Source organism: Rana temporaria, chromosome 8 (genome assembly GCF_905171775.1).
Source record: "Rana temporaria chromosome 8, aRanTem1.1, whole genome shotgun sequence".
NCBI lineage: Eukaryota > Metazoa > Chordata > Amphibia > Anura > Ranidae > Rana > Rana temporaria.
The window spans coordinates 57,242,258-57,386,436 of record NC_053496.1 but is presented as its reverse complement, the minus strand read 5'-3'; the positions used below and the strand labels follow the sequence as shown (position 1 = coordinate 57,386,436).

General features: G+C 42.5%; 1 protein-coding gene across 1 annotated transcript; it reads left to right on the top strand.

Annotated features, from left to right (window-relative positions):
- The first annotated feature begins 25,983 nt into the window (after positions 1-25,983).
- On the top strand, positions 25,984-141,366 carry LOC120946958 (gamma-aminobutyric acid type A receptor subunit pi). Its single transcript, XM_040361828.1, has 10 exons — positions 25,984-26,317; positions 44,087-44,169; positions 57,519-57,631; positions 91,829-91,896; positions 96,803-97,020; positions 106,975-107,057; positions 123,667-123,804; positions 131,260-131,412; positions 134,279-134,472; positions 140,854-141,366. Exons 2-10 carry the CDS (start codon positions 44,126-44,128, stop codon positions 141,121-141,123), a joined length of 1,281 nt encoding a protein of 426 aa, XP_040217762.1. The 5' UTR covers positions 25,984-26,317; positions 44,087-44,125; the 3' UTR covers positions 141,124-141,366.
- The last annotated feature ends 2,813 nt before the right edge of the window (positions 141,367-144,179 follow it).

The following is a 144,179-nucleotide window of genomic DNA, read 5'->3' as shown; positions in this document are numbered from 1 at the left end:
ATAAAAGTTTCAAACTTTAAAAATATTAACAATTACATTTTAAATGACTTTAACATGTTTTCCCCCTGCTGGAGCAAATTGGATTGTTATTGTTTTGTTTTTGTTTTTTTGCCTTCCTCTGAATAAACATTGGGTGTACAATATTATTGTGTAAATTACATATTTTTTTTTTATTGGTTGAACTACAGTTGTGTTCAAAATTATTCAACCCCCCCAATGCTGTAAAGGGTTTTAGGGAATTTAGTGTACATTTGTAATTGTATTCAGAATGAAATCCTACAAGGACTTCTTAAAGAACCATATGCAACTAAAATGACATCAATTGGTTTTGTAATACAGTAGTAAATGTTTATTTTGTGAATTCTTCATTTACACAATTATTCAACCCCTTAAAGACTACCACTCTGAAGACCAGAGGTTCATTGAAGTGTTTTCAATCAGGTATTGGAAACACCTGTGGATGTCAGGGAGCAGCAATAAAGCCTAATAAGCACCAATCAGGCAGCTTTAAAATGACTGTGATACTCAGCTCCTTCTAGACATTTACTGGTGTGGTTACAAACATGGTGAAGTCAAGGGAATGGTCCAGGAAGACAATAGAAGAGGTGATTACTCTTCACAGGAAGGGCAATGGCTATAAGAAGATTGCAAAGATGTTAAACATACCAAGAGACACCATAGGAAGCATCATTCGCAAATTCAAGGCAAAGGGCACTGTTGAAACGCTACCTGGTCGTGGCAGAAAGAAGATGCTGACTTCGACTGCTGTGCGCTACCTGAAGCGTAGAGTGGAGAAAAGTCCCCTTGTGACTGCTGAGGAACTGAGAAAAGATTTGTCAGATGTGGGTACTGAAGTTTCTGCTCAGACAATACGGCGCACACTGCGTAATGAAGGCCTCCATGCCAGAACTCCCAGGCGCACCCCCTTGCTGTCTCCAAAGAATAAGAAGAGTCGACTGCAGTATGCAAAAATCATGTGGACAAACCACAGAAGTTTTGGGATTGTGTTCTGTGGACTGATGAAACAAAATTAGAAGTGTTTGGGCCCATGGATCAACGCTATGTTTGGAGGAGGAAGAACAAGGCCTATGATGAAAAGAACACATTGCCTACTGTGAAGCATGGCAGGGGGTCAATCATGCTTTGGGGCTGTTTTGCTTCTGCAGGTACAGGGGAGCTTCAGCGTGTGCAAGGTACCATGAATTCTCTTCAGTAACAGGAGATGGAGTGGATAACAATGTGATGCAGTCCGTCACAAACCTGAGGCTTGGGAGACGTTGGACCTTTCAACAGGACAATGATCCCAAGCATACCTCCAAGTCCACTAGAGCATGGTTGCAGATTAAAGGCTGGAACATTTTGGAGTGGCCATCGCAGTCACCAGACTTAAATCCGATTGAGAACCTCTGGTGGGACTTAAAGAAAGCAGTTGCAGTGCGCAAGCCTAAGAATGTGACTGAACTGGAGGCTTTTGCCCATGACGAATGGGCGAAGATACCCGTAGATCGCTGCAAGACACTTGTGTCAAGCTATGCTTCAAGTTTAAAAGCTGTTCTAACTGTAAAAGGATGTTGTACTAAGTACTAAGATTGAATGTCAACTGGGGGTTGAATAAAACTGATAATGATGTGAGCACAGAAAAGACATTTGTGGTTATTTCATTATAAATGTTATGTTATATTTGCCTGACCTACACGTGCCTCTTTGATTTAATTGTAAGCAGGATGACTGAATGATCAAAATCAATGTCAAACTGGGCAAAACAATCAATTTCAGTGGGGGTTGAATAATTTTGAATACAACTGTAGATGGACTTGTGCCTTTTTTTAAATCTAACCATGTAACTGTTAAAACTTATATGAGGTTTTAGCGATTGGGTTTAAATATACTTTGAAGTTAACCTATCATTGGTCACAGGGGTCACAATTACTGACCCCCTGAGAAGAATCTCAGTCAACATTTAAGAGGGCCTACATTGTCATCTTGAAGCTTTTCTTTAAAAAATGCAATCTTCCTTTGTAGCGTGCAGAGAAGCTGATGACATACTAATGACTTACATACAGTAAGAAAACTCAGCTTAGTCCGTCATACTTATCACAGATGGCTATCTAAGGTTCAGCTTGGAAATTACAATTTTTTATTTTTTCCACTTTTTTCTGAGCAGGTTACCTCTAGTGTATAACATAATTATTTTCTTGGGTCTTCTTGCTCTGCTGATCTTCTGACATGTAAGCCTCATCATTCCTTTTTCAGTTCAATCATTTTGTTTGAAAAAATTAACAAAGTAGGACATTTTGAGTGGTAAAACATCCCTCAGTGCAATAGGGTACAAAGGCATTGATTTTATAAATGAAAAAAAGTATAAAAGTACAATAAGAAAAGCATTCAATGCCAAGATATCTTTATTGCATGCATCAGCCTAATAAAATCAACTGGGGTAGGGGGAAAAGAGTAAAGGGAAACAACAGTGGTAAAAAAAGGGAACAAGGTAGAAGGGAGGATCTCCATGGCTGGGTAGAAACAGAAATCTCCAGTGTTAGCTTTCATTAGGATATTAGAGAGTCAGTAACTGTTCATGGGGAAATAATGGGGAAATAAAACTGGGTCAAAGGGTACCAGATTTTTTCATAAAGCATAAATTTGTCATTTAAAATAGTCATAATTTTACCAATGGATATCATCCAGGAGAGTCTAACACGGGACTTTTCTGTGTTTTTGTAATGGATTGTTTTGAGTCTATCAAATATATGTCATTATCTTAAACTAAGTGTGTGTAAAGCCTCGTACACACGGCCGAGGAACTCGACGTGCCAAACACATCGAGTTCCTCGGCCAGTTCAGCCCTGAAGCCGCCGAGGACCTCGGCGGGCCGAGAGCTCCCATAGAACAACGAGGAAATAGAGAACATGTTCTCTATTTCCTCGCCGAGGTCCTCGTCGGCTTCCTCGGCCGAAAGTGTACACACGGCCGGGTTTCTCGGCAGAATTCAGCCAGAAACTCGGTCGGAAGCTGAATTCTGCCGAGGAAACTGGTCGTGTGTACGGGGCCTAACAGTTGTATCTGGTTTCTTGAGAAGGAGCACTTCTATTGGGTTTAAAGTTCATAATTCCTTTTTATACTTCAATGTGATGTGGACACAAGCATATGCAAAAGTGTGCCTTCTGTTTGGTCAGACTGTTATTTAATGGGCAACATGTTCCACCCTCAGATTGTCCACTGTAGAGTCAAGTAGCTTGTGGCTATGATTGTTTCATGTATTTTTTTCTGGATTTACTTTTTGGTGTTTACTCTGACCTCACTTTACACCATATGCTTTCATGTGGGTTGGATTCTAGGATCTGGTTACCCCTGGAAATGCCCTTGTGCTAAACATCTGACTATTTTACTATCCTTCTTTGCCAGTAATGCTCATCTGGATGAAACTGGCTTTCTGGAAGTTGTGTGCACCACATAAGAGACAGCTGTTAAAATGAAACCCCCTGTCCCCAGTGGGGGTGTCAAACACAGTCTAAGACAGGCAGTTCAAAGCGTTTAAAACATTTTTCTGGTGGTATGACATCTTTAACCTCTTGACCACTGGGCACTTAAACCCCCTATTTGATCGCCTCTGGGTTTTTAATTTTTTGCGCTATAAAAGAAAAAACACTGATAATTCTGTAAAAAAAAAAAAATCTTGTTTCTGTTATATTAGCGGGTATTGCGGAGTATTGGGGGTATTGCAGAGTATGGGGGCGGTATTGCAGAGTATGGGGGGTTATTGCAGAGTATGGGGGGGTTATTGCAGCGTATGGGGGGGTTATTGCAGCGTATGAGGGGGTTATTGCAGTGTATGGGGGTGGTTATTGCAGCGTATGGGGGGGTTATTGCAGCGTATGGGGGGGTTATTGCAGAGTATGGGGGGGGTTATTGCAGAGTATGGGGGGTATGGTGGTATTGCAGAGTATGGGGGGTTATTGCAGAGTATTGATTTTATTGCAGAGTATTGCGCAGGGAAGGAAGGCTGGATCTGTGACTGCATTTGTCACAGATCCAGCCACAGCAGCTGCTGCTGCCTCCGCTCTCCCCCCTCTCCTCTCACACTGTACCGATCGGTACAGAGAGGAGAGGGAGGAACATGACGCCGTTTTGTTTGCAAGTGATCGCTCCGTCATTTGACGGAGCGATCACGTGGTAAACCGCCGCTATCAGCAGCGATTTACCGCGATCTGTGATGCGCCGGGTCTTCTAGACCCAGCGCTCACAGATGATTCCGGGAGCGCGCCCCAGGGGGCGTGCGAGTGAAGGATTCTGGGAGGACGTCCCAGGGACGTCCTCCCAGAATAACTCCACCACGCTGTAGACATCTTTTGTCTATGGCGCAGTGGGGAAGAGGTTAAAAATGTACTGCAGCTATTTCATTGCAACCGTTTTGTTAAAAGTACATACATGTGCGATAAATACAAGCTGTTCTTAATTTGAGTGACATTCACAAAAGGTCACTATTGCTGCAATAAAAAATACAAAAACAAAAAGAATTGCCTCCAGTTCCTAGATAAGGAAACTGAAGGTAAAATAAAACCAAGTGCTCAGACTGGGGCTAGAGTGCGTATACCATATTGCATGTGCCACCCTATATTCCCCCACACACACCTGTTACTGGTGGCTAGGACATAGTTGGCTACACAGCATCCCTGGTTGCTAAGACAAAGTCAGCTGTCAGATATGTGCTGGTCATAGATTAGCCTGATCTGACATGGATATCAAAACTGGTATATTAGTGTGTTGCTTATCTTCAGTCAAGGAAGATAGCAAAGGGTCACAAATCAGTAGTAAACTGCATTAGCAAAGAATTTCCACAACAAACCCACAACACACAAGTATGAGACTTTAAGCCTAGGTTCACACTGCTGCGAATTCAAAATCGCGGTAAAATGCGAGATTTTGCCGCGATTTGCCGCGATTTCGGCCGCAATTTAATGTAAATCGCGGCCCGAAATCGCAAAAAGTAGTACAGGAACTACTTTTTGAAATCGTAGATGCGGCGTCGCACTGATTAGGACAGTGCCATTGCCGACAATTGCTGCCGATTTGAGATGCGATTTGACATGTCAAATCGCATCTCAAATCGTTCCAAATCGTACCCAGTGTGAACCAGGGCTCAAGCGTAGTTCCACCCAAAAGTGGAACTTCCGCTTCAAGCACTCCTTATCCCCTTACATGCCACATTTGGCATGTCATTTTTTTGGGGGGGAGTAGGGGCTTCGGTAGGAGTGGGACCTCCTGTCCCACTTCCTACTTCCACCTACGGGCTGCCTAGGCGACTCCTCCTCTTGCCTTAGGCGGCCCCTCCCTCTAGCCGATCTCCTGGGACATGTGACAGATCCCAGGAGATCGCCTCCCCACTCCTAAAGCGCAGCGTGACTCGCGCATGCGCAGTGAGTTCCCGGCCGTGAAGCCGAAAACTGTCACGACCGGATGCCCACAGTGTGAATGTTGGCGTCGGCAGGGGGGGGGGAGAGACGATCCGAGCGGCCGCATCGCTGGACCGTGGAGAAGGTAAGTGTCTGTTTATTAAAAGTCAGCAGCTACTCTTTTTGTAGCTGGTGACTTTTAATAAACATAAAAAGGTTGGAACTCTGCTTTAAATAGTAAACTATTTAAAGAGGAACAGACACTTACCAATACAAAGGTGTTGGTGCTTATTTGTACAAGTACAACCCGTGCATACAAGTGTTGGTGCAGAGAATAAACTGCATGATGGTGGACAAGTCTATGAAAAACAAGTCACTACAAAACAATTTTTTTTATGCATTTATTTATAAAAAAACATAATATTTAATCTCAGACACTGAATTTGGAAAACCATTTACAATCACTTAGAATTCAATATTAATTATTCCTCATATTAATTAACTTGCTTTTCTATTGTATCTCCTAGCCCACCAAATACAAGGATCAAACAGTTTTCTTTCATGTTTAGTTAAATCCCCGATTCTACAACAACACAGGATCAACATGATTTGAAAGGTACTCGGAATCCTTTGCAGCAGTAATTTGCCACAGTACCAAGATCTGTACTTGTCCATTTGGTTTCCTTGCATCTGTATTTTGGCTTTATTCTTTCACATAAAGGAATAAAATCAGTCACATTGAGTCATCATACTCTGTGTGTGTGTGTCTGGGCAATAAAGATAATGCCGTCACCATACATAAAATTCATGATTAATATGAAGCTCATGCTTGACTGGTTAATAAACTCATCAGTCTTTTTATTTGAAAAAAAAAGAAGTCAGCTCATTTATTACTCTTGTACTTTCATAATTAGAGCCAATACTTTTCAATTATGACTTCAGTCGGGTTTTGTAAAATTGATAGATGTGTAAATTGGAGACATTATATGAGAACTATCCTGTAATGCACCCGTATAACACGCTTAGACCTCAAATGAACTTGTGGGTATGAATTATACTAATGTGTGAGCAGAGATTAGTGGCACTGTTGCAGAATCATTCGTTAACCACAGCAGGGAAATAATTGCATATCGTTATTCTTTGTTGTTCACTAATTGCATTTAAATATTTTAAATATATTGCTATAACGTCAGTTATTAATTAGCCGCAAGTAAAGTAACACTATTCAGAGTTTGTCTCCAAATGTAAGATGTTCAAAATTCTCTTTAGCTGCATTATTAAAGAAATAAACGTATGACTTTAACACAGAGAACATAACACTACGGGCTCAATCGAGCCAAAACTAAAAACTGAGCCTTCGGCAGAATATGACACATTAATGTCCACAAATGAGTTTGTCTTCACTTTGAGGCTTCACTGCCAAGATTCTGTACTTGTAGTTTCCAGTGTGTTTCCACGGTTGCCATTAAAGTTAGCTACAGACTAATGCAAGATGTTGAAGTCAGGATCCTACCACTTAATTCTCTAGCCATTGGTGTAAAAAATGTACTAAGGAAGTTTTTCAAGAATCTTAAAAAGACAACCTGGCAACCCAGGGGGTGGACTGTTCTTTGGAGAGGTTCTACATCCAAAGGGGCAGATCCACATACATCTGCGCCGGGCGCAGCGTATGTAAGATACGCTACGCCGCTGTAACTTACTTCGCTTTGGTTAGAATCCTCAACGAATTTGCACCGTAAGTTACGGCGGCGTAGTGTATGTCTCGTGGCGTAAGGGCGCAGAATTCAAATGGATCTAATGGGGGCGTGTTTTATGTTAATACGTCGTGACCCGACGTAAACAACGTTTTTTTGTAACTGCGCATGCGCCGTCCCTGGGGGTATCCAAGTGCGCATGCTCGAAATTAAACTGCCAATACTTACGACGGTGACGTCATTCTACGCAAATTCCTATTCGTGAAAGACTTACGCAAACGACGTAAAAAATTCAAAATTGTACGCGGGAAGGACAGCCATACTTAACATTGAGTACGCCTCAGTATAGCAGCTTTAACTATACGCCGGAAAAAGCTGAACGCAAACGACGGAAAAGAAAGCGACGGGCCGACGTACGTTCATGGATCACCGTAAATAGCTCATTTGCATACTCAACGCGGATTACGACGGGAACGCCACCTAGCGGGCGCCGAAAAATTGCTTCTTAGATCCGACAGCGTACAAAGACGTACGCCTGTCGGATCTAGCCGAGATGCCGTCGTATCTTGTTTTGAGGATTCAAAACAAAGATACGACGTGGGAATTTTGAAATTACGTTGGCGTATCAATAGATACGCCGGCGTAATTTCTTTGTGGATCTACCCCAAACTATCAAACCGGTAGTTCCAAAATACCATAACACCATAGCAGACTTTTAAGGTACATCACAGCATAAAGAATAAAAATGGCTTTTGGTAATATTACATACAAATATGTTTATTTTATTTTTTTAATCTACAATAAAAAAAATTGCCCTATTAAGCATCCGTACTTGTATATAAAGACGTATCCACGCTTGTAATATACAAATATTACACAATCAATAGTAGCAGCCAGCAAACAAATCCATTTGATCAGGAACCTAAATTAAATTTAAAATCTACACATGCAGCACTAAAAATATTATAATAAGTCCATACACATTTCAGTTCGTCAATATTCAGACTACTGGATCCATGTAAAGATGAAATAGAAGAACCCAACACCAGCTTCAATTGTGATGGAAGACAGCACTCGGCACCAAAGTGATCCACCCAACCCTATTACTAAATATCAAGAAGAACCTTCAAATTATAGAGTGGTCACCAAAGCTCAAGGTAATACAAATCTCCCGATCACTCCAATGGCACCAGTTTTCCAAGGGTTAAACAATTACTTAATAGCCAGCACAGATACAGGCCATATGGATATATCCTCATAGAACTAAAAAAGCCTCCATAACGTAATAAGTTCACTTAAAAATCAAATATTAATTAAAGTAGTCAACTTACATGTATCATAAAGTAACAGCGCTTGTTTCAAACCAAAAAGATTGCTGCAGCGTCCAGTGTGCTGACATCATACGTCGCAGGTCCTTCCTTTACGTGTTTTGTCACAATTGACGTCATCAGAGGCGAGGTAATAAGCTCTTGTACTTGTACATATTCCCCTTCAGGACCCATTAGCTGTTTTGGTATTAGTAAGCTGACTTTAGTGGTCATATTCTTCAATCCATCACTGTGTTATTAGAAATGCTAGTGTAGTAGGGGAGGAGTGGAGATCTCTATCAACATGTTTCTCAGAAATGATTCAGATTTTTCAGGAGCACAGTACAGGCTAATTCTTCATGTTTGTAATATGTAGTGTAATATGGCCACTCTAAAGACCCACCCAGGGAAAATGCAGGGGCACAAGAGAAGAGGAGAAGACCAAGCACAATGGGCTAATTGTAGACTCGATTTCACAAGACAATCTAATGTGCCTGCCTATTGATTGGCCCTTAGTAGGGATGAGCTGAACACCCCCCGTTCGATTCGCACCAGAACCTTTGAACGGACCGACCGTTTGCGCGAACATTTAGAACCCCATTGACATCTATGGGACTCGAACGTTTGAATTAAAAAGTGCTCATTTTAAAGCCTAATATGCAAGTTATTGTCGTAAAACGTCTTTGAGAACCCGGGTATTGCCCCAGGGAACATGTATCAATGGAAAAAAAGTTTTAAAAACGGTCGTTTTTTCTGGAGCAGTGATTTTAATGATGCTTAAAGTGAAAAAAAAATATGAAAAATTCCTTTAAATATCGTACCTGCTGGGTGTCTATAGTATGCCTGTGAAGTGGCACGTGTTTAGAACTGTCCCTGCACAACATGAGATTACTATAAGAAAAAAGTAATTTAAAACTGCTTGCGGCATTAATGTAATGTCTGGTCCCTGCAATATGGATGAAAATCATTGAGAAAAATAGCACAGACACAGACAGTACACACACCATGTAGCTTTAGGTGCACACTGCAGAGGACACAGGCAGTACACACCACGTAGCTTTAGGTGCACACTGCAGAGGACACAGGCAGTACACACCAGGTAGCTTTAGGTGCACACTGCAGAGGACACAGGCAGTACACACCACGTAGCTTTAGGTGCACACTGCAGAGGACATGGGCAGTACACACACCATGTAGCTTTAGGTGAACACTGCAGAGGACACAGGCAGTACACACCACGTAGCTTTAGGTGCACACTGCAGAGGACACAGGCAGTACACACCAAGTAGCTTTAGGTGCACACTGCAGAGGACACGGGCAGTACACACCACGTAGCTTTAGGTGCACACTGCAGGGGACACGGGCAGTACACACACCACGTAGCTTTAGGTGCACACTGCAGAGGACACAGGCAGTACACACCACATAGCTTTAGGAGCACACTGCAGAGGACACAGGCAGTACACACCACATATATTTAGGTGCACACTGCAGAGGACATGGGCAGTACACACACACCACGTGGCTTTAGGTGCACACTGCAGAGGACACAGGCAGTACACACCACATAGCTTTAGGTGAACACTGCAGAGGACATGGGCAGTACACACACCACGTAGCTTTAGGTGCACACTGCAGAGGACGCAGGCAGTACACACCACGTAGCTTTAGGTGCACACTGCAGAGGACACAGGCAGTACACATCACGTAGCTTTAGGTGCACACTGCAGAGGACACAGGCAGTACACCACGTGAGAATACTTCAGCTAGCACAATCACCTGCCTGCCAGTAAATTAGGAAGTGCAAATCTAGCTAAACTATACAGTGTATAAATATATATACAACACCTGGGATGCATATATATCCTCTACACACTGTAACTTTAACTGACTAGCCTGTCCTGTTTACCTGGGCACTCAAAGGCGGCACTGGGCACTCTTTGGCAGCACTGAGGGGCACTCATGGGTGGCACTTATGGGTGGCACTGATGGGTACTTATGGGTGGCACAGATGGGCACTGATAGGTGGGCACTGGGCATATATGGGCACTAAGAGGTGGCACTGATGGACACTGGGTGTCACTGATGGAAACTGAGGGGTGGCACTGATGGCATTATTTTAGCCAGTGCCCATGTTGCCAGTCAGTGCCCATTTGTGGGCACTGATTGGCATCGTTTGTGTTTTTTTTTGGTGTTTCTTTTTGCACTGGGGGCACTCCCTGGTGGTCCAGTGTTGGCATTCGAGGGGGGGCTGTGCTGATAAACAATCAGTGGGAACCCCCCCTGTCAGAAGAGCCACCGATCGGCTCTCCTCTACTCGTGTCTGTCAGACGCGAGTGAGGAAGAGCTGATCAACGGCTCTTCCTGTTTACATCGTGATCAGTCGTGGTTGGACACGGCTGATCACGTGGTAAAGAGCCTTCGCCGGAGGCTCTTTACCGAGATCGGAGATGAAGGGTGTCAGACTGACACCCCGCATCACCGATCGCCACACTGCGCACCCCCATGGGCGCGCGACGGCATGAAATCCTGCAGGACGTCAATAGACGTCCAGTCAGGATTTCACAACCACTTCCCGGACGTCAATATGCTATTGACCGGGTGGGAAGTGGTTAAAGGAACCTATTTATAAAATAAAAAACAAACCTTTACAACCCCTTTAATTTACTATTTTGGTTGGAGTTTTTATTTTAAACTTTTTCTATGGCAATGAGGTCCCCCACACATTGTGACATTGAAATGGTTAAAACATTCTGACAACTGCAATAGCTACCCTGTTGTTTTATAATTTAACACCAGACATGGTACTTGTTGTAGAAGCAATCTGGGTGGCTTTAAAGACACTCAATCACTTCTACAGGGTGGCAATGTGAACCACAATGCAATGATAAAGCCAGCATGTCTCATTACTCATTAAAGAGAACCTGTCACCTGACCAGTATTTATCTGCCAAGGCTTCTGACCCCCGCCTCAAAAAATAAATAAAAAAGTGTTTTAAAATAAAAAATAAACAAATAACTAAACAAAACATAGCAAAGAAAATAAAAATGAAAACAAAAACCTCTCCACACATACACACATCTAGGATGCAAGTCTTCAACTTAGTAAAACATAGTATTATATGAGTCTACTAGGCAACTACTTTTTATCATAGAAGCTTATATACATGTTCTTATTCATATTATATTACCACATGTGTTATTAATGTATGGATTTTATTGTACCTTGTAATACACAATAAAATATTTGAAAGAGAAAAATGTAAAACAAATTAGCAGTGAGAGGAATAATGCATTTATTTATAGTTACCCCTAAACTGTTGAGCTGTTAAGGTTTTTAAAGCATCACCTATGGGCAATTTTAAGTATGGTCATTGTTTGCAATTTTAAGGCTTGACATATTTAATTAACATTAAATTGTTCTCAAATTTTCTCAAAATTGTTCTCAAATTTTATCTGAAAAATGGGAATTATATTGTGTTTGTGCACATTAATAAAACATAATTTTAATCTGTTTGATATTAAAATATAGGTTTGTGTGCATTATTAAAACAAATCAAATGATTTGTTTTAATAATTTTAACAACAACTGAACTGGAATGTTCTACCTATCATTAAACTTTCACTTACCTACCTGAAAAACAAACAAACAAATCAAATGAAATACATAAAAAAACAAAAACACTTTCCTGCACAAATGCACATATACACACATTAGCAGTGCAAGGAATATTTGCTTTATTTAAAGTTAGCGCTAAACTGATGAGCGATGCTGAACCCAAAACCAAAAATGTAATATTACATAGTTACATAGTAGATAAGGTTAAAAAAAGACATAGGTCCATCAAGTCCAACCTATGTGTGTGATTATATGTCAGTATTACCTTGTACAGTATATCCCTATATGTTGTGGTTCAGGTGCTTATCTAATAGTTTCTTGAAACTATCGATGCCCCCCGCTGAGACCACCGCCTGTGGAAGGGAATTCCACATCCTTAATATATTGCATCCTTTCAATTCCAAGATGTGGTGGTTGTATTAGTTTTATTTTTTTAGGCTTTTTTCCCCTGGTGATCTGGCCAGTAACACACCTCCTGTATTAGAGTGCTTCCACTCTGGATGAAAGCGCAACAGACAGCAGAGATAACTTTTGACAGCAGCATTTTTAATCTGGGGGAAGGGGAGTGTTAGATGTACTAGCAAATTTAGATCACATTGAAGCCAAATTAGAGCACACATGCCAGTTCACTGGGTAAAAAAAAGGAAAGAAAGCCTAATGCAGCCACATCATCTAAGAATTGGTAGGCTACAATATTTGGTTTTAATACCGCTTTAAGATTTTTAACACATCACCTATGGACAATTTTAATTGTGGTAATTTTTTGCAATATTAAGGCTTGGCATGTTTAGTATCTATTTACTAAACAAAGTATTGTTTTACAATTGTACCCAAAACAATGGGAATTATATTGAGCTTGTGTACACTAAACTTAAGTTTAATGTATTCTATAATGAAAATATAGGTTTGTCATGAATAACCAATAAAGAAAAAGGAATAAAAGAGAGTAAAATGAGAACAAAATAGATAAAGGGAATAGAAAGTACAGGTGAAACGTGAAAAATGTGAATATCGTGCAAAAGTTCATTTATTTCACTAATGCAACCTAAAAAGTGAAACTAATATATGAGATAGACTCATTACATGCAAAGCAAGATAGTTCAAGCCGTGATTTGTCATAATTGTGATGATTTACAGCTCATGAAAACCCTAAATCCACAATCTCAGAAGATTAGAATATTGTGAAAAGGTGAAATATTCTAGGCTCAAAGTGTGCCACTCTAATCAGCTAATTAAGCCCTAACACCTGCAAAGAGTTCCTGTTTCTCTCAGTCTGGTTCAGTAGGAATCACAATCATAGGAAAGACTGATGTCCTGACAGTTGTGCAGAAAACCATCATTGACACCCTCCATAAGGAGTGAAAGCCTCAAAAGGTAATTGCAAAAGAAGTTGGATGTTCCCAAAGTTCTGTATCAAAGCACATTAATAGAAAGTTGGTGTGGAAGGGAAACGTGTTTTATTTGTTTTCCTTTTTCTTTCTGTCATTATTTTATGGATTTGATGTTGGTAAAATGGAAATGTTTAAAATATATATATATATATATATATATATATATATATATATATATATATATATATATATATATATATATATATATATATATATATATATATATATGTATGTATGTATATATATATATATATATATATATATATATATATATATATATATATATATATATATATTAATATTAAAAATAAATGGCAGTGAAAGGGTTAAATGTTTTTCACGAGGCAGTGTCTAACGCATATGTGTAATTGAACAAAGGAAGTAGTACACTGTAAATAGTTTTCATGGAGTTGAGGATTTCTCTGAGCTGATGATACATTAAATGAAAAAAAAAGTTGATATACTGAGGTTAATTTGTTAAAGTAATAGCAACTGTTCCCTTGGCTAAGTGAATATAAGTAAATATAGTGAACCTGTGTACACTTTGAATACCCAACCATGTGCTGAAAAAAATATATATTTTTTTTAGTTTCCCTTGTACATGATTGGATAACCAAAGTGCACGGAGGTTCATCTTATTTACCAACATTCACTTTGCTAAGTGAGTAGCCTTCTAGCCTTCTTATAACCACTAGGCGTCTGCGCTATAGCCGACAGACAGCTACAGTGTGGACCTGAAATGCCGGGAGGCTGTCAATAGACATCCTCCCCTTTCCTCGTTAGGGGAAATTCTGTGCTGGCCGTGTTCCTTGGACACAGCCAATCACAGATCGCTGTAAATGGCCAGTCACAGTGGCCATTGTAAACATATGAGATCATCTCTCATTTCCGGCTCTCCCTCCTTACACAGCGACCTGTGCTATGTGAGTGATTACAGTGAACCTAACCAAGGTATACAATGCACATACAGTGCCCACCTGGGATTTGTGCCCACCTGAGCCAATCTGTGCCATCAGTGATCAGTGCCCACCTGTGCCACCTCATCACTGCCCACCTGTGCCACCTCATCTGTGCCCATCTATGCCACCTCATCAGTTTCCATCTATGCCGCCTCATCAGTGCCCATCTGTGCCACCTCATTAGTGCCCATTTCTGCCACCTCATCAGTGCACATCTGTGCAATCAGTGCCCATCTGTTCCGCCTCATCAGTGCCCATCTGTTCTGCCTCATCAGTGCTCATCTGTGCCACCTCATCAGTGCATATCTGTGCCACCTCACCAGTGCATATCTGTGCCATAAATCAGTGCCTATCTGTGCCGCCTCATTAGTGCACATCTGTGCAATCAATCAGTGTCCATCTGTGCAGCTTCATCAGTGCCCATCTGTGCTGCCTCATCAGTGCCACCTCCTCAGTGCCCATCTGTGTAATTAATCAGTGCACATCTGTGCCGCCTCATCAGTGCACATCTGTGCCGCCTCATCAGTGCCCCTCTGTGCCACCTCATCAGTGACCCTCTGTGCCACCTCATCAGTAACCCTCTGTGCCACCTCATCAGTGACCCTCTGTGCCACCTCATCAGTGACCCTCTGTGCCACCTCATCAGTGCCCACCTGTGCTCATCAGTGCCACCTCATCAGTGTCCATCAGTGCAGGGTTAGCACACACATGTGTAGTCGTATCACCACCAGCAACCATGTCTAATAAACGGACAACTTTGTGTAAAAAAAATGCGTTTTCATTTTTCTTCCACATTTTCCAAAAACGTCTGGAAAAAAATGAACCGTTCAAAAGACTCATTATGCCTCATAGATTATACGTTGGAGTGTAAGTAGTCAACAAGTTAGATGTGTAAATTATGCTCCTAGAACACCTGATAGTGCTCCCTGCATGTTGGGCCTCTGTATGTGGCCAGGCAGTGAAAAAGTCCCACACATGTGGTATTGTAATACTCAGGAGGAGTAGCAGAATGTATTTGGGGGTGTCAATTTGTGGTATGCACATGCCATGTGAGAGAAATAAGCTATTACAATGACAATTTTGTGAAAAAATAAAATCTTAATTTTGCAAAGTATTGTGGGAAAAAAGTACAACTTCAAATAACTCACCATGCCTCTTACTAAATACCTTGGAATATCTACTTTACAAAAAGGGGTTATTTGTGGGACATTTGTACTTTCCTGGCTTGTTAGGGTCACAAGAAATGAGACACAGAGGAGTTTACTGAGCAGTGTTTAGTCAGGTAACCCCCCATCTCCAAGAGATACCGATGCAGCAGAGCTCTCAGACATCAGGATTAGCCTAGTATGGGGACCTACCATTCGCAGTGTTGTACCCAAGATACTCCGACTGTGATGACAGTCTTGGAAGAAGGAGATGGCTGTGCATAGTACCGCCATTCCTCGCAATTTGAACGCTCATCCCGGCAGTGACGTCATCACGACGCGACCCAGGAGAGCCGTCAGTAGCTCCACTGCGCATGCGTGACTTGGCTGAGCTCATACGTCGTATCCATTTAAGGCGGCGGGGCAGGTCATGTACTCGCAGATAACACAGAACAGAGCACCTCTCATGTGTTATTATTGGCTAATTACAAGCAGACACACTGCAAAGGAATTGATGACATACTTTAAACCTATAGCCATTTAGTTAGATAAGACACTTACGCCTCAGAGCGGACATGTGAAGGGATATGCAGCAAGACAGAAACGGCAAGGACTTTGATATAGTACCTAGCATATATACTGCAAGTTGTGTATAAACCACACATTGCTGTAAAACCAATACGGTGAGAGAGTGTATATAAAAAAAAATAACTCTCCATGAAGTATTAAAATAAAGTAAGAGTAACCATTAAAATAAAAAATTATAAAACAGAGTTAATGGTAAAATTATAAGTATATGACCACATATACATTTTGGTCATCATATATTATAGGAACTGTTCATATATCCAGGAAGGAAAAGAAGGAAGACATTAAATGACAAGAAGAACAACCAGAGACAGCTGTTTGAGTTGGAAAATGGACCTATGGCAAGATCTTATATTATATGATTTGACAGAAAGCAAATGAGGGGGAACAAAAGTTGAGGGACCACTATTTGGAAAGTAGCTATAAAAAAGGCTTGTATGAATGGTTCCTCTTTCGGGCTTGGTCCATAAATAGCTACAGTAGGTGACCGCGATATTGTGTTAATCTTGCTCCCTTTCTCGGCGTGATTGACCACCTACGAGCCCCGGCGCGGCTCGCCGCGATGGGAAAAAGTCACCATTGAAGCGACAGGGATCCGACTTGGATTCCCGCCAATTCTAGCTGCAGTGTTTGGTATGAATAATGAGGGGGAACTCCACGCCAAATTTTCAATAAAAAAACGACATGGGTTCCCCCCCAGGGGCTATCCAGGCCCTTAGGTCTGGTATGGATTGTAAGGAGAACCCCTACACTGAAAAAAAGGCGTGGGGGTTCCCCTACAATCCATACCAGACCCGTATCCAAGCACCCCGCCCGGCCGGTCAGGAAAGAAGTGGGGACGAGCGAGTTCCCCCCCTCCTGAGCCGTATTAGGCCGCATGCCCTCAACATGGGGGGTGGGAGCTCTGGGGCAAAGTACCCTGCCCCCATGTTGATAAGGACAGGGCCTCTTTCCGACAACCCTGGCCGTTGATTGTCGGGGTCTGCAGGTGGGGAGCTTATCAAAATCTGGGAGCCCCCTTTAATAAGGGGGCCCCAAGATACCGCCCCCACCTTAGGTGAATGAGTATGGGGTACATCGTGGGTCCCGGAGCATGCTGGGACTGTGACGTCATAAGAGGCCTATATACCTCACACACCAGGCATAACAGCGGGAGGGAGCGTCAAGTCAACATCGGAAGAAAAGAAGAAGGAAGAAGGCGGCAAAGAAGACCGGGCCGCCGCTAGTAAGAGAGCTTCAAAGAAGATAGCTGCGGCCAGCCCCGAAGAAGGCACCGGAGAGCGAGCGGGAGAAGAATCGGGGAGCGCCGAGACGACAGCGGAGAGCGGAGAAGATGGAAGAAGCCCCCCAGAGAGCGGAGAAGAACCCCGGAGCTGACAAATAAATTATTTTAAAACCCTGTGTTGAGTATTTATTTTATTGACACTTTTCCTCCAGGTTAATGGGTAGGGGTACGATGTACCCCATACTCATTCACCTAGGGTGGGGGGCCGGTATCTGGGGGCCCCCTTATTAAAGGGGGCTCCCAGATTCCGATAAGCCCCCTTTCCCGCAGACCCTGACAACCACAGCCAGGGCTGTCGGGAAGAGGCCCTGTGCTTATCAACATGGGGACAGGGTACTTTAGGGAGGGGGGCCGCAGGGCGCTCCCCTGCCCCAGAGCACCCACCCCCCCCATGTTGAGGGCATGCGGCCTGGTACGGCTCAGGAGGGGGGGCGCTCGCTCGTCCCCACTCCTTTCCTAACCGGCCGGGCGGCGTGCTTGGATACGGGTCTGGTATGGATTGTGGGGAAACCCTTACGTTGTTTTTTCGGCGTAGGGGTTCTCCTTACAATCCATACCAGACCTAAGGGAACCCATGCCGGTTTTTTATTTTAAATTTGGCGTGGAGTTCCCCCTCATGATTCATACCAAACGCCGCGGCTAGAATTGGTGGGAATCCAAGTCGGATCACCGTTGCTTCTATGACGCGCTCGCTGGAATGTGCTTTTCCTATTCCAGCAAGTGCGAGATGTCGGCACCATGTCGCAGAGAATCAGCTCGATGCCGTCATGCTGGAAACACATTCTCGGCGACAGGTACTGTAGATTTGCCTCCTACATTGGGTGCAATGTCTACCATTCCCCCCTTACATTCTGTTGACATCTTCTGTAGCTTTATTCCTGGCTGGCTATTCTCTGCAATATCTGTATTTATGCTTATGCTTATCTGTTGCCCCTTGATCTGAAAGCACAACGATTTCCATCATGGGATGCCCTGTGTATTTGTGTATATGTAATAATAATACTAAAAAATGGTGTGCTAATTTAAGAAGCTATGCAGAAAAAATAAACAAAAATGCATGAATGACTATCCCTAATTTAAGAAAAAAAAAACACAACACAAAAATTGCAGTAATATGTGAAACTGTGATAAAGTGCACTAATTTAAGAAGCTAAACAGCAAAAATAGACAAATATGCAATAATGACTATCCCTAATTTAAAAAAACAAAAATACAATAATATGCAATAATATGTGATAAAAGTGCTCAAATCAAAAGCAGATGTTCATCTGATTTTACATAAAAAAATTATAAAATATCTGCTTTTGATTTAAGCATTTTTATCACGGTTTCACATGTTATCGCATATTGTTTTTTTTTAATTAGGGATAGTCAGTTATGTATATTTGCCTATTTTTGCTGTTTAGCTTCTTGAATTAGTGCACTTTATCACTGTTTTACATATTATCGCATATTACTGCAATTTTTGTTTTGTGTTATTTTTTTTAACTAGGGGATAGACATTTGTGCATATTTAGCTATTTTTACTGCTTAGCGTCTCGAATTAGCGCACTTCATCACTGTTTTACTTATTATCACATATTATAGCATATTAATGCATTTTTTATTTTTAAATAAGGTATAGTTATTCATGCATATTTGTTTATTTTTGCTGCATAGCTTCTTGAATTAGTGCACTTTATAATTGTTTCACAACATTTTTGCATATTATTGCCTTTTTTATATTTATTTATTTATTTTTTAAAATTAGGGATGCTCATTCCTGCATATTTGTCTATTTTTGCTGCATAGCATCTTGAATTAGCACACCATTTTTTTATAATTATTGTTACATATACACCTAGCAAGTCTAGCAATTGCTTAGCAAGTCATTTTCAAACTTGTGGCACAATGACTTGCTATCTGGGTTGTTTCATAGAAACAAATCATTTTTGTATGATAGATGAATTATTTTATGCAAGAGGGTTTATCTTTGTATATGATCGATGGATTGAATGTAATTCACACATGTACAGTAAGAGATTAGGTTAATAGCAGTGGGTTCACTATCACCAGATTGTGGGATTATAGATTTGCGCTGCTCGTTTCTTATTTCTTGCCAAAAACTGAGACTTGCATAACCCTGGCTATAGACTTGCCGGGCTCTTGCTATAGACTTGCAGAGCTCTTAGTGTAGACTCACGGCTGCAACTTCGCTCTTGTTAGAGACTTGCCACGCAAATTTGCTACAAATTGGAAAAGTGTCAACTAGAACATGTGCTTTAAGTACTCTACAAGTGTACAACTTTCCTGGGAAGATGGCAGCAAGTTAACTACTTGCCGACCTGCCGCCGTCATTCTACGGCAGCAGGTTGGCTCTCCTGCGCGAGAGCCCGTAGCTCTACGTCGGCTCTCTCGCAGGGAACTAGGGGCATGCGCGCGCCGCCGGATGGCATTTTTATTATTAATAAAAATGCCATAAAAATACCCCCTAGTTTGTAAATGCTATAACTTTTGCACAAACCAATCAATAAACGCTTATTGCAATTTTTGTTTACGAAAAATATGTAGAAGAATACGTATCGGCCTAAACTGAGGAAAAAAAAAATTTTTTTATATATTTTTGGGGGATATTTATTACAGCAAAAAGTAAAAAATATTATTTTTTTTTCAAAATTGTTGGTCTATTTTTGTTTATAGCGCAAAAACTAAAAACCACAGAGGTGATCAAATACCACCAAAAGAAAGCTCTATTTGTGGGGGAAAAAAGGACGCCAATTTTGTTTGGGAGCCACGTCGCACGACCGCGCAATTGTCAGTTAAAACGACGCAGTGCCGAATCGCAAAAAGTGGCCTTGTCTTTGACCAGCAATATGGTCTGGGGGTTAAGTGGTAAACAGACTTACAATTCAATACTGACACAAATATGTGGCAAGTTATCCTTGCTATGTGGGTTACCACAGTCACATTTTCCACTGTCCTCAAACACACACACAATTTAGGGTAGACTGCCACCACCTACAGTATGTCAACTGACTGGTCTACTCGGCAACCAAAAACACACACACATACTCACAAGTGACCTTTCCTGGGAATGAGACATGTCCTTATCTATAGCAGATACAATCAGATAATTCTCCCACTCTACAAGACTCTGGTTTGGCCACATCTTGAGTTTGCCATCCAGTTCTGGGCACCAGTCCTCAGGAAGGATTTGCTGGAACTGGAGAGGGTCCAGAGAAGGGCAACAAAGCTAATAAAGGGACTGGAGGACCTCAGCTATGAGGAAAGACTACAAGCATTGAACTTATTCTTTCTCAGAGGAGACGCTTGAGAGGAGATGTGATAGTGATACACAAATACCTTACTGATGACTCTAGCATAGGGAAAAGTCTTTTCAGTAAAAGGGGGTTTAAAAAGACATGCGGCCATTCATTGAAATTGGAAGAAAAGCAGTTTAAAGCGGGAGTTCACCCATTTGTAAAAAAAAAAATTTCTCCCCTTAGCTTCCTGCTCGTTCGGTCTAGGGGAATCGGCTATTTGTATTAAAATATGAGCAGTACTTACCCGTTTTCGAGCTGCATCTTCTTCCGTCGCTTCCGGGTATGGGTCTTCGGGAGCGGGCGTTCCTTCTTGAGTGACAGCCTTCCGAGAGGCTTCCGACGGTCGCATCCATCGCGTCACTCGTAGCCGAAAGAAGCCGAACGTCGGTGCGGCTCTATACTGCGCCTGCGCACCGACGTTCGGCTTCTTTCAGAAAATCGTGACGCGATGGATGCGACCGTCGGAAGCCTCTCGGAAGCCTGTCAATCAAGAAGGAACGCCCATTCCCGAAGCCCATACCCGGAAGCGACGGAGAGGATGCATCTCGTAAACGGGTAAGTACTGCACATATTTTAAAATAAATAGCCGATTCCCCTAGTAAAAACGAGCAGGAATCTAAGGGGGAAAAGTGCCCTCTAAGGGTGAACCCCCGCTTTAACCTTAAACTGTGTAGAGTGGTAAGGATGTGTAATTTTCTTCCACAAGCAGTGGTATCAGCAGGGAGCGTCAAAAAAACGATTAGATGGGCATCTTAATGATCACAACATACAGGGATATGCGATTTACTATTGACATGAACACATACACACACAACAGGCTGAACTGGATGGATTGGTGTCTTTATTCAGCCTTACTGACTATGTAGCTATATTGAAAATGTATAGGTTACTAAACTACGAAAATTCTCTTATGACAGAATAAAAATTTGTAAGTGATGTAATGTATTGTATTTTCGGATGAAAACTGTACTGATTAAATGAAAATTGTATGATCTGGTATTGTACGAGAAAAGATTTCATGTTTGTCCTCTTGGATCATTTCAGACAAAAGCTGTGTACTAACAATCAGATTATCATATGATCCCTTTGAAAGCGGTATTTTTTGTATGATTTTCTGATAGTGTGTACTAGGCTTAAGCATTTAGGCTGGGTTCGCACACATTCAGTTTGCATAAAAGGAGACTGTAACCAGCTCTTGAGTCTTTGGCTCCGTTTCAGGTCTGAATTCAGGCAAAAATTCGGACCAAATTCACAGCTGAAATGTAAAACAGGGATGCACCAGACCCCCTGTTGCGAGCCACGGCCACAGCTAGTGTGAACCCAGCTTTAAGCACTTGGAAATTTAATAGGACAGCCTCTTTAGGAGTTGCTTAGTACACAGAAGGCCAATTTAACTGTTGAAGGACCACCCACTGTATATATACGTCGGCAGAATGGCACGGACAGGCATAATCACGTACCTGTATGTGGCCCTATAAATGCCTGCCATGTGGTCGCGAGCGCACTGGCGGCAGCGTGTTCGCGACACTCCCGCCTTCCCCGCGAACGTCTTACGGAGGTATGGAGCAGGGAGATGTTTGTGTAAACGAGCATCTCCTTGCTCTGCCTAGTAAAAATGACACTGATCTTGGCTCCGTGTACTCGAAGCGGAGATTAGTGTCATGTGACACAGAGCCCTTCCCCCCTACAGTAAGAAACACTATGCAGGGAACATTTAACCCCTACAGCACCACCTAGTGGTCAACCTCTTCACTGCCAGTGTCATTTTCACAGTAACCAGTGCATTTTTATAGCACTGATCGCTGTGAAAATGACAATGGTCCTAAAAATGTGTCAGACATATGTTGCAAACAGCAACGGTGCGATCTGCTGCACAAGTCTCAAAAAAGGCCCACATCAAAGAACTTTTGGATAAACGTCAGCAGCGCCCTGCACATGCGGAGCTCTGCGGTGGGATGCAGTTGGTTTGCTGCCCTTAAGCTGGCCCCTGGAGGGCTTCCTGCCTCATTGGAGATGTGCCTCCTCCTCTCTTCTATCAGGCACCCACGTAGAGTCAGTGACCTCATCATCCCCTCCCTCCTCGCCACTGGAGCAAACATGACTGACAGTTTCTTGTCATTCTTGGGCACCCCCTCTCTCTGGGCTCACGTTACTGCCTTCATCCTCAACCTGGGTACCATCATCTGAGCCTGTACCCTACACTGTGGTCGAACAGTTCGGGTGACTCCTCAGGGCATGATGGTGGGGCTAGGGAAGGAGTTACTGATGACATTGAGCCAATGGAAGAGGGGGGTCTGTAGTTAGTGGAGGAGTCTGTACTGAGGTGGGACCATAGTTTGTGGAGGTTGGGTGACACCAATTTTTTCTGCACACCAACACCAACCCTAGTGATGCCACTGATTGCCACTACTAAAAATGTAAAAAAAAATTAATGCCAGGACATGCCATTTTGTATCCACATGCAGCTCAGTTCATGCTATGAGCAGAAAAATCTCTCATTCCCCATGACTAATATTTTGGATGTTATGAGAGATCAAACATATTCCCATTGATCTTTGGAAAATGAGTGATGATTGCAGACAGTATGAAGCCCAGCAGTCATAGAGTCACATGCTAATTTCTTATAATTCTGAATCAATCTATCCCTACTGGGACTATCAGTTTTGCCCCTAGAAAGCTGGTTGATGATGGTGCGCTCAATTCATCATAATGTAAGAGGAATAAATCATTGGTAGTTCAGCTACAAGAAAATGACATCTCTATCCTGGCCTTCTGGAACCAGAAAATACACAAACTAGGGAAATCTTAAAGTGATTATAAAGTACATTTTTTTTCCTATTATAAAAATAACAAACATGTTAAACTTATCTGCTCTGTTGTAGTGGATTTGCACAGAGCAGCCCAGATCCTCCTCTTCTCGGGTCCCTCTTCTGTAAGCCCGGCCTCTCCCTCCTGTCCAGTGCCCCCACAGCAAGCAGCTTGCTATGGGGGCACCCAAGCCAAGTCACAGTTCCCTGTGTCCATTTAGATACAGAGCCTTAACCTGACCCTGCCCTCTTTTCCCTGATTAGCTAGCTGACTTTGATGTCAACCATGTGATGTGTTGATGTGTTAGTGGGCGTCCTGACTCCTGTAGTCCAAGGGAGGGGGCGAGCACGACACTCCACACCAGGGAGAAAGCCTTGCATTACTGTGTGTAGTTACAGACAGAAGAACAGGAAGAAAGGATTTCTCAGAAGAAATAAGGACATTTAAAAGCAAAATGGAAGGATGAGGTAAGTGAAGGAGGACTGCACTAGGTAAAGGAAGGTATTTAGGGAAAAAAATTGTACCTTTACAACCCCTTTAATATTGTGGTTATGCTGCTTATTGCTGAGATGAAAGTGTGACTATCTTACCCTGTTGTTCACCAGTTCCAGTGCTGAGGTCTTCGTGTTTTTGGTGTAGTGTCACCATACAGCCCTTTTAGACTCATTTGGCATATGCCTTGTTGAGTCCATTCAGTTGTCCGGTAAGCCTCATTCCTATCAATGGTGGCAACTTTTCTTCTATCATCACGTTTGTGTTAACTGAAGATCAACTTTAACTTGTTTGGATTATCACTTCACTTATGCTATTACCGTCATCACAAATGGACATGAGCAAAGTTTAATCATCATAGTTTTTATACATTTTTTGCATTCAATTCATATGTATATTAACTTATAGAGCGAATATCATTACTCACTTATATCATTTTTTATGTGTTTAAGACCCTAAACAAGTTTTATACTTTTTCTTTCATTGTCCTTGTTTAGGACCTGTTCATTTTTAGCGCTGCGCTTTTCGTATTACTATTTTGTCTAGGCTGTTTGTCATAGGTTGTGCTAGCGGCTCTTTCATGCTCACTGACTCACAGCGCGGTGTTCACATTTTTTTTTTAAACAACCCTGAGAAAGCAGGAGCCAGCAGAGTTGAAAGTTGTAAACTGCAAGTGCAAGGGTAAGAACTATGGGCCAGATTCACAAAAGAGATATGACGGCGTATCTCCTGATACGCAGTCGTATCTCTGTTTCTAACTATGCGACTGATTCATAGAATCAGTTACGCATAGATAGGCAGAAGATCCGACAGGTGTAATGGACTTACACTGTCGGATCTTAAGATGCAGTACCGCGGCCGCCGCTGGGGGGAGTTTGAGTCGTAAACCAGCGTCGGGTATGCAAATTAGGAGTTACGGCGATCCACAAAGCTTTTTCCCGTTGTTACGTCGCCGCGAGTGTTAGATTTCCGTTGCAAAGATAGTGCACCTTTAACATGGTGTAAAAGTACTCCACCATGTTAAAGTCTGCCTGTCTTTCCCGCGTCGCTTTTGAATTATTTAAAAAAAAAAAAAAAAATTCCCGGCGTAGCTCTTTTTTCACGTCGCGATTTACAAAACGTCAGCGCGTCGTAATTTCGCGCAAAGCACGTTGGGAAATTTGCGATGGGAGCATGCTGCATGCGCTACATGGTACTACATGGTACTACATGCGCAGTACGTCAATGGTACCCGCCCCATTTGAATTGGGCCGCCTTGCGCCGGACCTGTTTACGATACACCGCCGCAAATTTCCAGGTAAGTGCTTTGTGGATCGGGCACTAAATCGGAAAAATTGCGGCGGTGTAACGTAAACCGGTTACGTAAAATTGCGCCCGCCCTACGTGAATCTGACCCTATAACAGTTTACTGGGAATTTTTTATTTATTTTCTGTTCATTGTGCTCAGTGTGTTAAACTAAAAAACTGATGCCTAGTACACACGGCTGGGATTCCCGGCCAAAAGCTCTCATGGCAGTTTTCCCAACGGGAAACCCGTACGTCTGTACGAGGCATGAGGGTTCATTGCTACTTTTAGGCTAGGATCACACATTTCCGGTTGTGGTTTGCAGTCCAGAGTCTGGTGCGTTTTTTTTCACCGGTTCAGTTGCGATTCAGGTGCAATTATGTTTTGATATTTGCATCTAAACCGCACAGGACCCTTTTCAGAAACGGATCGCAGTCGCCACAGACATGTAAGCCGGTCCGATTCACATGTAATGCGAATCAGATGCCGTTCAAGAAATGCATCCAATTTGCATATATGTGAACCAAGCCTAATAAAACAGAACTGTTACAGCTATACAGTAGTGCAACCAGTGGTCACAAAGTAGCTAGGCTGGTATGAGATTTATTCTGCAAGATGTCTTTGCAGCTTTAGAAAATATTAATAAAAGGAAAACTTGTCCCAATTTTTATTATAACGCTCTGAAAGTACAGTTATCAAAAGCACAAGCTCAAGCCTTTAGCGAAAAGCTACCTACTGGGTCCTTATCCCATCATAGTTATAGAGCACCACCCCTCCAGTGTGTCCTGTAGACTTCCATTGCTCCTATTATAATACAGACTATCTCTTCTGACATAAGCCATCCCCCTTATCTCCTCCAGCTGTAAACCCTCCAGAGCCTGGCTCCTCTACACATCCAACACACTAACAACATGCACTGATCTGCACTAACCTCTGCAGACTGCCAGAATCTGGATCTCTATGTTACAACTTCTTACAAGATAAGCTTCTCAAGCATCCTCATCTCACTGCATCTGCCATGTAGAAGATATCTTCAAAATCAACTTCTTCTAGGTAACTACCATATATGCCTATATGTTCATTGTCAGTTCTTTTTTTTCTTTTCTTTTTTTACCGTTAATATTTGATACACTAATATTTAAACCTGCATGTGTAATATTATGGAAAAAAAAATGCCTTTTCCGCAGAGGATTTAGGTCAGTTTAGGATAGCAGGCAGAATCTGGACGAATTCAGAAGTCTGATTTATTTTCTAACAGACTTTTATTGCCACTGATAAGTCTATACTGTACATGCTTATCTGAGCAAGGAGATGGCAGATGGTTTGTCAGGGTAATGAACTATGGGACTGAGGGAAATACATTTGTCTAATGTCAAAAGGAGAAAAACTGGATCAAGGAAAAAAAAGGAAACCCTTTATTATGCTTTGGTTTAATATTGTGGAAAAAAATTAAGTCAATTTAGTTGCTATAGGTAGCTGCATCACACTTCTTTACTCCAAGAAATCGTAACTTCATTGCATTTTTGCAAGTAAAAATTACATTGTTGGGTATTGAATGAATTCTTTAGAAAGTTGCTAAAATACAAGAAAAACACACTTCCATATTTTTTTTTTATGTACTTTTAAAAATGATGAACACGCATGTATCTGTAGTATATATATATATATATATATATATATATATATATATATATATATATATATATATATATATATATATATATATATATATATATATATATATATATAATTACATTTAATAATACACATATATATATATATAATTACATTTAATAATACACATATATATATATATAGTTAAATGTAATTAATATATATATATATATATATATATATATATATATATATATATATAGATAGATAGATAGATAGATATATAGATAGATCTACATATATATATATATATATACATATATATATATATATATATATATATATATATATATATATATATATATATATATATATATATATATATATATATATATATAGTTAAAGTAATTAATATATATATATATATATAATTAATATATATACATATATATATATATATATTTATATATATATATATATATATATATATATATATATATATATATATATATATATATATATCTAGATAGATAGATAGATAGATAGATAGATAGATAGATAGATCTACATATATCTGTATCTATCTATATATATATATATATATATATATATATATATATATATATATATATATATATATATATATATATATATATATATATATATATATATATATATATATATATATATATATAGATATATATATATAGATATATATCTATAGATCTATAGCTATAGCTATAGAAAAATAGAAGGTATATATATATATATATATATATATCTCTTTATATATCGTTTTGTAAGTAAAGTTATTCAGATTTGACAATATGTACAATCATCATATTAACATTGTTTTGTAAGTAAAAATTATTCAGATTTGACAGCATGTAGAATAATTACTGTATATTATGGATATATAAATGTGTACATAGTGTAAAAAAAATTACCTTTATAGAATTAAATATAAAACATTTGTTCCTGATGATTGTTTTGGTGGTTGAATATTATTTTTGCCCAGACATTCAACAAATGTAGAGGCAAATAATTGTAGATAAGGAATACTTTTCACTTGTGATCATCTTGTGGTACAGTACGTGTGTAATCACCACGATGTTCTTTGTCCACTTTCCAATATTTATTGGAAACAAAATGAAAGTTACAGCATGTAACAGATCTGCTAAAAAAAAATAAAAAAATCACAAGGAATATTATAGCTGGAGAGAAAATTAGATATTTTATTTTTTTGTAGCTTGTTGTGCAGCCTGTTGTTCCAAGTTAGACTGGATCTGTACTGTATGTTTAAAGGTGACAGTTCGGAGTAGCCTTGCATTGGATTGCTGGACAATAAGTTGGCTGTGTAGAGAAATGCAAGTTTCTGCCATGTTACCTTTATTTTCTATAGCTTAAGGCAGGGGTGTCCAAACATTTTTCAAAGAGAGCCAGATTTGTTGAAGTGAACATGCGTGAGGGCCGACCATTTGGCCAGACATTCTTTGAAACATTAAAATTTGGTCTAAGTGTGTACACCTGAGCCATAATACACTACGCAACAAGAATTCTCTTGCCTTTGTGGCTGTGTGTGGTGAAGAGATGAGCTCAGGCGTGTTATTTGGATATACCGTATTTATCGGGGTATAACCCACACCTTAACTTTAGGAGGGAAGTTTCAGAAAAAAATTAAATAAAGAACTGTGAAGAAAAATAAGGGTCAGTGCCCATCAATGCAGCCTAATCAGTGCCCCTCTGCAGCCTCGCCATTGCCATAAATGCAGCCTGATCGATGCCCATCTGCAACCTCAGAGGGGATGGGGGGGCGGGACGAGCACCAACAGATTACATACAGGAGAATCTCCTGTTTACACAGCAGCCTCTTTAATACAATGTCCCGCCTCCTATGATAGACAGAGGAGTTGTCCAATGGCAGCCCAGGAGACAGGACTTCATATTACAGATGCCACCGAGTAAACAGGAGATTCTCCTGTATGTAATATGACAGCACTCATTCCCCCCTCCTTGTCCCCTTCGAGGCAGTGCCGATAAATACAATATATATATATTTCGTGGCCCTGGGGGCCACAAAAGATATATATCCAAATTACCAGGTGGGCCACATTAAACTGGAACGGGGGCCGCAATTGGCCCGCGGGCCAGACTTTGGACATTCCTGGCTTAAGGCTTGATAAGGTCCTGAAACAAATTTTGTTCCGTGATCACTGTTACAAAATTCTGTGTAAATAGGTTGGTGGCTTTTTAATGGAGGTCACATGATCTGTCAACATATGTGTACATCTATAATGCAGACCATATAGTTTTATTTATTTATCATATGCATAAATTAAATTAGACTGGCTATAGTGAAAAGCCTTGTTTAAGTTAAGCAGAAGGAAGTTGGTGTAGTTGGCGCTGACTTGTGCATGCTTTAAGTACACCAGCTATTTCTGGGCTTCTTTTGAAAACACTACTTACCTGGCTGTGTCTTCATAAGTCTCAAACATAATAAAAGTCAGAGAAAATTCTGAATTCTCTGCACATGTCCCAGGAAATTGACATTTATCACCTGTGACATCATGCACTTTTAGGGCTCATGCATTCAGACACGTTCAGATGTACACTACTGGGCAAATGTTTTAGGCAGGTGTGAAAATGCTGTAAATTAAGACTGCTTTCAGAAATAGAAGTGTTAATAGTTAATATTTTTTATCAATTAACAAAATGATAAGTAAATGAACAGAGGAAAGATCTAAATCAAATCAATATTTGGTGTGACCACCGTTTTCCTTCAAAACAGCATCAATTCTTCTAGGTACATTTGCACACAGATTTTGAAGGAACTTGGCAGGTAGGTTGTTCAAAACATTTTGGAGAACTAACCACATATCTTCTGTGGATGTAGACTGTCTCAAATCATTCTGTATCTTCATGTGATCCCAAACAGACTCTATGATTTTTAGATCAGGGCTCTGAGGGGGGCAAACCATCACTTCCAGGACTTTTTGTTCTTCTTTACACTGGAGAAAGTTCTTAATGATATTGGCTGTATGTTTGGGGTCGTTGTCCTGCTGCAGAATAAATATGGGGCCAATCACAGGCCTCCCTGATGGTATGGCATGATGGATAATTATCTGCCTGTATTTATCAGCATTGAGGGCACCATTGATCCTGACCAAATCTCCAACTCCATTTGCGCAAATGCAGCCCCAGATTTGCAAGGAACCTCGATCAATCTTAACTGTTGCCTGCAGACACTCACTATTGTACTGTCCTTCAGCCATTCACCAACAAATTGCCTCCTGCTATAGCCAAATATACAAATTTTTACTCATCGGTCCAGAGCACCTGCTGCCATTATTAGTCACCCCAGTTCATATGTTTTTGTGCATAGTTGAGTCGCTTGGCCTTGTTTCCACAAGGGAGGAATGGCTTTTTGGCTGCAATTCTTCCATGAAGACCACTTCTGGTCAAACATCTGCAAACCGTAGATGGGTGTAACTGGGTCCCACTGGTTTCCTGTCAGTTCTGTGCTGGTGGCACTGTTGGACATCTTCTGTCAAAGTTAAGTAAGCATGATGTATCTTTTATCTGCTGCATTACGTTTCCTTGGCCGACCACTATGTCTATGGTCCTCAGCATTGCCCGCTTCTTTGTGCATCTTCAAAAGAGCTTTAAGAGCATATCTTGAAACCCCAGCCCTTGAAATCTTTGCCTGGGAGAGACCTTGCCGATGCAGTATAACTACCTTGTGTCTTGTTGTTGTGCTCAGCCTTGCCATGGTGTATGACCTGTGACATGAAACTGTCTTCCACAACCTCACTTAGTAGTAAAGTTTGGCTGTTCCTCACCCAGTTTTAATCCACCTACACAGATGTTTCTTTTTCAGTTAATCATTAGCACCTGCTTGGTATAATTAGTTATTCATACAATTGACTCTAACCCTACACAATCCCTAACTGTGCAAGTGTACCAAGTATGCAAGTGTAAAAATGTATGCTGATATGAGGCCAAAGGGTAGTCACACTATTAAATTTATATTGATATTCAAATATTGATTTAATTTAGATTTTTCTTTTTTTAAAGCATTCTTACTTTATAATATCTGACAGTCCCAGGTATTGGTGCACAGCTGCCGCCAGCAGGCTGTACAAATCAATGGCAGACTGTCAAATGCCACTGCTGTATGCCTGTACCCACACCTCTGAGGGGTGTACATAGGTGAATAAGCAACCATAGATGTGATTAATTCACGTGATTCACATGAAAATATGCTGATTTCTTGCTCTGTATAATTGAATGCTTCCGCCTGCAGGAGCCTTAACCTGCCTAGCGGTATTGCCGAGTGTGGCTAGGGGTGAGATTTCTGTGCTACTATCGGTAACCCCGAACCACACTCGGGATTCCCTCGCTGGATGCTGAAAAAGGTTACTTACCTTTTCCCTGGGATCCAGCGATGTAGTGTAGTGTAAGGCGGCCGGATCTTCCGCCCTATGCACTGTGTTCCCCTAATTCCCTTCCCTGCGAGCGTCGCGACGGCGCCAAATTCAAACACAGTATAAAGTAAAACACACTGATACAATTGGATTACAATAAAAAATAAAATACAGTGACCTTACATTGCCCCCCAGTGCTTTCTCCAGTGCCCTTGTCAGCAGATTTACTGTACTTTGTGACTGTAAACTGCACAGCGACCATGGCATCAAAAAAGCGCGCCTCTACCTCAAAATCGCTATGCGACCTGCTAGAAAACAGTGACAGCGATACAGAATCGCTTCCAGAGGAGTTGAGTGACAGCAACTCATGGGGAAGTTTGTCATCAGACGCAAAAAAATATTTGAGCGATGATCCTGCGACTGTGCCCAGTGATGTGCGGACTTGATGCTCAATTGATTGCGGTACAGAGCATGTAGCGCCACCAAGATTTCCGTTTACAGGAGCACCTGGGATCAAAGTGGATGTTAAGGATGACAATCCCCTGGCATACCTCCAACTTTTTTTGACGGATGAAGTTATCGCCAAAATTGTTTTGGAGACGAATCTCTACCAGGAGCAACAAGCTGCTACCCATCAGCGATATGGGAACCAGTAACCAGCGACAACATCTGGAAGTTTCTTGGCCTTATAATTTTTCAGGGAGTGGTGGGGAAACCCCTGCAGAAATGGTACTGGACAACCAACAAATTATTGGCCACACCTTTTTTTGGCACCGTCATGTCGGAATATACATTTTCGCTGATTATGAAATATTTGCACTTTGCAAATAATGAGGACTTTGATGAGAGTTCTCATCCAGCTCCAAAGCTGAAAAAAATTGGGAGATTTACCAGCTTATTTTGCATAATTTTCAGCAGACCTATATTCCAGAGAGAGACATTACTATTGATGAAAGTCTTATGGCCTACAAAGGTAGACTTAGCTGGATACAATATATCGCATCAACGCGTGCACAATTTGGCATAAAGTAATTTATGCTATGTGAATCCAGCTCTGGGTACATCTGGAATTCGGTCCTGTACACCCGAAAAGGGACCAAATTCTGCCAACGATTCAACAGTTTTGGAATGGCAACTGCTTTGGTTCTCAGCTTGATTGAGCCATTGCTGAACCAGGGCTACTGTGTCACCACAGAAAATTTATATACGTCCCCAGAACTCTACGAGTTCCTTCTCCTGAACAAGACGGACGCATATGGGACCGTGAGGCCTAACCGGCGTGACATGCCGTCAACCTTTGCCAACAAAAAGCTTGGGGCAGGAGAAGCAGTTGCCTGGCAGAAAGGGAAAATGATGGCACTGAAGTGGCGGGACAAAAAAGAGCTGACCAGGTCATAACCATTTATCCAACCATGAGGAAGCAACAAAAAAAATACTGATGAAAGTCAGCTTCATCGGATATCCGACGAAAAAAAATATTGGATCAGATTTCATCAGATATCCGATCGTGTACATACATGCTACATATTACATTGCTAAAGTCATGTTTATACTGTACAATGCAGAACTATTTTAAAGTTATTAGTGCATTGCTTAAAGTAGTAGTAGTAGTGTTTTCTATTGATGCACACACTGTAGAGAGACACAACTCTAGTCCCAGTGTGAAAGCAGGTTCCATTGGATGTTGAAAGGTATCACCCTGAAACAGGAGACCTGGGGCAATAGTCATGGCACCGGCTTAATTGGAACATAGACAAAAAAAAGACGCTGCATAAGTACTTAAAAGTCTGAGGGCAATGCATACCTGTAATGTTTTGATACATCCTCCAGGATGCCTAACTGAACAACTATGCAGAGCTTAGACAAAAAAAAAAAAAATTCATAAAGGAGTCCAAGAAAGTTTTAATGACAGATGTCAAAATGGGAGAAGCACCTGCGTCCGTATGACCTCTGCATCCCAAATGACATGTATGGAACTGCCTGCACAGGGATGCGCAAAACACCTATGCTTTACCATGCACGTAAACATGACTTCACACAGGCATACATATTGAGATGTATCTTGAATCTTTGGTAGATTCACGTAGAACGGATTATCTTTAGGGCGGCCTAGCTTAGCCTGTTTAGGCTACACCGCCGTAAATTAACTAGGCTAGTAGTGATTTTCAAACCACTTACCTGCCAATCTACGGCGGCGTAGCCTCAAACGAGCGGGCGTAAGGGCGCCTAATTCAAATGGGTTGGGGGGGTGTTTAATGCTAATGAGGCTTGACCTCACGTTTTTTGAAGTTTTTTCTTACTGCACATGCGCCGGGGCGCCTACATTTCCCAGGGCGCATTGCGGCTAAGTACGCCGTACGGGCCTATTGATTTTGACGCGGACGTAAACAACGTAACTCCCGATTTGCGGACGACTTACGCAAACGACGTAAAAAATTCGAACCTCGCGGCGGGAACGGCGGCCATACTTTAACATTGTTATTCCACCTCATATAGTGGGGTATGCCTGTATTTTCTGCTGTATGGAGAACTTAAAAGTCACCAACAGTCAAAAGTCAGCTATGGTTCAGAGTTGACTGTGTGCTACGTGAATTGCAATGAGTCTTGTGAATCCACTCAGAAGAGGACAAAGGTTAATACAAATTAAAAATGTTGTACATTGCTCTTTTTATATTACTGCCCTAGTTCACGTGACAAGTGTATGACTGTTCCAAACATGACCTGTGCAATGACAGGACAGGGGGCAGACAAAGTGTGGATTTAGATTAGCACCACAGACTCCCCTTATTCACTTCACAGTAGAGATCCAGGTGAAAGCTTTTTTTCTAGTTTTGGATAGAGTTAGAATTCCTATTGAAGGAAAGCGGAAGCATATCTATTTTTGACATAAAGTAAACAAAATGGACAAAACAAAAAAAGGTTTACGTATAAATGGTTAAAATAAATAATAACAAACCAGTTAAAAGGAACTGATTAGGATTAATAAGGAGTTAATCAGAAACAAGTGAATCTAAAAAAAATGCAGATGTCAACACTTATGATACACAGAGTGGGACTTGGCTGTCAAAGTGGCTGTCACATAAATGTAATAGCTTGTGCAGATCATGACTAAACTCCCATCAGGTTCTAAAAATCAAATTTCTCCCAACCTTACAGTGGTTTGGTACCTGCTAGTTAATATTTTTTCTTTTTGTTTTTTTATTCTCAATATATTCCTGTCAACTAAATTGTTTTATTTGTCTTCCACCACACTACAGGGTATAATACAGGATATTTTTGTTGCAGAGGCTACTGCCCAAAGTTTACAGATACTCTTTATTGCTGTACTGGATCCCTATCTGTAATTTGCTGATATCCATTGATTCTCTAATATGGTTGTATTGTTGTCTATTAATGAATTTCATTGACTATATGGTATGTCATGTCATACTGTTATGTTCTACTGCACACCTTAAATAAAGAATTGAAATAAAAATTACATTTGGGTGACCTCTCCATGTATAGTAAGGATCTAATGCTTGGATAGTCTAAAGTAAGCATCTCCAAAACAAGATTTTGTCTGGCCTCAGCTAGGGTCAGTGACCTATGGTCAATGTGCACTGATTCAAGAATAGGGCCAGCTGCATATGGTCTTCACTTTTGATGTAAGGGGGGACTCTGATGGGCTGCCCTGATGCTAGTGTGGGACTCTGATGGGAATTGTTTCAGTCACAAACATTTTCTAAAAAATATTATGTGGCACTCGTACTGAAAAGTTTGGTGACCTCTGGTCTAAAGGGATATAAAAGTAAGGCATACCTCAATTATTCCTCATTTCCCGGGCAGCCAGTGCTCTTCTCTGCTCCAGTCCTGAAATGTAGATAATGCCTTCATGTAATGGCAACCAGGAGGGGATGGCCGCATAACTGATAAAGACCAGAGACATCTTTGGTCCGGTCATCAATACTGGCACCGGTGGCAAGGAAGCATGCAGAACCAAGGAGTAGGCAAGGCAAGTAAGGGCTTTTGCTGATGAGCTTTTGTTCACTACAAGCAATTTTTACATTCGCCTACAAGTCTACATGGTTGTGAAACCTCTTTAAGCAGGCCAAATGCAAGTCAAGAGGAGGACAACTGAAGGTCAAAAGTATCTGTCAATGACTAAATCATCTTTAGCAGTATCTCAAACTGATATTAAACTGATGTCATGGCCACATTCCCAAAGCCCATGGACATAGACCTAATAATCAGGCCCCTTAGACTAAACAAGCATTAGATGATTAGACCCTTATTATATGACCGGGGCAGTTATTACACCTCCTTATGCTGGCCTTATATTTGTAGAATTTCATTAGAACCTTAGGGGGACAAAGTATAAGAATTGCTTGTCCAACCCATCAATGGTGCTTTTGTGTGCTTAACTAATATTGATCAACTTTTTGTTTGTCATTTTTCGTACAGCAAATGTTATATTTCCAGATATCATTTGACAAGTGCATAGGAATAAGACTAGTTACGATTTTTATCTTAATAGTTACAATCAGAAGTTTGCTTGTCCCCTTTAGATTCCAAAAAATGGAACAAAAGAAATGTTCCATTCTTGTCCTTTGATTTTTTTCCCTGCTTCGGTTGCAACTGATTGTCAAACTGTCCCCTTAACTCTCTGAAAATAAAAATTTTCTAACAAAATTCTACAGGTGTAAGGAAAGGTTAAGTCTATCTTTTAGACCTTAATTGAGATAGACAACCTCATTAACCAATCATGAGGCCTCATAAAGCAAAAAAGCGAAAGACCAAGCTGAACTTTTACAGGAAAAGGTTAGAATAACTTCCACTGTTTTCTGGATCTTACAGATTATTCTGACGTGAGGTTTTCACTGAAGGTAACCTTTTCCAATGCATTTTTTTTTATCATATACTCAGTTTGAATTGTCCAGTTTTGTGACAGGTTTACTGAGGCATATGTACTTACTTTAATACCATGGGGTATGTCACAAAGCACTCTCTGGAGATAACCTAGTGCAAAGACCAAAGCCAAACCTTACTGTAGCACAGACCAAAAGAAACCAACAAATTTGATCAAAAACATTAAAGAACCTAACAATAGGAGAAGCAACATTTAGAATAAGGTGTATGAAAGCCAACGGATTAGAGAAATCCAAAGGCAGAAAAACCCTTTAGGTTTGATTTTCCAGCTTCCATCTCCTAATAAAATCCATTATTTTAATTTACTACATGAAATTAACAATGGTATTGAAAAAAAAAGGCTTTATTAGAAAAGAAAACACTACATATTTCAGAATATGGTGTGTAAAAGCCAATGGATTAGAGAAATCCAAAGGCGGAAAACCCCTTTAGGTTTAATTGTCAAGCTTCCATCTCCAATTAAAAAACATTATTTTAATTTACTACATGAGATAAACAATGATACACAATAAAATAAGGCTTTATTAGAAGAGATTCTGCAGGAAGCAGCTGCTTCTATGACTGGCTGCATGCCATCCAGATGTGCCCTGCACGGTTAGCATGTTAATCCCCCTTCCTAAGTGCTTTTTTGTAGACAGTAATGGAAGCACATTGTCGCATGCTGTCACATATGCTGCATATAAGTAAATCGAATGCTAAATGGCACGGAATTCATGTTACTGTATTAATGTTCTACTGCAACATAAAAACATAGCATCTATTAATGGGCTCATTTCACAGTGGCTTCATTCGTTTTTTACACCATGGTAGACAGATAAATATAAGAAGAAAAATCTGATTATATTTATAGGATCTGTAATGCAGAATTATTTAACCAAGATTTGAACTCCATTAAATGCACTGCCCAGCCATGGCTAATAGCACAGTACCGAGATTAGTCACTGAGAGCTGCAGCAATTAATGCTTATAGCATGGCTACATGGTTACTTGTTACAGTTATGTAGGATTAATTGTGGCTAGGTCCCAATACCTGGGGTAAATTGTGTCTTTATGCCACTAACGCAAGCCTGATTGGCCTGGAAGCTGGTGGTGGTTAAGGGACGGGGGTCACTCTTCTGATGTTGAGAGACCCCAGGTGTTTGGTTGGACCTACGGAGCCTCAGCTGATAACCATGTGTATAATGCAAAACCCTGCATGAGAGCACATGTTCCAGGCGTGAAGAGGAATTAATGTGGATATAGATCAGGGGTGGAGTGGAAATGGGTGTCAAACAAGCCATCCTTGCATGTGTGTGCAGACATGGAGGCCAGTCTGAGCTTTGGGGAAGATACAGTACAAAGAAGGTGGCGCCTAAATAGACTGCCTACAGATAGCTTGCATTTCAACACAATTGTTTTTATGTTAATAAAAAAATCTATGATATTAGGTGCAACTGAAAATCTTCACAATAAAAAAGAAAAAAAAATCAAGGCCCCCTAATTACTTAATTTGATAGAAAGCAACCATTGTGCTGCTGCACAACTACACTTACAACTTTACAGTAACCAGTGTAAAGCAGGACCAGGATTCATTCTGTAAAATGACTCCCCTTCCCCGGTGCCTAATGTGCAGCAAGACCCTCCAGTGTCTATTTTACAGCAGGCTACCCCCCTCCACAGTATGCACCAAGAGCCCCTCAGTGCAAAGAGTGGAGAAGGACCCACCATGTCTAATGTGCACCAGTACTCACCAGTGTTCATTGTGCAGAAATCCCCTCCCAGTGTGCAGCATGACCCCAATTTCTAGCTCATATCAGGATCCCCCAGACTTCATCATGCGTTGGGAACCCTACCAGTGCAATGTGTGTAATGTAATGCAGGCACCCCCCCCCCCCTTAAATGCCCAATGCAGGAACTCCTCAGTGCCTAGTGTGTGGCTAGACCCCTCAGTGCCCAGTATATGGCAGTACCTCCTGCCCCCACATGCAATGACCAGTGTTTGGCAGGACCCCCCATTACATACAAGTATCCAATGTGCAGAGGGACACCCTTTTTGCAGTTTAACTGAAATGGCACATTCGTATTCTGAATCAGTGGCTCTCTAAGTAGCGAAGCCACGTGATAGACATGCCAGCCACAGAACAAGCACTAACTAGAACTGTTAGCAAATACATCACCCATATTTATTCTCAGGATTACTTCAATTAGCCAGTAGCTACAGAAGAGTAAAATATCGGTTTTGGGCAGAACTGGCTCATGTCTTGTACTCTAATTGCTCTCAGTGAAATATAGAGAGAGCATACCCAACACTGGCCTCCCTCTTAGATGGATTCTCTCTTTTCTCCTCTTTGGAGCTATTGTGAATCAGCATCCAAGGTCAGTCAGGTGTGAAATTAAGTAAATTTGAATAGTTTTGTTTATTTACATCTAAGTGATACTGTATGTTGGGTTAGTGCCAGCTCACCGAGCCGTGGTGAAGGGCCCAGGGCGCAATAAATTTTACTTGGGAATGTGATTTAACAATTACTTACAATGGAAGGCACAATGCCATTTTTTTAATACAATGTATGCAGAAAAATTATTTTACTGTGTAAATTTAACATATTCAAACACTATTAATGCATGAATAGCTGAACTACTCCTATAAATATACAAAATATTGACTATAAATATGCATACATTTAATTTTGACATTGGCAAAAATGTTCTATGATAAAAGATTTCATAATAAAGTATGTTTCTATTATTAGAACATTTTTCTGCTTTAGATTTACATATTAGATTCTGTTTTAAAAGTAGTGGATTCTGGTTTTTAATTCTTACTTCTTTTCTTTTATTTAAAGTGGAGGTTCCATCAAAAAAAAATTTTGCTTTAAACTGTAGCTTACGACTAAAAAAGAAAAACATTTTTTTTTTTTTTTTTTTACTCATCACGAAATCTGCCTTTGAAACCACCTAGGATTCTGACATCATCTCCCTCTAATGCTCCTGGGAAATATGTGTCATCATTTCCCAGGATGCAGTGCGCTACCCAATTATCACTCCCCATCCAAGACTTCCAGGAAGTAAGTGCCTGTAGGCTTCACAATGCCCACAAGCAAAATGACAATGGTGTAGATATAGTTTTATAAACTATCTTTTTTGAATATCTATGCGGATCGGCGGCGGATTGTAAAATAGTAAGTGACCGGATTTATATTATAAAAACGCAGGATGAAAGGACATACATTTAATACATTACTGCACATGCGCAGCGCGCACCAAGCTCTGAAGCTGCAAGCTGTCACAGCTGGGTGCCCACAGTTGAAATGCCGGCACCGGCGAGAGAAGAGATGGTTTGGGTGACCACATTGCTAGATCCTGGGACACGTGACTGTGTGTTTAACCACTTCAGCCCCAGAAGGTTGTACCCCCTTCCTGACCAGAGCACTTTTTACAATTTGGCACTGTGTCACTTTAACTGGTAATTGAGCAGTCATGCAATGCTGTACCCAAACAAAATTTGCGTCCTTTTTTTCCCCACAAATAGAACGTTCTTTTGGTGCTATCACCTCTGTGGTTTTTATTTTTTTGCGATATAAACACAAAAAGAGACAATTTTGAAAAAAAAAATATATTTTTTACATTTTGCTAGAATAAATATCCCCAAAAATGTTTATAAAAAACACATTTCTTCATCAGTTTAGACCAATATATATTCTTCTACATTTTTTTGGTAATTAAAAAAAATTAGCGTATATTGTTTGGTTTGCGCAAAGGTTATATTGCTACAAACCATGGGAAAGATTTATGGCATTTTTATATATATATTTTTTTACTTGTAATGCCGGTGATCTGCAATTTTTATTGGTATTGAGACGGACAGATCGGACACTTTTAACATATTTTTGGGACCATTGACATTTATACAGCGATCAGTGCTATAATGATTCACTGATTACTGTGTAAATGTCACTGGTAGTGAAGGGGTTAACACTAGGGGGCGATCAATGGGTTAAATGTGTGTTCCCTCAGTGTGTTCTAACTGTTGGGGATAGGACTGAGTAGGAGAGGAGACATATCGCCATAGGCGTGCGCACAGGGTGTGCCGGGTGTGCCTGGGCACACCCTAATCACCCCATGTGAATTAGAATTATCCAGGGGCGGCACCAGGTGGGTGGTTGGGGGATGCTTGTGGCCAGTGTAAATGCCCCCATTATATTAAAGGCTAGGTTCAACGTTAGGAACACATTACACTCGAATTTGGGGTGTAGCGTAATATGCACCCAATCAACTGTCTCCCACCACCCACCACCAGAGCCCTTCTAGAAACCCCCCCTCCACCTTTCCCCCCAACCCTCCCCTTCTAGCACAAATCCTTCCCCTAATCCACCAAATCACTCTTCCCATTACACATATTTGTTATCTGCCCCCCCCCACCCCAGATCACTTTGTCCCCCATTTTAATTATCCATTCCAGACAGAAGTATTTCCCCATCTCCTTTACAGACCTCTGACCAGCTTCATCCAAAGGGACATCCCTTCTTCTGGGCTCCTGGGCAATGGAGAGGGGCTTAAAGGGGGTGATTAAATAAAATATGTGCCTAGTCACTGTATGCACTGCACACATATACCACAGTCCTGTTACCCACAAAATATTCCTACTTACTATGTCACAGGTGACAGTCTCGCACATACGCACAGAACAAAGGATCATTTGTAAAACAATTTAAAGTTACCATTACATGTGCTTTTCTACACACAGAAAGTGATCACTTCGTCTTTCTGAGCCTACCTTAAAGAAGAACTCATTAAAATCAGCAACTGTTGGGACAATGAAGGCCGGGTACACACGAACAAACATGTACGGTGAAAGCGGTCCGTCGGACCGTTTTCACCGTACATGTCTGCCAGAGGGCTTCTGTACGATGGTTGTACACACCATCGTACAGAAGTCCACGCATAAACAATACGCGGGGCGTGTCCGCGTTGTCGCCGCGACTATGACGCGGCGATGACGCGGAGACGTGGGCGGGCCTGCCATTTAAAGGCTTCCACGCATGCGTCGAAGTCATTCGACGCATGCGAGGGACGGCGGGCGCCTGGACATGTACGGTAGGTCTGTACTGACGACCGTACATGTCCGAGCGGGCAGGATTCCAGCGGACGGTTTTAAAACACGTCCAGGAATATTTGCCCGCTGGGAAAAGGCCCGGCGGGCAAATGTTTGCTGGAATTCGGCCTGCTCGCGCCCACACACGACCGAACATGTATGCTGAGACTGGCCCGCGGACCAGTTTCAGCATACATGTTTGGTCGTGTGTACGGGGCCGAACACTTTGGTCAGAACAATGTAATGTACCACATAATGTATAGAGTGCAGGGGTCAGGAGTAAGCAACATACAAAACAACATATAGAGTTCATTGGTCTGGGGCAACCCCCTTGTTCAAATCAGAGTCTCCCCCTTACTCCATGAACCCCCATCTGAGTACACCTTTAATCAGAGTCCCCCTCTACATCAGAGCCCACTCCCCCTTACATCAGGTTTTACAGTCACCCCATACATCTCCTTTACATCAGGGTCCCCAGAGTCACTCCCTTACATCAGGGTCTCCAGAGCCCTCCCTTACATCAGGGTCCCTAGAGTCACTCCCTTACATCAGGGTCCACAGAGCCCCTCCTTACATCTGGGTCCCCAGATTCCCCTTACTTAAATCAGGGTCTTCATAACCCATCTTTCATCAGGGTCTCTCTCCAGAGTCACCCCCCTTACATCATTCTCCCTCTGCTGTCTCAACTAATGAGGAGGCAGAGTCCCCGGAGAGCCGAGGCACTCCCGCACATTTCTGGATCAAGATGGGGCTCAGGTAAGGATTAGGGGGGGCTGAGGGAGCTGTTGCACAGAGAAGGTTTTTTACTTTCATGCACGAAGGTAAAAAACTTTGAGTCTTTAGAACCACTTTAGGCCGATGTGGGTGGATTGACCGATGTTTGGGGATGGACAGGGATTTAAGCTGAAGCCTGTCTTTCCTTTACCTTACACTGCAGTTGAATGAAGTTTGCGCTGTATGTACCTGTATGCTGTATTATAGGGGAGTAGTGTTCTCACCCTAGGGCAGGATAACCAGGTATGTTAGGACTATAACCTCTCCTCCTCTTCCCTATAACATGGGGGATCTGTATAGGCTTTGTCTCTTTCATAACATTGCAGTGTGCACAGAGCACAGGACAGTACTGGGACAATACTAAGTTTCTGACATGATCTAGAAGAATATATATATTTTTTTTTGCCCTTTTGGAATTGACATAACAGGCAGGATCAATGGTTTTTATTTTTGCAATTATTTAACTGATAATATAAAATGTATTCAGCTGTACGTATGTTTAAAGTGAAACTAATGGCAACATTTTTTTTCTTTTTGCTATTACACATATCCAATAAAAATATAAGTAAAAAATTTAATTTCTTCATCAATTTAGGCCATTTATGTATTCTGTTACTTATGTTTGGTAACAAAATTCCCAATAGGCATGTATTGATTGGTTTGCACAAAAGTTATAGGCCCAGATTCACAAAGCACTTACGCCGACGTATAACAAGTTACGCCGACGTAAGTGCAAATGTCCGCCATCGTATCTGTGCGCAGACCCACAAACAGATATGCGCCTAAAACCAGGCTACACCCCGCCAACGTAGCTTGCTTACGCTGGCGTAGGATGGGCGCACATTTAGGCTGGGTGCATGGTGCCGCTCCCATTGATTAGCCATTCAAATATGCAAATGAGGGAAATACGGCGATTCACGAACGTACGTGTGCCTGACGCAGGCTACGCGAGGTGCGTGTAAGTTGTACGTCCGGAGTAAAGTTATTCCCCATAAAGGAGGTGCAAGCCAGCAGCAGACATGCAAAGGTCTGCACCAGGGAACACAAGCTGGCGTATTTTACGTTGGACGTGTGGACATGTGTCTGGCTGGGCATAGGTTTCATGCCGTACGCAGTGATCCGGCATAGTTTAGGCAGTTGTTCCGACGTGGTTGTGAGCAGGCGCAGAGGGATGCATCCACGTCACGGCGCATGCGCAGTTTGTGATACGTATCTGTCTGGCGCTCGGCCCATCATTTGCATGGGGTCACGCCTCATTTGCATGGGTCACGCCCACTTCCACCTACGCCGGCGTACGCCTTCGAAACCCACGCCACGCTGGCACAGCGTTGGGAGCACTGGCTTGCTGAATTCCATGCTTGCCTCTCTGTGCTGCGTTGGCGTAGCGTACAGTGGTTACTCTACAGTGGCGTAATGTGCGCCGTGCTCTCTGTGAATCTGAGCCATAGTGTCTTCAAACTATATGATATACTTTTTTTTTTTTCTACTAGTAATGGCGGGAATCAGTGACTCATAGCAGGACTGCGATATTGAGGCTTTTTACACTTTTTTGGGGACCAGTGACATTATTACAGTGATCAGGGGCGATCAAAGGGTTAATTGTGAGCCTAGCTGGTGTTTCAGTGTAGTGGGGGACGTGCTTTTACTAGTGGAAGACATGGATCAGTGTTAATCTCTCAAGTTGTGTAGGTAGACCTCCACCTCTCAAAGGTTACTGTACCTACCCTACACCTGATTGCCAGGAACCAAAATGTCCATATACAGTACATTTTAATAAAGCACCACCTTTGTAGAAGTCATGGACTGTCCGTCCAAGTTTGTACATACAGTAGTGACACAACCTCTTTAAACTGTCTTTGGCTGTGGAAAGGTTAGATGTATCAATCATTTGGCAGATCTGAATTTTAACAAGTTATAAGAATTTTTTTTCTGTTTTTGTTTTCATTGTGCAATCTGTTACTCAGTCTGTGGCTTGATGTCAGGATATAAGAGAGCTGACGCTAAGATACTAATGCCTTTTATTTATCATTGTAGGAAATACTGTCACCTCTGCTTCCATATCCAGTCCTAAGAATGGATTTTCTGGAGATCAAAACACTTGTATCAATCTTGTGCAGGTAAATTTGTGTAATGCAGCAGCGCACTCCTAAAGAAATTGGAAGATTGTTTTGGAAATTTCATGAGCGGTATTTCTTTCAAAAGTGGTGCATAAATGTCTGTTGCATAATAACCTATGATAAGTATTTACCTGTAACTGATGATAAATCTGTTCCCACTAAGGGCAGCAACTGGGGCTGGGTGGTAGCATAGGCCACAGAGGAGACACAGCATAGGGTCCAAAGAGCTGCCAGGACCCTGCAGGGTGTGATGAGTTTTGATTCTGACTACTCCCAGGTGGTGGCCCATGGACCTAAGCGGGCAGTTACCAGAGTGTGAGTACAGCTATACAGGGTTGGGTTTCTTGCAGCACTGCAGTGTTAAAAACATATAGGGAAGTAATAATAATACGTCTCTTTAAACACTCAGATCCTGTCCAGAGGACAAGTGTAGACATACAAGTGAAGAGAGACTGGGTGCAGGCTGGAGAGCTCATAAATTCACACATGTGCTGGTAGCAAGTTGCTGGCTGGAACTCATAGGAAATACACAGGTACTGGTTGCAGGTAGCTGGCTGAAATACACAGTGGAGGTTATTTACTAAAGGCAAATCCACTTTGCACTACAAGTGAAAACTGCAAGTGAAAAGTGGGCTTGAAATTGCACTGAAAGTGCACTTGGAAGTGCAGTCGCTGTAGATCCAAGGGGGACATGCAAGGAAAATAAAACAGCATTTTAGCTTGCACATGACTGGAGAATACAATCAGCAGAGCTGATTTGCCTTTCGTAAATAACCCCCAGTGAGTCACAGAAGTTAGTTGGAATCAAGAATGTTGGGAACACATGGGAATCACAGAGGAGGCATGCTCAAGGAGTCACTAGAAAACACAGGGAGCTCAGCAGCTAGCATTGAATGCTGAGCAACACATGGAAATAACCCTTTAATACAGAGTCTGGCCACAGATTGGCTGACGCCATAGACTGGCTCCATGTACCAAGCCAACCACCTTGTACAGGGAAGAAGACCCATTTCTGGAGTATGGAACAGGTGACTGTGGCCTTACCAGAATAATATTTCTGGACTATTCAACATTGTAGCTAAAAGGAAAGTTACAATAACTTTCATACATATATGGTATTTTTTTTAATTTGGAGTTTAACCATCGCAGTACTGGACACCCCCTGGACTCCTGCCCAGGCCAATTTTCAGCTTTCAGTGCTGTCACACTTTGAATGACAATTGCGTGGTAATGCTACACTGTAACCATGTGCAATTTTTATAATTTTCTTTCTTTTTGTGATATTTAATCACTGCTGGGTTTTTATTTTTTACAAAAAAAAGTTTCTTAGTTTCTGTCAGCAAATGTTGTAAATAAGTAATTTTTCTCTGATGTGTGCTGATGAGGCTGCACTGATGGACACGTGTGGGCACTGATAGACTGCACTAATAGGCACTGATGAGGCGGCACCTATGGACACTGATTAGGTGGTACTGATGAGGAGATACTAACAAGCTGCACTTATGGACACTGATATGTGGCACTGATGAGCACTGATGAATGGCACTGGTGGGCACTGATATGTGGCACTTGTGGGCACATATAGGTGGCACTGATGAGAACTGAAAGGCAGCACTCCAGGTCTTAGTTATGTCACCATACTCACATCCTGGGAAGTGTTCATGACTACCATATGCTGCAAGAGGATTAAAGACCCATGGAGGAACATCAACCTGACTAGGTTAACTGAGAAGCTGAGTGAAGCTTAGTCCTCAACTGAAGTGTGATGCCCTCTCCCAAGGAGTCGGTAGTTGAACAAACTAGTATCTTACAGTCATGAGCTGATTTCACAAAATTCCAGCTTGGCTTAAAGGTCACCTCTCTATAAAGACTGTAAATACCTTTTGGCCCTCATATTGGAATCCATGGGTGTTCTGTGCTCTAACCCTCAATCATAGGAGAGTAGAGTGGGAGTCAATAAACATAATTTCTTGTATCAAAAAGTGACTGGCTCTGTTCACATTGCCCCACTAATGCCAATAATTTGGCCTTGAGTTGAAAAGTTAAAAATTGTAATCCACAGATAACAGAATAGGTCCATGTTTGTCCAGTTGAGTAGACACTGGTAACATGTATTTATAAGACCATAAGACAATGGTGACGTTCCAGAGGAGAGCTTGGGTCTTGATGAAAGAATGTAGCTAAATTGCAGGTCAAGACTGCTGCAGGAATGTAGAATCAAATTATTTAGAGTTCTTGCTGGGATTCTATAACTGAAGATACAGGTTAATTGATAATAGAACTAGCTTGAGGTTGCAACTGGTCACCTTTGAGCAACTTTGTAACATTTATTGAAGTAGATAGTGATTTAGAGTTATTAGCTAAACAGTCAGTAAACTAGTGAACATAAGCACTGTTGTGACGGATCTCAGTATTAGCACGTTCCTTTTCATCTATTAAAGATGTAGGCTAGTTGCTGTTGGTGACAGTCTGGAGTGTAATCTTACCAGGGTTATCACAAAGCTGTTCTCTTCTGTAGCCTTTGGCCCCATACACACGGGAGGATTTATCCGCGGATACGGTCCAGCGGACCGTTTCCGCGGATAAATCCTCTCGAGGATTTCAGCAGATTTTAATGCGATGGAGTGTACTCACCATCGCATTGAAATCCGCGCCGAAATCCTCTGGCGATGACGTGTCGCGCCGTCGCCGCGCTTATGACGCGGCGACGTGCGCGACGCTGTCATATAAGGAATTCCACACATGCGTTGAATCATTACGACGCATGCGGGGGATCCCTTCGGACGGATGGATCCGGTGAGTCTATACAGACCAGCGGATCCATCCGTTGGGATGGATTCCAGCAGATGGATTTGCTTGGCATGTCAGCAAATATTCGATCTGCTGGAATCCATCCCAGGGGAGAAATATCCGCGGAAACAGATCCGCTGGAGTGTACACACCATAGGATCTATCCGCTGAAACCCATTTGCTGGGATTTTTCAGCGGATGGATTCTATCGTGTGTACGGGGCCTCAGACTTCCTTGTATGATAATTTTTATTGGAGTGCACGCCATATAAGGTTTGTATGAAGTGTAGTTTTCAATAGTGACCAAATCTAGTCTATTAGGAAAAGGATCATCGTTTCAATCATTGTGCTGCTGGCAAACCTCTCAGAATGTCTCTTCCCAGCAGAAGCCTAATTTTGGGATTGTTGTCAAGTGGTGAGATACAGTTAGAAAATGGCTTAGGTGAGGTTGGGAAAATGCATCTTCTGATGTAGAGATGTTTGCTCCATCATTAGGTATTTAATTGCACGCGATCACTTTAGAAAGCAAAATCCGCTTAGTTCTTTCGAAAGGTTCAATCATGAAATCATAAGAACGAATTATCTTCCAGAATTTGGCACTGAGCCAGAGCAAGAAATGCAGTGTATAGGACAAAACATTTTCCTCCATGCTGAATAAGTTAAAGAAGTCTGAAGCTGCAAGTGAATTACTGCTTTGGTCATCCAAGACAACATAAATCTTAAATGCTGTGTTAGGTTGTCTGTAGGTAAATGATAAAGCACTTGAACGTAGGAATTGCTGCTGCACTTTATACATTTGATTACTGCCTTAAAGTTTACATGTTCTGTAGATGCACAACACTTAAATATAATCATGATTTATTTTAGCAGTTCCTTGCAGAGGTTTATTCTGGAACTCGATACATTTCTTAAAAGGATGTGGCTTCTTAAAAATTGAACATTGGCAATGGGGATTTTCTGTCTCCTTATTCTAGTCACTTTGTCAGTTTTTGTGTGAAGATATATAACATATTTGTCTTTTCACGGCTAGTGTCAGGGCTTGGTAGTCTTTTTCACAGATTCAGGAAACCTAGATTCTCTGAATTTACTTTGAGCATATTTGTCCTTGGGAAAGTGCTAGGCTCACTGTATATGAAGCTAGAAAAATGAATACCTCAAAGAAATGGGATTTTAAGGGCAATGAAAATAATATACAAAAAAGTATAAGTAAATATAGAAAAATATAATATTAAATTTACTTTACAAAAGTTATGCAAAAAGTTTTACAATTGTAACAATCGCTGTAACAAATTAGTTTGCAGAATGTGTGGACCATGCAGATCCTAAATAAAAACATATACAAAAAATGACAGTACATAAATGCAGAAGATGAATGATGTATTGAACCTCGAAAACCCAATATGGGTCAAGGGAAAATGCAGAAGAAATAAAACAGTCTTCTGCATTTTCCCTTGACCCCTATTGGGTTTTCGAGGTTCAATACATCATTCATCTTCTGCATTTATGTACTGTCATTTTTTGTATATGTTTTTATTTAGGATCTGCATGGTCCACACATTATGCAAACTAATTTGTTAAAGCGATTGTTACAATTGTAAAACTTTTTGCATAACTTTTGTAAAGTAAATTTAATATTATATTTTTCTATATTTACTTATACTTTTTTGTATATTATTTTCATTGCCCTTAAAATCCCATTTCTTTGAGGTATTCATTTTTCTATATACTCGGGATGGTGGCAATGCTCATGTCAGTTTGTTGGGAGTAAACCTTTTTCACACTGTATATGAAGCTTGGATCATTTTAGTTTTTGAAATGTTCCTGAGGGAGTTACAGAAAAAGAAAAATGGCAGAAAGCAAACTTAAGTTGGTTTTGTACCTATAGTTGACCACTTATCCTGAGTTTGGTATGGCAGCTAGGAAAACAATTGTTATCACACCACGATTGGTGTTTAGATAGCTGAGGCTCGGTAGGTGAGGATTGGCCTTAGCAAAATGTATTTCAAGCCAAAATTAATTCAGTTCCTGAAATATTGTATTATCCTTACCAGATAGCTTACCAGAAAAAAGTGGGGATAGTCACTTTATCAACATATAGAATTCTTCAACAGGCAAGATACCCAAGCCACTAAAGGTGGCCTAAAAAAAATTGACTTCCACCCTCTTTAGTTCTCAAGCATCATCAAACCTTGTGAACGCAATACTCGTGAGTTCATAGCTTACCTTTTTTTTTTGCGAAGCCTGACATGTCAGAGCAGGGTAGCTTAAGGAAGCGTGGAGTAACGAAGGCACCTAAACCAGGGAAATGTTTGTAGTCAATTACTATGGCAGGATGATACTCTAAATGTATGTTGCTGTGAGGCAGTAGATCGCTATCTGGAAGGTGTACTAGTGATAGGGCTTGAATGCTAACACCTATGTTGACAGTATGCCCTTTATTGTTGATAGTCAAATATAGCATTAGGGTTCTAAACAGGTGTGTAACAATAGTTACAGAATGCTGATGCTCTGACGGAATGTTAGGGTTGTCCGAGGTCCGAGATCAGAGTTGACTGAGAATCTGGTGCTGTTGCTTAAAGCATAGCTCTTCTTACCTGTTCTGTTTCCAATTCCACTGTATGCATTGCTATAAATCCTTAGACCCAGTCTGTCTAGGCAGTATGGCCACCTGCTGAATTGGCACCATCCACAGACAGGTCAACTCTTCGATAAGACACAGAAGTTGAAGTTCAGCTATTGTAGTAAAGAGGATGTTTTTCCAGTCTTTTGAAGTATAAAAAAACAATTACTTTTCTGGGCCCTGTCTCTGTGAATTAATACCCACAGACTGAGGGAACATGGAAGATGTGAAGAGGGTCTAGCAAGGACTAAACCAACTTGCACTAAACAGGAGGGGAGGACACAGGAAGATACCCAAATCACATTAGTAAACAAGTTGAGATGGCCCAAAACCACTACTAGATATTGGCATACTACACAAAAATGATAGCCTCATGCAGTTTAATACCAGATATAAAAAAACATGAAAGTGAGGCAGAATAATGTACTCTATGATATCTTGCATACGTACAGACGATCGGACATTCCGTTAACAAAACCACAGATTTTTTTCCGACGTATGTTGGCTCAAACTTGTCTTGCATACACACGGTCGCATAAATGTTGTCAGAAATTCCGATCGCCAAGAACACGTAGGACGCCAATATTAAAGGGAAGTTCAATACCAGTCGTGTTAGTAGAAGTTTGGTGAGAGATGATTCGCGATTTTCAGCCTCGTGCTTTTCAGTCAAATACAGCGTGACGAATGTGCTATCTCCATTACAAACGCTAGTTTTACCAGACCGAGCGCTTCCGTCTCGTACTTGATTCAGAGCATGCGTGGAATTTTGTGCGTCAGAACCAGCTCTCAAATTTTTGTTGTTGAAGATTCCGACAGAAAATGTCCGATGGGGCCTACACACGGTTGGAATTTCCAACCAAAAGCTCCCATCGAACATTTGTTGTTGGAAATTCTGAGCGTGTGTATGCGGCATAATCAAATTCACTCACATTAGCAGCTTGTTCTAAAACTGTTAGCTTAGCCATAGCCGCTACTTCCTCCCTTTCTGTCTGAAGGACTTTCAACTCTGCTTCTGTTTTAGCTTGCATTGCCTGGTCCTGTGCCTGTGCTCATGCTCCAGCTACTTGTGCTTGGCTTGTGTGGCTTGTACATGGGCATGTGCCTCCGTGACTTATGCCTTAATTTCTGATTCCTTCTCTATAAAGTGAGCTTGCACCTTTGCTGCTTTTGTCCCTCTATGAACCCTTATAAGATGTTTGCTAAGTGTGGAACACTTTGAGCAAGATGATCCTTAAGATCTCTTAATGTGTCTGGTAGATGTTGAGTGGAGAGATGTACAGTAGTTTTGTGCAATTTATATATTCTGTCCCCTACCTGTAACATGGTCACTTAAAACGTAATGTACTTTTCTTTGTTAAGACTCAAATTGAGGTTATTTAGCTCTTAAACAGACTCCTCTATGTTAATATTTAATAGAAGAGAATTTTTTAGGTTTCATAAAATTAGTTTTGAGAGTGCACTGCTTAGTGGTGCTGCATCATTACATGTTTCATCAGCATCAGTTATTCATTTCATAGACCTATTCCACAGATTAGATAAACTATCAGACATTTCTGCAAAGTTTGTTCATTGAAGGGAGGCCTTTTGTAAATCGTCATCTTGAGGAATAGAAGGTTGATGACTCTCTAACTGTAGGAAATACACAGATTCTTGCTGGGCCATATTTGTGTGTAGACATGTGTGACAGACTCACCCGGGACAGAGTGTTTTGGAGGGGACTGAATGCTTGGCTCTTGCCTACCGATTATGGGCCCTGGCATTTGGGGGAACGATGCTCTTTGTGAGCTGTATGCCTGGGGACCCTTGGGGTGGTGTTACTTTGGATTCAGGTCCATGTCCCCCCAAGACACACAGACTCTGGGAACCATATATATGCCATATTAGAAATAGTGACTAATTCATACTGTTGGAACACATACTGTTAGAAGATGCTGATGTCATCAACCCCAGCCACTTGTCTGTCTGTTGTCTTCTATAATGTAAATGAGTCTAGTATGGCTTCTAAGAGTCTTTCACCAATTGCTTGTGCTAATTAACCCTGCAAATGTATGAAGGAGTTCTGTGTTGATATTTATGATAATATGTATTGTAGTTAGGAAGTCACATCGGCTGCTTTAAGGGATTCATTAATTGGCTCATGTTAATTTATGTTTCTGGTTACAGTTGTATTGTTAGAGTAATCTGAGCAGGAAGGAGGAACTTCCTCTTTAACTGTAAATAAGACTTGTATTCTTGTTCTAATAGACAGTTCATGTTCGGCAAACAAACACGTAAATTGTCTTGTTTGTTGTTGATAGCGGTTGGATTATCTGATATCTATATTCAGACTGGGGGGAAGTGGTATATGATGAAAGCACTCAAGCGGAGTGTGGGACGTTTTGGTACAACATGCATCCAATGTGTTTATGCAAGGCTAATAAAATACAAAAACTCCAGCAGCAAGGATAATATTGGAAACAACAGTTCTGGTAGTTCCACGTGCAAAGTCAATACACACAAGATACAGAGCTCTATATTAAATAATAATAAACCAATTGATAACGTATCAATACATAAAGTGTTAGTGTAACATACATATAAAATGAAGTTATAATAGTGCAAACATACATTTAAAGTTAATCTCTTCAGGGCAAAGTCCATCCAAAAATTATGCTCAAATAAAATAAGAAAATTCCTCCATGTAGTACAATCTTGCCAGAACGAATACAGGTAAAATTAAGCTGTTTTTTTGTCTTTGTTGCTTGAAATTTCACTCTGACTCCTCTACCCAAAGAAGAAACACTCCAAACACTCCAGCCCCTCTTAGGGGACTACTCACCAGGATTGGAAGAACACTTAATAAGTAAAAAACTCTCAATAGCTGAGTGCTTGTCCTATACTAAAGAATACACTATTCAGAGATATAGAAAACCATGCACACCAGTCCAGTGTGTGCACTACCATATACAATAGTAGCCCCAACCAACGACTTTCATCATTGGCTGACTTTTTCAAGAACAGCCCCCTGGGAAGGGTTTGGACGTGTGGAGTGTTTCTCACTTAGCTGGAGGTGTCATGGAGTTAAATTGTACGTAAAAAAAGAAAAGAAAAAAGTGTTTTGAAATTACCTGGATTTATTAGCTGACAAGAGTGCACTATATGGAGAACTTGTATTATTTGATTTGTATATGATTTTAGGATAAACTTTGCACTGAAGATTACTTGTACACTTTATATGTATTTTTGCGCTATAACTATATATATATATATATATATATATATACTAGAACTGTGCACTTCTTTATATATGTGTTACACTTTATGTTTTGATAAGTTATCAATCGGTTTATTATTACCGGTAGACATGTGCATTCATTTTCGTCCGAATGCATTTTCGTCCACATTTCTGGTATTTTCCTTTTAAGAAACTAAAACGAACGCGCAGAATCCGAAATCCGAAAGATTCTACATAAAAAATGCTTTATTTTCGTTTTTGTTGCTACAACAGTTCGATATAGGTAGGAGATTCGACATGACAGTGACAATACTGTAGCAATCTGAGTCTATCTAACCTGTGGTCGAATGTGCCTAACCTTAACTCTATTAGCTCAAGATTATTCTACATAGAGAGGAAAGATTCTACATAGAGAGAAAAGATTCGACATTATAGAGACAGTGTTGGGGTATACCATTTGACGTGAACAACAAAAATCCGACTAAGCAGCGAAAAACATACAAATGTTGAATCTGTCATTGAAGGCTTATGATGTCTTTTCCGAAAGTTCTAAGAAGATTCGACAAGCAGCTAAACTGTACGATGCCGCAATCGTACATTTCTGGTCAAATGCTCGGCCCATAGGCTATAGAAGAATTTGAATATTGGTTGACTAGTAATAATAATTTATAAATATAATTATTACTAGTCATACAACATTAGAATTCTTCTATAGCTTGTAGGCGGATCATTCGACCGGAAATGTACAATTGCGGTGTCGTACAGTTTAGCTGCTCCGTTGAATCTTCTTAGAACATTCGACAGACACCATAAGCCTTCAATTGACAGATTCGACCTTAATTTATTCGGGTTTTCGGACGAATGCATTTTTTAACAAAACAAAATAAATAAAAACAAATTTCGGAAGTAACTAAATAAATGTATTTTTTCGTACGAAAACAAAATTCTGAAAACAAAATATTTCAGTGTGCACATGTCTATTTATTATTATTTATCAATTGGTTTATTATTATTTATTTATATAGAGTGTTGTATCTTTTTAATTGAATATACTGTATATACAGCTGCTGCACAGACACGGTTTAAGGGGTAAGAAAAGCACAGACCTTTACTGGAATTATCATATTCAATACTGTACATAGAAAACTCAAATTTGTGCAAAACTTTCCAAACTCTAGGTAGATTTTCTTCTAATGAGTGTAAACAAACACATGAGGATAATGCGGCAGACTATAAACTGGTCCTAGGTGCTAGAAATAATGTTACTGCAAAGAGATCTCAGTCTGTAATGCAGCCACATGCTCATTCTAATGTGCTTTTAGAGGCACAGTAAACTTTGCAGAAGAGAAAGGTGTTTAAAAGGCTTTTGATGTATGGCCACTTGCCGATTCAGCAGAATTCACAGACAGATTAACTCTTCAATAGGATACAAAATTTGAATCCAGCACAATTTTTTTTCTTTGCAAAGTACACACAGGAGGTTTTTTCTCATTTTTTGTTTTTGAAGTGTAAGATGATGGGAACTTTCTAAACACTGAGGGGCAGATTCACATACAATTAGATGGGTGCAGCGTAAGTGAGATACGCTACGCTGCTGTAACTTACTTTTGGCAGCTTTGAATCCACAAAGAATTTGCGCCGTAAGTTACGGCGGCGTAGTGTATCTCTCGCGGCGTAACGGCGCCTAATTCAAATCGGCGAGAAGGGGGGCGTGTTTCATTTAAATGAAGCGCGCCCCCACGCCGAATGAACTGCGCATGGGCCGTCCCTAAATTTCCCGGCCGTGCATTGCGCTAAATGACGTCGCAAGGACGTCATTTTTTTTAACATAGACGTGAATTACGTCCATCCCGATTCACAAAAAGACTTACGCAAAAAAAAAAAAAAAAAATTTAATTAAACGCGGGAACGACAGCCATACTTAACATGGCAGGTTTAACTATACACGACGAAATAGCAGCTTTAACTATATGTCGGAAAAAGCCGACTACAGACGACGTAAAAAAATGCGACGGCCGCTCGTACGTTCGTGGATCGTCGGAAATAGCTAATTTGCATACCCGACGCGGAAAACGACGTGAACGCCACCCAGCGGACGCCGAAGAATTGCATCTTAGATCCGAAGGCGTACAAAGACGTACACCTGTCAGATCTAACCCAGAAGCCGTCGTATCTTGTTTTGAGGATTCAAAACAACGATACGACGTGGGAAATTTGAAAGTACGCCGGCGTATCAGTAGATACACCGGCGTACTCGCTCTGTGGATCTGCCCCTGAGTCTCTAATAGAAACAGAGGGGAAAAAGATCTTACCCAGTACATAAATAATAATAATAAAAAAAATTCGTTCTGCAATACCACAAAATGTCAGTAGATACTAGAGTATTAGCAGTATAATACAATGGCAATAGCAAGGAATAGTTGGGGCACAAAAGTAGGAAATAAAGCAGACGCTCTCTGACTCACTGCAGCTTCTGAAATATGCTCTGATCCACTCACAGTGTGCAGTGAAATCAGAGTAAACAATTTAAGAACAGGAAAGGAGCCTGTACAACTGTGCAAGACTGAAGAGAAGGCTGGAGTTTGGCTTTAAGCAACCTTTTTTAATGCTATATTGTATAGTCAGTATGTCTGAAAGAAAAATTGTTATGGTGCACTTTGTATTCATGTTCACAACATGGTCCCTCTATCCCCACTTCCTGGAAACCAGTACAGTTATCTTGCTTTTTATTATATGCGAAGTTGGGATATAGTTTGTCTGAATCATTTCCACATTATATTTTCTTTGTCAGTTCCAATTCCCTTCTCCTCATTCCAGTGCTATCGCAGGCTTCCTCCTTGATCCATTGCTGGAGGTCCTCTTGAGGGAAAAACGACATTGCCCAGCCTGTCAGCCTTGCCCAGCCAGTCATACTGCCATACATATACTTTCCACTAGTAGGTGCTTTATCACACATACTGTGATCACAGTACTCCAAGGCTAAATGGCACTCACATATTATGCGGGCACTGCTCAGTCCTGGAAGAATGCCCACCCCTCCACCACAGCTGGTAGGAGAGGAAACTCCTGTGTGTTGTATGTATATACAAGGTATGTACAGTATATGAGTTTAGCAAGTAAAGAAACAATCCTGGTTAGAAGACGGGCATCTGTAACTTGGTTAGTATTCTACTTTAACAATATGAATTCACAGTAAACCACTCAAACTTCCGTGTTCTCTGTAGGGTGAATGGTGACACAAATAGACATTTGTTTATAAATGACGGTTGTGAGTGTTACATGGTTGTTTCTGCCCTGAAGCACTCTGCTAAGTTTGACTAAAACGATTACCTCTAGGGACAGCCTCAGACAAAATGACTAAAGGAATTAAGAATGCTCACACAAAGTAAGAGTGAAGATTCACTTCACTTATCCAATCATGTGTAGATGAAATAAATTAATAATAAGCAGATTTTTCACATGATTGACTGATTAGGACCCATGCACACTAAGCGCTTAGCCATAGTGCATGAGACTCCGGTGTTTGAGTGTGTACCATCTGGCCTTGATGTCGGTAGCCTTTAAAACTCTGAGGCCTCGTACACATGACCGAGGAACTCGACGGGCGAAACACATCGTTTTGCTCGTCGAGTTCCTTGTTAGGCTGTCAAGGAACTCGACGTGCCAATTTTCTCCATTCCCATCGAGGAAAAAGAGAACATGCTCTATTTTTGGCTCGACGAGTTCCTCGACAGTTTCCTCGTCGAAAAATGTACACACGATCGGTTTCCTCGGCAAAAAAAAAAAAACAGCAAGTTTCTTGCTGGTTTTTGCCGAGAAACTCAATCGTGTGTACGAGGCTTGAGAGGCTGACTGCTGTGGCTGGACAGGTCTAGATGGGGATGGACGGTGCACCTAGTGTTACTTACAAAGAATGCCTAGAGTGCAAACAGTATGCGTATCAGGCATCAATTCCTGGTCTCATATGGCCCTAAGTTTTAGTACCACTAGGTGCGCCACCCAGCCCTGTCCAGCTGCAGCAGCTGTCAGCCTCTCTTAGAATATGACAGACTACCAGTAAGGGGGCTGGACGGTCCACCTGTGCCCTCCACCTGCACCTAAATTCCAGAGCTTCATTCACTGGGACCAAATGCCCAGTGTTCATAGGACCTAAAAGTGAATTGTTACTTTATTGTGTGAATATTCTCAGCTCCTGTAGTAAATTTGCTTCAAAGTCTTTACCTTGTTGAGTTCACATTGAATCTGTGATAACATAACTCATACAGCATAGCTCCTGGCTAACTGGTTATCACAAGTCATATAAATGCAGAAAGGAGCACCAGACCAAAACCAGAAGAAAGAGTCTAAGATAATTTTAATGCCAAAAAAGCTATAAAAAAGATTCAGGGGCAACAACACTCCCCCTTCATCAGGACTCGACATACAATAAAACTATGGTGGACCCCAGAGGTGTAGCTTGAAGCTTGTGGGTCCCGATGCAAAAGTTGACCTGCCCCCCCCCCCCCCACTATCATCCGCCACACACCACTGTGTAAGGGAATACAAAACCCATTTGACCTAAAAGAAATCTCTTCTAAACAGGCTCTAACAGTTCAGACATTTGTATATGGAAAATGATTTTGTTGATTACCATGGGAAACTGCAGTTTGTGGTGTCTTAGTAAATAAGTTTATGTTTGTATAGAAAATAATGCGTGCACCTTTTCTTTTTTTCTCATTGCTGCCAGCATCTTGTACAGCTCTTCTGTTAAAGGTGATGGAAAGGAAGGAGAGATTCTTCCCCCAACAATTCAGAAACTAATGAAAGGATACAACAAATACCTGCGTCCTTTCTTTGACAGTGAGTATTGCATGTTGTCCATAGTATGGTGTACAGAGATGTGTTCACAGAATGCAGAGGGATTCCAAAGGTAGGGGTGTTAACAAGTCGTGGCATCTTTTAGTGAATGAAAGCCAACTTTTAGGTGTCCTGCTACTAAATTACATTAAACTCACAATCACACCACACACATTTCAGTGTATTCACCTGTTTATTAAACTTATTTTCGATCCAATGTGGTTATATGCTCTGATATTGTGTGAGATTGCAACATTGCTGTGGTAACAGAAAAGTGCTGTCCATGGCCCTAAAACACAAAACTGAACACCTTTTTTGAATTAAAAAATAAGACAACAGTAAGGTTAGTCATTTTTGTTTCTATATTGTGAAAGATAATGTTACACAAGTAAATTGATACCCAACATGTCATGCTTCAAAATTGCGGCCGCTCGTGGAATGGCGACAAACTTTGGCACTTAAAAATCTACATAGCTGACATTTAAATGTCTACAGGTTACCAGTTTTAAGTTACAGAGGAGTTCTTATTGCTCTTGCTCTAACGATTGCGGTCATACCTCACATGTGTGGATTGGACGCCATTTAGATATGTGGGCATGACTTGCCTATGCATTCATTCGAACTTGGAGTGACGGGCACTTTATATTTTTTTATTTTTACACTGTCCTTTAAAAAAATTGTTATCACTTTTATTCCTATTACAAGTAATGTAAACATCCCTTGTAATAGAAATAAGCAGGACAGTGCCTCTTTAATTTGAGATCTAGTGTCAAAAAGACCTCAGATCTAACAATTACACTTAAATTCAATTTAAAAAAAAATGTCCCTTTAAGGCCGTTGGGCACCAGGAAGCAGTAGCAGAGGGACGACGATGCCTCTCCCGCTGCCCATAAAAGTGATCTCGCAGAGAATCTGCCAAGGAGACCGCTTTTATGTTAACGTGGACCGCTATCTGCTGCCATAACAAAGGTATTTAGCATCAAAGTACCAGCGTATATCGATGGTGGGCAGTCGGCAAGAGGCTAAAGAAGAAAGAGATAACTTACCTCTAGTGTCTGCTCCGCCAAATGTGGCTTTTGCAGTTGAAGTCTTCTTCAGATGTTGGGATGAGCCGAACACCCCACCGTTTGGTTCACACCAGAACTTGCGAACAGACCAAAAGTTTGTGTGAACGTTAGAACCCTGTTAGAGGCTATGGGACTCGAACGTTTGCAATCTAAAGTGCTAATTTTAAAGGCTAATATGCAAGTTATTCTCCTAAAAAGTGTTTGGGGACCCGTGTCCTGCCCCAGGGGACATGTATCAATGCAAAAAAAAGTTTTAAAAACAGCAGGTTTTTTTTCGGGAGCAGTGATTTTAATAATGCTTAAAGTGAAACAATAAAAGTGAAATATTCCTTTAAATTTCGTACCTGGGGGTGTATAGTATGCCTGTGAAGTAGCGCTTGTTTCCCCTGCTTAGAACTATCCCTGCACAAAGTGTAATTTCTGAAGGAAAAAAAATCATTTAAAACCACTCGCACCTATAATGAATTGTCGGCTCCCGGCAATACAGAGAAAAGTCATTGATAAAAATAAATAAATGTGTGGGGGTCCCCCCAAATTCAATTACCAGGCCCTTCAGGTCTAATATGAATATTAAGGGGAACCCCGCCTCAAATTTAAAATAAAAATGACGTGGGGTTCCCTCCAGGTCTGGTATGGATTTTAAGGGGAACTCCACCCCAAATAAAAAAAATGGCGTGGAGTTCCCCCCAAAAATCCATACCAGACCCTTTATCCGAGCACGCAACCTGGCAGGCTGCAGGAAAAGAGGGGGGGAGAGAGAGCCCCCCCTCCTGAACCGTACCAGACCACATGCCCTCAACATTGGGAGGATGCTTTGGGGGTCTGTGACCCCTCAAAGTACCATGTCCCCATGTTGACTGTCGGTATCCTGCGATGGGTGATCTCCTCTCCGCCGGGGGCCAGCGATGAGAAGATCTCCTCTTCATCCAGGTCCAGGATCCAGCGATGAGATGAACGCAGCGCAGCACATCACCTGTCTCCACCGGAGACACCCCGGGAATGACGCGGCTTCAGCCAGTGACAGCTCTTATGTAGGTGATCCTGCCCCCCTCTGATGCAAGGGAAAATCAGGATTTCCCAGTGATGTGACGGGTGACCCCGCCCTCCTCTGATGTAACGCAGGTTTGCCGAAACATGAGTTTGACTCGAACTCGAAGCTCATCCCTATTCAGAAGCTGACAATTCCATTAGTGTGAATCTTTTGGTCCTTCACAGTGCCCAGTGGTTCTTGCTGTCTTCCAGAACCTAGTAGTAATTGGTTGTGGCTGTTGCAGGGGAACAAGGAGGTTGACACCTGCCGACTTGTCCATTTCTGAAGAAAAATCCACCTGGGCATTTTATTGGATTAAAGTGGCATTTGGCACACTGAGAGGTATGAGAGGTAAGTATTCTTCTTCTTGGTCCCCCACATAGTTCAATGTTTATTCCTATACAGGGGCGGACTGACAACTCATGGGGCCCCCGGGCAATAGAAGATTATGGGGCCCCTCTGGCTTACAGATGGCCACCACGCCAGGAGGCAGTGCAGAGGCAGGGCAGCTAAAATCTTGGGATCTTCACATTAAAAGCATGTCAGTTTCGGACATATCAGGGACAGATCTAAAAAAAACACAGATTTTTACATACTGTCCCTGGTTTTACTGAGCCTGGCAACCCTGATGGGGCCTCCTAGTGGCATGGGGCCCTCGGGCAGTGCCCGAGTGACTCAATGGTCAGTCCGCCCCTGTTCCTATAATAATCCATGTCACTACTGAACCTAGTAATGATGGGAAGGTTGACCGGAGGCACCATTGAGAATTGCAGGTGATCAAGGATATCAACCCTCCCAGAAGTGTCAGTTTCTAAGGAAAAGCTCACCTGGGGATTTTTTGGAATCAGAGTGTTGTTCAGCAGCATGGGAGATAAAAAATATTTTTTCTTCTTTATAGTTAAAGCGTTTCTAGGAATTTTTAGTTTCTACACAGGATCACTTCTTTAGAGGTAATTATATATTTATTGTTATTAAAAAGCAATTGCAAGAATTCAATAGGCAAACAATGGCAAAGTAAAGTCAGATTGGGATAGAAATACAAACGCCTTTTCATATCCATAAACAATTGCAGAGATACAAGAAGAAATATAAGTCAGCACTGAAACGGTAAACCATAACAGGTACACTAAAACCAGAAAGCATGTGCAAAATAACAATATGGTTTTGAAGAACAAACAGGTAACCTAAATACGACACCATGTTTGATACATCAATTCGTAAATAAAAAATTATAAGGAGCAAACAAAAAAGTAAAAAAGAAAGGCTGATGGCTTGAGGGCCTAAAAAAGCTAAAGATGACAAAGAAAAGGCAGAACAAGCAAGTAGAGAGAAAATAAATAGAAAATAAATCAAGTGTTTCCAAGGGACAAGGTTATACAAGAAGACCAAACTCCAGAGTAGAGGCAGAGGAGGGGGTACAGCAGAGAAAGTGGGAAAAAAAACACAGAGGTTGGTGTGGTATGATCAATTGCTGGGACAGAGAAGTGTCAATTGTTCAACTGCAGGGAATCAAGATTGCTAAGAGGTTGCAGGAGATGAATAGTCCGAGACAAAGGTCTTCAACACATCTGAGGAAGCAAAATGCATCCATACATACTAGAGAATTTTGAATTTGTCAAATAAATAATTTTGTAAGGCTAACATCTCCTCCATCCTCATTATGTCATTAAAGCAGATGTCTGCTGAAAAAAATATATATTAAAAGCCAGCAGCTACAAATACTGCAGCTGCTGACTTTTAATATTAGGACACTTACCTGTCCAGGAGTCCAGCGCGGTCCGCAGTAGAGGACTAGGGATCGCTCGTCACTCTGCTGCCCCCCCGCCATCCTCGGTGAGGGAACCAGGAAGTGAAGCACTCCGGCTTCACTGCCCGGTTCCATACGGCGCATGCGCGAGTCGCGCTACGCCTGCCGATTGGCTCCCGCTGTGTACTGGGAGCCGAGTGTTCCCAGAACACAACGGGGGGACGGACTGTGTGGCCGAAAGTGGGTGCAAATACCTGTCTTTAGACAGGTATCTGCACCCCCCTCCCCCCTGAAAGGTGTCAAATGTGACACCGGGGGGGGGGAGGGTTACGATTAGCGGGAGTTCCACTTTAGAGTGGAGCTCCACTTTAAACTATCCTGGGCCATCCTGGAGCTGTTCTCATGCCGAAAGGCCCCTTATTAGCCAAATTCTTTTATGTACTGTAAAAATTTTGAATTATCAGAATCTGATACTGTATATGTTTACTCGAAATGTTGTAGTCTGGCAATTGCAAGGCTATGCAGTGGAGAGGGCAGAATTGGGAAATCAGAGATATAGGCAAAGTGTAATAAAAGGCAAACATACAAGTGAAATGATATTTCCATCATGGTATTTATTCTTCAAGACCTTCATGCTCCACTGTTAACTGACTGCACCAGGCTACAGGCAGCCAGATGACCCGCAAGACTCATTCAGGTTGAGTGCTGATCATACTCGTCAACAACACTGTTCTCGTCAACAAAACTCTAATGCCGCGTACACACGATCATTTTTCGGGTTGTAAAAAACACAGTTTTTCAGGCTCTAGAAAAAACAACGTTTTTTTACACTTCATCATTAAAATGGCCTTGCCTACACACGATCGTTAAAAAATAATGCTCTAGCAAAGCGCGGTGACGTACAACTCGTACGACGGCACTATAAAGGGGAAGTTCCATTCGGATGGCGCCACCCTTGGGGCTGCTTTAGCTGATTTTGTGTTAGTAAAAGACGATTTGCGCTTTTCTGTCTGTTACAGCGTGATGAATGTGCTTAGTCCATTACGAATGGTAGTTTTACCAGAACGAGCGCTCCCATCTCATAACTTGCTTCTGAGCATGCACAGGTTTTATATACGTCGTTAAAGCCCACACACGATAATTTCTGACAACCTGAAAAATGACAACGTTTAAAACGTCGTGAAAAAATAGAGCATGTTCGAAAAAAAAATTGGCAGTTTTTCAGAACCCGAAAAATGCTCTGAAGCCCACACACGATCGTTTTAAATAACATTTAAAAAAAACGTTTTTAACAACCCGAAAAATGATCGTGTGGACGCGGCATTAGAACCCTTTAACACCGAGGCACTTTTCAGGCACTATTGTGCTAAAAATTGCGCCTGCAAAGCACCCTGAAAGAGCCGCTCCATTCACTCAAGTGTGAAAGCCCGAGGGTTTTCACACTTGAGCAGTGCACTGGCAGGGTGTTAGAAAATGTCCTGCCAGAAGCTTTTTTTGCAGCGCATTAGGAGCGCTGAATACACAAATCAGCAGTTAGAGTGCTTTAACACTGAGCCACCTTGTGCGTCGGCGGTAAAATCCTGCTATTTTTAGCGGCACTTTACCGTCATTTTTGCATCGCTTTTTGGGCGCTAGCAGGGCACTTTTAACCCCCGCTATTGGCCGAAAATAGGTTAAAATCACCTGCAAAGCGCTGCCCATTGATTTCAATCAACAGGGGCGCTACAGCGGCGCTTTGCCGGTGGTTTGGCAGTGCTGCCCATGGATTTCAATGGGCAGGGGCGCTTTAGGAGCGGTGTATTCACCACTCCTAATGCGTTGCACAGAAGCTGCTGGCAGGACTTTTTCTGACACCCTGCCAACACCCTCTGGCTTTCACACTGGAGTGAATGGAGCTGCTCTTTCAGGGCGTTTTGCAGGCGCTATTTTTCGTGCTATATCGCCTGCAAAGTGCGCCTCAGTGTGAAAGGAGTCTTAGGTTCATTTTATAAAACAAAGCTTGGCAGCTTTTGTTTTACATATAGTAAAGCAAAATGGTGTTTGAAATGCATTAAAAATTATAGACTTCTACAGTGTGTTTTCATTACAGATCACTGAAAATGTCTATAAAAATGAAATATGCTTTGATAGGCTGCATTCATATTTCATTGGACAGAATAATATTTACAAGACTCTTTATGTTACCGTAATTCTACATTACAGTTCTGGAGTGAACAGTATGACTTATTGGTTGGTGGGATTTATGCAATTGGATATAATGCACCTAGATATCTTTTGGCTGCAGGGCCTATTTGTTCCAACAAGCATAAAAGTGGAGTTGTCATTTCCTCACAAAGCCCCATCACCGTTAACTGAAGAATTGTCAAGTGGAATGTAAGTAAAGTGTAGGAATATGTCTTCCTGATATTTCTTCCTGTTGGTAGGGTCACAAGTATACTCAGGGCCGACTTAATAGCATCACGAACCCCTGGGCAAAGTAATGCACTGAGCCCCTTCCAGCTTGCCCCAATTTTACACACCTACTTTCAAGAAATAAAGTATAAATAGTTGATAGAATTAAACATATATCCATTAGTACTTTCAATAAAATCGATTTTACAAAAGGAATACATTCCATAAATTAACCACTTAACCCCCAGACCATATTGCTGGTCAAAGACCAGAGCACTTTTTGCGATTCGGCACTGTGTCGCTTTAACTGACAATTGCGCGGTTGTGCGACGTGGCTCCCAAACAAAATTGGCGTCCTTTTTTTCCCACAAATAGAGCTTTCTTTTGGTGGTATTTGATCACCTCTGCGGTTTTTAGTTTTTGCGCTATAAACAAAAATAGAGCGACAATTTTGAAAAAAAATAATATTTTTTACTTTTTACTATAATAAATATCCCCCAAAAATATATATATATAAAAAAAAATCTTCCTCAGTTTAGGCCGATGTGTATTCTTCTACATATTTTTCGTAAAAAAAAACGCAATAAGCGTTTATTGATTGGTTTGCGCAAAAGTTATAGCGTTTACAATATGGCATTTTTATTAATAATTTTTTTTTACTAGTAATGGCGGCGATCAGCGTTTTTTTTTTCGGTACTCCGACATTATGGCGGACACTTTGGACACTTTTGACAAATTTTTGGGACCATTGGCATTTTTATAGCGATCAGTGCTATAAAAATGCATTGATTACTATAAAAATGCCACTGGCAGTGAAGGGGTTAACACTAGGGGGCGGGGAAGGGTTTAAGTATGTTCCCTGGGTGTGTTCTAACTGTAGAGGGGTGGACTCACTAGGGGAAATGGCTGATCGCTGTTCATACATTGTATGAACAGACGGTCAGGCATTTCTCCCCTGACAGGACCGGGAGCTGTGTGTTTACACACACAGCTCCCGGTTCTCGCTCTGTAACAAGCGATCCCGCATGCCTGGCAGTGATAGCGACCGCCGGGCACACGCGCGGGAGTCAGGAGCGAGCGAAGGGCGCGCACGCGCTATGGGCTCTCGTGCAGGAGAGCCGACCTGCTGCCGTAGAACTGCGGCGGCTGGTCGGCAACCAGTTAAAGAGTAGTCAACACAAAGGGGAGAGTACAGGAGGGGGAGGGGGTGGGGGTGTCAGGAGGGCACAGTATAGGTTCTGGGACGCTTCCTGGGACACGACCATATTGGGACAGTTTAGTAAAAAGCATGACTGTCCCAGAAATCCAGGACAGTTGGCAAGTATGATGTAATGCAAGAGTATTGTGGGCCCCCCATGTACCTGGGGCCCCTGGGCAGTGCCCAAGAGTGCCCTTGCATTAAGCTGGCCCTGAGTATACTGTACCTTGTGAGTTAATGTGCCTCTAAAACCAGAACTTCTTTGGTAAGGGGTTAAAGCCCTTGTCGGGTATTTCATTGCTACCTGTGTCCCTGTTTGATGCCTTCACACTCTTTATTTGTCGTGGTGACCTTTGTCACTGAGAATGAAAGTGAGGGGGAATCAAAAAAGTGGAGTTGTCACTAGAACACCAATAAGGGGGGGACTCTTCCAATAGGATTCTTGTTATAATGACAAATGAAATTGTCACTTCTCGTTGTACCTAAAGTACAAGAAAAAAAGAAAAAATCCTCAATGGGACACAGATAGAAAAAATGAATAGAAATTGTATCCCTTCTCTATTCCCTATTCCAAGCCGTAGCTCTGTGTATCTATTCAGGCACAGAGCCACAGCCCGGCTCCACCCTCTCTCTCTCCTCATTGATTGACAGCAGCGGGAGCCAATGGCACTTCGCTACTGTCTCAGCCAGTGAGGGGGGAGAGTCTCGGACAACCAAGTCTCTCGTGCAGCATCGCTGGATCGAGATGGGGATCAGCTAAGTATTAGGGGGCTGAGGGGGGCTGCTGCACACAGAAGGCTTTTTATATTAATGCATAGAATGCATTAAGATAAAAAAAATCTTCTGCTTTTACAACCACTTTAAGGACCGCCCCATAGCAAATATACTGCTACAGGGTGGCCCTCCTGTGCAGAATCATGTATATATATGTGAGTCTGCACTTCCGTCTAGGGGGCACATGCCGGCGGCCCACTTTTGCTGTGATTACACACAACAGAAGCTGATCTGTGGGTGTCGGACACTGGATGTCAGGCATAGACACAGATCGGAGCTCTGCCTATGTAAACAAGGCAGATCTCCATTATAACAAAGGAGAAGGGATGGATTTTGTCTCCCTGCAAGGCAAGAAATAAAATCTATCACTTCCCTGAGTAAGCCCAGGTTCACACTGGGCTGCGGGAGTAAAGCCGTGCAAGTTCAGCGATTACAGAGGAGTCACCACATCAAGCGTGCACGCCCCTGGGCGGAACAATGTGAGGCACAGCAAGGCACCGAGCAGCTGGATCAGGAGGATCCTTCAAAACGGGCGCACACGGAAAAGAGCCCCACTGGTAGTAGCCAATTCTGGTCACAAAACCGTGAGGAGCAGATCCCCTGGACGGTGCAAATTGCTCCAGATACCACTCCAGAAATTATCCCAATATCATGCAATATCAATTGCTGGTCTGTGCAATCTCGGATTCATGTAATAATCCAAGAAATACGAAGGGATGGATGTTCAACCCCCCATAAACCCCAGATTGGGGAGGGGGGAGAAAATAACATGATGAGCACTGAACAAGTAGGTGAGCTCAACCATCGTAGACCAGATACACACATCAGATGCAATATCAGAGACAAAAATATATGAACCTATAAACACACAAAACAAAGATGCAAATAAATTGATGGTCATGGCACGAAGTGCCCAAGTCACCAATTTACTATATCATCATATAACATGCTATATACATTCCTTGGCACAAGAACAAAAAAATAAAATATAAAAAAAAGACACAGCATTGAATGCCCAATAGGGAGCCATGATCATCCGTTGGATAGAAACTAGGAGGGAAAAGATGACAATGTTAATGAGGAAGTCATATTTGGGCCTCTAACCCAAAGAGGAAGAGTTCCAATTGGGTAACACAGAGTTAAAGAAGTGGTGTGTATATAATTCCTTCGTTCAAGCCTGGATACCTAGTTGCTTGTATCAAATATATCCATTTGGTTTCTAGTTGTAATAGTTTTTTTGTCAATATCTCCCCCTCGTTCATGAGCTGGCATATGTTCTAAAGCAAACAATTTGATTGATTTTAGATGATAGTTGTGATACAGTCCTACACAAAATTAACATTTAGGCATCTGGGTACAATAATACCTGCACTGTAATCAGTTTTCCGCCACCCCAAAGAAAATTACCACCGGCCACCACTGATGGGACTGTGGCTGCAAGTGCTCGCTCATGTTCTGGTGCTGACTTTTTGTCCCTGTCTCCCAACTGTGCACCTGGGTTGTCACCCTGTCACATAGGCTTCTGATGGAGACTACAGGCGGCAGTGGCAGTGCGTCCATAGTGGGCGCAGGAGCGCCGCCCCCTCTCTCCTGCACCCGTCAATCTCCAATAGATAGATTCATGCATTGCATGAATCTATCTATTGTCGCCGCTGCTGCCCACTATTCAGATGTCTGGCTCCTTGTTGAGCGCCGGCAATCTGAATTACAGCGGTGGGGGTGTTTTGGAAGTGCCCATTATAGCAATAGGCTTTCTGATTAGAGCATGTGGGCTCTAATAGGCTTCCAAATTGTTAAATAGCGGGCGCACTGCTGTGCGTACCCTGTTTAAACAGTGCTGTGTTGAATCGCTTCCCTAACACTGACCCGCCTCTCAGCCAATCAGGTGCACTGGGTCTGGTTACCGGTCACCTGATTGGCTGAAGCGACCGGCGCTAGGCATCCAATCATAGCATCTCTGACATGAAGAGGACGGGAGAAGACATCGAGGACTTGGAGGGAGTGTGGAGGACAGCACTGACCTAAGAAAGGTAAGTGCTGGGTGGGGGGGCAAGCTGGCTGCATTTGAAGGGGCAAACTGGCATCATTTGATGGGGCAAACTGGCGGCGTTTGATGGGGCAAACTGGTGGTATTTCATGGGGCAAACTGGCATCATTTGATGGGGCAAACTGGCATCCTTTGATGGGGCAAACTGTTGACATTTGATGGGACAACCTGGCAGCATTTGATGGGGCAAACTGGCATCATTTAATGGGGCAAACTGGCAGCATTTGATGGGGCAAACTGGCGGCATTTGATGGGGCAAACTGTCATCATTTGATGGGGCAAACTGGTGGCCATTGATGGAGCAAACTGGCAGCTAGGGATGAACCGAACACCCGCCGTTCGGTTCGCACCAGAACCTGGGAACAGACCAAAAGTTTGTGTGAACTTTAGAACCCCGTTAAAATCTACAGGACTCGAACGTTTGAAATCTAAAGTGCTAATTTTAAAAGCTAATATGCAAGTTATTGTCCTAAAAAGTGTTTCGGGACCTGGGTCCTGCCCCAGGGGACATGTTTTAATGCAATTTTTTTTTTAAAAAACTTCAGTTTTTCCGGGAGCAGTGATTTTAATAATACTTAAAGTGAAACAATAAACGTGAATTATCCTTTAAAATTCGTACCTGGGGGGGTGTGTAGTATGCCTGTGAAGTAGCGCTCATTTTCCGTGCTTAGAACTGTCCCTGCACACAATATAATTTCTGAAGGAAAAAAAGTCATTTAAAATCACTCGCAGCTATAATGAATTGTCGGCTCCCGGCAATACAGAGAAAAGTCATTCATAAAAAATAAAAAAATAAATGCGTGGGGGTCCCCCCAAATTCAATTACCAGGCCCTTCAGGTCTGATATGGATATTAAGGGGAACCCAGCGTCAAATTAAAAAAAAAATATGTGGGGTTCCCCCCAAATATCCATTCTAGACCCCTCAAAGCACCATGTCCCCATGTTAATAGGGGACAAGAGCCTCATCCCCACAACCCTTGCCCGGTGGTTGTGGGGGTCTACGGGCGGGGGGCTTATCGGAATCTGGAAGACCCCTTTAACAAAGGGGACCCCAAGATCCCGGCCTCCCCTATGTGAATTGGTAATTGGGTACATTATACCTCTACCATTTCACAAAGAAAGTGTAAATAATTGTAAAAAAAAAAACGCAGACACTGTTGGGAAAGTCCTTTATTAAAAAAAAAGGTTTGCCGTTTGCCATTACATCAGAGGGGGGCGGGGTCACCAGCATGTCACTGGGAAAGATGGGGCTTTCCCTTGCGTCAGAGGGGGATGGGGTCATGTGATGAGTGGCCCCGCCCTCACCTACATAAGAGCTGTCACTGCTGAAGCCGCGTCATTCGATGGGCTGTCTTCGGTGGAGACAGGTGATGCGCTGCGCTGGATAGAAATCTCATCGCTGGATCCTGGACCTGGATGAAGAGGAGATCTTCTCATCGCTGGAACCCGGAGAGGAGATCACCCGTCGCAGGATACCGACAGCGTTGGAGCTGAGACCGAGAGTGGATTACCACCGCTGGAATTTTTTTTTTTTTTTTTTTAATAAAGGACTTTCCCAACGGGGTCTGTGTTTTCACTTTTACATTATTTACACTTTCTTTGTGAAATGGTAGAGGTACAATGTACCCCATTACCAATTCACATAGGGGGGGCAGGATCTGGGGGTCCCCTTTGTTAAAGGGGTCTTCCAGATTCCTATTAGCCCCCCGTCCGCAGACCCCCACAACCACCAGGCAAGAGCTGTGGGGATGAGGCCCTTTTCCCCATCAACATGGGGACATGGTGCTTTGAGGGGTCACAGACCCCCAAAGCATTCTCCCAATGTTGAGGGCATGTGGCCTGGTACGGTTCAGGAGGGGCGGCTCTCTCGTCCCCCCTCTTTTCCTGCAGCCTGCCAGGTTACGTGCTCGGATAAAGGGTCTGGTGTGGATTTTTAGGGGAACTCCACACCATTTTTTTTTACATTTGGGGTGGAGTTCCCCTTAAAATCCATACCAGACCTGAAGGGTCTAAAATGGATATTTGGGGGGGAACCCCACTTCATTTTTTTCTTAAATTTGACGCGGTGTTCCCCTTAATATCCATACCAGACCTTCAGGGCCTGGTAATTGAATTTGGGGGGACCCCCACGCATTTTTTTTTGTGAATGACTTTTCTCTCTATTGCCAGGAGTCGACAATTCATTATAGCCGCGAGTGATTTTAGGTGACTTTTTTCCTTCAGAAATTACACTTTGTGCAGGGACAGTTCTAAGCACGGGAAACAAGCGCTAATTCACAGGCATACTATACACCCCCCCCCCCAGGTACGAAATTTAAAGGAATATTTCACTTTTATTGTTTCACTTTAAGCATTATTAAAATCACTGCTCCCGAAAAAACTTCAGTTTTTAAAACTTTTTTTGCATTGATACATGTCCCCTGGGGCAGGACCCAGGTCCCTAAACACTTTTTATGACAATAACTTGCATATTAGCCTTTATAATTAGCACTTTAGATTTCTCCCATAGACTTTTACAGGGTGTTCCGTGGCTTTTCGAATTTGTCACGAACACCCCAAATTGTTTGCTGTTCGCCGAACAGGCAGTGTTCAAGTCGAACATGAGTTTGACTCAAACTCGAAGCTCATCCCTACTGACAGCAATTGATGGGCATAGTGGCTGCGTTTGATGGTACAGTGGCTGCGTTTGATGGCACAGTGGCTGCGTTTGATGGCACAGTGGCGACAATTGATGGGCAAAGTGGCTGCGTTTGATGGCAGATGGCTGCATTTGAAGGGCACAGTGGCTGCAATTGATGTTTTTTTTTTCAGTTTGTTTGCATCCCCCCAAAAAATTTGAGCACCAGCTGCCACTGACAGGCGGTCATTATAATGCACACTATCATATTATGTGGACACGTTCCACTGTTGTCACCATCAGGAAATCTACTTTGAAAAATGCCATGCAGGCATTGCTGGAGCACATGCATGTAGACACGATATGGCTATGGCTGCAAAGAAGCTGCAGGATATTAGCAGCACGGAGATGCGCTAAAGAATGGAGAAAGGTGAAAATAGAAAATAGAAATGGTAGTTATTTATGATACCATGTGCTTTAACAAACAATCCAAAAATCTTATCTAAAGTGTATGTATGGACAAAACTTTTTTTCTTTTTTTTTTCTTTTGGCTAGAGCAGGGAAAGGATAAAACCCCTGCCAAGTTTATTTTTTTTGCTGTCTGTTTACCATTGGGAAAATGTCCCTTCACTTGCTTTCCCAACAAGAGGTTTGAAGAAATCACGCAAAGTAAGGGTCCTTTCACACTAGCGGACCGTTCGTCCGCTCATTACAAGTCCGTTAACGGACTTGTAATGAATCCCTATGGGAACGCGTCCGTTAGCGGATGGAGCATCCGCTAGCGTCCGCGTCAGTCGGGATCCGCTTTTCGGAACGGAAGAAACCCTATTTTTCTTCCGTTCGGCGGAGCGGAACTGATGCAGACGGACAGACGGTCCGTCTGCATCAGGTTCCCCATAGGGCAGAGCGGAGCAGAGACAGGGCGGTCCCTGCACTGTGTGCGGGGACCGCCCTATCCGCCGACAGCTGAGCGGGGACCCCCGCTGAGCCGACGGAGACACACGGAGCGGACCCGGAAACGGTCCGCTCCGTGTGAAAGAGCCCTAAGTAATATTCTCTTCTTAGGGCTCTTTCACACGTCCGTTCCGTTCGTCCGTTTTTTAGACGTCCGTTAACGAACCGCAATGCTTCCCTAAGGGCTAGCGTCCGTTAGCGAATGAGCATCCGCTAACGTCCGTTAGCATCCGTCTGCGTTCAGTTCCATTTTTTTGGACGGAAGAAAACCCTATTTTTCTTCCGTTTAAAAAACGGAACGGACGAAAAACGTTTATCATCCGTTCCGCTAACATCTGTTTTTCTATGTAAAAAGACCAAAAAAAAAACGGATGAAAAAACGGATGGAAAAACTGATGCAAAAACTGATGCAAAAACTGACGAAAAACTGACGAAAAACTGACGAAAAACTGACGAAAAACTGACGAAAAACTGATGGAAAAACGGATCAACTGATGAAAAAAAAACTGATCTGAAAAACTGAACGGACGTGTGAAAGAGCCCTTAGATAGCTGTCTTCAGAACAGGTGTCCCCATTGGAAGATTTTATCTTATCTCCTATTTTGGAAACAACTCTAATATTTTGGAAATGCACTTTTTTTTTTCAACGGTGGTCACCATGAAAATTGAGGGGTGCATCTCTCCAGGGGCCACACGGAAAGCAGTAATAATTTGACAAAGGGTCCAACCCTTTCCCACACTATGCAAAGCAAAAAAAAAAAGAGTTTGTCTAGAAATACATTTTGATGATTAGTGTTTCGGGGTAATTTACATCCCCCCCTTTACTTTTTAAGGAGCTATTACTTAAAAATGTATATAAAAATATTACATTTTTATGAGATCTATTGCTTTAAATGTAGAAAAATGTACCTATTACTTTAAATGTAGACTATTAGGCCTTGTACACATGGTCGGACCAAACCGATGTGACTGGTCCGTCCGACCGTTTTCATCGGTTCACCTCTGAAGTGGCCGTACGGCCTGATATGTGTACACACCGTCAGTCCAAAATCCGATCGGGTCAGAACGCGGTGACGTCAAACACACGACGTGCTGAATAAAACAAAGTTCAATGCTTCCAAGCATGCGTCGACTTGATTCTGAAAATGGGAAAACAGACCGATGGCCTATTCACACGGTCGGTTTGGTCCGATGAAACTGAACTTCGGTTCATTGTCATCGGTTCGGTCCGACCGTGTGTACGGGGCCTCAGATATTACTTTAAATGTAGAATATTACAGCTATTTCTTTATTATTTTTTCTCACATTTACTTTGAATTTATCATGTGTAGATGTTTGTATTAAAAATATATTTAATCAATATTTCATGCTTGTGAGTCTTATTAAGCGGATGTGAATACATATTTCTTCTTGAAGTAAAGACAGGCTATTAATACTTGTCAAGGACTTTATTGTATTATGTTCCTTTCGTTATGATTACTTTTTGTATTTTGTTTTTTTTTCCTTCATTTTGTTTGCAGCGCTAAAAATTCAATAAAATATTTTTAATACAGAAGTATCACTAACTTTATATTCTTAGGCATTTAATATAAATTCACAAAACCGAAGTCAAACATTATTACAGAATTTGAAGAAAAAAACACCAGTATAAGCTGAGGCATTCACACAATTTTAACAGACATGAAAGTCCATCTTTAGCTGCATCAGGAAATTAGTATACCGTACTTCATTATCGCTGATCAGTTTTTCTGCTGACACTCACAAAGCAGAGATTATTATTATTATTATACAGGATTTATATAGCGCCAACCGTTTATACATTTCTTTACATTTACAACATAAGGCCAATGTACAATTACAATACAGTTTAATACAGTAGGAATCAGAGGGCCCTGCACGATAGAGCTTTCAATCTAAGAGATGGTCTGCTAATGCGTTCATGCTTTGCAGAAAATTGTAAAATACCATAATTGTAACAGACTTTAAAAAACACCTTTAGAATTGTTCATTTGTCAAGCGTTTTTTTTTCTTCTTATATCCATATATATAATCATTTAGAAAATGAATGCACTATAATGTTTAAGACCTCGTTCTCACTAGTGCGATGCATTTTTGAGGCAGTTTTAAGAGCGATTATTTTTTTTGTGTGACTTGTGAGAGATTCTGACCTGTTTTTACTCTTGTGCGATTTGAATGAGATTTCACCCAAGTAGTCAAGGCGCTGCTGCTTTGCCTGAAAGAAGAGTTCAGGGTTTAAAAACATTAAATCACTTTCCAAATCACATCAGGATCACATGTACATTCAATATCTGTGCGATTCTATTGAACTTTATGGGGCCAAATTGGAACTGGGCTCACACCAAAGTAGCAAAGGAACCTTTTCCAAAATCGCATTCAGTCGCATTAACGGGCACCTTTGAAAACAATGTGATCTCTATTGTCATGCAGTTTTGTTTAACTCAAGTCGCATCAGAAATGGCACCAGTAGAGCCACTTGCTGGGGATTTAGATTTTTTTAAAACTGTCCCCCCAGCAGGCAAACTCAAACCTCCACGCTGCACCCGGTAGGAGAGAGGGCACAGTGTGGAGGGTTTAATTTACCTGCAGTTTAGTTTCTATCAACAAGAAAGCAGGGAGAAAGGATTCAAGCATTTAGAGGAAGCAGTGGTCGGATCCCGAGTGGGTGCAGGCAGTGCGCACCATGCTGTGCAGGGGGGAAGGTCAGCCCGGGGGTGTCGGCAGAGGAGGAGGTCAGGGTAAAGGACGTTCCCTGCAGGTTTCTGCACTGATGATTCTGCTGGAGATATTCTCCTGCCTGTGTGGGACACAGCTAACCCTTCTGTTCCTGGTACTTGCTGCAGGACCGCTGAGATGTGGGAGGATTGAGTGTGTGATGGGGTGTGATCAGAGTGGAGGGATCTGGGGGGGTGGTGGGGTATCTGAAACAGAGGAATGGGGGAGGGGATCTGGGAGTGTGATCAGAGTGGAGGGATCTGGTGGGGAATCTGGAGGTGTGATCAAAGCAGAGGGATGTGGGAGGAGATCTGGGAGTGTGATCAGAGTGGAGGGATCTGGTGGGGAATATGGTGGTGTGATCATAGTGGAGAGAATCTGGGGGTGTGATCAGAGTGGAGGGAGTTTGGGGGTGTGATCAGAGTGTAGGGAATATGGGGGTGTGATCAGAGTGGAGGGAATATGGGGGTGTGATCAGAGTGGAGGAATCTGGTAGGAGTTTCTGGAGGCTTGATCAGAGTGTGTGTGGGCATTGGTATCTGGGGTTGTAATCAGGGTGGAGATATCTGGGGGGGGTGAGGTCAGAGTGGGGGGTGTGTGATCAGAATAGGAGGATCTGAGAGGTGTGATCAGGGTAGGGGTATCTGGGGGTGTGATCAGAGTTGAGGTTATCTGGGGGTGTGATCAGAGTTGGGGTTATCTGGGGGTGTGATCAGAATGGGGGTATCTGGGGTGTGTGGTCAGGATGGGGCTATCTGAGGGGTGTGCTCAGAGTGGGGGGGGGGGGTATCTGGGGGTGTGATCAGAGTGGCCGGGTATCTGGGCATGTGATCAGGATGAGGGTATCTAAAAGTACATTGGCTAAGGGGTGCAAATTACTTGCCTTGCCACAGGCACTGACAGTTTATTAATTGACCCCTAAAAGTGTAACATCTCCTATTAGATATGATTGGTAACTCATTCTTTATTATTTTACTATGACATAGCATAGAAGTTCCATGAGCAGGGCCCTCCTGTCTCTTCTCTATTGAACTGTACTGTAATTGTGCTGTCCCCCCTCTACGTTGTAAAGTGCTGTGCAAACTGTTGGCCAGGGCCGTCTTAATATCATCATGGGCCCCTGGGGCCCCTACCAGTTTGTGTACGGGGGGGGGGGGTCAGGAGGGCACAATACTGGGATCAGGAGGGCACAGTACAGGGGGGGTCAGGAGGGCAAAACACTGGGATCAGGAGGGCACAGTACATGGGGGGTCAGGAGGGCACAATACTGGAAATCAGGAGGACACAGTACAGGGGTGGTCAGGAGGGCACAACACTGGGATCAGGAGTGCACAGTATAGGTTCTGGAACACTTCCTGGTACACGACCATATCAGGACAGTTTAGTGAAAAGCATGACTGTCCCAGCAAATCTGGGACAGTTGGCAAGTAATGCCAGATTATTGTGGGGCCCCCCATGTACCTGGGGTGCTTGGGCGGTGTCCAGGAGTGCACTTGCATTAAGATGGCCCTGCTGTTGGCGCTATATAAATCGTGTATAATAATAACAATACTAATGACATGCAAAGTTCCATGCAACGCAGTCATGCATTTACATGTTGCCACTCAGACTTGTACACTAAACAGTCACGCCTGAGCACACAGGATAAAACAAATTTAACCTCTAATAAATGTGATGATTGCAAATAATCAAGTAGAGCTGCACCACAGCATTCCAAGATAGTGTCCCTTGGAGAGGCTTTCTGAGATTGTGCTAAACCACATCAGACAGTTTGGTATTTTTTGTTGTGTATTTACATTTCCCTCTGGTTATGAGTTCAAATCTCATCACTCTAAGCCATATATATTTAATGCCTTATTTACAAATCTTTTTAATAAAATGCAGCTAGAATTTTTTTTATGTTGTAGATTTATTTACTAAAAATATAGAAGTCCTATACAAAAACTAGTGCGTTTACTGCCCAGCTCCAGGCACCGTGGGGTAGATTCAGAAAGCAATTACGCCTGCGTATCCATAGATACGCAGCGTAATTGCTAAGTAGTGCCGGCGTATCTACTTTCTGTATTCAGAAAGCTCGATACGCCGACTGTAGCCTAAGATACCACTGGCATAAGGCTCTTATGCCGTCGTATCTTAGGGGGCATTCTGACGCTGGCTGCTAGGTGGCGCAACCGTAGTTGTCAGCGTAGAGTATGCAAATTGAAAACTCACGCCAATTCACAAACGTACGCGCGGCCGGCGCTCGTTTTTTACGTCGCTTGCGTACGTTGTTTTCGCCGTAAGGCTGCTCCTGCTATTAGGAGGTGCAGCCAATGGTAAGTATGGACGTCGTTCCCGCGTCGCGATTTTCAAATTTTGCGTCGTTTGCGTAACTCGTTCGTGAATGCCGCTGGATGCCATTTACGTTCCCGTCTAAGCCAATGACGTCCTTGCGACGTCATTTACCGCAATGCACGTCGGGAAATTTTCCCGACGGAGCATGCGCAGTACGTTCGGCGCGGGAACGCGCCTAATTTAAATGATCCACACCCCCTACGGGATCATTTAAATTACGCGCGCTTACGCCGACCCATTTTACGATACGCCGCCACAAATTACGGAGCAAATGCTTCGTGAATGAAGCATAGCTCCAGTAATTTACGGAGGCGTAGCGTAAAAACGATACGCTGCGCCGCAGTATCAGTGCGTGCCCCTACCTGAATCTGGGCCCTTGAGTTTTTCACTCTTTCAACCCTTTAACATTGTGTACATCTGCCGTATGATCAGTATTTCCTTTCTAGAATAGCTTTTTCTAAACTGCATAGAGCTGCTGCCAAAAGGTGCATCAGGAACCATGCACCAGGTCTGGGATTCCTCCTCCTCTTTGTGCTTTGCCAAGCAAAACATATAGCTAGATTCAGAGAGGTTTACGCCGGCGTATCAGTAGATATGCCGTCGTAACTCTGAATCTAAGCCGTCGTACATTTAAGTGTATTCTCAAATTGAGTTACACTTAAATGTAGCTAGAATACGACGGCCTGCGCTGTCGTATCTTAGCTGTCTAGTTCCGCCGGCCGATAGGGGCGTGAACGCTGATTTACACCTAGAATGCGTAAATCAGCGAGATATGCCGATTCACGAACGTACGCTTGCCCGTCGCAGTAAAGATACGCCGTTTACGTAAGGCGTTTTCAGGCATAAAGTTAGTCGAACAAATAGCTGGCCTAGCCAATGTTAAGTATGGACGTCGTTCCCGCGTCGATTTTGGAAAATTTTACGTCGTTTGCGTAAGTCGTCCGTGAATGGGGCTGGACGTAATTTACGTTCACGTTGAAACCAATACGTCCTTGCAGCGTACTTTGGAGCAATGCACACTGGGATATGTCCACGGACGGCACATGCGCCGTTCGTTAAAAACGTCAATCACGTCAGGTCACGAATCATTTACATAAAACACACCCCCCTGTTCCTCATTTGAATTAGGCGCGCTTAGGCCGGCCCATTTACGCTACGCCGCCGTAACTTAGGAGGCAAGTGCTTTGTGAATACAGCACTTTCCTCTCTGACTTACGGCGGCATAGCGTATATGCAATACGCTACGCCGGCTCAAAGTTAAGCCAGTCTTTCTGAATCTGGCTAATAGTCTACACCTTAGCCATTGGTTGACATGGTGATCATGAATGGATCTTAATAATCAAAACCTATTGGTAACCACAAAAAGTGAACCTCCACTTTTCGGAACCCTCCCCCCCCCCTTCGGTGTCACATTTGGCACCTTTCAGGGGGGTGCAGATACATGTATAATTTGCACTTTTTAAAAAATGCTCTGCACGGAAATGTCTGGTGTTGCTGCACCATGCTGTTTCACACACGAAAATGCGGATGCCGATGCATGGGGGTGTCATTAATGAGAAGCGTTTTTCTGTGTAGGGTGGCCGTGACTATGCACACATTCCCGACCTGCACATATGTGATCCTAGCCTTAGCGCCAGTTCAAACCAGACGCAGTTCCGTACAGTTTCGTGTGCATGTTTTCTGCACTAAAAATGCATGCAGTGTTTTCCAAGTATTCCAATGGCTCTAGCTGGCTCTAGTTCACACCATACAGTCAGTTTTCGGTCAGTTTCCAGTGCAGAAACTGACCGGAAACTGACTGCATGGTGTGAACTAGAGCCATTAGAATACATGGAAAACACTGTGCATGCATTTTGTGCAGAAAAAAAGCACATGGAACTGAACGGAACTGCGTCTGGTGTGAACTGGCCCTTAGTGATTTACAAATTTGAATCAATGTAACATTAGCCAGGCTCAGCAAAAATAAGTACATTTAGTATGCTGTCCACGGTACCGAAATGCTTGTAACTTTAAGTGGTTGTTAACTCCCCTGGCGGTATTCCCGAGTCTGGCTCGGGGTAAGATTTCAATACCAAAAGCGGTATCCCTGAGCCAGACTCGGGATCAGTGTCCACAGGCATGGTTCACTTACCTTGTCCCTGGATCCTGCAATGCCTCCCCGCTGTGTGAGCCAGCGGTGTCCTCCTCGCTCGATTCACAGTGCCCGTGTGCCGCCGATCTCCGTTCCCCGCGACGTTACGCCAAATTCAAAAAAGTAAATAAACACATTACATACAGTATACTGTAATCTTACAGATTACAGTACTGTATGTAAAAAAGACACACCCCCTTTGTCCCAAGTGGTCTGCCCAGTGTTCTGCACTTTTGTACAATAAAAACTGTTCTTTCTGCCTGCAAACTGTAGATTGTCCATAGCAACCAAAAGTGTCCCTTTATGTCAAAAGTGATTTTAGAGCAGCTAGAAAACAGCGATAATAAATTATAATCACTTGCAGAATTGAGCGATAGCGATTTGTGGGGAAATTCGTCATAAAAAAATAAAAGTAATGACAGCGACAATTCTGCAACTGAGCAAATTTCAGTGTTTTTGATTTGATTACATTATTTAATAATTTTTATTATAATTACATTATTATTTGTTATAATTATTTATAGTTATTTATTATATTATAATTTATGATTTTGTTTTTCAAACTTTATCATACCCGAGATGTCTACTAGACTCTTGTTTGGACAGATTTAAGTGAGTTATTCCTAAGAATTACAGGCCTACGATGTAAAACGCCAAATTTTAATGCAAAAATAATGTTACCGCTTTCAGCACCTAAAACCCAGATAGAATCATACCGCCAGGGAGGTTAAAGGGGTTGTAAAGCTTTGTGTTTTTTCACCTTAATGCATCCTATGCTGAACAGGCTGAGTGAAAACGGGTCACAGAAGTGCAGAACGAATTGCACTACTGTGATCCACAGAAGAAGTACAACCAAAGCTATAGCTTTGACTATACTTTTCCTTTAATAAAGGTCATACATATGTAGCAGTACCTTCGTAAGGGCTGCTGATTGTTGTGGTCCATCTATCCATCTATCACCCTGCCCAGCCAGGCACACAATTTCAAGCATTCAGAGAAATGAAACAGTCCTTGCACTTGTTTTTGTATTTTTATTGAGGGAAATGCACTTGGATAGGGAAATCATGAGATAGCCAGATGATTGAGTCAATTTTGGGACTGAACTATGTACACTCCCGGTATATACAATCTCCTCTTGTCCTCCAGCAAATCACTTGCTTTCAGACTATCTCTCTTCAACACTGCCAGCACAGCACTTGCTTGAACTTACCAGACAAGCTAGCACAGGTACTGGCTCAGCCAGGCCTTAGAAAATGCCCTTTGCAGGCAGGGATCGTGGGTCCTATAGTGTAGCAAAATATGGTAATACTTGGTGCTAGCTGTCCACTTGGCTACTGAGCCCAGTACCACATCTTCCAGCCCTGCCAGCCCTTTAGGCTGCAGCTGTCTCTCTCTTCTGCCTGTGTCACACAGTCCACTCCTCTGGTTCTGCACCCATCCCAGACTGCACTCTCCCAGTCCTCTCAATTGTGCCTCTCCAGTCCTCCTGACTGTGTGCCACTCACCAACCCTCTTGGCTGTGACTTGTTCCTCCCTGGAGACTTGCCCAGCAGTGCTCTCTCCTGTTGTCCTCTCCTGCTCCTCCTGTGCCTCCTGTCCAGGCCACCTCCACGTGTTCTTAGAAGGTCCCGTCCTCCTGAGCCCAGGCCCAAGGCCATCCCCCCAGACTGGGGAGCTCCTTCAAAGGCCACGCCAGCCTAGCACTCCATCTCCAGCTTCCACCGAACAACTCTTCCCCAGCTGGGCTGACCCAGGGTATTTAAGGAGGCCTGCCCCCTGCCAATCCAAGTTGGGGATTGATCAGGGCTCCTCTGAATACCCCAGGCAGTTCCACCTTTCCTCTCCTCCTTCCTTTCCAGAAAACACCAGAACATTCTTGAAAGAAAGTGGGAGGTGTTGGTGATGCTGCCGGTGAGTCACCCAACCCTGTCCTGAGTTACTCCCAACCCAGATCAAAACACACACCAGCCAAGCCTGGAAATGTACATACTCTCACAAAAAAAAAAAACAACATACACTATGCTTCTAGCACACTAGAGGGTGCTACACATACTTCAATTGTATTATCTAATCAATGTGTGATTTGATTAAAACAACTGAATCTGCACACAATTGAATAGCCATAACTTCCCTTCTGATCAATTTAGACTCAAATGAAATTGTATTTATTCAAACTGAGTTGATTGATCAGAGCAGAAAATCATTGATGACTGTGCATAAATTGGCAGCATCCAAATAGTTTGAACGTTTTTGTATTTCGATTGATCAGATTATGAGATTATATGGTGGAAAGAGAGATGCGATTGATGTCTTACAATCATACATTCCAATTCTATTTTAACTTTCTATCAAAATCCACTTGTCTAGACTGTCCCTTCATTATCTAGTTTTAGTGAATTGAAAGGTAATTGTACAGCAATTGTAAATGCAATCAGATTGTAACATTAGCTTAGTGGTGGATATACACTGTAATTTTCAGACAATTTCAATCACTTGTCAAGGCAACCTACAATTAGATTTGATTATTTCACAGATTTATTACAAATGGTTGATGGTGGGTTGTGCTTATCCATTTGACTTTTTAGGTAGTATACACTGATTGCATTTTACCTCTAAGACCCTGATACATCTCATTATAAGCAGATCATAAATAAGATCTTCATAGGAAAAATACTATTTTTAGCAAAAAAATCCTCATGATCATTTATCTTTCTACATAAGCAGTGCACACAGTAAAAAAAACTGTACAAAGTCATGGTTGGTATGGATGCTTGTTATAGGCAGGTATTAGTTTAATATTTCAGAATGCTCATCATGGCTTATTCTGAGCCTCATCATATACAATACTCTTCACTGATAACGGACGCAGGTTGTTTGACATAACACGCTATGACAGTCTGAACTGCAGTGGATGTTAAACAATGGTCTGAATGGATTGACCCTGTTTTGTATCTAAAACAGATTATAGCCCAATGACACTCAGCATTCAAGGAAATAGAGGTGATACTCGAATAATTTGAATATCGTGCAAAAGTTCATTTATTTTACTAATGCAACCTAAAAGGTGAAACTAATATATGAGATAGATAGGAGGAAAGAAATTTTGGACAGCCGCACCCCAATAAAAGGTAAAAAGGTGTTGCCTTTTATTCTGGTAAAAAATACTACAAAAGCAAGAAAAAACAGCAAACAGTGGGGTAATAGAGCTAACTAGTTTCACATTGATAACCAATGCTTAGTCATAGCTAATATATGAGATAGACTCATTACATGCAAAGCAAGATAGTTCAAGCTGTGATTTGTCATAATTGTGATGATTATGGCTTACAGCTCATGAAAACCCCAAATCCACAATCTCAGAAAATTAGAATATTGTGAAAAGGTGCAATATTCTAGGCTCAAAGTGTCTCAATCTAATCAGCTAATTAAACAATAACACCTGCAAAGGGTTCCTGAGCCTTTAAATGGTCTCTCAGTCTGGTTCAGTAGGAATCACAATCATGGGAAAGACTGCTGACCTGACAGTTGTGCAGAAAACCATCGTTGACACCCTCCATAAGGAGGGGAAGCCTCAAAAGATAATTGCAAAAGAAGTTGGATGTTCCCAAAGTACTGTATGAAAGCACATTAATAGAAAGTTATGTGGAAGGGAAAAGTGTGGAAGAAAAAGGTGCACAAGCAGCAGGGATGACTGCAGCCTGGAGAGGATTGTCAGGAAAAGGCCATTCAAAAGTGTTGGGAACTTACACAAGGAGTGAACTGAGGCTGGAGTTAGTGCATCAAGAGCCCCCCAGACGGATCCTGGAAATGGGCTTTAAATGTCGTATTCCTCTTGTCAAACCTCCTGAACAACAAACATGTCAGAAGCGTCTTACCTGGGCTAACGAAAAACAGACCTGGTCTGTTGCTCAGAGGTCCAAAGTCTCTTTTCTGATGAGAGCAAATTTTGCATCTCATTTGGAAACCAAGGACCCAGAGTATGGAGGAAGAATGGAGAGGCACACACTGCAAGATGCTTGAAGTCCAGTGTGAAGTTTCCACCGTCTGTGTTGATTTGGGGAGCCATGTCATCTGCTGGTGTTGGTCCACTGTGCTTCATTAAGTCCAGGGTCAACGCAGCTGTCTACCAAGAAATTTTGGAGCACTTCATGCTTCCTTCCACAGACAAGCTCTATGGGGAAGCTGACTTCATTTTCCAGCAGGACTTGGCACCTTCCCACACTACCAAAAGCACCAAAACTTGGGTCAATGAACGTGAGATTACTGTGCTTGATTGGCCCGCAAACTCGCCTGACCTGAACCCTATAGAGAATCTATGAGGCATTGCCAAGATAAAGATGAGAGACATGAGACTGAACAATGCAGAAGAGCTGAAGGCCGCTATTGAAGCATCCTGGTCTTCCATAACACCTCAGCAGTGCCACAGGCTGATAGCTTTCATGCCACGCCGCATTGAGGCAGTAATTGCTGCAAAAGGGGCCCAAACCAAGTACTGAGTACATATGAATGCTTCTACTTTTCAGAGGTCTGATATTGTTCTATGTACAATCCTTGTTTTATTGATTGCATGTAATATTCTAATTTTCTGAGATTGTGGATTTGGGGTTTTCATGAGCTGGAAGCCATAATCATCACAATTATGACAAATCACGGCTTGAACTATCTTGCTTTGCATGTAATGAGTCTATCTCATTTATTCGTTTTACCCTTTAAGTTGCATTAGTGAAATAAATGAACTTTTGCACGATATTCAAATTTTTCGAGTATCACCTGTAATAATGTATATTTATTTCAGTTAACGGAATGAGTGAGTGAGTGAGTGAAAAACTTGTATAGCGCTGCACATGCGAACTGAATCGCCTCTGGGCGGTCGTTTGTCCATTTCTCCTTTGAACTCAAAAGAGATAGGAATATTTAGCAACTCTTCAGTACTACACTTTAGTCCTGATTCATCAAGATGTGGTATCACCTAAGGCACTCATTGTAAAATGTTGTGCAATAATATTGGTTGAAAGACCAATTTAGCATGCCTTAAATAAATCTCTGTGGTTGCTTTACTAAAGGCAAACAGACTGTGCACTTTGCAAAGTGCAATTGCACTCTATAAGTGCAGTTGCTCCAGAGCTTAGTAAATGAGCAGAAGGCCTGCTGACTTCCATCATCCTAACATGTGCAAGCAAAACATTTTTTTTTTTTTTTCTATTTTCCTTGCTCTTGATTGAGTATATTTTGGAATGTGAAACTTTACCTAATTTACTAAGCTTTGGAGCAACTCCACTTTGCAAAGTACTTATAGGTAGATTCAGTAGGAGTTAGGCCGACTTATCAGTAGATAAGTCGACCTAACTCAGAATCTACGCCGACCTATGTTTAAGCGTATGCTCAAACAGAGATACTCTTAAACATATCTAAGATAGGACGGCTTGCGCCGTCCTATCTTAGATTGCAATATTTCGGATGGTCGCTAGGTGGCGCTTCCATTGCGGTCGGCGTAGAATATGTAAATGAGGAGATACGCCGATTCACGAACGTACGCCCGGCCGACGCAGTACTTTTACGGCGTTTACATAAGAGATAGGCCGCGTAAAGTTACAGCTAGGCCCTAGTGGAATAGTAATGTCAAGCATGGCCGCCGTTCCCGCGTCGAAATTCGAATTTTTTGCGTCGTTTGCGTAAGTCGTCCATGAATCGGGATTTACGTCATTTACGTCCACGTCAAAATCAATAGGCCCGGGCAGGATATTTAGCCGCAATGCACACTGGGAAATGTAGGCGCCCGGCGCATGCGCAGTAACCACAAAAAGTCAAAAACGTAAGGTCAAGCCTTATTACCATTAAACACGCCCCCCTAACACACATTTGAATTCGGCGCCCTTACGCCCGCCCGCTTTAGGCTACGCCGCCGTATATTAGCAGGCAAGTACATTAAGAATCATTACTTGCCTAGCTAACTTACGGCGGCGTAGCCTAAACACGCTAAGCTACGCCGCCGTAACTTTATTCCATTCTACCTGAATCTACCTATAAGTCTATTTGTCTTTAGTAAATCAACCCCTCTGTCTCTGATATAAAGGGGGGCAATATACTACAGGTATGGAATGAAGGCACTTATAGGTGCCTACATATTCCTACTGCAGCCTCCTGAACATTCCTGTCATTGGCAAATCTCAAGAAAAGATTTGGTACTTCCTGAAAATTGCTTTGCATTTTTTTATTATTAATGTTAGAAAGTGGTAGTTCAATCATGTATTCATTTGTTTGGCAGTCGTTATGGTAAAAGTTTAACCTCCCTTTTAAACATAGCTAAAATATGTGACTGATGAATATTGTTGCGCTGAAGATTTAAATGTGGTTTATAAGGTGACACAACAGATAGTAAAATAACAGATAACATCCAGACAGATGAAGCAATGTGTCCCAGAAGAAGCATAAATTCTCTTTATATTGTTAAGTAAACTCATAATAAACACACTGGCAGTAAAAGGTTTGCTGCATTTTATGTACTTTAAAATGTAATATTAATTTTATTTCTACCAAGTTGTAATGTTTTAATATTGCAATCAATTTAATGTAGATTCATGTTTTTGTTTTGTATAAGCAGCTGTAAAATGCCTATTATACTACAGAAGGCACGCGGCGTGATCTGATATGACTAAAATATAGTGCAGCGACTTTGCCAATGATGCTTTTAAGATTATTTATCTGTTACGTTGTGACTATTCCTGCAAGCAAGGATTGATTTAATTTTAACCCATGTAAATTTGTTCTCACTGGACTGCTATAGTAATCTGAAAACTGTTTAAATGATAACAGTACTTTCCATTGTTTTATCTGTCTGTTATTTTTTTTTTTTTTTTTTTTATGAGAAGAGGTCATGGGCTGGGGAATACATGCCTTTATTATTATTATGCTGTTTAAAGTGTAAGTAAACCCACCTATCATTTTCAGCCAAGGAAGCTGCCATCTTGGCCTATATTTAATCTTCAACTGCCATGGTGCTGCACATGTGATCAGTTATGACACCAGCCATTGGTTGGTTTGACTGTTTGGTTGAGAGCACAACCAATGGGACAGTTGGCAATCCCGGCATGCCGGAAATGTAACTGCTTTTTGAAACTGTTAAATCGATGGGTTTACTTCCGCTTTAAGTTAAATGCAATGTGTGGAATTTTTTTTACTTTACAACAATCCTATTTGTATAACTAAAATAAAAATACAAATTACTTGAAATATAATTTTGGAGAGAATGGGAAAAGTTGAAGTTTCTCTTATGCCGCGTACACACGATCATTTTTCGGCTTGTAAAAAACAACGTTTTTCAGCCTCTAAAGAAAACAACGTTTTTTCCAACTTCATCATTAAGACGACGTTGCCCACACACGATCGTTAAAAAAAAAATGCTCTAGCAAAGCGCGGTGACGTACAACACGTACGAGGGCACTATAAAGGGGAAGTTCCATGCGGATGACACCACCCTTGGGGCTGCTTTAGCTGATTCCGTGTTACTAAAAGACGATTCGCGCTTTTCTGTCTGCTACAGCGTGATAAATGTGCTTACTCCATCACGAACGCTAGTTTTACCAGAACGCTCCCATCTCATAACTTGCTTCTAAGCATTTGCGGGTTTTTCACGTCATTCACGTCACGCATGATAATTTTTTACAACCCGAAAAACGACATTGTTTAAAACGTCATTAAAAAATGCAGCATGTTCGAATTTTTTTTTTGGTCAATTTTCAGAGCCCGAAAAATGATGTGAAGCCCAAACACCATTGTTTTAAATGACATTTTTTTAAAATTTTGTTTTTTACATGCCGAAAAATGATCGCGTGTAATGTGGCATTAGGCCTTAATTCTTGTATGTGACCCCATTGGGGTATTTTCCCTCACTTTCTGACTGACAAAAAAAGGAGCAATGGTTATTACAAGGACAGGAAGGCAAATCAGTAATAAAATATTAAAAATAAAATATTGTCAGATATTGCCATTTTTTTATGCCTAATTTTCCGGACCTTTCATGTGCCATGTGCTACGCACAGCTTGGTGTACTAGTAAATGACTGTATTTTGTTATACTCTTGTAAATTCAAATGCTTCTTTGCATCAGTGTTTTTACACGGATGTGACATATTTCCTGAATGCAGATCTTCTACAGTCGGGAAATACATCAGATGCACATGCGCGGGTAAAGGCAGATTCAAAGATGCGTTAAGCCCTGTACACACGATCGGATATCTGATGAAATCAAATCCGATGGATTTTTTCATCAGATCCCCGATGAAGCTGACTTTCATCAGTCTTGCCTACACACCATCGGTTAAAAATCCGATCGTGTCCACAGCGGTGACGTAAAACACTACGACGTGCTAAGAAAAATGAAGTTAAAGCGGATGTTCCAACCCAAAAATATATTAAAAGCCAGCAGCTACAAATACTGCAGCTGCTGACTTTTAATATAAGGACACTTACCTGTCCTGGAGTCCAGCGCCGTCCGCAGCAGAGGACGAGCGATCGCTCGTCACCCTGCTGCTCCCCCCTCCATTCACGCTGAGGGAACCAGGAAGTCAAGCGCTGCGGCTTCACTGCCCGGTTCTCTACGGCGCATGCGCGAGTCGCGCCGCGCCTGCCGATTGGCTCCCGCTGTGTGCTGGTAGCCGAGTGTTCCCAGCACACAACGGGGGGGGGCGACGGGATGTGACGAAATGCCGGGCCGGAAGTGGGTGCAAATACCTGTCTTTAGACAGGTATCTGCACCCCCCTCCCCCCTGAAAGGTGTCAAATGTGACACCGGAGGGGGGGAGGGTTCCGATCAGCGGGACTTCACTTTAGGGTGGAGAACCGCTTTAAATGCTTCCGAACATGAGTCGACTTGATTCTAAGCATGCATGGATTTTTGACCGATGGATTTCCCCACAGACGATCGTTTTTTTCTATCGTTTTTTTAACCATAAGAAAAATTTAAAACAGGTTCTATTTTTTTTCACCAATGGATAAAAAACCGATGGGGCCCACACACGATCTGTTCGTCCGATGAAAATGGTCCATCGGTCTGTTTTCATCAGACAAACCGATCATGTGTACAGGGCTTTAGGGTTTACAAATGTACGGTCATGTCAATAAATGATCGTACATTTGTAAACCCTAACACTACTTTAAATCTGCATTCACCTGCGCATGTGCGTCTGATGTATTTCCCGAATATAGAAGATCTGCCATACAGCCAATCACTGGTATAGCAGGCTGTAAGCAGTACATGCAGCTCCCTATGTGTAAGAAAGTGCTGGAAATTTTACACTGGGCATAAAAATGGCTAAAACTTTCCATGTGCATGAACCCTAATTCAAGCAGTCTTTAGAAAAACGGTATGATGGCTATGATTAGGTTGCTATAAAGCTCTCCACACATGTTACAATCTGATTGTATAATCTTCTTTAGATCTACCAACAAGTATAAAGTACAAGGGTCTGCCTGATTGGATATACAGTAAAACCTTGGATTGCAAGCATAATTTGTTCCAGGAACATGCTTGTAATCCAAAACACTATTATAATAAAGCAAGTTTCCCCATAAGAAATAATGGGAACTCAAATGATTTGTTCCACAACCATTTATTCATAAGTCCTTCAGTGTATAGTCCATATAAACAGATGATTGCAAGGTTGTGTAACCATAAAATGTCCATCTACAAATGGAAGCCTCCACAAGGGGATTAGAAGCAAAATCCAGCAGGAGCTACAGAGTATAAAAGAGAAGAGAGGCACCTCTAAGGCCTTGTACACATGACCGGACAGTCCGCTGAAAACGGTCCGCCGGACCGTTTTCATCGGACATGTCCGGTCGGAGATTTCTGTCTGATGGTTGTACACACCATCAGACAGAAATGAGAGACAATCCGCGTGGACAGACAGCGCGGTGACGTGTCCACGCCGTCGCCGCGACGATGACGCGGCGACGTGCGCGACGCAGGAAGGTCAATGCTTCCACGCATGCGTCAAAGTCATTCGACGCATGCGAGGGATGGTGGCCGCTCGGACATGTACGGTAGGTCTGTACAGACGACCGAACATGTCCGACGGACAGGATTCCAGCGGGCTGTTTCTAAACAAGTTTGGAAATATTTGCCCGCTGGAAAAAAGGCCCGGCGGGCAAATGTACGCTGGAATCCTGTCCGCTCGGGTGTACAGACGACCGAACATGTCTGCTGAAACTGGTCCGCGGACCAGTTTCAGCAGACATGTTCGGTCGTGTGTACGGGGCCTAAGTGTAGCAATATGTTGCAGAATGTTGTACTTTCATTAAATGTAACCATATTGCTACACTAATGCCCCATACACACGTAGGGGAATTCCTGACCTGCTCGGTCAGTCTTTCCCCCTACACACGTCCGGTTTTCAGGAAAACTGTGATGGAGCTTTGGCCGGGAATCCCGGCCGTGTGTATGCTCCATCGCAGTTTTTCCCATAGGAAAACTGTCAAAAAACGCTGGGCAAAAGTCTGACGGTTTTTCCTGGTTCTCTTTTTTTTGCCCGCCGTTTTATGGGCAGTTTTCCCGGCGGAAAAACTGCAAAGAGCATACACATGGCCGGGATTCCCGGGCAAAAGCTCTCCTCACAGTTTTCCCGTCGGGAAAAGTGATTGTGTGTACCAGGCATTAGAAGCGCCTCTCTTCTCTTTTATACTCAGTTGTGACATGACGCTACTTGTATATCAACACATCGCTTGTATATCAAGTAAAATGTTATTTAAAAATTTAGCTCGTCTTGCAAAACTCTCTCAAACCAAGTTACTCTCAATCCAAGGTTTTACTGTATATAGATTGCGTAGGCCCCATAGTACACAGTTTTGGTAGATCTAAAGTTGATTCTACAGAGACTGTACTGTCAGATTGTATTGTGTATGGCCAGCGTAAGGTATGAGACAGCTCATTGTAGCACCTTGGATAAAGTCTAGGTAAGGTGACTAAATTAGATGGCCACCCCAGTTGTTCTGTAGTCCATATTGTATCCTAAAAATCCAGCATAACAAAGCAATGCATTTTGGGGTCTAAGACTGTAGCCCCTTCATTAGGGCTTTCAATACTGCATCAAGTTGAGGAAAGAAGATTCAGTTGGAATAATTAATTCTGAAATAAAGTATCTTCTGGAAAGGCTTCAGCAGCTCCTGGTTTAAGGGCCCATTACCATTAGCCACATGCGGTGTGATCAGGTGCAGAAAATTGCCAGTCACTGCACATAGTGTGAATGAGCCCTTATGGACTAAAAGATTGAAACCGCTAACTGCCGAGGCGTATTCAGCCTTGTTTAAATTCTGACACCAGCACACACAGGATTTACCTCCCGAAGCAACAAAGATATAAATCAATCATTACATAATTAAGAGTAATTGCTTTAAATAATATATAGACTCTTTTTATATAGGTTTAGCTATTATTAATGTGCATATAGGTTTTTATTATTATATAACTGCATTAATAATTTAATGCAACATTCAGGGAAAGCAAATGGAAATGTGGTGTATGTTTTATCCAATGATTGTTTAAGTGATCAATCTAAAACAGCTATTCTCAACAAGGGTTCCTATAGAGCAGTGATGGCGAACCTTGGCACCCCAGATGTTTAGGAACTACGGGCCAGATTCACATAGAACTGCGGCGGCGTAACGTATCGTAGATACGTTACACCGCCGCAAGTTTTCATCGCAAGTGCCTGATTCACAAAGCACTTGCGATGAAAACTACGCTGGCAGCCTCCGGCGCAAGGCGGGCCAATTCAAATGGGCGTGTGCCATTTAAATTAGGCGCGCTCCCGCGCCGGACCTACTGCTAATGCTCAGCTTCGCAATTCCCGTCGTGCTTTGCGCGCCGTGACGTCATTTTTTCGAACGGCGACGCACGTAGCGTACTTCCGTATTCCCGGACGTGTTACGCAAACAACGTTAAATTTTAAATTTCGACGCGGGAACGACGGCCATACTTTAAACAGCAATACAATTGCTGAGTAAAGTTAGGGCAGGTCAAACGACGACTAACTTTGCGACGGGAAACTAGACTAGCAGCGACGTAGCGAACGCGAAAATCCGTCGGGAATCGCCATAACTTCTAATTTGCATACCCGACGCTGGTTTACGACGTGAACTCCCCCCAGCGGCGGCCGCGGTACTGCATCCTAAGATCCAACAGTGTAAAACAATTACACCTGTCGGATCTTATGGATATCTATGCGTAACTGATTCTATGAATCAGTCGCATAGATAGAAACAGAGATACAACGGCGTATCAGGAGATACGCCGTCATATCTCTTTGGTGAATCTGGCCCTACATTTCCCATGACGCTCCACTAAAATTCAAAGCATCATGGGAAATGTAGTTCCAAAACATCTGGGGTGCCAAGGTTCGCCATCACTGCTCTAGATGTTGATAAGGGTTCCTTGAGCCTTGGCTACTTGACCTTCCATCTGATGTCTGTAGGGGGCATTCTTCTCAATGACACCCTTGAGTAAAATATGGTGAGAAAGGCTGATCTAAACAATCCTGATCTTGAAAAAAAAAATTGTACCAAATAAATTTAGCCAAATGTAATTCGATTTTAATTTTCTAGGACCAATTGTTTCTTTTTGACAAAAACAATAACTGAAATTGAACATTTAGTGATTGGGAACAATTGTATTGAAACAAGCATAGCACAACAAAAAGTTATACTCTTGCCATTCTTCTATTTACATGTATTTGGCATTAAAGGTAAAGTACAGCCAAGTACACATTTATTAGTGCCATCTTCTTAGTGTCACAAGGATTACTGTACCAATGCATGCATTAAAACTGGGCATATTCTCAACATCCTTTTTGTTTTGCTCCACATTATTTATGTCAGGAAAACGGTTAATGAGGATCCAGCTGACAGTCACAGCTGCTCCTCTGCTGGCAGGATGGCATATGCTAATGTTGTGTGAAGCTAGGAACAATCTGAGGGCAAACTTAATGTACTTGGCAATGACAATTCAGATAGGCACCGCCAAAGCAAAGTCACCCTTTTATTTCATATTTTATAAGGAATTAGATTCATGGTAATAGGGAAAAATAAAATACTGTGTCTCATGATAAATCTTAGTTTCTGGATAAATACTAAAAAGCGAATACAGCCCATGTTCCTCATTCTTACTATGTTTTATTTGTTTCAGATGGGCCAGTAACAGTCGGAATGAGTTTGGATATTGCCAGCATTGATACAATATCAGAAATTAACATGGTAAGCTGACCAAATGAGTATGATCTTAGCCAGATCAGTATACTGCTCAAGTTGTTTGACTGATTGAGGACATAAATGAAAATGCCACTTTTGGACTGAGGTTAAATATAAAGGCCCGGATTCTCGTAGCACTTACGCCGACGTATTTACAGATACGCCGCGTAAGTGTCAATGTGCGCCGTCGTATCTATGCGCCGTGCCCATAGAACTAGATATAGGATAGAAAATAGGCTTCCTACGACCAACGTAAGTTTCCTACGCCGTCGTATCGTGGGCGCATATTTACGCTGGCCGCAAGGGGTGCTCCCATTGATTTACACGTCGAATATGTAAATGACTGAGATACGCCGATTCACGAACGTACTTGCGCCCGTCGCAGTAATATACGCCGTTTACGTAAGGCGTACGTCCGGCGTAAAGTTATTCCACATATAGGAGGCGCATCGTATGCAAAGGTATGGACCACGGAACAGCCGTCATATTTTACATTGTTTACTTAGTACTACGTGAATATTGCTGGGCGTAGGTTACGTTCAGTAATTCAACGTATCTTAGGCGTTCATTCCGACTTGATTCTGAGCATGCGCACTGGGAAGCATCTACAAGACGGCGCATGCGCCGTTCGTTAAGCCCATCATTTGCATGGGGTCACGGTTCATTTAAATGTATCACGCCCACATTCACCTACTTTGTATTAGGCCGGCTTACGCCGAGGAATTTACGTTACGCCGGCGCAACGTTGGGAGCAAGTGTTTTGTGAATACCAAGCTTGCCTCTCTGTGTTACGTTGGCGTAGCGCATATGAGATGCGCTACACCGGCATAAAGATGTGCTCAGGTATGTGAATCCGGCCCAAAGTATATATATATATATATATATAAATACATATATATATATATATATATATATATATATATATATATATATATATATATATATATAATACTGTGCAAAAGTTTAGGCAATGTTGAAGCAATACTGTAAAGTACGAATTCTATATTATATATATATATTTTAATTGTTTATTGTTACCAATTTACAAAATGCAAATTGAGTGACCAGAAGAAAAATATAAATCAAATCAATATTTGGTGTGACCACCCTTTGGCTTTAAACGCGTATCCATTCTAACACTTGCATACTTTGTACACTTGCACAAAGTCAGGGAGTTTGTAGAATTAGGGTAAGGTGTATGATTAAACAATTATTTTTATGGGGGGCGGCAAACAGTGCACCCACAGCCACCCCCCCAGTCCAGTTGGTCGGGTCTGGAGCACTTACCACATCTATGGCGGGCAGTGCTTCACCCGCGCAACAGGCGGCGGGCATCATGGGCGGCTTCCCCTGCTCTTCTCTGCGAGCATCACGGCAGCTTCCGTCTCCTCCCTCCTCCTCAGCTGCAAATCAGAACACTTTTCCTTTCGGCCAATTGGAAAACAGGTCTCAGACACACTTTTTGATTGGCTTGGAGGAGAATCAGTGTGAGTGCCAGTGCGCCCCTAATGGACGGGCCGCCCCTGCCAAGTAGGTGCTAATGGTCATTCCTTAACTGAAACAAAAATAGCTGTGTAGGAGGCTTAAAACTGAGTGAGGAGCAGTCTAACTCTGCTACTAAGGTGAGATTGTGGAAGACAGTTTCATGTCACAGGTCATACATAATGACAATACTGATCACAGCAACAGACCACAAGGTAGTTATACTGCATCAATAAGGTTTCTCCCAGGCAAAGACTTCAAAGCAGACTGGGGTTTCAAGATATCCTGTTGAAGCTCTTTTGAAGAAGCCCAAATCGTGATAGGCTGAGAAACCGAGAGTTCCACCTGTGTTCAGTGTTCCGCCTGACAAAGACGGCAGCCGTGCAGTTTTAAAAACTCGCGCTCCTCCTTATGCTGTTCCGTGATAGGCGGAACACTCGGTTTCCCAGCAAACACTGTGTTCAGTGTTCCGCCTATCATGATCGCCCTCTCGTTTGAGATAGACGAGAGGACGAGAGGGCGATCGTGATAGGCGGAACATTGAACACAGTGTTTGCTGCGAAACCGAGTGTTCCGCCTATCACGGAACAGCATAAGGAGGAGCGCGAGTTTTTAAAACTGCACGGCCGCTGTCTTTGTCACAGACTCGGGTACACAGATCGGATTCTGCAATGGGCACGGTGAGGTCAGGCTGCAATGGGCACAGTGAGGTCAGGCTGCAATGGGCACAGTGAGGTCAGGCTGCAATGGGCACAGTGAGGTCAGGCTGCAATGGGCACAGCGAGGTCGGGTAATACTCGAGTCAATACGTTTTCCAAGTTTTTTTGTGGTAAAATTAGGCCCTTGGCTTATACTTGGGTCAGCTTATACTCGAGTATATACGGTACTTTCCATTTTGTTAATTGATAAAAATAAACTATTAACACTTCTATTTCTGAAAGCATTCTTAAAGTACAGCATTTTTTCACACCTGCTTAAAACTTTTGCACAGTACTGTGCATGTGATTGTGTCTGTATGCACGAGCCCTAAAAGTACATCTGTCATAAGTAGAGTTGAGCGGACACCTGGATGTTTCGGGTTCGGGTCCGAACCCAAACTTTAAAAAAAAAGTTTGGGTTCGGAAACCCGAACCCGAATTTCTAACCCCATTGTAGTCAATGGGACACGGACTTTTAGAAAAAAAAAATGCGCGGAGGTCCCCGCAAATTCAATAACCAGACCCTTTAGGTCTGGTATGGATATTAAGGGGAACCCCGCTGTCAATTAAAAAAAAAAATTACGTACGGTTCCCCCTAAATATCCATAACCAGACCCTTCAGGTGTGGTGTGGATTTTAAGGGGAACTCCACCCCAAATTTAAAAAAAAAATGGCGTGGAGTTTCCCCTAAAATCCACACCAGACCCGTTATCCGAGCACGTTGACCTGGCCGGCCGCAGAAAAGAGGGGGGGACAGAGTGCGCCCCCCCTCTCCTGAACCGCACCAGGCCACATGCCCTCAACATTGGAAGGGTGCATTGGGGTGCCCCCCAAAGCACCTTGTCCCCATGTTGATGGGGACAAGGGTCTCATCCCCACAACCCTTGCCCGGTGGTTGTGGGGGTATGCGGGCGGGAGGCTTATCAGAATCTGGAAGACCCCTTTAACAAAGGGGACCCCCAGATCCTGACCCCCCTCTGTGCGAAATGGTACCCCTACCATTTCACGAAGGAAGTGAAAATAGTAGTTGTCTGAAAAAAAACACACACACCGTTGAACAAAATACTTTATTAATTAAACCAAATAAAAATCCAGCGGTGAAAATAGACGATCTATGCTGCTCCCTGATCCATCGTTGTCTTGTATCCAGCGGCGGGTTAGTTCTCTAGCGGCGGGTGTACGGGTGTTCTCGCCCACGATTAGTAAGGAATAGGGCTTTCCCAGTGATGTAGCACAGTGTGCGTCAGAGGGGGGTGGGGTCACGTGACGTGTGGCCCGCCTCCCCTATAAAAGAAACGTCAAGCTCCCGCGCGTCATTCACGGAGCTGTGCTCTGAATGGATGGATCCTCTCATCGCTGGATCAATCGTGGGCGAGAACACCCGTACACCCGTCGCTAGAGAACTAACCCGCCGCTGGATACAAGACAACGATGGATCAGGGAGCAGCATGTATCGTCTATTTTCACCGCTGGATTTTTATTTGGTTTAATTAATAAAGTATTTTGTTCAACGGTGTGTGTTCCTTCGTGAAATGGTAGGGGTACAGTGTACCCCATTACCATTTCACACAGGGGGGGTCAGGATCTGGGGGTCTCCTTTGTTAAAGGGGTCTTCCAGATTCTGATATGCCTCCCGCCCGCATACCCCCACAACCACCGGGCAAGGGTTGTGGGGATGAGACCCTTGTCCCCATCAACATGGGGACAAGGTGCTTTGGGGGGCACCCCAAAGCACCCTCCCAATGTTGAGGGCATGTGGCCTGGTGCGGTTCAGGAGAGGGGGGGCCGCACTCTGTCCCCCCCTCTTTTCTGCGGCCGGCCAGGTCAACGTGCTCGGATAACGGGTCTGGTGTGGATTTTAGGTGGAACTCCACGCCATTTTTTTTTAAATTTGGGGTGAAGTTCCCCTTAAAATCCACACCAGACCTGAAGGGTCTGGTTATGGATATTTAGTGGGAACCGCACGTCATTTTTTTTTTAAATTGACGGCGGGGTTCCCCTTAATATCCATACCAGACCTAAAGGGTCTGGTTATTGAATTTGCGGGGACCTCCGCACATTTTTTTTTCCTGAACTCCGAACCCGGACCCAAACTTTTTCCAATTATTCAGGTTCGGGTCCGGGTTCGGGAAAAACCCAAAGTCCGTACCGAACCCGAACTTTACAGTTCGGGTTCGCTCAACTCTAGTCATAAGTGAAAAATATCAACCTCCTGAAACATGTGCAAGGAATTTATTTCATCTATCATATCATCTATCTATCTATCTATCTATCTATCTATCTATCTATCTATCTATCTATCTATCTATCTATCTATCTATCTATCTATCTATCTATCTATCTATCCAAACACACACACACACACACACACACACACACTTTATAAAACCTTGTTTTTGGAATTAAACATTTATCACATGACAAAGAACTCATAGAGCATTATGGGCTATCCAAAGAGATGGTACAGAAGAAACTCCCTGCTGTGAGGCTCCCATCTGATTGAATCTTTTGGCATAGTCATATGAAAATGTGGAGAGCAGTCACTGCTCTGTCTCTGATTTTTGAAATGTTCTGTACAATTCTGTAACATTGGTAAAAATAACATACACGAATAACAAATATGCATTTCTTATTAGTGCACATATTTAGTTTGTTACTTTGTACTATCTATAGAATGGTTGTTATTACCCTTTACACTGCACAGTGCCTCAGCATAGATTGTTTTACTTCAGGATTATACTGCGACCATCTTTCTGAGACAGCGCTGGACAGATGAAAGACTCATCTTCGAAGGCAACAAGAGTCTAAGTCTAGATGGCCGTCTGGTGGAATTATTGTGGGTCCCTGATACATTTATAGTGGATTCAAAAAAGTCATTTCTTCACGACATCACTGTGGAAAACCGCCTCATCCGGATTTACCCCAATGGAACGGTTCTTTACGCATTAAGGTACACACCTAGCATTAATAATTTGTAATCTGGGCTACACAAGTCAGCACACAAGACAATAAAATTGTAAAAATATTCAACAAAAAAGGTTCTGTACAACCCCAGGGTTCCTCCAGAAGTTGCCAGGGGTTCCTTGAGTTGTAGTTGATCGACCTTTTATCTAATGATGTCTAAATAATTCCAGGTCCAACAGCACTTATCAGAGCCAGCTGCATAACACCAATTATCTTCTTACTTTCCTGCAGGTGTAGCATCCTAACCATTAGGCGGGGTTCACACTGGTATGACATGACAGTCAAACAACTTTGCCCTGCGACTTGCAGTCCGTCATTCATCTGACTTCAATGAACGGGAATCCGACTTTGATCCCGACAATGCTAGGCACTTTGTTTGGTAAGAACCTTTAGGGGAAACTCCACGCCAAAATGTAAAAAAATAAAATAAATAAAAAAACGGCATGAGGTCCCCCTCCAAGACCATATCAGACCCCTTCGGTCTGGCATGAATTTTAAGGGGAATCCCACACCGAAAAAACGGTGTGGGGTTTCCCCCAAATTACATACCAGACCCTTATCCAAACACGAAGCCCAGCAGGTCAGTAAAGCGCCCCCCCTCTCCTGAACCATACTAGGCCACATGCCCTCAACATGGGGGTTGGTGCTCTGGGGCAGGGGGGCACTGCGCCTCCCACCCCAAAGCACCTTGTACCCATGTTGATGGGGACAAGGGCCTCTTCCCGTCAACCCTGGCCGTTGGTTGTTTGGGGGTCTGCGAGCGGGGGGGCTTATAAGAATCTGGAAGCCCCCTTTAACAAGGGGGTCCCCAGATCCCGGCCCCCACCCTATGTGAATAAGTATAGGGTACATTGTATAATTCGCACCCATTCGCATAAAAAAAGTGTCCAAAAAAACACCCACAGTACACAGGTTTTTAAAGTATTTTATAAAGGCAGCTCCGGCATCTCTTACAATTTCTCCCCCCCTCTCTGACTCTTCTGACTCCTTCGCTGATGTCTTCTGCCTCTGCCGGTCCTTCTTCGCTGATGTCTTCTAGGGCAAGAGAGAGCAAAAAAACGGAGAGGGGAGAAGAACTCAGAAGAGACCCCCGGGGCTGCCTAATAAATTACTTTAAAAACCTGTATAGTGTGTTTTATTTTTGACACTTCTATTCCACGTGAATGGGTAGGAGTACAATGTACCCCATACTCATTCACATAGGGTGGGGGGCCGGGATCTGGGGCCCCCTTATTATAGGGGGCTCCCAGATTCCTATAAGCCCCCTGCACGCAGACCCTGACAACCATCGGCTAGGGTTATCGGGAAGAGGCCCTTGTCATCATCAACATGGGGACAATGTGCTTTGTCCCCATGTTGAGGGCATGTGCCCTGGTACGGCACAGGAGGGGGCGCTCGCTGGTCTCCAACCTTATCCTGACTGTTTGGGCTGCATGTTCGGATAAGGGTCTGGTATGGACTTTGGGGGGACCCCCACACCGTTTTTTCAGGGTAGAGGGTTCCCCTCAAAATCCATACCAGACCGAAGGGCCTGGTATGCTCTTGGAGGGGGAACCCATGCCATTTTTTTTTATTTAGCGTGACGTTCTTCCTAAAGATTCATCGGGGATCGAAGTCAGATCCCTGTTCATTGAAGTCAAACGCATGTCGGACTTCAAGTCGCAGGGCAAAGTAGGATCCAATGTAGTACAACTGTCGTGTCATACCAGTGTGAACCCGGCCTTATGTCACTCTGGGAATGTTTTGATTGGTCAAAGGATAAGTCAGACTATCTCAAAGTCGAAGCAAAATCTTATCTTGTTCATTCAAGTCGGATGGAAGTAGGACCGAAGTAGAATTGATGTAGGACAGATGTAGCAGCGCAAAGTAGGATGATAGTCATAAAGAAAAAAGAAAAAATGGGTGCTGCGCTAATAATAACTTATTATACCATACAGTAGTGCATAAGAGATCCCCAGTGAATAAAGGGGCATCAAGGTGCAAATAAACATTAATAAAATGAATACATTTGAAAAATTGCTAAAATGCTGGTGCCAAAAAAATGCTAGTGCCAAAAATTATTATTAATAATATACCAGTCCCAAAAGGTCAGCATAAATCTTCCATGGAAGGAACACTGCACAATCACTATGGCAAAAAAGGCAAACACAATCCTGTGATAGAGAGTCCTGTAGTAAGATTCAATACATGCAAAACTCCTTCCTCCAGGATTTTTTCTTCCCCCAAGGTAAAAAAACGCTCATAAAGAGGAGAGAAAGAAAACAAATATGGTGCAAATAACGTAAAGCAAAGTAAAGGGATTACTGCAATACAAAGATTGCACTCACGATACACTTCAGGTTTAATCAGGCTCAGCTGTAGAGTCAAAAATGCCGCTCAGTGCTGCGATCTCCTCACTGGGACGAAACTCCCGTCAATCACGTCACTTAGGCTCCTCCCCCATGCGTATAGTCACTGGACACGTGACTTAGTCCCTTTATTCATTGGGGATATCTTATGCACTACTGTATGGTATAATAAGTTATTATTAGCGCAGCACCCATTTTTTCTTTATTCACGTTTGGTTTAGTACACCCTTGTGTTTGCAGCTGTATTATTTGTTTATTTATTATATTTATTTTTCCTTGGATTATTCAGTGGTAGCGCTGTAGTACTACTTTGTCACAAGGATGATAGTCATGTTGCATCAGTGTGAACCCAGCCTTAGACCTGACAATTTTTTCAAAGGTCAAGAAAGGCTACTCTTTAGTGTGGCTGGAGCATAGAGTAGAATGTATATTTCTGATGGTCATTATGAAATATGTATTTTTTATATATTTAAATCTAGCATGATTTGTATCTTACATAACTATACAACATAACTTTGTTGTAAAGAATTTGAAATGTTGTTGCTGTAAGTGTCCACTGCTCAATAACTTATATCCAGAAGGGGCTAAACCTAAAACAAGGTATGCTTTCAGTGAAATCATGTGGTGGAATGCAAGTAGAAAAGACATCTTAAAACTGTAGGTTATTTTAGTGAGATTGATGGCGCATCATTTTAAACCATTATACTGGAGGCAGGTTCTTTACAGTATCAAGCATAACCGTCTATTTCCAGACAGTTGACAAATTTGATAAAGCGAGACAGGGAATTGAGATAAGCTCTGTAAATATTATTTATTACACATTGTATGGCAGCATAGGATGATGAATATCCATTGTGCCCAATTATATATTGAAATGTGGTTTATCTACAGCAGTTTGCAGGTGACAAAGTACCGTATGTAATGACAATGATTCTCACAGCAAAATCCCACTATAAAGACATTTGTCACTCTTCATATTAGCACCTGAGCAGAAAATGTCTCCTGATGGAGTAGGGAAGGGGTAGAAACTCTCCCCATGCACACTTTTGTGCTGAGGCAACACAAGCTAAAACACTTGTATTAACCACTTGCTTACTGGGCACATATACCCCCTTCCTGCCCAGGCAAAATTTCAGCTTTCAGCACTGTCATGCTTTGAGTGACAATTGCGCGGTCATGCGATGTGGCTTCCAAACAAAATTGACGTCCTTTTTTCCCCACAAATAGAGCTTTCTTTTGGAGGTATTTGATCACCTCTGTGGTTTTTATTTTTTGCACGTAAAAAAAGGCCGACAATTTTGAAAAAAAAAAACACAATATTTCTTACTTTTTGCTATAATAAATATCCCAATTTTTTCCTCAGTTTAGGCTGATACGTATTCTTATACAAATTTTTGGTAAAAAAATAAATCGCAATAAGCATATAGTGATTGGTTTGCGCAAAAGTTATAGCGTCTACAAAATAGGGGATAGAATTATGATTTTTTTTTTACTAGTAATGGCGGCGATCTGCAATTTTTGTCAGGACTGCGACACATCAAACACTTTTGACACTATTTAGGGACCATTCACATTTATACAGCGAACAGTGCTATAAATATGCACTGATTACTGTATAAATGTGAATGGCAGGGAAGGGGTTAACACTAGGGGGCGAGGAAGGGGTTAAATGTGTTCCGTGGGAGTGATTCTTACTGTGGAGGGAGGGGGACTGACTAGGGGAGGAGACCGATCTGTGTCCCTATGTACAAGGGACCCACCATCGGTCTCCTCTCCCTGACAGGACGTGGATCTGTGTGTTTACAGCTTTACAACTTTTCCCCGATGCGCGCCCACGGAAGTAAACAGGAGGACGTCCATGGATGTCCACCCAGCAGGAACGCCCTGCCCTGTAGACGTCTTTTGTCTATAGCACGGGCGCTAAGAGGTTAAAGTAGAACTATTTACAAAACGTCTTCCTGGTATCTCCATTGCAACATACATCTGATAGTAGTGCATAGCTTAAAGAGTTAACACCCGCACAACAGCCCCTCCGGCAGCATCTGGACATCGATGTCAGCCAACAGAAAAGGCAGGAGAACCAATCAGGTTCCATTATGGCGCATTCTTTCAGCACTACTAATGGGATTAGTCCTCACTGCAGCTGTCTTTGGCGTGAAGCCAGTAGCTTACTCACTTTCTTATGATATGATTTGCTGAAGCTTCCCATCCTGGTAGCTAGATATTGATCAGATGTATGATGCCATGGAGGCATCAGCAAAACAGAAAATTGTATCATACTTACTGAAACTTTCGGTCCCTGGTGCCTATCCATGGCAGCATATGGAACCCACGAAGTTCATTCCTAGCGATGTACAGGGAATGGACTGTTGTGTGGTATTAACTCTTTATAGCTATGCACTGGTCCTGTGGGCGGAAGTAGGGGGGGTTACTATCACATGTATGCTGCCATGGATAGGCACCAGGAAAATAGACATACGGTAAGTATGATACAATTTTCTGTTATTATTTTATTTTGAATAGAGCAAGGGAGGGTTATAACCCCTGTCAGATTTTTTATGGTCATCTGAATTCCATTGTAGAGATTTACCTTCACTCCCTGCCCTATAGCCAAACAGGAAGTGATAGGAAATTCCTGCAAATTAAGGGAATTTCTTGGGGACCCCAGGTCTCCAGAATCGGTGTCCCCATTGGAAGATTTCCCCTCTATTACTTTTCTGTGGACAACCCACAATTTGGGGTTTCCTTTCATATTTAAATAACAGACAGAGAGGGTGCGGTACAAACAGCAAAACAATGGACACGTGTTCTTATCCCTCTCCACTCTATCAAAACAAAAACTAAAAAAGTTTTTCCTTTAGTTATACTTTAAAATGCTTTTGCAATGCATTGGGCTACCATCCATTGTGAAACACCCAATTCATTAAACATTAGAGACTGATGCACAATGCATCACAATGCAATGCACAGTAAATGGGATGCCTTAATGCAAATTTGAGTTGTCAACAAATCAGGAATAGAGAAGTCTTCCAATGGGAAAACATGACATGTTATAGTGACAACTGTATAAGAGATGATTTCCTTCACATTAAAGGTATTTCTTCCAACTTGCTGTTGTGTCTACTGATAGGGATGAGCCCACGGTTTGAGTCGAACATCGCGTGTTTGTTTGTTCTAAAACAAACCGAACATATGGGATGCTTGCGGGAAATTTGAGCTCCGCGGAATGCCCCATACTGCACTGCGAGATCGCAGTGCATTGATGCCTGACCTGCAAGCTTTGGCCAATCTGTGTGCTATGCTGCGAGAGCCATAATTGGCCAAAGGCCTTTGGCCAGTCATGGCTCAGGGAGACTAAGTCCACGCCCCATACTATGGCTGCTTACATAGCGGCCATGTACAGTGAGTGCAGAATTATTAGGCAAGTTGTATTTTTGAGGATTAATTTTATTATTGAACAACAACCATGTTCTCAATGAACCCAAAAAACTCATTAATATCAAAGCTGAATATTTTTGGAAGTAGTTTTTAGTTTGTTTTTAGTTTTAGCTATTTTAGGGGGATATCTGTGTGTGCAGGTGACTATTACTGTGCATAATTATTAGGCAACTTAACAAAAAACAAATATATACCCATTTCAATTATTTATTTTTACCAGTGAAACCAATATAACATCTAAACATTCACAAATATACATTTCTGACATTCAAAAACAAAACAAAAACAAATCAGTGACCAATATAGCCACCTTTCTTTGCAAGGACACTCAAAAGCCTGACATCCATGGATTCTGTCAGTGTTTTGATCTGTTCACCATCAACATTGCGTGCAGCAGCAACCACAGCCTCCCAGACACTGTTCAGAGAGGTGTACTGTTTTCCCTCCTTGTAAATCTCACATTTGATGATGGACCACAGGTTCTCAATGGGGTTCAGATCAGGTGAACAAGGAGGCCATGTCATTAGTTTTTCTTCTTTTATACCCTTTCTTGCCAGCCACGCTGTGGAGTACTTGGACGCGTGTGATGGAGCATTGTCCTGCATGAAAATCATGTTTTTCTTGAAGGATGCAGACTTCTTCCTGTACCACTGCTTGAAGAAGGTGTCTTCCAGAAACTGGCAGTAGGACTGGGAGTTGAGCTTGTCTCCATCCTCAACCTGAAAAGGCCCCACAAGCTCATCTTTGATGATACCAGCCCAAACCAGTACTCCACCTCCACCTTGCTGGCTTTTGAGTCGTACTGGAGCTCTCTGCCCTTTACCGGCCCATCCATCTGGCCCATCAAGACTCACTCTCATGTCATCAGTCCATAAAACCTTAGAAAAATCAGTCTTGAGATATTTCTTGGCCCAGTCTTGACATTTCAGCTTGTGTGTCTTGTTCAGTGGTGGTCGTCTTTCAGCCTTTCTTACCTTTGCCATGTCTCTGAGTATTGCACACCTTGTGCTTTTGGGCACTCCAGTGATGTTGCAGCTCTGAAATATGGCCAAACTGGTGGCAAGTGGCATCTTGGCAGCTGCACGCTTGACTTTTCTCAGTTCATGGGCAGTTATTTTGCGCCTTGGTTTTTCCACACGCTTCTTGCGACCCTGTTGACTATTTTGAATGAAACGCTTGATTGTTCGATGATCACGCTTCAGAAGCTTTGCAATTTTAAGAGTGCTGCAGCCCTCTGCAAGATATCTCACTATTTTTGACTTTTCAGAGCCTGTCAAGTCCTTCTTTTGACCCATTTTGCCAAATGAAAGGAAGTTGACTAATAATTATGCACACCTGATATAGGGTGTTGATGTCATTAGACCACACACCTTCTCATTACAGAGAGGCACATCACCTAATATGCTTAGTTGGTAGTAGGCTTTCGAGCCTATACAGCTTGGAGTAAGACAACATGCATAAAGAGGATGATGTGGTCAAAATACTCATTTGCCTAATAATTCTGCACTCCCTGTATAGTGTATGACTGTGGATGGAAATAGATTGAGCTAGATTAGAGATTAGGCAGGAAAGTTAGTTAGTTAGTGGCAGTATATATATATATATATATATATATATATATATATATATATATATATATATATATATGTATATACTCTGCATTTAGCATTTAGTGTAGACTAGATATTCAGTGTAGACTGTATATTCAGTCAGTGCAGGCAGTGTAGTATATATAACACAGTGTATTGAAGTGATTGAGGGGAACCCCATGCCAAAATGAAAAAAAAAAATGCCCTTCAGGTCTGGTATGGATTTTAAGGGGAACTTCAGGCCAATTTATTGTTTTAAATGGCGTGGGGGTCCCCCCAAAATCCATACCAGAACTTTATCCAAGCAAGCAGCCATGGTACACCAGTAAAACCATAACAGGCCACTTGCCCTCAATATGTGGAGGGTGCTTTGGGAATCTGGAAGCCCCTTTTAACCCATGTAAATGGGTAGGGGGTAAATTGTACCCCCTACCCATTCACCAAAAAAGTGTCAAAAAAACGACAGGAGACAGTTTTTGAAAAATCCTTTTTCTTTTTTTAAATTGAAAAAAAGAAAAGCTATGCCTCGATGGGAGGGGTCCAGTCGACTGCTGTCTCTTGGCTGTGACAGCTCTTATATAGGCAAGGGCGGGTCAACCGGTGAAGTAACCGGGGTACAATAAACCCTATACCCATTCACATGAGGGGGGCTGTGATCTTCCAGATTGCGTTAAGCCCCCTCTCCGCATACCCCCTCAACCCCCGGGCAAAGGCTGTGGGGAAGGGACCCTAAAGCACCCTCCCCATGTTGAGGGCAAGTGGCCTGGTATGGTTCAGGGGGGGGGGGGCGTTCGATAAGGGTCTGTATGAATTTTGGGGGGACCCCACGCCATATTTTTTTACTTTGGGCGATTTTTTTCAAAATTTGTAGCTATATTGCCGGGATCTGGCAATACATTACAGCCGCAATTTTAAATGACATGTTTTCCTTTTAAAAATGTAATTTCTCTGCGGCACAGTAAAACATATGAGAAAAATGTGCCAATTTACAGGCAGAATAAGGGGACCCCCCCCAGGCACAATATTTAACTACTTCCCATCCGCGCTATAGCCAAATGACGGCTACAGCGCGGATCTACTTTCCCGGGAGGCCATCAATAGACGTCCTCACCTTTGCACTTTCCCCGCATTCCTCCTGCATGGCGCGCGCGGCAAGTGCTGTGATCACCGAGTCACCGATCCCGGCCCCTTACCACATGATCAGCTGTTAGCCAATGACAGCTGATCACGTGATGTAAAAGCTTGGTAATCGTTTTCTTTTTCTCTCCTCACGCTGACAGTGTGAGGAGAAAAAAAAGTCAATCACTGGCTTTTGTGCAAGGGACATTGGTCCCGAAGAGGCACATCCGCCTCATCAGTGCCTGCCACTACCGCCTGCCAGTGCCACCTGCCAGTGCCCACAGTGCCCACCAGTGCAAAACAGTGTCACCTATCAATGCCCACGAGTGCCACCTATCAATGCCCACCAGTGGTGCCAATCAGTGCCACCTAGCAGTGCTGCCAATCAGTTCTTCATCAGTGCCCCCTACCAGTGCTGATCAGTGCCCATCATTGCCTCCCATTAAACATGGAAAAGTGGAAATGGATGGACAGCCGCACTCCAAAGGAACTTGAAGAAGTAGTCTTTATTAATAAAAACTGGACATGCAAATCCAAAGATACAGTCACACAAGGGGACTGCGACGGGCAAGCGTACGTTCGTGAATAGGCGTAAATCAGCGTAAATCAGCGTACACGCCCCTAGCGGCCGGCGTAAATAGACAGCTAAGATACGACGGCGCCGGCGGTCGTATCTTAGCTAGATTTAAGTGTATCTCAATTTGAGAATACACTTAAATATACGACGGCGCAGATTCAGAGTTACGACGGCGTATCTACTGATACGCCGGCGTAACTCTACCTGAATCTGGCTAAGATTTTCTAAACGTTTTACATTTATACTGACAGGGTTGCTTTAATGTAAACCTTTTGGCTTACCCTGCATAGACAAAGGATGGGTTCAGCTAAAAAAAAAAAAAAAAAAATCTATACTGACAGGTTTCTTTTCATTTTATCCTATATATTTCCCAAATTCTGCTGCCGTCTGCACAAATCATTATGCAGTCAGCCAGGGGTAGTCTTTTACAGCTGACGTTCTTTGTTTACAGGCCCCCCGTGCTGGGAGCTCCGGAGCAGATATGACTTTAGTTCTTCATTTCCTCACAAAATTTATTTCCAGATCTTCAGCGCTTGCTGTAAGTGCCTATACTGTCACGCAGTACTGTTTATACATAAAATAAACTGAAATTCTTCAGAGCTTTTCCTGCCTGGCTGCTGGAACACAACTGTCAATCTCATGGAGTTCGGGGATCTCTCTGTTATGTTCTGGATCTCTTTTATTCTGTCAGATTCATTTGCACCACCTGAAATCTGTCAGCTGTTATTACCGCGGAGAAATATAAAGAAATATACATTTTGGGGATGTTTCCTTATGACACGGAGAGTACACTGTCTTCCATCAGCATTGTAATTTAATTTGGTGTATCATCCCAGTGCAGTTCAGTCATGGTGATTTATTTCTTGCAGGATAACGACCACTGTAGCATGCAGCATGGATTTAACCAAATATCCCATGGATAAGCAGACCTGTACTCTGCAACTTGAAAGCTGTAAGTGCTTATTTTATTATACTTATAATCATATAACTACCACAAATAATTCTGTTCACTGTGTCTATGTCAAAGGAACCCTCTACATAGGCATAAAGGTAAGAGTAAGTGGCTCCGAATGCACATTGTCTGTGTTTGGGGTCACCCACCTTTAGCCGCATGCCTGTCAAATTAGAATGTCTGTGTCCGACTGTCCGTACAGTCACTGCGTCCCATAGACTTACTTGGGCTGTCTGCATGCAGCGCCTTACGGCTCCAAACATGCAGCTGATTCACAGTGTACAGGTGTCAGGAACCAAGTACTCACCGAGACCAAAATGCAGAGGGTGGCTCACCTTTACGACCAAGCGCGCCCGCCCCCTGGAGTTGAGACAGGAAGCAGAAGCACGAGGAGGTACCGGTGCCAGCGGAGAAGCAGAGCTTGATGGTGGCTGTAGTAGATAGCGGTAGGCTCTGTATGGCAGCAACCGGAAGTAGGAGACAAGCGGTGACAGGACCGGGATGCAGGCACTGATCGGGTTCAGGAAACAGATGAGGTAAGTCCAGGGTACAAGCCGGGGTACAAGTAGCAGAGACAGCAGTGGATCCGGGTCACAGGCCAAAGGTTCAGGGGCAGGAGATAGCAGCAAAGTCCAGGTCACAAGCCAAAAGGTCGGGGTCAGGAGAGTTCAATAGAGTAGTGAGCAAGCCGAGGTCAAGTTCCGGGTGAGAGCTGAGTCGCGAGGAATTCCAGGAAAGGTTTCAAGGAAACAGGTAACAGGACACATTAGCTGATGATAAACCAGCAACCTGTCTTCAGACAGGGGCTGGTTTAAATAGGGCGGTCATGCCTGTGATTGGTCCTGAGCAGGTGCGCGCGCTCATGCACGCGCCGGGCCGCCGTGCCACGCACGCGCATGCGCACAAGCCTGAAGTGTCCAAGCAAGCGCTGGGGTGCCGATCTGCCGCGCATGCGCGCCATACGGAGGTCCACGGAGCTAGGGCCCTGACAACAGGTCTCAGCTGATGTGTGAAGAAGCCCTAATGTGCTTTGTATGTTTCTTCCTTTAAAATGCTTTCAACTGTCCCTGTTTTTGAGGGACTGTCCCTGATTTATCTGTCCCTCATTTTGGTCTATATACAGTAGTTCTATATATAATGCACTATTTATCTTTCAAAAAGTGTTTCCCAATGCTAAACATTTCATCCATTTTTTAAATTGCCAATATAAATATTAAAAGCCAATATAAAGGAATATTAGTGGTAAAAAAATCACTTGTGGGTTTAAAGGGTTGTAAAGGTTTGTTTTTTATTTTCTAAATAGGTTCCTTTAAGATAGTGCATTGTTGGTTCACTTACCTTTTCCTTCGATTTCCCTTCTAATAGCTAGATTCACAGAGAGTTACGCCGGCGTATCAGTAGATACGCCGTCGTAACTCTGAATTGACGCTGTCGCAAATTTAAGCGTATTCTGGAAACCAGATACGCTTAAATTAGGCTAAGATACGAGTGGCGTAAGTCTCCTACGCCGTCGTATCTTAGGGTGCATATTTATGCTGGCCGCTAGGTGGCGCTTCCGTTGAGTTCGGTGTAGAATATGCAAATGACTAGATACGCCGATTCAGAAACGTACGTGCGCCTGTCGCAATTAGTTACGCCGTTTACATTAGAGATACGCCGGCGTAAAGATAAAGCTGGTCCCTAGGTGGCGCAGCCCATGCAAGGTATGGACGTCGGAACAGGCCTATCTTTTTACGTCGTTTGCATAAGTCGTACGCGAATCGGGCTGGACATAATTTACGCTCACGTCGGAACAGCGTACTTTGGAGCAATGCACACTGGGATATGTCCACGGACGGCGCATGCGCCGTTCGTAAAAAACGTCAATCACGTCGGGTCACGAGTAATTTACATAAAACACGTCCCCCTCATCCTCATTTGAATTAGGCGCGCTTACGCTGGACCATTTACGATACGCCGCCGTAACTTAGGAGGCAAGTGCTTTGTGAATACAGCACTTGCCTCTCTGACTTACGGCGGCGTAGCGTATATGCAATACGATACGCCACCTCAAAAGTGAGCCGCCCTACCTGAATCCAGCTATAAATGTTTTTTTTTTTCTTTGTCTGAATTTCCCACTTCCTGTTCCTCCGAGTAAGCTTGCCCCCATCATCTGAGCCATTCTGGCTGGGGGTTAGAACAGCTTTCTAAGGAGGAACAGGACGTGAGAAATTCAGACAAAGAAAACAAAGAAAAAAAAAACATTTAGAACGAAATTGATTCAAAATCACACATAAAAGAAACTTATAAAAAGTACAAAGTTGCATTGCAAAAAAAATTTACATAAATGAAAAACTCAAACGTGATTAAACACGATACTTCCAATCACAATGTGCCAATGTGATCCTTAATACTGAAAAAAACATGCAATACCAGTGTGCATATTAATGTATACAAAATTATAATCAATATGATAAGTAATAAGTATACAATAAGTGCAGTCCGTATGATATTTTACATGGTAAATCCCACCATCCGGACACCATTCACAGTTAAATGCTTCTTAATCCAAATTCTTCCAATGGTGGTTGTGATAATAAAACTAAAGTAACACCTCAGTGTGCTTCCTCCCTCAAATGTATCCCTACTTCGCTCTGTGCAACCTCATGCCGTGTACACATGGTCGTTTTTTGTGATGGAAAAAAAACAATATTTTTAAAAATGTCATTTAAAATGACCGTGTGTGGGGAAAACATTGTTGTATGTCGTCTGAAAAACGACAAAAAAAAAATCAAACACGCTTCGAACACGTCGTTTTTCAAAACGTTGTTTTTTGTGTCATTTAAAATGATAGTGTGTGGGTAAAACGACGTTTAAAACAACGTTTTTAAACCCGCGCATGCTAAGAAGCGAGTTATGATGCAAGCTTGAATAGAACAGAGTGCCGTCGTACGTGCTGAACGTAACCGTGCTTTGCTAGAGCATTTTAAAAAAACGATGGTGTGTAGGCAACGTCGTTTTTTAAAATGAAGTTTGAAAAACGTTGTTTTGTTTCATGATAAAAAACGTTGTTTTATTTCATCACAAAAAAACACTGTGTGTACGCGGCTCTACAGTTGAGTTTGGTCAAATATAGCGATTTAGCCTCTCCTGTGCTAAATACTGTGATCTGGATCGCCTGGATTTCTCCCCTTAAATATTGCGGCCTCATTTTGAAACAGTAGCCACAGTAATGGTATATGCAAATAAGAGAGACTACAATAGTGCTATATAGTTTAAAACGCTATTTATTCCTTTTAAAATTGACACTCACGTTTTCCTGGTGCTTGCATTGCATCAGGCCATAGCAGGTTAAAAATACAGTCTGTGATCTGGTATCTCCATACTGTAGCAGTAACCACTGACGCCCATGGACTCCTAGCTCCAAGTTGGATTCGGTGCTGTCTCCGTCCTTGCCCCTTCCCAACGCGTGTCGACACAGGGTCACCTGTCTTCTTCAGGGGGGTTTCTATTCCAGAAATAGCACCCAAATCCAACGTTGAGCTGGGAGTCCATGGGGCACCAGTGGTTACTGCTACAGCACAGAGATACCGGATCGCAGACTGGGATTTTGGCCTGTTATAGCCTGATGCGCTGCAAGCACCAGGTAAATGTGAGTAGCGTTTTAAATTATATAAGCATGATGGTAGTGCACAGCCAATCAGGTCAGGGCCATGAATCATTGGCTGGGACTTGCTGACAGGCTCCCACTGTGTTCAATAACAGCCAGTGCTGGGTGGGGGATGCACGTGCGCAAGCTCTAAACCCAAAAGTAAGCAGCAATTTACAGGTACGTTGCTTTGCGTTTCCACTCGCCCGCAGTATAAGTGGCAAGTGGCTAAATTATTTATTTATTGATTCAAAATATTTATATATCAGAAACAATGTACACAACTCTTTACATACTGAACATTCATATCAGTCTCTGCCCTTGATTAGTTTACATAACTAAGGTCCCTATCTGACATGCATACTAGTGCCAGTTTTGGCAGGAGGCAATTATTTCTACCAGCATGTATTTGGAGTGTGGGAGGAAAACCAGGAAGAACATGCAAACAACATGCATGTAGTGTTCTGCTTGGGATTTAAACCAAGAACCCAAGTGCTGCAAGACAAAAGTGCATGTGAAAATAACATGAAGCTGGTGGGCATGAAGCTAGTTTCAGGTCAACAGGAGCAGAATTGGGAATCATGGCTAGGAGATCTCACTGTTGGAGGATCCTAGATGTATCAGAAGCCATGGGCTGACAACCCCGTTTTCAGTTCATTAGAGAACCAAAGGGGCTGGCAAGGAGGGGATGTCATCTACCGTTGCCTTCCATGATCCATGGATAGATTGCGATTGACAGGTTGCCTTTTGGGATAAAGGTTTTAAGAATTGGTACGCTGCAATATAATCAATGGTTGCTTTTGAGTTTAATACTGCTTTAATTGCAGAAAGTAAAATACAGTTTTTGACACTAAGGAGAGGGGGAGAGTTCTCAAAAAGGAAGTGACTGCTCTGGGCTTCAACAAAATGGCAGCCTCCAGCAAGAAGAAACAAGAATAATGCTGGAGGCAATTTGAAGCACACGCTAATTTTGGTAGCATCATTATTGTATGTTCCTTGCTAGAGAACATTATTTAAAAAAAAGCTTATCTGGGTAAAGTTCTGCTTTAAGAAGAAGGGAAGCACAATTAGGAAGTGATCAAGGTCAGGTTTAACCATTTGCAGACCACCTAATGTAAATACACGTTGGCGCTTTAAGTGCTTATACCGGGATGATGCCTGCAACTACAGTCATGATCCCACTATTGTTTTTTTTAGCGTTGGTGTTGCTGTTTTCTGTAAAAGCCATTCTAGCAGCCAATTACTTTTTTTTTTTTTTTTAAGTCAGCAGCTACAAATACTGCAGCTGCTGACTTTTAAAATAAGGACACTTACCTGTCCAGCGCGCCTGCGATGTCGGCACCCGAGATCCGACCTGTCCCTCGGTCATCTTCGGTAAGGGAATTGGGAAGTGACGCCTTGCAGCGTCACTTCCTGGTTCCCTACTGCACATTAGTGACTCGCACTGCGCAATGCCACTGGTCCTCGCTGTCTTCTGGGACATGTGTGTCTTCCAGAAGACAGCGGGGGGGGGGGGGTGCCAGGAGTGGCGTAGACTGCGGCAGATAATACGGGGGTCTATGACCGGAAGTGGGTGCAAATATCTGCTCCCCCCTCACCCCTGAAAGGTGCTAAATGTGACACCGGAGGGGGGGGAGGAATCCGGACAGCGGATTTTTGTGTGGACCTCCGCTTTAATCGTTTTCTAGCATAAATGCTGGTTTTTAAATGTAAATAAAAAGTGTAAGAAAAGGTCTCAAAGTGGAACGCAGCCAAAGAAAGAATTTATGACTCTGGCTCTAAGCTTGTAATAAATCTGTCTCACAGTGGTTCTCGTTGCTTCTGTTTAGCATTGCTTTGCCATGCGACAGGATTGATTAATGTCCCCATCTAGATATTTAGATGCATTTTAAGGCAGATGCCTAGGTAAGAAAAACAAAAAAAAAATCATTTAGTACAGCTCTGCAATACATGCACATTTTCCCATGTTTTATCGCTTTAAACATGCTATACATTCAGAAAATTACTGTTAACATGCCAGAAATATAGTTGCCCCTCGTTGTGTAGCAGAATACAGTGAACATCTTGTACATCTCTTCTATGGCTACTGATCCTAGCACCACCTATTCAGGTACTGTCAACCCACCTGGCTGCAGCTGCCCCTTTCACTAGCCCTCCAGGCTAACTCTCTCCACACCAGTCCTCCAAACTGACTCTTCACCAGCCCACCCAGCTGACTCTCACCAGCCCACCCGGCTGACTCTCACCAGCCCACCCGGCTGACTCTCACCAGCCCACCCAGCTGACTCTCACCAGCCCATCCAGCTGACTCTCACCAGCCCACCCAGCTGACTCTCAGGAAGACTTAAGCACATTTCTGTCTTCAGGGAGAATGGCTACATGTAGCAGTCCCCCCCCCCCCCCTGTTGGTCCCCAGCAGTGCTGATCTACACACATTGTCCTCTCTCTTGCTTCCATGCCTCCAGGAAAGACTTCCCCTTGTGTGTTATGGCAGGATCCTTCCAGCGACTGAGCCTGCACACACCGCCCCAAAACTAGTGGGTGTGCCTAAAGGGCCACCGATGGTCTCCTTAACACTGCATCTCCATCTTTCACCCAACAGCCCCTGCTGGCATGGCTCATGTCTATTTATGAGGTAAACTCTTCTTCCTGCCTGCCCACTACTGGGGATTGGCCGAGGCCTCATAAATATTCCAGGCAGCTCCTTCTAACTTCCTCCCACTAGCCCTAGAACATTCCCAGGAGCAGGGGAGGCACTAGTGGAGCTGTCAGGATGAGTCATCTAGCCCTGAATCACTGAACTCTGACCCAGATTTACAGCTAATGCCGCATACACACCATCACTTTATGTGATGAAAAAAAACAACATTTTCTGTGAAGTAAAAAATGACGTTTTTGAAACTTCAATTTTCAAAGACGAAGTTGCCTACACACCATCGTTTTTCTCACAATGTTCTAGCAAAGCGAGGTTACGTTCCACCACGTTTTTCCATTGAAGCTCACTTCATAAGTAGCTTCTGGGCATGCGCGGGTGAAAAAACGTTGTTTTAAATGACGTTTTTTGCTACACACGGTCAATTTCTGTAAAGTAAAAGTTGACGTTTTGAAAAACGACACATAAAATTGAAGCATGCTTCAATTTTTTTTGGTCGTTTTTTAGAAGACATAAAACGACGTTTTCCCCCACACACGGTCAATTAAAGTGACGTTTTTAAAAACGTAATTTTTTTTCATCACATAAAGTGATGGTGTGTACGGGGCATTAGTCTTAGCCCTGAGTTAAACTAGAATTTACCTATTCTAAATGTATCACTGTCCCCGTAGGGCTTTCTGAGTGTTGACTTAGGCCTCCCTCTGATTACCTGCAGACAGTTGCTGGAGGGTTTTCACATATCACCCCTTACTCCTGTTAGCTTGTTACTCAATAAACAGGCCAGGGTATTTGTTTTTTGAATATATTTAATGTGGAATTTGGATGGGAGAAGGGAAGAGTGGGATACTCCAACTGAAACTATTCACAGCAGATAAGTACAACTCTCAATTGGCCTCATCAGAATACTTGTGGAAGCAGACACACTGCTTTTACAATACTGCCACATGTATGGAAGAATTAGGTCTTCTTGCTCTTTCTAGCAGCAGACTTGATGCAACTATTTTCTCTTCAGGACACTATCTAGCATCCCCTTGACTGACCCCCGTCCACTGACTCTTCCAACTGAAGGAATGGCCCTCACAAGACTGGCCCCACGACACAGATCTGTACTTACAGTAGGCAGAATCAGATCTTTCCTGGTGTTTCCCTTCCAGTCAGCTCTGCAGGACCTCTGGGTTCAGCTTCTCTTTTACTTTCAAGCCTCAGGTTGACTACCCAAGGTCCCATGGCTACTTCTACAGAGGAGTGGTAGCCGCCCCCTCCCTCTGGGACCTCGTTCTCCAGCCGATGACGCTGAGCATGTGTGCCCTTGGCATTTATACAGTCACCCAGCATGTAATGAGGCACGTTCCTCTGCCAATAGCCAGGGCTGTAAAAATGCCTGTGCCCTCACTTGTCAGTTTTTCTCCCACTGTCCAATATGCCTCCCTATTGGACCAGGGTGAAACTTCCAGACAAGCTGAGCTGTACCTGAACACCATGAGCCGACCTTAAGCTAAACACTAGAACCAGCACTCATGAACTCAAACAAGTAGTTTAATAAAATAAAGGAAGTCCATGTCATATAAAATATTGCAATGGAATGTTTCCAATCCAATATAAACACAAATAAAAGTTATCCATGAGGAATCATGAGTAGCGAGAAGTTCACAATAGACAGTGTGGAAGTCCACACTCCATACCGACGAAGAGGTTTAAAGTTCCTGATGCAAGGCTCAAAGGCTCATATGGTGGAAAGGGGTATGTTCACAGTACCTTAAGCTGAACCCAGTGTACAAGCCAGCAAAACCATCGAGAATGGGGGGGGGGGGCCTCCAGCATAAACGACGTTGGCCAGAACAGTAACTCCGCTTAGCCGAGAAATGCACACACTCCTCTGTCCCTGTGAGCCGATGACATCACTCTCATGCGCCGCTGACTGCCGTCTGTAGATACAAGACTAGTCTGTTTAGTTTGTGTGCAGTTGGTACTTCCGGGTACAATTTTACCTTGCTGCTCTGGACTCATATATTCGCTTCTGAGACGTTTTGTTACCTCCTGATTTTTTATATAATTTGTATTAGTATTATTATTATCATTCACCAATTTGAGTGCTAGTGTTTTTGTGTTTTTTGATGAGCAGACCTTACTAATAGATCCTGCTCCCTGGTAGGCAGAGAACATTGTAAATTTATATAATGAAAGACCCAAAACTATACTCTCTTCTAATACCTACCTATGAGGGTGCTACATAAAGGCTAATACTACTTCAAGCACACATTAGAGGGTGCTACAGATATATTGATGAATGCACAACTACATTCACTTGTGTCTTATATACTGTATAAGCCTGAAATTGATTTGGTCAGTCATCACTGCTGATGCCATCAGCCATCTCTCGTGGATTAGCCTCTACAGTATGTGAACTGATGCCTCGCCCTCTCAGCCACATTTCAGAGAGGGATACGTAAAAAGCTTGGCTATATAAAGTTCACACATTTATATATAATTAATAATGTCTAATAGTTATTTGACATAAAGACTGATTTCAAGCCCTGAGCAGCCACAACTGACAAGTTCATAAAATATTTACAATACACACTTAATTTGAAGTCAAATTTTTCTTTGTGAAAAAAAGTACCATTCGTTATGACAAAAATTAATGAGTTATTTAGGTAAAATGACCCATCAGAATACTTAACTTTTTTTCGTGATTCTTCTTTTCACCTCAAACACTATGGCCCAGATTCTCAAAGGCGTTACGACGGCGCAACACCATTTGCGCCGTCGTAACTCCTCATCTGGCCCCGGGTATCTATGCGACTGATTCTTAGAATCAGTTACGCATAGATACCCATTAGATCTGACAGGCGTAAGGCTCTTACGCTGTCAGATCTTAAAAGCAATTTTTTTTCCCGCCGCTAGGTGTCGCATCGTCGTTTTCCCCGTCATCGTCTATGCAAATGAGGTAATTACGCGAGATTCCCGAACATACGGGCGGTCGACGCTGAGAATTTACGTTGTTTCCGTAGCGTACGCGACGCGTAAGGTTGCCCCTGCTATTAGGAGGGGCAACCAATGTTAAGTATGGCCGTCGTTCCCGCGTCGGATTTAAAAAAAATTACGTCGTTTGCGTAAGACGTCCGTGAATGGCGCTAGACGCCATTTACGTAAACGTCTAAGCAAATGACGTTGGGGCGACGTAGTTTAGCGCAATGCATGTCGGGTAATTTACCCGACGGAGCATGCGCAGTACGCTCGGCGCGGGAGCGCGCCTAATTTAAATGGTGCCCGCTCCATTTGAATTGGGCGGGCTTGCGCCGAGTGATTTAACGATACACCGCCGCAAGTTTACAGGTAAGTGTTCTGAGAATCAGGCTGTAAACCTGTAAACCTGCGGCGGTGTAACGTAAATCACATACGTTACGCTGCACAGGAGCAACGTAAATGTATGAGAATCTGGGCCTGAATATTTAAGGATGTATACAGTATATTCTGTGCTAATCTGTAATAAAAAAAAAACCTAAACAATATAGCCAGAGGCTGTGGCGGTTGGTGCTTTATTTTCTTGGGGGGGGGGCACGGTCTCCCCAGTCAGCCAGACTCCCCTGGCGCACACTCGATCGCTGCTTCCTTGTCGCTTGATCGCCCATCGCATGCCAGGCCCCCTGGCAGCCCCTGCACTTACCCATCTAGGTCGTGGCTTCCCCCCTGCGCCTCCCTCCGAGTCCCGGAGGTCGCTTCTCCTCCTGGCCAATCAGGACTTAGGACCCACAGCCAATCGGGTCTTAGGACTCCTGCTTCCTGATTGGCCAGGAGGAGAAACAGGAAGACATTAGCGAATATTCATTTGCTAATGTCACGCAACTGATTGGGCTCCGGGCACAGTGCTCTGTGCCCTGAATTCATCCTTTTTTAAGCCAATTATAGCCTCTGGCTCTAATCATGTGCTTCTAAAAAACAAAACAAAAAAAAAATGAAATCCATGTGTCCAGCACCCTGCATGTAGATTAGGGTCCGGAAGCATGGATTAGGGGGGCGGCGTCTCTGCGCACTGCATGAGCAGCTGCCACTGGTCAGAGGTCATCAAAGCCTAGATGACCAGGCCAAATTCAGCAGCATCAGTACTATAACTCAATTTACCTACCTAAATAATTTTTAAAATTTACAAAACAGGCTTTTATTTTGCTATATTTTTTTTTTTTTTTTTTTACTATAAACTGACAAACCCAAATGTAAAAAAAAGAAAATAGAGTTGTCACCAGAAATTATTCAGTAAGGACACCTATTCCAGTGACTAGGGATAGGCGGAATGATCCCCTGTTCGGTTCGCACCAGAACTTTCGAACATCAGGAAAGTTTGAATAACGAACCCCATTGAAGTCTAAAAATCGTGCCCATTTTGAAGGCTTATATGCAAGTAATTGAGCATACAGTGGTTATGGGGGTCTGAGTTTTGCCCTGGGGGACATGTATAAATGAAAGAAAGTTTGTAAAAAAAAGTAATTTTTAAATGAGCAGTGTTTTTGTGAAAGTATAAAAATAAAAAATTCCTTTCAATATAGTCCCCTTAGTCCACCTGTAAAGTGGCACATCTGTACTGTGTATAGAAGCTGCTGCAGCAATAATTGCATTTATAAAGCCAAAAAAAAGGAAATTTTCCCTGCAAGTTTTCTCTATTTTGTAAGCAACGGTGGAGCCAGTCTGTATTATGAGGCCACAATGTCATGCACGAGGAACAAGATTAGAGATTTTTTGGATACATTTTGGTGTCTCTACCACAGACTTTGGATTTCTACTTCTGTAACGGGTGCGGAAAAATTGTAACAGTAAATCTATAGAGTTACTCTTGATGAAAGCAAGAATTGGCCTTGCTGTCAAAAATTGTAATGATATGCATCTGTCAAACAGGTGCGGAAAAAATTGGTCTTCGGGTGTCAGTGGTGCCTTCCCACCGTCACCCTATAGAGGTACTATTGATGAAAATTAAGCCTCGTACACACGATCAGATTTTTCGACGGGAATTGTGTGATGATAGGCTTTTGGCGGAAAATCCAACCATGTATGCTCCATTGGACAATTGTTGTCGGATTTTCTGCAGACAAATGTTGGATGGCAGGCTTTAAAATTTTCCGCGCACAATGCTCTGTTGTCGGATTTTCCAAGCGTGTGCACACAAGTCCGTCGGACAAAAGTCCAAAGTACAAATCAATGCTCACTAAACACGACATTAGCAGAAGGTGTCCAAAGGGTGGTGCTAAAGAGCTGAAAAACCATGTAGTACGTAACTACGTTTGTGTTTGTTGACCAACAATTGTGTGCCATTTGTATGCAAGACAAGTTTTTGGCCAACGCCCTTCGGATAAAAATTTGAGGCTGTGTCTGCAGAAAATCCAATCGTGTGTACGAGGCTTAAGAATTGGCCGTGCTGTCAAAAATTGTAATGATATGCACCTGCCAAACAGGTGTGGAAAAATCGGCCTTTGGGTGTTAATTGTGCCCATGAAACCTACACCAAAAACATTCTTCCAGATTAAATCAATACCCACAACACTAGGCACAACACAACACTAGTCCTGCAGTGATTTCACATCCCAAAAACACTTAATTGGTGACATCGGCATCAGATGCTTCATAGCTTCTGTAAATCCAGGACTGATTCATTTTGATAAAAGTCAGACGGTCCACGAGTCTGTGGACAGACCCCTTCTATGATCAGTAACAAAACCTCCAGCAGCACTGAATGCCCATTTGGAAAGCAAGTTGGAATGCATGGCAGCCCAGCAACTCAATAGCATACTGGGCAAGTTCTGGCCAGTGGTCTATTCTCATGACCCAGTAAGCCAGTGGATCATCGACTGGAAAGTTCTCCATCTCTGTTTTCACCCCTAGATTATCATCCACCATGTGATGCAGATGCTACTGATGGGATGTGAAAGCTGAGAAATGCATCACCTTCTCCACTGCTCCTCTCTTGACCAACAGAAGCCTCAAAACTACGTTTTCCACAAGACTGTAACCTACCAGAGTCAGGTAAAGCATTCAATAAACTTCTCTTTAAGGTGTCCTCAAGAGATTTTATCTTCTGCACTCTCTGGAGGGATGGGATGAGTTCTGAGACTTTCCCCTTATAATGGTGGTCAAGGAGGGTTGCCAGCCAATAGTGTCCCTTCTCCTTTACGGCACATTTCTTGGGTCCTTTCGCCGGCTTTAAAGCATGAGGGAGCCCATGCACCGCACATTTGCGTAGACATGAGAAGCAGACTCCTCGGGGTCACTGAGGATTAGAGTATCTGGAACTGCCTCCTCCCAGCCATGTACTACTCCCAAGGCTTTTGCAGACGGAAAACCATCTCTTACTGTTTGACGTATGTCTTCCTCTTCTTCAATGCCTCTGAAACTGCCAGAATCCTTCTCCTCCTCCTCTTTCCTCTTGTGTGTTCTGTGGCATAGGAACAATGGTGTCTGCATAAAGTGGACTTGAGAGGAAAGCAAGTCCTCCTCTTCCTCCCGCTGCTCTGCCTTGAGTGCCTTGTCCATAATGCCAATCAGAATCTGCTCCAGCAGGAACACAACAGGAATTATGTCACTGATGCATGCATTGTCACGGCTCACCATCCTTTTGGCCTCCTCAAATGGTGACAGTGCAGTGCATGTATCCTTTATGAGCAGCCATTGGCGTGGGGAAAAAAAGCCAAGCTGGTCTGAGCCTGTCATAGTGCCATATTCACACAGGTACTTTTTGACGGACTGCGTGTGCAGCTACTGTAGCATTGCCAAAGTCGAGTTCCACCTGGTGGGCATGTCACAAATCAGTTGGTTTACAAGCAGGTGGATTTCCTGCTGAATTTCAGCTAACCGAGCACTGGCTGTGCATGACCACCTAAAATGGCTACACACTCTTCTGGCCTGCTTTAGCAGATCTTCCAACCCTTTTTATGAAGCGCTGCACCACCAAATTGAGGACATGTGCCAGGCATGACACATGTGTCAATTTTCCCTGTCTAAGGGTGGACAGGAGGTTTGTGCCATTATCACACACCATCATTCCTGGCTCCAGCTGCCATGGCGTGAACCACCTCTGGACCTGTCCCTGCAGAGCTGCAAGAATCTCTGCTCCAGTGTGGTTTGTGTCCCCTAGACACACCAGCTGAGGCACTGCATGGCACCATTTAGCCTGACTCATTAAATAGCCCTTTTAATGCTTAGGGGGTACTTGAGTTTCATAGGACAATTCAGCAGAAGAGGGCATGGAGGAGGAGGAGAAGGGGGTAGAGCTAACAAATCTGGCATCACCAGCTGTATGGAGATTTGGGGGCACAACAAGCTGCAGCACTGAGCCCTGTCCTGCATCCTTCTGAGTTGCAAGCAGAGTTACCCAGTGTGCTGTGAGCAAAATATATTGTCCCTGCCCATGCTTGCTGGACATGTCAGCAGTAACTTGGACTTTGCGGCTGACTGCCTTGCCAAACAATACCACAACATTGCCTTCCACGTGATGGTAGAGAGATGGAATAGCCTTACGTGAAAATAAATATCGTCTGGGGAACTGCCATTGTGGTACAGCACATTCTGCAAATTAATGGAAGGGGGCAGAATCCACCAGGCGGAAAGGCAGAAGTTGTAGAGCCAGCAGCTTTGACAAGCTTGCATTTAGACACTGGGCATGTGGGTGGCAGGGACTGTACTTTTTTTCTGCTGCAGCAGATGGGGCAGAGATTTGGCTATAGTCTACAGCTGGTGGTGTGCTGCTGGCTGATGTGCTGCAAGAACCTGGGACCCCCTGCACTATACCATTATACCTGTCAGTGGAGGTTGCTGAGAGGTCATGAGGTATAGCAAGGACAAACTGAGGTGAGTAAGGAGGAGGGACAGATTTGTGCCCCTTTTATGTGGCTTTTAGGTGCTCTTGCATATGGGCTGAGTAATGGGAGGTTAAATGCCTTGTCAAGCGTGTGGTACCCAAATGGTTGGTGTTTTTGCCATGCTTGATGCTCTAGAGACAAAGTTTGCAAATAGCAACAGTGCGACGGGCTAAACATGTGCTAAAAAAGACTCAGATAGCTGAGCTGTGGGAAGTGAACCGGAAGATAACAGCTCCAAAATGTGATGGAATAGGGTGGCTGCTCTTTACTCTTCCATGATGGCTGCCTCGTTGGGGTTGTGCCTCACCCTCACTTTCATCCTTCTGCTCTATCCGGCACCCAAGTCGAGTCAGTGACCTCATCATCATCATCTCTTCCATCCACTGGAGACAACTTGGCAATACGTTGCAGCTGGGGGAACATGACTGCCAATCTGTGTACCAGTGTTTCCCCTCTCTGTGGGCCCATGTTCCTGCCTTCCTCAACCTCAGAGCCAGAACCAACATCTCAATTGAGTAATGGCTGTGTTCAAATAACTCCACTGACTCCTCCATGCCTGATGCTGGGGCTATGGCGGGAATACAGTAGCTGTGGACAAAGAGGCAGGTTTTGCCACTCTGGCAGCTGCAGTCTCTGCTTGGGTGACAGAGGATGAGGACGGTTTAGAAAGCCAGTCCACCACCTCTGCATGCTGTGGCTGTAAAGCACGGGCAACATCACTAAACAGAGGAAATTATGCCCTGCCTGAGGGCTGACCACATCCACATTTGTCTGTGGGCATATACACTGCCGGCCCCTTACAATGCCATGGGAACGTCTGCCTCTCCTTGCTGTCCTCCCAGGCATGATGGGGGAACTTATTAACAAAAATGTGTACATGGATGCACTTTAATGAAAGAAAAGTGGTGTTTGGTGCACTTTAATTGGAGTATTTACGACACAGACACACTCCACGGATTCACTATAATATTGCAGTAACGCACAGAACTATATGGCGTTAAACATGCAGTAACGCAATGAAATATATGGTGTTAAACTTACTGTTACGCATAGAACTATATGACATTAAACTTGCAGTAGCGCAATTAAAAATATATGACGTTAAACTTGCAGAACCGCACAGAACTATATGGTGTTAAACTTATAGTAATGCACAGAACTATATGCCACAAACTTGCAGTAATGCACAGAAAAAAAAATGTTCATTACACTCAAACTTATTGAGCTATCCCTACATTGACACTAATGTAAAGATCAATGGTGGTCGCACTACACTCACAATGACTCAACTATCGCTACATTGACACTAATTTAAAGATGAAAGATCGCACTACACTCACTGAACTATCCCTAGATTGACTCTAATGTAAAGATCAATGGTGGTCGCACTACACTCACAATCACTGAACTATCCCTACATTAACACGAATGTAAATGGTCGCACTACACTCACAGTGAACTATCCCTAGATGCACACTAAGCTAATATTCTACTGACAATAAAATCCGAATAGCACACTATAGCACACTAATATAGCACACTAACTGTATAATAGCACTGAACAGAACCCTGTTCTATCTCTCGCCACCCCGCTATCACTCTACAAATGGCCGTAATAGAAAGAATACTTTTATAGTGTGGGGCGGGATTAAGAGCAATGAGCCATGATTGGCTACAGTCATCATCACAGCGTCCAATTATGGCTCTGACAGTGCTATGTGCCCTGATTGGGCAAAGCTTTCATTGCTTCAGCCAATTAGGGCTTTCAATGCACCGTGCGGTGGCACAGTGCATTGTAGTCATTCAGTGGGTTGAACAAACGGTCGAACGACCTTTTAATTCGGTTGTTCCCGAGAACAGCCTATGTTTGGCCCAAACTCATACTCGGTCCGAACCATTCACCCATCCTTATTAGTGACTGCTAAGAAGGAATCTGAAAGAAAATAATAGTTTTATGTATATATTTCCATAGGAAACCATGTTAAAAAATTTCCCTGCATTTCTGCAAAATGCAAAATGCATCAAAAAAAGGCATTAGTGTGAATGGAGCCTTAGTGTGGTCAGTTTTAATAGGAAAGCAAAGGGAACACCAGGGATTCACACAAAGTAAGCAATACAAAGAGAACAGGATACTTTCTCATACAAGTACATGGTACAGCAGACACAATTTTTGGGGTAACAAACACTTTAACTATTGTGGTTAGGACTCAGGTTTATGTGTTTTAATTCAACTATTGAGTGTTTTATTTGCTATCAGATACAAAGTAACTGTTTCTATAATATATTCATCAATGTGAGTGCAAACATACTTTATTTGAGTTTTTTATATGTGAGTAGGATAAGTACAGTTGCTTTTTCTCATACTCACCCCCCTCCCTGAGATGAAAAAAGTATTTAACTCTTGTAGTGCTGGGGGAGCACTCAATCTCATTGATCCTGAATGTAGCGATTATTGCTTCTACATAACATGTCTTCTTTCCACAGGGGGATACAACATCAATGACGTCATGTTCTACTGGACACGAGGAAACGACTCGGTGCGAGGTCTAAACACTCTTCGTCTGGCGCAGTATACCGTAGAAGGTCACTACACCTCGGTATCGGAAGCAGTGTATGAAACTGGTAGGAGCAGCAGTGTCATTCATACCACATCAAACTCTTTTAGATCAAACTGTTATGAGAACTCCCGTACAAAGTTGTCACAGCCTGGGGCATCCCTGGTCCGCTGCACCTGTCAGGCTGATACTCTAATACACAATGGGCAAGGTCGAATGGAGAAAACATAATCAAGATTTGCAAAATGCAAATCTTTCTAATTTTCACAATTCATACTGTGCCTGCTACCAAAATCAGGTGCCACTGTCATTGTAAAAGATTCATAAAAAAAACATCAGGATTCTAGTAACTGAAAAGCTGTCACTATAGCCAATTAAAGAGAGCCACTTTGCCTATTAGGAGGTAGGCTTTGAATTATAACTAAAGGCAAAACTTTTATTTTCTTGTCTTGGATAACGTGGAGAGGGATTAGAACCCCCTGTCAATTTGTATTGCTGTCTGTGCCCCCGTTAAGGAGATTCACCCTTTCTATTTGTTCTGTTTACCATTATCATTGAAAGTGAAAGTAAAAGAAAATACCACATTTTGGGTTGTCCCCAAAAAAGTAATAGAGTGAAAATCTTCCAGTGTGGACTCTGGGTCCGACCACCTCACAGCCTTTCAAGGCTACTGCTGGGTGGGAAGCTGAGGAAGATCACTCCACCAGGAAAGGCAAGGAGATAAGCAGACGGTTGGCCGGGACTTGAGCCAAGGCAGAAGAACATGCGAGCGGAGCTGAATGGACATGCACCCGAAACTGAAGAAATATTCTCTCTGCTCCTACGAGCACATGATCTTCAGAAAGGGGCACAGATAATGGAAAAAAATACACCCCCCCCTAAGCTAGTAGGAGCGGCGGAGCAGGGGGGTGTGGAATTCAGATTTTTTTTTTATTCTGCACTGACTGTCTTTGAAATTGCCTCAGCCCCTGTTCAAATCCAATCCGGGGACAGACTTGGTCCGGGGACTGTCCCCTGAAACCGGGGATGTCTGGTCACCCTATCGTACCGCCGCCTCCTTTCTGGATTCATACCCTCGGTACAGTTCCCCCCTGGGGGACTAAACACCAATCTATCTGTTGTATGTTTCCTTGATGAGCGGTGAACTAACTGGCAGCTTTTGGACGCTATATATGATTGTTAGTATAATCAGGTTTCGCTCATCATATGCCTGACAAAGGGGTCCTATGTGGCTCCGAAACGTTGCACTACACTGCTTTGTAATGTGATCTTTCTTGAATAAAAAAACATTTGGAAGAAATTGATGATCCTTGGTGTTCTGCTGAATATCTGCGTATCTGTGTGTGAATGGACACGCAGAGCCGTGGCCTGGTAATGAGCCTGCTTGGGTGCCCCCATTGCAAGCTGCTTGTTCTGGGGGCACTCGGCAGGAGGGAGGGGCCAAGAGTGCCCGAGAAGAGGAGGATGTGGTCTGCTCTGCGCAAATCTGCCGCACAGAGCAGGTAGGTATAACATGATGATCATATGCTGGTCGGAGCGGAGGGAATATTTCTTCAGTTTCGGGTGCATGCCAACTTAGCTTCGCTCACATGTTATTCTGCCTTGGCTCAAATCCTGGCCAGCCACCTGCCTATCACCTTGTCTTCCCTGGCAGAGTGATCTTCCTCCGCTCCCCACCCAGTAGTAGCCGGGGCCCGAAGGGTAAGACTTGAGAGGCTGTGAGGTGGGCGGCGACGGGCAGAGAGTCGCTGATTGTTGCTATTACTAGTAAAGAAAAAATATGTCCCCGGATTTCATTTTAAAAATCTGGTCACCTTATCCAATGGGGCATTCTAACATCAGGACAGTAAGGCACAGGTAAGAGCCAATATCTAATGGTGCCTACTATGTATTGTTTTTGTATTATTATTTTTGGCTACAGGGTCACTTTAAAAAGAAAGTAAAAGAAGTGTTTCATTGCTTTATTTGTGCCTGTGTCAGTTCAGTTAAAGGAAAAAAGAGATGTAGCACACTATAGACCTGGCTTCCTCAGCTCTAAATTGTACCGTGACTTATGTAACCTGCATCTGCTTCTCTCCTGTTGCCCCCAGCATGCAGCATCAAAGGCATTCATAGGAAATGATATTTTTTAGCTGGTCTGTCTGACAGTGCAGGGTAATGAGACAAGTTCACTGGCCAAGTATTAAGTTTAATCTGTAAGATACATCAGAAACAGGATTTTACAGATCTCTGTCCGTTGACCTCGTTGACAGTATGGACATGGCCATTAATGTGTGCTCACGGAGATCGTATGTTTTTAGCTGCTTCGTCTAATTTTCATGTCTCTAAAATGTTGAATCTTTCCTCTCTATGTAGAATAATATTGGACCAATAGAGTTAGGTTAGGCACATTCAACCACAGGTTTGATTGACACAGATCGCTATCGTCACTGTCATGTCGAATCTTTTATCTATATCGAAATGTTTTTGCAGCAAAATGAAAATAAAGCATTTTTTAGGTTGGATCTTTCAGATTTTGGATTCTGCGCGTTCGTTATTGTTTGTTAAAAGGAACGCGAAAATCCCTGAAATTTAGACGAAAATGCACATGTCTACCAACAACATATAAGGGGCCTGGGCTGAATACTAAACTAGCACTGCATACGTAGTGCTTCCTTTCTTATCCATTATACAGAGTTATGCCCTCTAGTGTTGCTCACGAATATTGGTATTGCGAATATTCGGCTCGAATATGGCATATTCGAGTATTCGCGATATATTTCGAATTTCGCAATGAATATTCGCAATTCCGAATATTCGCATTTTTTCAATTTTATTTTTAAAACAGATCACATCCTATCGACGTCTAAAAGCATTGCTGGTATGATTAGAGACCCTGGGCCGAGTAGCTAAGCTGAGGCAATCCTTTTATGTTGCCGAATATAAAAAAAAAAAATTGCGAAATTTCGCTAATGCGAATGCGAAAATGATTGCGAATTTTCGATAACTATGGTAGGAGAACTCTGATTGTCTCTGATGCAAAAGGGGGGGGCTGTGTGTATGTTTCTGTTATGAATATTTGTATGTTTGATATTATTTTTTTTTGTAAGAAGGAAAAAATTGCGCATACCTTAAAAAAAGGGGAGAATACAGCAGCAACTCAAAAATGTTATACAACATAAATTAATACAAGACAGAAAATGGAGTCGCTCTACAAGAATAAAAAATATGTCCAGTGACAAGACATGTGGGCTAATTATAAAATAAGCAAGCGCAAATAACTTGTGAAATACACAGTGAAACAAATATATAAAGAAATATAGTCCCAATAATAGAAAAATAATCTTTCATAAAAATGTCTTTGATATGTGAAGTGAAAAAAAGTCCAAAGCATGCAGCATGAACGTGTTCAATCTTCAAGGTGTTTGATTGACAAACGGCTGTGACAGATGGATAGAGTAAAGAATCACCACCAATGCAAAACACTTTTTATTTTCTATTGTAAAATATCACGAATATTCTGAGCCAATCAGAGTGCTCCTTCCGCATTTGCCGAATATTCGCAATTATTTTGTATTGTAAAATATCAAGAATATTCTGAGCCAATCAGAGTGCTCCTTCCGCATTTGCCGAATATTCGCAATTATTTTGTATTGTAAAATATCAAGAATATTCTGAGCCAATCAGAGTGCTCCTTCCGCATTTGCCGAATATTCGCAATTATTTTGTATTGTAAAATATCAAGAATATTCTGAGCCAATCAGAGTGCTCCTTCCGCATTTGCCGAATATTCGCAATTATTTTGTATTGTAAAATATCACGAATATTCTGAGCCAATCAGAGTGCTCCTTCCGCAGTTATCGAAAATTCGCAATTATTTTCGCATTGGCAATAGCGAAAATTCGCAATTATTTCATTTCGATAAAATATCACGAATATTCGAATTTAGCGAATATATCTCGAATATTCGACTATATATTTGAGATATATCGCGAAATCGAATATGGCGTATTCTGCTCAACACTAACCCTCTACACACGATCGGATTTTCCAATCGAAAAAATCAGACAGACTTTTTCCATCGGAGTAAATCCATCGGAAATTCGGATGAATTCCATCGAAGTTTACATAGAGAACATGTTCTCTTTTCCTGAATTCCGATGTGAATTTGGTCGGACAAAGGTCTGATCGTGTGTACGGGGCATTAGGCTTCATGCGCACTGGCTTAAAAATCGCTGTTTCTACAGGGGTTTGTGTTTTGCTTGCATGAGCAGATTAATGTTATCCTATGTGTCATGCACATTAGGATGATTAGAGGCATATTTTGAGCTCAGCGTTAGAGGCAGGAAAAAAAAAACCTTCTACGTTACGTTTCTGATTGGTGCTTTCTGGCAGAACAAACTGTGTACAAAAACACTCTATTCGTGTTTTTTTCTGCCAAAGGAACTGGCGTTTTTTTAAGCCCAGTGTGCATGGAGTTTTACCATGATGGACTCTTCTACAGTGTGAGTTGCAATGTATGCATGTCCTGTCATCATAATATTTAGTATTTTTTTAATAGGTTAAAGTGAGAGAGCTATACTTTTAATTACTAATGCCCTTCCAGTCAAAGATTAAATTTATAAACTTCAAAGTTATAAGCTGTTCTCAAGCGGCCCAAACCTGAGTGCAATCAGTTCTACATATTCTGAGGCTTTGTTCAGGAGCTGCTGTCAGATCAGAAAGCCAGAAAAATAAGCATTCAGATATGATACCTAGTTTAAAATTAAAATCATTGCTCAAAGTGGGCAATAGTAATTATAAGTAAAACTCCATAACCTTAACTTAAAAAAATACTTAGTTTACAATTTAGTAAGGTGAAAACCAACGACCAATAGCTCATGGCTCCCAATAAAAATGTAGCTTTCAATGTTCTGTCTACAGGAATATGAAACCTAACCGACTAATATTCAGAGATTGATTCAGAACTAAATGGCTACGGTAAATGTACCTTTTTTAAATAAACACATGGAGCCTCGTGTATGAAAAGAATGTACTACCAACAGCTAGCGATCAGAATCTTGCTTTCATTTCCTACCTGTAGTGATTAGTTGCTAAGTTAATACGTGCAATTACGATTTCTCCACTTTGCATACCCTAGGTACATTAAGGCTGATACATTAAGGGTTTAGCCCTCCTATACTGGTCTATAGGAATGCAAACTCCATTTGAAGCAGGTGAAAAGCAGGTCAGAAGAGCGTTTGTCAATCAAATGCAATTGTCAATGAATTCTGAATGATCTCAGAAGTATCTCAAATTGATGACAACGATATAAGCCCAATTCCCATTGACACAAGCCCTAAAACTGGAGAAAAGTGGTAACACAGTGGCTTAGTGGCTGGCCCCTCTGCCTTAAAGCGCTAGGGTCATTGTTTTGCAAATTCAATCGAGATACTATCTGCATTAAGTTTGCATGTTCTCCCTGTGCTTCTATGGATTTCCTCTAGGTACTCCAATTTCCAACCACACCCCAACATGCTGGCATTTTAATTGGCTTCTTTACAAATTAGCCCTAGTGTATGTGTGTATGTATAAATGTAAGATGGGCTCCTTGAGAGCAAGGACTGATGTAAATGTACAATATGTAAAGCACGGTGAAAATTGACAGCGCTATATAAATAAATCATAAATAAATAAAAGGAAAAGAACAAAGAATTGAGTTGTTAGCCATAGTGCCCAACCAAAACTCATGTTTCATTTTCTATTTCCATTTTCTATTAAAACGGAGTTCCATTTTATGGCCCAACACTCCTCTTCTGAATGTGAAAGTGATGCTTTTTTCTGCCTCTACACACTCTTGCCTCTAAAAGCCTGTAAATGCCTATGCGTGTAAGAATACATAGGCTAATATAGAGGAGTAAAATAAGGGAATGTGGTTTGAGTGTTCTCAATAGATATGGCACCTCATCCCAAATAATAGTTGCAACAAAGAGGGGAGATGGGAATTGGGATTATAGCGGTGCCTCAACAATAGGAATTACAAATAGTACTTAACAATGTATACAATTGTATTACATACATGTTATACAATACAATCATGGGTGCATAAAAACAGTAGAGAGTAGATGTATTGTTTAATACTGGCCAGAGTATTAGCGGCCTACTGTGGTTACAGGTCAATAGTCCCTACATATTTCATCAGGACATTGGCTTCTTCAGGGGTGGTAATCGTAACCAATATTGTGTAATTATCTCTAAAGAAACAGAAATACAACATATTAAATAATCTTAACCATCATGCCTTTGTAGTTTTAGACATTTACACAAATGTGTAAAACTGACAAAGTGACATGGTTCGTAATGTCTCCAACCCCGAAACACACCATACCCCCAAGAAGCACCCCACCACCTACCCAGGTACCTCCCTCCGGGTGACCAAATCGGCACTGCCCAGAGACCTCAGTTCCGCACCGCAACAGTGTGACTGCAGGGGGCAGAAGAGGACCTGGCTTAATCTAGAAACAAAAAGATAGCTTTAGGAAAAAAATGGCAGTACATGTCCTATAAATCGGGCTAACATACTCAATACTCACAATTAATGCTTTAAAATTTTGGGTGCTGGGGCGCTGATAATAACCAGAATGACAAGGCGAGCAGAAAATATAAATTACGCCCAGCCCCATTCACGGACGAATTTAAAAATTTGACGTGGTTCCGACGTCCATACTTAACATTGGCTGCGCCATCTTTTTGGTGGTTTATCTTTACGCCTGAAAACCCCTTACGTAAACGGCTTATCTTTACTGCGACGGCCGTGCGTACCTTCGTGAATAGGCGTATCTCGCTGATTTACATATTCTAAGCATAAATCAGCGTACAGGCCCCTAGCGGCCAGCGTAAATAGACAGCTAAGATACAACGGCGTAGGAAGACTTATGCCGCTCGTATCTTAGCAACATTTAAGCGTATCTCAGTTTGAGTATACGCTTAAATATACGACGGCGCAGATTCGGAGTTACGACGGCGTATCTACTGATACGCCGTCGTATCTCTACCTGAATCTGGCTACAAAAAAAGAAAACAAATGCAGCTACAACAACTAATATTTGCAGAGCTGCAATATTGTAAATTTTTGATTTTGGGTTTAATAATACTGCTTTAAATTCAGTTCATTGCATACAGCAGTCTACTGATAAAAACAACATTTTAGATACAAGTTTGTCTTTACTAAACCATTGCAGACCACGATACAGAAACAGATGCTTATGTTTTCTTGAAAACTCTGTATGCCAATCTCTTCTCCAAGCCATAATGAACCCATTGCTGCATACACACTGTACACTGGGTATGTGGACTTATTCAATAAGGAGATATACAAAGTGCAGTGCCCTTTAGCAATGAGAATACACCTTCTGCTGATCTGACTGCAGGAAACTCAGATGTAGCTTTTGCGGCTTACTGCACATTCTCATTTCTCTTTTAACTGTTTCTCTGTGTATGCCAGGGAATGTCACACTACTTTAGATCACGGCAAATCTAATTTTCTCTTGATTTTCCTACACAGGGCGATACCCGAAGCTGGTATTTCATTTTGATCTGAAAAGAAACATCCTGTATTTCATTCTGGAGACCTATGTGCCATCAATCCTTCTGGTTGTACTCTCATGGGTATCTTTTTGGATCAGCCAATCATCTGTACCTGCAAGAATTTGCATAGGTAACATTTCTCTTGCTTGCTGCATTCTCCACAATGGTTTACTGTGACTGAATTTTTTTTGAAGCAAGATCAAGAATACTAACCATCACCTGCAAAGCTATTACTTTTGTGTCAGTGGATGATGTCAGCATGCAAACACCTTTATACTAATCACTGCAGCACTGATGTGACGATCCAGGCTTTTTAAGCCCTAAACATATAGGAATAATTTTATCTTAGGGTGGAAAAGCTCATTTAAACTACATCGGCTTTATCAAGCCTTCAGGTTTGAGCAGCTTTCTTACACCCTTAAAGCACCATTTAGCTCCGGCCTGGAGGGGCTGGACACAGCTTCTATTGGGAGTGCTGTCTGTTATTCAGGGATAAGGGAAAAGTGGCAGCAGGTTATAGTACTCTATTTCGTGTGTTCGAAGTGTTCCATCGATGTGCTCCCTTGCTCTGTTGCTCTAATGAAGCAAGGTTTCTGAGTATGGCAGAGCATGTGACCTCCTCCTTGTTGACAGTGCTCAGGGCTGAGTTTTCAATGGTTAGGCATAGACACAGGTCACATAAGAAGGGCAATGACTTCATAAACTTGGGGAAAATGTCTACACAGGGTGGACTCTGGCAATGGGAAGGAGAATGGGTAAGTACACTTAGTTGGGGAAGGGATGGGGGGGTTATAAACAGATAGGCCCCGTACACACGACCGAACATGTCTGCTGGAACTGGTCTGCGGACCAGTTTCAGCAGACATGTTCGGTCGTGTGTACGGCCGACCGGACAGGTTTCCAGCGGACATTTGTCCAGCCGACCGTTTTTCAGCGGACAAATGTTTCTTAGCATGCTAAGAAACATGTCCGCTGGAAGCCTGTCTGTCGGACATGTTCGGTCATCTGTACAGACTCACCGTACATGTCCGCTCGGCCGCCATCCCTCGCATGCGTCGAAGTGATTCGACGCATGCGTGGAAGCATTGACCTTCCAGGGCCACGCACGTCGCCGCGTAATCGTCGCGGCGACGGCGTTGCCACGTCAACGCGTATCGTGTACGCGCGGATTTCTGTCTGATGCTGTGTACAACCATCAGACAGAAATCTCTGGGCAGACATGTCCGCTGAAAATGGTCCGGCGGACCGATTTCAGCGGACAGTCCGTCCGTGTGTACGAGGCCTTACTGTCATCTGCCCTGAATAAGCAAAGTGACAGAGTCTCTTAAAGCAGTGGTCATCAACCCTGTCCTCAGGGCCCATTAACAGGCCAGGTTTGCAAGATAACTGAAACACATCACAGGTGATATAATTTGCTGCACAGTGATTGTAGTATTCTAGTCTGCATCTCCCCAAGGTAATACATAAATATAATCTGGCCTGTTAGTGGGCCCGAGGACAGGTTTGGTGACCACTGTCTTAAAGTATACTTTTGGAAGGTGTTAGCAGGCTTTAGGCACTGCCTGTGTGTCCCATAGTAACACAGTAGCCAGTGGGATGAGTATCAGTTCCCACCAGAGGACTTGCTATGCGACCCAGAAGTGTTAAAAAGCAATGGCTCAGAACTAAAAACTCACCTCTACCTTCTAGTTGCTTCACTTTCTGGCTGCTTCTCCCTTGGTGCTAGGTTTTTAGCCCCTTGATTAGGCAGCAGGGAATGACATCATGCCATGCATAGGAGTCAGTAATTTACGATATAGTCAGAGCATGCAAGGAATGCATGCTGAGATGCATATAAATGCACATTCTTGAGAGGACTGTGAGCAGGCAGGTAATGTAGCATGCCTCTTCTGCCATAAAAAGCAGCCTGTTTGCATATTATGGAATTTTAGGTTTAGTTTTACTAAATATTTTTTTTTTAGTGGGTTCTGCTGGTTTTATTTTCTAAGGAACAGTAGCAACAGGATGGCTTTAGAGAAGTGGTCTCTAAACTTTGGCACGAGGGCTGCATGCAGCCCATTGCTAGCTTTTATCTGGCCCTTGAGGTACTATTCCTCCCAATAATATGAGGCACTATTCCTCACTCCACCTACTATGGGGTACTATTTGTTCCACTGATACAAAGTATGGTGTACTATTCCTCCAACTAACACCAATAATGGGGCACTACTTCCTCCTGCTGACCATCAACCCTGCGGCCATGTTTAGTCTCACAGATGCGTGGCGTGGGACATTTTCTACCCCCACTGGTCACAATCCAGCCCCCCTAAAATCTGAAGGACAGTAAACTGGCCCTCTGAAAAGTTTGGAGACCTCTGATTTAGAGTTTAAAAAAATTGTCAACCTCTTCTAAATGCGTTGTAAATGGTTGTTGAAGCTGTTGCTCTTTAGGATAGCATTGACCAGTAGGGATTGAACAGCACTGATGTTTAGGGTTTAAAATGGAATCCAATCAGTGTAAAAGAATAGAAAATACCTTGAGCAGTGGATCCAGGTCTATAGGTTGGGTTCTTCTGCCATTTCTGCTCATGCTAGTACCTCTGCCTATCAAAATGTCATGTTATTACTGTATATCTGTAATTGGGAATCCCCCAGACATAGGCAGCCAGCAGCAGTGTGTATTACATGGTGAATGAATGGCAAACCACTAAACACACAGTTAAAATACTGTATTGTGTAACCCTTCCAGAAATTGTATTCCTGTCCATTTTAATATAGACCTGATACAAAGTGGATAGTACATTAAATCTGAAATAACTCTGCCACAGTTAGCAACACACAGCAACAACTAACTGCATTTAAGTACATACGGTAACTGTATTAATATACTTAAAATACGTAAAATATTTTTAAAATCTGTCTAGAGTTCAGCTTTTATATTGGCTCATGTGTAAAATGTATAATTATTTATACTTGTAAATCTGATGTGAAACTTTTATGTTTTATGATTCCTCTAGGAGTGACTACTGTTCTTACAATGACCACGCTTATGATGGGTGCCAGGACTTCCCTCCCCAATGCCAACTGTTTCATAAAAGCTATTGACGTCTACCTTGGCATTTGCTTCAGCTTTATATTTGGTGCACTTCTGGAGTATGCAATTGCCCATTTTTGTACTCTTCATCGCCCAGATCTAAGGAAATCTGTCCAGGTAGTGTATCATCTACAATACTTTCATGATGTAATAGATTTGGCCAAAAGTTTGTGGACACATTACCACCACTTATGAGCTTGTTGGACATCCCATTTCAAAATGATGGCCACCCACCGCGTTGTGCCTGTAACAGCCTCCAATCTTCCGGGAAGGCTTTCCATAAGATTTTGGCCCATGTCTTTGAGAATTTGTGCCGATTCGGCCATTTGACATTTGTAATGCAAAGTATATACAGTATGTTGGACAAGACGGCATGGCTCTCAATCTGCATTCTAGTCCATCCCAAAGCTATTAAATCACCCAGAAGTCTACGCTCTGTTCAGCAGGAGAGATGTAGTAAGAACAGATCCACAGAATTAAAGTAGTTGTAAAGGTAAAAACCATCAGTGTCCAGCTCTCCCCCTCAACCCCCCTAATACTTACCTAAGCCTGATCTCGATCTAGCATTGTGCATGAGACCCAAGGCTCTCCCAGGTCTCTCCCTCCTGACTGGCTGAGATGCAACAGCATAAGCCATTCGCTCCCGCTGCTGTCAATCACACTCAGTAAGATGGGAGCAGGAGTTGGGGCTGAGACGTGTTCTCTGTTTCTGTGCAAAACCACTGCACAGAGCACGTAAATATGACATGTTTATTTGTTTTTTTATATATATTTTTTTTCCTTAAAAATCACTTTAATGATAATGAAGCAGAAGTAGGCAGATGCATGCACTTCAGGTATAGCTTCCTCTCTAGCGAGGTCTCAGGAGAACAGCATACTAGTCACATCAAGAAACCTTTCTAGACTGTCAGTCAGAAGCATTGTGCCTTGGATAATCTTAAACTGTAGATATGAGGCTGTATAACAGGAGTGCCTAGGAACACTTGCTGTCATATACCTGACTGTGGAGCTGAGATGATGAGGGTTGCATCTTGCACAATTCCTGTCCAGGCACCCCTGGTAGTGGAGACAGGGACTGCTGGGGCAGTGGAAGGTGTAGGTGCCTGACAGCTGTAGGAGTGATCTGTAGCTTGAAGACACATGTGTCCTTCCAGTGGTGGCATGGAGTCTGGTCACAAGCCTTGTTCAGCGGGAGCCAGGCGGACAGGTGCAGAAATGGGATCAGTTTCAAGGTCGGGAACATGCCGAAGTAGGTAACGTGCTGGCGGTGGGGTACCAAATCAGGAGACAGAGACGTGGTCATAAATCCAAGCCGGGGTCGTTAGCATAAGCAAGAAACAGGTATAGCAGGCAGTGAGATCTGAGAGAGGTGTCAGACGTAGCCAGGTCAGGAACAAGTTTAGCAGACATAGATAGAATCAGGGATACAGGAACCAAAGCTGACGACAATCCAGCACTGAAGGCAGGCAGACTGTCAGTTTAAATAGGCTGCTGGGCGTCAGAATCTGTGGATGCGTGTACACGCTAATGTGTACGCACACATGCTCGCACTTATGCGCCAATACGTTTCCTTGCTCGTCTTTGGACTCTGCACATACACATTAGAAATAGCACTTGCTGAACAGGAATTAGTAGCTGCTGAACAGGAATGGGTATTTACTGCACGGGAATGAGCACCTGCGGCACGAGATCCCTGACAGTTACAAAAATATTTTTTGCAAAAGGAATGTAAGACATAAGCTAAGTTTTTCAGAGTACTGCTTAGGTAAAATTAACCTTTGAATATATTACCTATAAGATAGCAATTCCTCCCTTTTTGAGTCCCAGTCCAGTCCCAGTCCAGGTTTAATATTATATCAGTCTTGAATTCTGTGCCATACCTGTGTTATTATACAGCCTGCTCCTGTCAAACAGCAATCTTTGATTACATGATAGCAGCAAAAAAAAAGTTTTGGGTAGGTTTGTGGTTACAAACTCTGCTAACTGTGTTGCTAGTACAAGTGTATTGAAAAGTAGGATGTGGTTAGTGTTTCCAGTATAACTTGGATACAGTTCTATAGAATGAAACCCATGGATATATCCTGTGGCAGCTGGTGCTGTATATTTTAGAGGGGGTGGCAAACAAGACACCTGTCGTCACACCCCCTGCCGGTCAGTCGCTCAGTGAAACCCCCCACCCCCGTCCCTATTTCGTCCCCCCACCTTATCTAGGTCACAGGCAGCTTTGGCTCCTTCTTGCGTCTACAACTTCATGGTGGCTTCCTCCTCAATGGCTTCCCTCCTCCCTTTCTCCTCCTTCCCTCGGCAGCCAATACGATCGCTTCGCCTCTTGTCTCAGGCTCTAAGCATGTGCTCCAAAAAAACATTGAAATCCATGCGTCCGGCACCCTGCATGTAGATTAGGGGCCGGATGCATGGATTAGGGGGATGCGCCCCTGCGCTCCAAATGGATGGTCCGCCACTGGATATATCTCTACTATACACTCTACATTCTACTGCAGATTCTATGTAGCCAATATATGAAACACTCTAGGCATTACATTCCTTGGCATGGATAAAATTCTTCTTCAATATCTGCTAATACAGAACTTTAATTTTATGGAAGTAAAATACTTTAAAAGTGCTAGTAAGCTCAAACTATAAAACATAATCTACTGGCAGCTGTGTGAATTGTTCCTCACCGCTGCACATTGGTTTACTTCTACGCTTTATTACCCTTCTATATATTTTATAATCTTAATTAATACAGCCAAGAACAAGTGTAAAGATCAACATCTTAGTAGGAGCCTCCTAAAAATAATTGCTCATTTTCTGCCTCTCAGAACAATAACTGCTCTGTGCAAACCACAGCCGGCTTGTTTTGGCTTTGCTTGTCAGTGAACAAAATTGTCTTTTTTTCCATTAGAAGCTATTCCTTCAAGTTAAATACTAAACCAATTATGACTTTCCAGTTGAAATGACCTTTTTTAACAGGCTAGAATGTGGTAACTTTTTGCAAGGATCGCAACTTTTTGCAAGGATCATGGATGTACACTGGATGAAGCATTGCATGACATGTTACTTTTTCTTTAATAGAATTTGGTAAAATGAGCAACAGTGATGTTCAGTCATTCATGTATAACATTAAAGAACACGCTACTTTTGATTCATTTTTTTTCCATAACCTATCCAAACCTTACACTTTCCAAAATCACCTTATTGTATGATTGTAATCATTAGCGAAGGTTTAACTATCACTCTTTAAATTGTATGTTCGCTGCCTCTACCTTGGCAAAAGAATAAGTCTGACTATGTCTTGAAATGTACCCGTAACTGTCAAGTGTGCACAAAGGGACAGAAAAGAGATAAGCTGTGATATACGGGAGACAATGGGATGGTTTGTGAAAAATAGGGCAATACAGTCATAGCGGTTACAGATTAAAGAGGAAAGTTGATAAAAAGGAAAAAAAATCTTGCTAGAGGTACAAAATCTGAACTCCAGGTATAATCTTCATTGCATACTTGGACCAGCTTGGATCAATAAAAGTATGAATATTCCATACTTGATGGACCACTATGGAAGTTGACAATTCACAGTGTTGCAGCAGAAAGCTCTATAAATTCTGGGAAACCAGTGATAACTTCCGACAACAGACTTTCAGGAAAACAAACTTTTTTTCCACTAGTGAAAGACACTCAGCCCGATTAGCGCTAGCATGCTAAGTTTGCCCTTATGGGCGGTTACAGCATATATATATTTCAACAATTACATAGACATTTCTAAAGTGTTGTGTAAGCCTCTAAAAAAGCTTGTTAGTGAGTATCATCTGCAGTCTCTCAGCTATCTACCTAATTTTTCAGATACTAAGCCGCTGTGCTTTCTGGCTTCACAGGAGAAAAGGGGGGGGGGGGAGGGGGTTTAGATGCAAGTGCTTGGAATTTAACTATTTACTAGTTACACTTAGATACCTTTCACACGATTTTGGGCTAAAAATAGTGCCTCTAAAGTGCCTGAAAAATGCCTCCCCTACAGCCCCAGTTTGAGAGCCTGCGTGCTTTCACACTTGGGCGTTGCACTTGCAGGACTTTAGAAAAAGTCCTGCAAGCAGCATCTTTCGGGCGGTGGGGAAGCAGTGTATACACCGTTCCTGCCATTGTAATTAATGGGCACTGCTGCCGATTGCTGAAGCGCCTGCAAAGAGCTTAGGCAGGTGCACTTTGAGGGTGATTTTAACCCTTTATTTGGCCGCTAGCGGGGGTAAAAGCACCCCACTAGCAGACAAAAAGCACCGCTATTACAGCGGTAAAGCACCGCTAAAATTAATGGCGCTTTACTGCTTACGCCCCCCAACCCAGTGTTAAAGGGGTCTTACATGTACAAAATCTTACTTAGAACTTTCTACAAGTAAGAACAATTTATCAGAAGCAACCATTTTGTTCCAAATTCAGCCATCTTAGCCTAAATGTAGCCATCTTGGGCTGCTACCACAATAGCAATCAGGCAATATCTTGGTGTAGCACATGTGTCACACTCGTGCCCCCCTCTTGTGCTGCACTCACCAGATGCCACTACCCATCAAAGGGTGTCTAGTCTCCACAGTATCAATTGACTGTAAAAAGGGGTCATACAAAAAAGAGGGTGCCAAAAAGGTGACCCCCAGGTCGGACTTTAACAGCACAGTAAACAATAAGGATATAGAAAAATAATAATGTTTATTGGGACATAGAAACATACAAGGTATAAAAAGGGACATGAAAAGAGGTTAAAAAAACATATACATAAAGATACATAGTATATGACGTTTCACCGTTAAGCTTTGTCAGGACACATTCGGGATTTCGTTGGTTGCAAAAAAAAGGGAAAGCGGGACTCACTGTCTTGCAGGAGAGTCAATCTCATTCAACAAGTAGTTAAAGGGGGAGTATTATCCAATATAGAAGAAAGGGTTGGCTCCCAAAAAGAGCAATTCTTGTGACAAGGATTCATAGGAACCAGTGGCTCATAAACTAAAGTATCCTCATATTATGGACTCAATCAGGGGGTGGTGCATATGGATAACAGCGGAAAGCAGGTGATAACCGTACAAAGGTTGTCAAGATATAAATGGATATAGTCTTCCAATCCGAGATATCTAGTATAAAAGCTCAGCTATGCGCAAGGACAAGACTAAGTTGTACTCAGAGCCATGCTATTGTCCTCAAAACAAATTAGCAGTGTGGAAATATCAGCATAACCCACTGGGAGAGAGCGGAATGCATGGGGTCACCTTTTTGGGACCCTCTTTTTTGTATTTCCATAATTATCCACTGATGAGGGAATGGGCATGCTCTCCTTGCGGCAACCCCCTTATCTCCTTTGCCCAGTATGCTGTAATGAAGACTATCCCACATTGTGCAGGGAGCTGGATCCTGGACATTTTCTGTGCAGGATTGTCTGCTCTTTCCTGACTCTGAACTTTTGGTGGTTGGTATATGTGGAGGCAACAGCTATTAGCATATGTTCATTAGTCTATACCGCGGAACCATTTATTTCATATCTAGAACGGTAACCTTGTCCAATCAGAGAATCGCTTGTATTATTTGAACAAAAATACAAGGCATTCTGGGAATGGCGGCAGTGCTGAGTGAGTGACCATCAGTGGTCAGTGTGCAGAGGAGAAGCTGCTCGGCACAGGACCTGGAATATCGTAGTTACTACAGTGTCTACTACTACAATGATTAGCAGCTTCCCCAGAGGCTGATATGGGATATGTATACTTACATTGGTCCAAGAATGACCAATGTAAGTATGCAAAAAAAAGATCATACCCTGAGTTCTGCTTAAAGAAACATAATCTGACTTACAACTGAAAGTGAAGATTTTTATCTGTTTATTATTATTATTTTATTTTCTGTCAGAGGCAGAGTAAAATAGTGCAAAATAGTTACACTTTTTGAAATAATAAAAGCTGTGCATTGTTGTGGAAGGTACATGTAATGATTAAAACAAATGTGTGTATTGCCCGTGCCAGAGAAAGCAATAGTTTGGCTTTAATGCCTCCCTCCAAGCAGAACACCCCCACCTTAACTTTGTTCCCCACCACTCTGTCCAGGTGGTAGAAGCAAGGAAAGGACTGAGCTTACACAGTGCCAAGGACTCTTCTCATGTCCCATGTGATAGCTCTGGGCCAATCAGCACACACCAGTGGTGGTACTTGAGAAGAAGAGGAATCAGTCACATGCTTATCCATTTTCAGAAGTATTGCATATGTCCTTCACTTCACTGCCACCAGGAATTATCAGTGAAGGAGCAAAGAAAATTTGCTGCTGGGGAGGGGGACACTAACACAAATATGTTGCTTTGTGCTACATAAGCAAACTATTGGCTTGCTTTATTCCTAAGTGAACTCTGTGCTGTTCATCACCTGCCACTCGCAACCCTTATCCCAAAAGGGGGGATTACCATGTTTGTTTACTTCCCATGACCTTGTAGGCCTAGGTCAAGTGATGTTTAATACCGTCTGATTTTTTTTTGCACAGATTGACACAGAAGAAGAGGAGATGGATATGAATGGAACCATTGCAGCAGTTTCTAGCGGAGAAAATGCCCAAACCAAAGTTGGCAGCAACAGGAAAATAAGGAGCAAAGGCAGCCAATTCGCCATGTCCACTCTGAAGAGAATCCTGTGTATTTTCTATTGTTTCCATGTTGAAAACCCACATCAGATAGACAATTATTCCAGACTCTCCTTTCCTCTAAGCTTTATAATAGTAAATGTTTTTTACTGGGTGTACTATCTGTATTTCTAAACTGTTTTGTCTGATTCAAATCAATGGGGATGGCATTATTGAAGTGCATAAATTGTGGCAGGGCCCCAAAGCATCCTGGAGCCATGTGAACTTAATGCAGGTAAGATAGGTGATGCTTTTACTCATAAAGTGTCCACTAAATTGCCAAGCTCTGAACATTCAATGTCATTGGGAAAATCCTTTACACAACAGATCATTCTTATGTTTTGACACAACTTCGTACCCTTCTCTGATTTTGTCACCCTGTGCTTGTTATTTTTAGGGTTTTGTAATCATTGGCAAACAAAAATGTAGACATAAGGGATTACCAGATTATTATTAGAAATAACCGCATTAGTCCCCTTTCACATGGCTGTTCTGATCAAGTCCACCTGTACGTTTTCCGGGCAGATCTGAACATAAGTTTAGTGTTATGCTACGTACACACGATCGGAATTTCAGTTGAAAAAAGTCTGATGGACTTTTTTTTTATCGGAAATTCCAATCGTGTGTGGGTCCCATCGAACTTTTTTCCGTCGGTGTTTAGAAATAGAACATGTTTTATTTTTTTCCGATGAAAAACAAATGGATAGGAAATTCCTATCGTAATTCCTAAGTCAACGCATGCTCGGAAGCATTGAAATCAATTTTTCTCGGCTCGTCGTTGTGTTTTACGTCAACGCGTTTTGGACGGTCGGAATTTAGTCTGACAATGTGTATGCAAGACTGATGGAAGTCAGCTTCATCGGAATTCCGACAGAAAATTCCATCGGATTTTATTCCATCAGAAATTCTGATCGTGTGTAAGTGGCTTTAGTCAATGGGTTAGTCTATGTTCATCGAATTAGCTTTGTGTCTATCTAGGTACAAATAAAAAAAGAAAAACACGGAAAAGGTTTGCAACCTTTTCCAGTTCTTAGCATCTTTTTTTTAGCATCTAAACATGACAGATCAGAGGTAAAATGATATAAATAAATGTGCATTATTTTACATCTGCCCGCCCGTAGACCTAACATGGGTCCATCAAGTTCCGTTTTTAACTCTATTCCAAGATAAAGTTAAAAACGAAATAGACACAAAGTGACATCCATTCAGTTCTGCTGTGTTTCAGCAGGGAATCCGTACATAGATCTCCTGCTGATCAGAATGGACTCCGCCTGTGTGAAGGGATCATTTCACACCGCCAATACTAAGTGGTCCATCTGATCTGCTCATTTTTTTTTAAGGGAATGTATGATGGTTTTGTATATACATTTTGTATATAAATTATTTCTTTATTTATTATGGTCAGGGATGAATAAATATATGTTTAAAAATATATATACAGTATATATATTTTATAAGTCCAGTAAATATAGATTATTGCACTTTAATTTTTGCTTTTAAGTAAGCAGGTGGTACTTAGGGTTTGTTTTCACATTTACCTAGGCTCTCACATTGCCGTAAAGCCTGTTATTTTCACAAAGATGCTTGTAACTCTTTAACATTGACACATCTCTTATTGAATGGCTCAGTTCAAAGTTTCAATTGTGAAATGACAGGCAGCTACTGCTGGGGTGTCTATTTAGCTATCCCACAGAACTTTGGGAATCCCTCATTATTTATTAAATGTTTATTTATTAAACAAAGATTGTATATACAGTAGATAGTGAAAAAAGACCAAAATTCAGTATAGTTTTCTTTTAAATGATAAATTTTGTGTAAGGCAGTGGAAGGCAGCTAAGTAGATTCTGGGATCTGTGTTGCCCCTGGGCCCCCATTAAAGTGGATGTAAATGCTCCATACAACAGCCTCAGATGATACACAGAGATGAACCAAGTCTCCCTACATAGGTTTTACATCCATACAGTATCTGCGGTCTTCACATTTATATACTGTTTAGAAAGTTCAGATCATGTTAGGAAATTTTCTCTTCCTGTTTAACACAGAGTGTAATGTCTTGGCATACAGCCAAGATAGCTAACATTGCTGATTGGAGGAAAGGCACAAACCCCCTCTCATCATAGGCAGAGACTCTCAGGCCTTGTACACACGACCGGACATTGTCAGTGGACAGATCCGATCGTGTGTACAGGCTAGCGGACAGATTTCCAGCGGACAAATGTTTCTTAGCATGCTAAGAAACATGTCCGCTGGGGAGCTGTCCGGCGGACATGTCCACTGGTTAGTAGGTCTAACCAGCGGACAGAAATCCCGCGCATGCGTCGAATTGATTCGCCTCATGCGTTGAAGCATTGAACTCGCGCGATAGAGAACGTCGGTGTCGTCTACGTCACCACGTTCTCTGTCCGCGCGGATTTCGGTTTGATGGTGTGTACAGCCATCAGACCGAAATCTCCCAGCGGACATGTCCGATGAAAACGGTCTGGCGGATTGTTTTCATCAGACTGTCCGCTCGTCTGTACGGGGCCTTAGAGGTGTTTTATAACAGGGCCAGCACCCTGCTAATCTATTTATAGCAACCTCCCCTGACAGAAATTTCAGGCTGCTTTTATATGATGTGTCATAGAATTTGGCAGGAGTTATCAGGCTGATAACAGAGGAACAGTCCAGGAGAGAGCTACGGGACTCTTTGAAGAGAGATATAAAAAAAATACTGCAGATATATGTTCCCAGCTAAAACTTCATGAATTGAGTTTACATCCACTTTAACTAATAACCAACACCAGCAGTGCCATGTACGTCAGCAATAATACCCAGGAGTAGGTACAACACAATTTCAATGAAGATTTTGATTTCATTAATTTAATCTCAGATTCTCAGAAGTCTCTATTTGAAGGTAAAGAATAAAATGTATTTCTAAACACATTTTTACAAAATGTTTATCTTTCTTCTGTGCATGGTCCACCCTAGTTTTCTAAGGATAAACAGCAGGGAAGGACACAACTTTTCAGTGATGCTTATTACTACATTATACACTCAATCGGGATCTGTGCAATGTTTAGGACGTGAGTCCAAGAAAGGCACAAATGTTTTTATGAAGTCAGTATACAGTTCATTTACCCTAAGCATGCCGTTAGGAATTTTGCTGATTAGAACTAACTGGTTATGCCAAATGCTAGTTGCCTTGATATTGA

Bases quoted from the DNA above. Each gene is read 5' to 3' on its own strand.
- LOC120946958 (XM_040361828.1), top strand. From the start codon at position 44,126: ATGGATTTTCTGGAGATCAAAACACTTGTATCAATCTTGTGCAG. The intron at 57,632-91,828 runs GTGAGTATTGCA...TATTTGTTTCAG, and splicing joins CCTGCGTCCTTTCTTTGACA to ATGGGCCAGTAACAGTCGGA. The intron at 97,021-106,974 runs GTACACACCTAG...TATTTCTTGCAG, and splicing joins ACGGTTCTTTACGCATTAAG to GATAACGACCACTGTAGCAT.